Source organism: Neolamprologus multifasciatus, chromosome 3 (genome assembly GCF_963576455.1).
Source record: "Neolamprologus multifasciatus chromosome 3, fNeoMul1.2, whole genome shotgun sequence".
Classification (NCBI taxonomy): domain Eukaryota; kingdom Metazoa; phylum Chordata; class Actinopteri; order Cichliformes; family Cichlidae; genus Neolamprologus; species Neolamprologus multifasciatus.
The window spans coordinates 25695762-25839940 of record NC_140441.1 but is presented as its reverse complement, the minus strand read 5'-3'; the positions used below and the strand labels follow the sequence as shown (position 1 = coordinate 25839940).

Below are 144179 nucleotides of genomic sequence, written 5' to 3'. Positions count from 1 at the left end.
AGTCATATATTATTATGTTAACTGGTGATTCAGGTTGTTGCCTGCAGGTGTGAATGTGAACATGAATGGTTGTCTGTCTCTCTATAACCTGTCTAGGTTATCTTTCATAATATGACAGTTACTATAGGCTCCACCCACATTGAGTCCAAAAGGACAGAACGGTGAATACTTTAAAGTGCGGTTACATTGTGATTGGCTAGTCCCTCCACATGAGCATGTAGTGTGTCTCAGTTTGTCACTCAGGCTATTGGATTAATCATAGTAAAAGCATGAAAACTCAGCCACCATCCTTCATTCTGTCAAACACTTTCTTACAAAGGTTATGATTAAGGTTTGTTGCAGTATCATCTACACACACTCACCAACATGTTCATATCCAAGTGTTTTAGATTGTCTAACAGCAGGTGTGTTTTTTCATCCCACCACTTTTCTTTTAGAAAGATAAAATACAATAAAATGTAACTTCCTGTTTTTAGCTTATTTTCAGGTTATATGTAAAAGTTAAGTGCAGAAGTTTCAGTACCTATCAATATTTTAAGAGTTTATAATGCTTCAAGATATGACGTCTAAAAAGGCCTAAAAACTTGGGGACTCTGTGATACTGCAGAGTCCAGCAGACTGTTTGGAGTCAAACACTGACGTCATCATCACAGGTGTAGGAACCATTTCTGTAACACCAGCCAAACAGACACATTAGTATCAGTAGGTATAGATGATTTACTGGCTCCTCTGCTGGTTACAAAGCAGTGATTATACTTTGGAGTTTTGTGTTATACTGTGAGGAACTGGCCTGTTTGGAAGTTGCAGTAAGAAGAAAAACATATCTGTATATGATTTTGTGGACAGAGAGAGTGATGGATGATTTTATTTATTTCAGCGATAAATGAACATTTACAGCACGTCCATGCAGAGACTCTTAAAGACATGAGCGTGAGAAACAAGCTTTTCACCGTTTCTCTTGATGCCCACATGCTTTATTTATTCTTTAGTCCAGCATGTGTCATCACCACAATAAAGCTACTTTTAACCTGTTTTCACACATTGTCATACCTGCACATTTCCACTCTGCTGTGTTGACTTTAAATTAAACAAACCACAGGCTTCATTTCCTCTTATAAGGGTATCTGACTTTCAGCAGATAAAAATAAACCTGTTGGAGAAAAGACTTAACCAACAACAGTCTTTACACACACGTAGGCATCACAGTCTGTTCAGAGAAACAAAGATGTTATTCTGTATTGTCTTATTTATGGTTTAATCTTGTATTTTTACTGCTCATTGCTTCTAAAAAAAAAACAAAAACAGATCACTGTATTTATTTTCAGGTTTGGTAAAACGTTTTGCATTTATCAAAAAAAATCTACAGTTTTCTCCACCTGGAGGCAAAAACAAAGACAATGTATGGTGTCCAAACCACCAAGCTAACCAGCAGATTAGGAGGAGGAAGCAGAGGGGCAGGGATCAGGAAGGTCAGGTGTTATCAGCAGAATATATAAGAAAAAAAGAATTAAGTGTAGTTTGTATTTTTCCATCTTAAAAAAAATATTTCTCCACAAGAAAAAGTCTCAGACCAACATACGATAATATCACACACATGTTGTGCCATAATATTAGAAATTATGAATCACTTTCAGCCAATTATCAAGAAATGTTTCACCCTTTAGCCACACAACAACAGAACGAGGATAATTAATATAAATCCACAAACGACAAATCTCTGAGTTCATGTTGTTTCTGACTCAGTCGATGTCACAGCTGCTCATTGATCCTGTTCTGTTGCTTCAGGTTTTCCATGTTTGCATGTTGTCAGCTGATCTCAGAACAGCAACATGACACTGAATATTAATGGTGTGTTTAGGGCCTCCATCCTGTGATAATAACCAGGTGTTGAGATGAGGACTCACTGAAATCAATTTATTTCACATACAGTTAGCAAAATGCAAAATTTTTGCACATAGTGTTATATATATCCACACAACACATGGCAGGCACTGTTGACTCCAGAGCACTGGGCATAATCAGCAAATAACCACAGATGCATGATGGGATATGATTTAATTTTGTGTAAACTTCTGAACAAGAAACGAGCTGATATGTTTGAGGTGGACAGCTGACTGTAGTTTGTAGCTGCTGAGCTCAGTTCAAAAAAATTAACGGGAAGGAAACACAGAGGCTCCAGTAATGATCACCCCACTGCCTCCTAGTGGCCATTCTTGTTATTACACCATTTTAAGAAAAAGTTGCCATATTAACGTTCATTTGTGAGCCCTGAATTTCTCACAGACATCAAAAACATGTTTTACCTCCTCTAATACACTCGCCTTCATTTTATACTCATGGCCACCTTTTAATGTCACAGAGGGGTCGATGCTTTCTCTTGATGAATCAAACTGCTGTGAAGAGGTACAAACAAACTGCACAGTGATGTTGGTGCTCACACAGTCCAATCATAACCATTCTGTAAGGATTCACTGATACTCTGTCAAAATGTGACTCTCTGTCTTCCTTCACTTAACAGACTCTTAATAGACTCTTAATAGACTCATACACACACACACACACACACACACACACACACACACACACACACACACGCATACTTACACAACGCACAGACAAGGTGCTCTTGGTTTGTATGCATACGTCATATGTTAATGAACCTATGCATACTCATGTAACCTCAATAAAGAGCAGTGTTACGGGGGAGCGGACGAGAGCGACTGGGGTCAAGCGAAGTAACGGCGTTTGTCCAGTTCTCTCCCGTGCACGAGAAACATAAAGAACAAACCTATCAACCTGACACTTTTTATGCCTTCAACAAAGGAAATACTTTATATTTATATTTATATTTGACCATTACAGCATGTAGTTGTCAAGACTTGTCAAGTCATTTACTGAACAAAACATTTTTCTCTTCTCTCCACTTTTCTGGGGCTCAGATACAAATCATGAGTCATTTTCAGCTGATTAATAAAAAGCATATTGCAGTTAGAAATGACATTTTAATACACATGTAAGCATCACAGTTTACTTAGAGGAACAAAGAAGTGTTGTGTGATATTATTTTGTAGAAAATGTTGCATTTTTAAAAGCACCACAATTATTTGATGCACATTAAACTGTAAGCAGAATTAAAGACACAAACATCACCTACAGAAAACTAATCTGCTCTGGTGTGCAACTGCTCTGATAAAACACTCTTCAGCTGAGTTTGTTGCTGCTGATGTGACCAAACAGTGTGAACAGTGACACATGATGGAAGTGCTGCCATGAAATGTAAGAGGACCACATGAAGACTGCAAAAGCAGCAATAAAGCAGCACAAGTCACAGAAAAACATGAAACACATTCATCCATTCCTGTAACAATGTCTCCAGTTTAGGGTCACAGCGGGACAGTGGACACTGGGAGGAAGCTGGAGTTCATGGAGGAAACCCACACAGATGCAAACGCCACACAGAATCACTTCCACCTGCGATTCAATTAAGTTAGTAAAAAGGCTGCTGAGCATAACGTCAGAGCAGTTGTTACTTCCCATTATGTTGATAACTTTAGTTCATGTTGGAGGGTTTGAAGCTGTTTGAAATGACAATGAGTGTCTTTAAATAAAAGCTCTCTTTCAGTGGATTCAATTCACTGAACAGCTGTAACATGTACTCTCAGTCTGACAAACAACAACAACACACTTAATTAATATCATTTTTATTAACAAAGTTACAAAGTGCTTCCCAGAAACACTTTATAATATACATTACAAATAAAAGAAACAGTTAAAAAAACAGACCTACAGAACATTAAAGTCCATTAAACTTATTATCTAATGGGAGAGAAACAAGCAAAACACACTGAGTGATTCTTTCTGAAGACAATATAAACTCAGGCTATCAGGATCATTGCTTTGAATTCAAAATCTTCTCTTTTTCACTCAAAGTGGTTTCAAGTATTTAAGAACATTTAAAGAGAAAAACAGCTAAAGAGCTGCTGTTAAGATTTTAGAGCTGTGGCTGAATTTGGATTGACATTATTGTAGTCAGAGCTCTCCTCTGGGTCACCACGTCGCCCTGTTGAGGTGATCAAATGAAAGCATTTCAAAACAAACACCCTCTGTTTTGTCCACAAATGCATTTATTATCAGTGAGAATAATTACCAATGTATATTTTGCATTTCAAATCTCACATTTTGTGCACTCACTTGTCTTGTTAATGACTTTGAGCTGAATCAAAGATGTGACATTGGTGTAATCACCTTCTGTTGGACCTGAAATAATAATTTTAATGACTTTCATGTATAATCATCCAGCTTCTATATTAATGAAAGTGTAAACTTTACCATTTTCAGTGTTTTCACATCTTCTGACTGTCTCATAGACAGAATGAACACCTGCAGGTCAGAGAAAATCAGTCACCTCATGTCTGTGATATTAATTTAAACACAAATATTCTTGCAAATAACATTTATATGAAAAGCTGCAGCAGATGTAATAAGTACAGTCTTGTTGCAAATAGCATCACAATATTTGAAACTATGTGAAAAACTAACCATGAAGAAGAGAGGACGGTTGCTGCTGACCATCCGGATTGAGCGTCTGGTCGTTAGCAGCACCTTTATTAAAAATGTAAAAAAAAAAAGACATTTGAACCTTATGATGCATTAGTGTCTTTGAATGATAAAGAGTTTGTAGTAAGTAAAGGAAAAGGTCTCACTGTTGGTCGTTCTGCAGCGATACAACAAGAGCAGGAGAATAATAATGAGAGAGACTCCACAAACCAGTCCAACAATCAACCACACAGGAGATGAAGAGCTGTCAGCTCCTGACACAGTTACAACAAACAATAATTAATTATTGATAGATTATAATTATATAAATAAATACTTTTATGAAATGGAGCAAGATGACTGTGAGACTTAAATCAGACAATCTAATGTTTATTCTCAGTCATTAGACATGTTTATAAAAATCCATCAAATGTTTTGATCCTGGTCACCTTTAACTGACATCCAGCTCTGTGCTGACTCTCTTCCTGAGTACTGACACTTGTAGAAACCTTCATCAGACTTTGACACTGCAGAGATCTTCAGCTCCCCTCGGGTATCATTTTGAATAAGTTTGTCATTGTGATAGAAAAACACATTGGAAAGTATTTTTTGTGTTCTCAAACTGCACCTCAGACTAACAGAAGCTCCCTCAGTCACAGGATGAACAGGACTCACCAGGATAGGATCATAATAATTATCTGTGAAACAATCGCACATATTGTTCCAGTCACATCAGCTGGTGCACACTTTGAGAAAAAGCTGACAAACAATACAAATGTACAAATGCTTTTCATCATGAATATCTGATCTTGTATTTTTCTCCAGATAAAATTACTTCACATACAGCAAAGCTGGGACATAAGTTCATGTGATGTCTAAATGATTCAAATCCAAGAAGTAAATGTATAATAACATACTCTGTACAGTGATGTTGACTGCACTGCTGAACTCTCCTGATCCAGACTCACACCAGTACACTGCAGTATCTGACTCTGATGTGTGGATGTTACATGTGGATCCAGTCATTCTTCTACAGACAGAGAGTCGGCCGTCCTCAGAGAACTTCCTCACTCTCCCCTCAGTGAAGTTTCCCTCACAGGTCAGTGAGACAGAGTCAGAGGTGAAGTGTTGCACTCTGTCAGGACTCACTGTGAGAGACGCTGCTGAATGAACATCTGGAAACAACATGCAGTGAAGAGACAAAGCTCACAGATGTTAGGATCAAAATATCACAGTGAAAATGTTCTTTTGCTTTAATGTTTAAAGGTCAGTGCTAAAAGACGCAATGTTCGTATAATTTTCACCTTCAATGATAACCCCCCCCCCAAAAAAAAAAAAACAAAAACAAAAAACAAAACATCAATTTACATTTTTTTGCTGTTGCATTACTTGAAAAAAGATAGATAGAATCAAGCTGACCTGCAGACCAGACAAACTTTGGTTGACTGTGATCAGTGTGATACTCTGGGTCTCCTCTTCCAGCTCTGCACACATATCCTGCTGTGTGTGTCTGTCCATGAATGATGTAGGAGTCCTGTGCAGTCCCACTGCCATCAGGTAGCAGCTCATAACTGGAGGATTTCTCTGATAGATCAGGAACAGCTTTATACCAGTAGAAGCTCCACCCTGCAGACGGATGTTCAACCTCACAGTTCAGAGTTACTAAGGCTCCAGGACTCAGCCATGATGGAGACACAGTGAGGACAGGACGGGGTTCATCTGTTCAACAAAGATTTTCTCTCAGTGTTTTGTCTTTTAACTCTGAATTCAATGTCACTAAAATGTTGACTCACAAATATTTATGATGAACTTTAAGAGTGAGACTATCTAAACATGTCAAATATCTCAACATGTACTAATAAAAACACATTTTTACAAACTGTTTCTATTTCCAGGTTAAATGAACTATGACTCTACTTACTGTCAGAAACTGTCAGTGTGACTGAATCACTCCACTCTGTTGTTTTATGCTGTGAACTTTTCATTCTGCCCTTACAGCGATAGTTTCCACTGTTGGATGATGAAGCAGATCTAATCCTGTGTTCATTTTGATTTGGAGCTTTTATCATGCTGTTTGTTTCCCACTCATAATCCCACTCAGTGTCTCCTCCACGGATCTCACATCTGACAGTGATCGTCTCTCCTCTGTATATCTCAGACCAGTTTGGATACAGAGTCACAACAGGCCTGTTTGAGACTGTTACTGTTCAAGAAAGTACAATAAAAACACATGAATGTCAAAAATGTTAATGCCTTTTGTTCTTCATCTTCCTCCTTAATCACGAATTTATCTGGCTCTATGTTAAACTGACCAGTTTTCCCAATCCTGACTGACTGGCTGTCCTCTGTGTAGTAAACTGGGTTTCCTCTTCCTCCTCTGCACCTGTAGAGTCCTTCCTGTGAGACACTGATTTGTCCATTTGAGTGGAAAACTGCATCTTGTGTGGTCAGAGGTTCAGAGGATTTCTCATCTCTGTACCAGTAGTATTTCCATCCAGATGATGATGATGGGTTCACAGAGCAGGTCAGGGTCACACTGCCCCCTACTGGAACAGCTGTGTTATCAGCTCTCAGTTTGGTCTTTGGTTTATCTGCAGTTCAGTTTAGAAAAAGAACAAAAGTCAATGACTGAATCAAACCAGTTGAAATAACTTGGTGGAAATATGTAAATAAAAAATATCACATAACTTTAATGGTGAAGCTACAACAAACTGTACAACTATCACACAAACACAACACTAATCTTTCAGATTTAATTTGCTGCAGTTATAAGTTAAAAACACACATGAGGAACAATTAGTGGATTTAATGTTTCTTAGTGGATGTGGTGGAGCAGCTGAGACAGATTCAGCATTTGTTCTGCATTTCATCTTTCATGTATTAGAGCTGCACAGCAGAGAAGTTACTCTCATATGTTTTGTTCTCTTCACTGTGAATAAAAAGCTGCTGTTCAGGTTTTTGTTGTTGGAATAAAAACAAAGCATTTTACTGACCAACATGAAAGACAGTTATAAAGCTGTAAGAAAAAATAAGTGCTTTTTCCTTATTTAGATACTCTGGAAGAAACATCTTACATGATACAGTCAGTGTGATGATATCACTCCACTCTGAGAAGAAATAGTCCCTCCTGCCCCGGCAGCTGTATCCTCCACTGTCAGACTCAGTAGCTCTGATGATTCTGTATTCATTGGATGTTGGAGGTGTGTTTAACTTGGCTGCTCTCCATTCATACGTCCACTGAGCTCCTTCACCTCCTTGAATCTCACATCTGACAGTGACTGTCTCACCGCTGTATATCTGAGTCCAGGATGGCTGCAGGGTCACAGTGGGCTTAGTGGGAACTGTTCACAGAAAAATATCCAGTTAGAGACAAATAGAAACATGAAGGTAAAAAAATAAGACAGAATAAATTATTCTATTTGTCAGGAGTTGTCTCTCATGTCAGGGTTAATAAACTCACAGTTGTTGAATGAAATTGTTAGCACAGAACACAAAATGACATCTCTCAGTTTGACAGAAATAAAATAATTGAACCCACGAGTTTCTGTAATTGTGACGTCACTGCTGTCCTCTGTGTAGTAAACTGGATTTCCTCTCCCTCCTCTGCAGTGGTACAGACCTCCTTTTGAGACTCTAATAACTCTGTTTGCTTCATTTCCTCTCATGAGCTGAGCTTTAGAAGAGGCTGAATCATGTCTGAACCAGTCAAACTTCCAGCCAGCAGAGCCCTCCACAGAGCAGCTCAGTGTCACACTGCCCCCTGCTGGTATGATTGAACTTTGTGCTGTCAGTGTGGCTCTGGGTTTACTTGCTGTTGAAGAAACAAAATAAGTAAAACATTAAAACATAATCAAGGATAAACTTGTGACAGTACTGATCACACTTTAAACATTAACTGATTAATTTATCTACAAACACAAACAGTAATTAGTAATCCTGCATGTAGGGATGGGAGTAGAGAACTGGTTCCCAGTAGTCAAAGTCCTGGGAATCATTAGTCTCTGCCTGCTTTTCGATCCAACTTATCGGTTCTTGAACTCTCGCTTTCAGTTTGCAGTAATAGTTTTCCTGTTAAGACAGATGTAAACATGAAAACATTAAATGTCAGCATGAATCATGGTCCAACTTACATGAAACTGTCAGTCTGAAGGCATCACTCCATCCTGTGAAGAGATAGTCACTGCTACCCCGACATCTGTAGTCTCCACTGTGGTACACAAAAACTTTGCTGATCCTGTATTCACTGGATGTTGGAGGCCTGTTTGTGTTGGGTGCTGTCCATTCATATTTCCACACCTTTCCTTCACCTCCCTGAATCTCACATCTGAGAGTGATTGTCTCACCAGTGAATATCTGAGACCAGCTGTGCTGCAGATTTACAGCAGCTAAAACTGTTCAACAAACAAATAAACACAAATATTAAACAGAAAAAAATCAACAGACAACAAAAACTAAATTTTAAAAACTGAAGTTATTAGGTGCTTCTTTAATATCATCATGATTTTGTGTTTTATCTCACAACAAAACTTAGCCCTCACCTTGTTTCTGAATTATAACTGGAGCACTGTCCTCTGTGGAGAAAACTGGATCTCCTCTCCCTCCTCTGCAGTAATAGATGCCTCCTTCTGAAATACTGATAGTGTGCTTTGATGTTCCAGCTCCTATTTTCTGACCTCCAGAAAACTTTGAATCACGTCTGAACCAGTCAAACTTCCAGCCAGCAGAGCCCTCCACCGAGCAGCTCAGTGTCACACTGCCCCCTACTGGTATGACTGGACTTTGTGCTGCCAGTGTGGCTCTGGGTTTACTTCCTGTTGAAGAAACAAAATTGGTAAAACATTAAATCTGCTGCTGAAGATACAGAAAAAGTTAATCATTAAATTGTTGGTTGTCTAAGGAAGAAATTTCTTACAGCACTGATTATGTGTTAAACATTGACCAATTTAGAAAACAATGTGTAATTTCTCTGCATGTGAGACATCAGACTGCTAGAATTTTTTTTTTCAAATCAAAAATAGTTTTGAATGCCTCATCTCTGTTTTCTGTTCATTACTGTTTTAATAGTTACAGTGCAGTGAACGACTTCTTTACTTTCTGTCACAGTGGGAGGAGAGTCGTTGAAAGAGAAGTATGTGTGTGTTTTTAATGTCGTCTTACTACAAATATTATTAAAAAGTTATTTGAAAAAATCAAGTTCACACACAAAAGCTGACTGGAAGTTATTTTCTATCATTTAACATTTCATTTTAAATGTTGTACACACCTACTACAACAGCAAAATAAAATGTTAAGCTGATGTTCATCACTTTCATGTATTTATCCAATTTTAAAAATTATAACACATTATTTGTTTTAATTCTTTTATTTATGCAGAGATGGGTGAAATGTTAACTGTTAGTGATCTGAGCCCAGCAGTAAAACTGGGACATCTGAGCTTCTGTTGTTTACCTGTGTTTGTTTTTTTGTTTGTTTTTTTGTTTTGTTTTCAAATAAAGTGAGTGAAAAACAGACAGAAACTTATTTTTAAAGAATGAACATAAACACACTTTTCTCCACAAAGTTGTTATATGTACAAATTAGACTTTTTCAGGAAGAAGTTGGAATGAGTTTGATTTGCTTTCATAAAATGACTTTGAAGTTAACATGCAAATCAATGAGTTCAATAGAAATAAAATCAAAAACCTTTCTATTAAACTCACTCGTGTGTGTGCTTCAGATTAATTTTAATCTACGCCAGTATTTGATGAGATGATTGCATGACTTGTATTCTTTTTTTTAAAGTAGCTTCATATTTGTTTTCATTTGTTGAGGGAGTTTGAAGAACTATATTTTTATCCTGTTTGTAACATTATTGTCCTCAGGTGATGGAGCAGCAGGTCAGCATTGGCGTCTCTATACCAGCTGAAAGTTCATGACACAAAGTGGTGACACACTGTCTACAATGAGGCTACACTGGCTACTATCAGCTGCAGCTCTTTGTCTGACTAACAATGTAACATGCTTTGTAGACCATTGAATTCATCCTGTGCTGACCATTATGACATTTGTCAAATGGAGATCACACAACAAACATGACTTACTTGATACTGACAATGTGAAGGCTTCACTCCACTCTGTTGAAGAATATGAGTCATCTCTGCGTCGACTCTTACACATGTAGTCTCCACTGCTGGACTCAGAAACTCTGAATGTCACATAATTATTGTGTGTCCACTGTGTGGGTGTCCTGGGTCCTCTCCATTCATACCACCACTCAATGGTTTCACCTCCTTCCTGCACCTCACATGTCAGAGTGATCGTCTCACCTCTGAATATCTGAGGCCAGTTGGGTTGTTGTTTTACAACAACTTTATTGGAAACTGTTTACACATATTAACAGTTGAGATACAAATAGAAACATGAAATCAACACAGAAAACTTCACATTGTATGTTTGATAATCATGAGTGAATGTATATTTCAAACTCAATTATTGAACTCACAGGTTATCTCAATGGTGACATCATCACTTCTATCAGTGTAGTAAACTGGGTTTCCTCTTGTTCCTCTGCAGCTGTAGATTCCTCCTTGAGATACTCTGATATCTCTGTTTTGTTGATCTCTGATTTGACCTTCAGAGGTTGTTTGGGTTCGTCTGAACCACTCATATTTCCATCCATCAGAACTCTGCACAGAGCAGGTCAGTGTCACACTGCCCCCTACTGGTATGATTGTAGTTGCTGCTGTCAGTGTGGCCCTGGGTTTATCTGCAGATATGAAAAACAAGGAAAGAAAGAAATGTACACCTGATACAATATAAATGTAAAAAAGGTAAAAAAAAAAAAAAAAAAATCCTATTTCCCCAAATAAAATCTACAAATGTCTTCATTATATATTAGATTTTTTTTCTATAGTTTAAGTCACTTTAAATTTTTCTGATTTCTGTCTCAACATGGTGACAGAACTGCAGTAATTCAGGTTGTAGATCTCTAAATAAGCACAGTATGAATGTTTGTTCAATCTCAGGCCTGAAGAAGTCACACTGAATGTAAACTAATGCAGTTCACTGTTGAAGGAAACACACACACACACACACACACACACACACACACATCTGCCTGGTTTCACATTTAGACAACAGAAACATCATCATCTTAAATTATATGGATCTTTTGATGTTTCTTTTTTTTCATTATTTAAATTAAATTTCATCCACAGTTATTCTTGTTATACAGTAAAACATGCACATGCTGGAAATATTGTCTGAGTATTTTGGTTGTAGTGTGTACTGTGAACAACGTTAGGTAAAATGCAAGGATCTTTGTTAAAGTTCCAACACATAAGAAATACAATACTTTCAATGAAACATTTATTAAACACACATTTTTTATAATTCAGATGAGTATTTTAACTGGAATCACCACATTATTAATCACTGAGGACTTACCTAATACAGTTACAGAGACAGTATTACTGTTCTTTGTATAATCTGACCTCTTCCAGGTACCAGAGCACTGATATTCACCACTGTGGCCTGTCGAGCTCATTTTGAATGTGTAGTCTTTGTCTGCACTGTAGCCGACATACTCTCGACCATCCTTCTTGATTGTGTAATACCAGTCAGTGTCTCTTCCTTCATTCATTTCACACTTGAAGGTAACAAACTCTCCAATGAAATAACTGGACCAGTTGGGTTCAATAGTTAGTACAGCAACTAGAATCCAACACAAACAGACAATCAGACAACAGACAATCTGAAACACTTCATGTAATGCTCAAGGCAAAATGTTGATTGATTATTAATACTTTATTTATATAGAGTCATACAGGTTGAGAATAATGTTTGCTAAATAAAAAGGAAGAAATAGAAAAAGTGAAAACTGTTCAGTCACCTTGAGCGTGTCCACTGCAGACGAGTGTACAGAGCACTACAATAAAGACAGAAACTTCAGACATTATCAAAGTAGCGACACTCAAATATGTCTCCGTATCTGCATCTACTATGATCTGAGTCAGTGCACTAAAATAGAATCCAGTCTACAAACAAACATGGTGATAACAAAACATTAGTGTCCTAAAAACGGTACAGTCCATCCTCTTTGGGAAACAGACGAAAGATGGCTTCCAAAAGGGAAATGATCTCCCCAGTATTTACTTTATGTATTTGACTTTTCAGTACTTATCTCTTTTTGAGATCAATGACATCTCAAAAATTGATGTCATTGACAAATTGCAATGGGTCACTTCTCTCAACAAGAATTTCTCTAGAAGGTGATATATAATATAAGGTGGAAATAATTTACATGTCTTCAACAGCAAACACTATTAAGCTGAAGTTAAACCTGCCTACTGGGAGTTTTAAAAACAAAAAAAACTCTATTTATGGCTGGACGAGCTCTAATCTTCCTTTAGGAAATAAGTTTCATTTAGTAAGGAGTAGGATCCTGCTAAATCTAGCACTGGCTTTAATCACTGCCGTTATATGTTTAATCAGTGTCTACTATGATTGGTTACATTTTATATTAGGATGTCAAAAGCATCAAATTATCACTGATGGAGAAACAAACCTTTCTTAGATAAACTAAACCAGCTCCACTCTGATCTGAGTCAGTGCACTAAAATCTAATCCAGTCTACAAACAAACATGCTGGTAACAAAACATGAGAGTTCTCTGATCACATGACCTGAAATGGTACAAAAGACTGATGCTCCATTCTTCTTACTAAAACATGTTTATGGATCAGTATGAATCAAACAATAGAAGTCAGTGATGTACTCACAGAATAGGCCCAGCTCACAGAGCAAAGTGGCTCCCATCATCACATCCAGCAGTGACACGTCTGAAAACTTCTACAACTTTCTGTAAAGAGAGAGAGTGAAGCAGCAGCACAGCAGATACCAAAGAGCTGTGAAGGAAACAAAGAGGGTTTAAAACATCTTCTCTCTGCTTCCTTCCTTTTACACAGAAATAACAACTTAACAAGGTCTGACCATGTCTGCCAGATTTTTATGAAAAGGCCTGTAACACACAGACTAAACTGACCAATAACAGACAGACTGTAAGATTCATTACACATATGTGAGCTGACTGAGGATTAAAGAGGAAATGAGGAGAACACAAGTCCAAGAATTGTTTTAAGTGTGAAAAACATTTATTTTATTTAAATATTGTTAACATATAATAATAATAATAATAATTCTCATAAAATGTTTTCAGTGAGAACAGCTGCAGTAAAATCAGATGATAATAACTCATTTGGAAGGTTAAATATTTGGATACAGCACAGCCACAAACACAGCAGTTATATGAATGTTGTAAGTGGTGAAACAGGAAGAATGTAGTTTTAACATTTGTGCTTAAAACCATGTTTTGTTTAGTTTAGTTTCCTGATCCATGTCTGTTTTTAGATTTAACACTGCAGCAAAGTTTTACAGAGAATAGTCACAATAGAAAATAACCAGTGAGCGGCAGTTCACTGGATGAAAATAACTCAATGTTAGAGGAGAATGGCCCGACCACTCATTGCAACCAAGATATGCAGAACAGTGTCTTTGAATGCACAACGCGCTGCTATATGACATTTACTTCATAAATGTCATATAGCAACAGATGACCACACCAGGTGCCATGCCTGTCAGCTAAGAACAGGAAACTGAGGTTATAATTCAAAACTAAAACCTGACAACATGAGTTTGAAAAAACATTGTCTGATCTGATGAGTCTCAGTTTTTGCTGCAACATTCAGATGGTAGGGTCAGAATTTGGCATAACATCATGAAAGCATGGATCCATTGTATCAGAAATTAGGCTGACTGATACTAAGTGTTTTACAGAGAACAGATGCAAGAATGTCTGATCATATAAATCAAATTTATTTCACTTTCATCTGCAAATAAAGTTATGTCCACGTTTCCTTTTTTAGGCTGTAGGACTGTAACCTTTAAAGTTTAAACTGATCCAGTTTAAAGTTTCAGAGCCTCAGAAATCAACAGCTGCACTGAGAGCGCACTCAACAATAAAACAATTAATGGGAATAAAAATGTTTGATTCATCGCTCTGTGCTCTACATCTTCAGGTTAATGAGTTTCTACTGCATTCATATCTTATGTTTGATATCATTTATTTATTTTAACCTCTATTTAATAATATCTCTTCAGCAGGTGGCACTATGTGTCCCTCCAAACTATCAAAGCTCAGCTGATTCACAGTAGCAGGATTCAGCTTCGAGAGCAGAGTCCTGCAAATGTGTCGACTGTGTAGACTTTTCATTGGGACAGAGAGGGGGAGGGACTTTCACCCACCCAACACATGCTTCGTGCATCCTCTAAGGTCCTGACTGCACGTTGTTTGAAGTTGATTATGTCAGCATCTGCTGAATGTTTGATTTGTTGGCAAGTGAAGCAAAATATAGCAGAGAGTGAGAGCAGCAGGAAAGGGAGAAGCACAAAAAACACTTCAAAGGTCAAAAATGCATACATGCGAGAGCGTAAATCTGGTGTGCGATGGCTTCTTTATGCGTGCTTGCATGAACTTGAGTTATACGCACAAAGGTTGTTGAATTTGCACACGAGGAATTTCTGATAACTGTTACATAATTCAATATTAGTGAAACAGGAGCTTTGCTGACCTCTGACCTTTCCTACTAAAGTGTTGAACATTATGATCATTCAGCTGTTAGTGAGGGGAGGAGCTGCGTGCCTGTCTGTCTGCAGCAGGGCTGTCAAATTATGCCTCAGCTGGAGGAAGCCAAGACAACACTACTGATATCAACATTGATGCAAATGAGTATCTTCATTCTGTTTTAGTAATGATTAATAAGGAAGTGTCAATTTTTGACAACCCTACTCTACACACGTACAATGATAAAACTACTCTGATATGTTCTGTCTCTGAAGTTTCACTGCAGATATTTGCGTTTCTAAAATGCAAACATCTGCAGTGATCTTTCCTCTTCTTAACATTAAAAATTAAAAATAAAAATCGAATTATTTATTGAGTAAAGAGAAAAATAACAATGTCTCACCATCAGCATTAACGTAGAAAAGAGTACCGAGTAATGAAGTAAAGCTTAAACAGCATCAGGATCAAACTGAGAGAAAATCAAACAAAACAAACAAAATTAGAGAATTGTTTTAAAAGATTCTTATTCATATAACAGTTGCTGCTCAGCAAAATATGTCTGTGAAAACAGAATTTTATTTGGTAACAATTTTATTTGAAACATGAAAAAACTGTTTAAATGATAGTTATAAAAATAACTATTGTTTACAAAAAATATTTATAAAAGTTATTACACAAAATGTACTTACACAATAACCCCGTCATGCAGAGCAAAGAGTGCCCCAACCTCACATCCAGCCCTGCTGCACTCTGATCCTCAGCTGATCTCAAACACTTTGACTTTACATCAATAATAATAAAAAGAGAAGCTGCATTTAATACAGATAAGACCAGAGTGTTTCTTCTGACTGTGGCCTCTCTGTGCTTCCTTTCCTTTTATAGAAACCTCAAACAGCTCCTGTAGCTTTGACCACAGCAGTTGTGTGACGTGTTCACATTTCCTGTCCACTGCAAACATGCAGGCTTGCTTCTTGTGTTTTCTTCTTACCTCCTGTTGTTTCAGGTCAGGTGACATATTTTACCAGCTCATAATTATGTTTTATTCTCAGAGACTTTTATGTGATTTGTGCAGTGTGCTGTGGATCATCATAATGTTGGAATATTTTATCTTGAATCATCTTATCGGACGAGGGATGGGTATCGTTTAGGTTTTATCCGATACTGGTGCCAAACCGGTACTTTTGAAATGGTGCGAGTGCTTAAACGGTGCTCGAACCGGTGCTCAAACCGGTGCTTAAACAATGGAAAAACACAAACTTTGTCCAAAAACCTCTCATGTTTAGCTGTTTTCCACTTTTTCTTTGGTCATTTTAGCCTTTTTGGCCAGGGTGAAGGGAGTATCTGCCATCAAACAAGAAGACAGCCGCATGTAGCTATGATAATGTTTGCTAGTTCACCTTACATGCATTAATGTAATAACGTGGTTAGCCTACTCAACGTAAATTACACACGAACAACATTAAGCTACTCACGCAGAGAAGAACGGCTGCTGCTGCCATCATCATCCGTCATCATTTCTGCTACACTGGCAGGGCTAGGGGCCAGGACTCTCCTCTTCGGGTTCTTGCGGGATGTTACTAACTCTAGGTCCGATGACAGGCATCACACCCATAGTAGGTACAGTGCATTTCTCGGCTTTAAAAAAACGCTATGCGTCACCAGGTGTTTCATCAGATTCGAGGAGTTACCTCCTTTGCACAGTATCACCCTCTACTGCATAGCATTGCCCTGAGGCAACAAACCACATTTTCATGCCTTACACTGGCCCTTCAAAAAAATAAACTTCTTTTTTTTCAAATAATGCTACCAGGCACATCTCTTTCCAATAAAATGATGAGTTGAAGGTGGTGTGACTTTCATTGGATGTGTGTGTGGGGGGGGGGGGGGGGGGGGGGGCAGGACACCTTTCTGCAAGCTGCACCACATGAGAGACACCTCCATTAGGAGCCAAGATAACGATCGCTATTCTACATGTTTATAGTGAAATAAATATATATTAAAAAATACTTATATGTGCATGAATATGTTAAGAAGCATATTTGATTGTTTGTTCTACTTTTTTACATTTATTTATACAGTGAAACTGTTAATTTTCATTCGTTGCCTCAAGGCAACACTGCGCAGTTAGCCCAACTTTTTTCAGGCAATATAATGCATTTGCATATGTGTGTAGAGATGTGTTTGTGTGCATTTATATGATCATAGTCAATGTCTTTTACTTTACAATCTACTCATAATTACAGGACATGGATGTAAAAACCTTTTATGCAAGGAAACCAAGGGAATGTGCACTTTCTGTCCTCAGAAAGTGAGGACAGTGAGCTTTCAGGGTGTGACAGTGAAGTAGAGGAGTGGATCCCTGAATGAGGTTTCAGGGACACTTAGGAGCTCAGGGGTCAGGGGTCAGTTGGTAAAGTAACTGTGTCTTTGTGTGTGTTAGTGCCCACATAGCAAGCAGGTCTGGCCAGGATCTGCTATCAAGCCGGCACTTTGAGTAATCTGGGAGAGTAGAAAAGCGCGATATAAATTTCAGTCCATTCACTGTCTGAACAGAGTTTAGTCATGTTACTTTTGCACTGTTTTCCATGTTGCGGCACATGTGGGTTAGTGCCCACATAGCAAGCAGGTCTGGCCAGGATCTGGTATCAATTCGGCACTGCTGGCTGACTTCTGGCATGATAAGACGTATGTCATCCAGATATGGGCCAGGGCTGGCATAGATGGCACTGTCTATCTGATGGCATGCCATATCTGGCTTGATTGTGGCTTGGTTTATGTGGCCCAGGCCTACAGAAAACAGGTCTGGCCCAGATCTGGCATCAAGCTGGCACTTCTGACTGACTGACCGGTGTTTTTGGCAGAGTGTATGTCAACCAGATGTGTGCCAGGTCTGGCAATGACGCCACTGTTTATGCGATGGCATGCCATATCTCAGGTGGTAGAGCAGGTTACAAACTGATTGGAAGGTTAGTGGTTCGATCCCTGGCTCCACCAGTCTGCATGTCAAGAGTGTGAATGTGTATGAATGTAGTTAGGAAGCACTCAGTTAAGCGAAAGTCGGTGAATGTGGCATGTTGTATAGAGCACTTTGAGTAATCTGGGAGAATAGAAAAGCGCTATATAAAAATCAGTCCATTCACTGTCTGAACAAAGTTTAGCCATGTTACTTTTGCACTGTTTTCCATGTTGCGGCACATGTTGTTATTGCATGGCTTGATTAAGGTACACATTATGCTGACATCTGGGGCCAGAGCTGAAACCGTTCTGGGCCAGCACAGGGCCAGCAGTGTGTCTGCAACTGGCCCGTGGCTGCACACCACCTACAGATGGCCCACATACCGCAATGAATGACAGCCCTTTGGTGGCCCAGATCAGGTTTGCCAGAGGTAATCCACACATGGGCCAGCACAGGACCACCAGTGTGTCTGAAACTGGCCTTGTGCTGGCCCATGTGTGGGCCACCTCTGGCAAACCAGGTCTGGGCCACCAAAGGGCCGTTATTCTTTGCGGTATGTGGGCCATGTGTAAGCACATTGTGTGGGCCTGATCCGGACCATACCAATATTGCTGTGTGGGTGTCAGTGTGTGTGGTCATGTATTACTTATTGTTGTGGGGGCACAAATTTGTTTACACACTCACATTGTGAGGTCTCGCCTACTTTATGGGGACAAATTGCAAGATAAATCATTAAATTTTAGGGTGAAGGCTTGAGTCAGGGTTAGGGTAAGGTTCAGGCAGGGACTTGTGATGGGTAGAGTCAGGATAAGTCTCCAGGAAATTAATGTAAGTTAATGTAATGTCCCCAAAAGTGATGGAAACACAACGTGTGTGTGTGTGTGTGTGTGTGTGTGTGTGTGCGCGCAGGCGCGTGCCTGGGGTTAGGGTCAAATGTTGGATGTATTTTGGTGTTTTATTGTTTTGTGAAATGTTTACATTGTTAATTTGTTGTTTATTTATTTGTTCATCCTTGTTGTACTAATACAACTTATTATAGAATAACTTGGCATTTTACTACCCTTGTTGCACAGTGTTGCCTTGAAGCAACAAACCAATATCTGTTTGGGGGGGGGGGGGGCAGGGTGTCAAATTTTCTGATTGATATATTATTAGGGACCCTAAAGCTCCCCCAAAATAGGGAGAAATATATTTTTTCCCCAAAAATTAAAAAGTCATGCAGTAGAGGGTTAAAGCACTTGTTGCAGGCTGCTGAGTTTGCAGATTTTGCTGTGAATTACAGCCAGACTTTTGACCGCTTCGCCTTGGGCATTTTTAATCTGTAGCTCTGCTCTAAAAGAACATACGTACCTGGGCCCGCCTACTATCCTTGGAAAGGTAAAATGATTGGCTAGAATCTGATGTGTATCACATCTCAGGGAAAAAAAAGCACCGAAATAAAGCACCGAAATGTGCGCTGCTTTTCGGTCTGTTTATGTCAGAACCGGTCCCATGATGGCCCCGGATACCGGTACCTATCCCTAGTCGTGACATATGTACAGCGTGAACTATCGCATGTCCGCCATGTCCTGCCCGAAACCGGAGGTGACGTCATTTTGCGGAAATGTAGTTTTTTTTTACCATCAGGGCCTTATGAGCCTATACTGGTGTTTTTAAAAGTTATGTTTGACTTTATGACTTTCTGTGTCATTTCTGGGATGCTTAGGACTCATATTGCACTGCTGGAAATAGTTTATTTTGATGCACATGCTGTTATTTTGCAAATTTGCATTATAATATTTATTTTCGTGTTTCCTGCAGTATATAAAAAATGGTGTATTTCAAAAATAAAACTATGAAGACACTTAAAATAAATTTCCTGGGGTGGGAAACTATTTTGTGCAACTTTTTTGTATTTACAGTTTTGAGGGATAAGCCTCTTAAATTTCTCTAACTAGAAATATATGTTAAAAAAACCAAAACAATTTTACATTTTTTTGTAGTTTATTGGACTTTTTAGCAATTTATGTAATTACTATGCACTTAATGCAGACATATTATTAAAATTTGGGCTATAATGGTTGTATTGATGTATATCAACTTGGAATGCTCCCAAAAATGGCACTACAACATGTAGAAATATAATATAAGCTCTTTTTTTTTTTTTTTTTTTTTTTTTTTTTTTTTTGCCTGTCCCGTTTGGCTCTTTTGCCATCAGAATTATTGTCTAAAGGCGAAGAAAGATGCCCAACGGTTTTTCTTTACCAAATTGACCATCCCAGCTTTGCCGTAATGGTCCATTTGATTCACCTTTTATTCTTTATTTTATTTTCACTTGCTGAATACGGGACAGATTTGACTGGGGGAAAGAAAAGGGAGAAAGAAAGAGGGAAAGAAAGACAGTTGAGAAGAGGGACGGGGGAGAAGGGCAAAAAACAAAAACCAACAGAATAAGCAGAAGAAAAAAAATAAATAAATAAAAAAATAAATACATATATCGATCACCTGGATCACCTGTTGAGAAAGAAAAAAGAAAACAAGCAGAAGAAAACGAGAGTAATACAATAAACCACATCACAATGATATATGGGAATATGACAGTAACTACTAAATATTAAACATTATTGTGCAGCACGTAAGATCGACAGCACAGTGTGCATTGAGGTAGGAGCCAAAAAGGGTGTAGTTTGTGTGTGTGATCACCCGTGTGTACACCTGTGAGCATGGACGCGCTTGTTTTCTTAAAAGGTTCCCTCATGTAATGATCTGCTAGAGGGTGTGGGGGGCCACTGCCCCGTCCTCCAGGGCATGAAGCAGGTATGGAGGAGATCAAAACTCCAGACATCCAGAGGCCCCCAGAACACAAGAGACCAAGGAAGACCAACAGAGGGGCAGCCGCGCCACTGTCCCAGAAAGAGCCGAGGAGAGTCCCAGATGAGGGGTCACCCAGCAGCCACGGAGCAGAAGCCAGGGGGGGCTGCAGTGACGTGCCCGTGAGCTCCGCCGGCAGCCAGCTGTGCCTGAGTGACCGAGCCCCAGGCCGAGAGGCCGGGGGCACCCCACCTCCGAGGTGGCCCAAGCGAGCCCCAGGCTCCAGGCCCCGATAAGCAGCCGCCAAGGAGTGAGCCGGTGTGTACCCGGACGCCCACCCCCGGACACAAAGAACCACCAACGCACCGATGTCTGAGGGAGTCCGCCCCCGGCAGGGGAAGTGGTGGGGGGAGATAGGCCTCCAAACCTTGGAGGGCCTGAGCTGTCCTCAGAGAGGTGGCATCTGATACCCAACCTGACATATAGACACAGACATACAGGCACACACAGATACAAACATCCATTCCCACCCTCATGCTCTCATATGCACTTACTCCACACTCAACCAACGTGGAGACAGACATAAAGAGACGCTGTACACACAATCACACTCCCCAAGCGTACTCTACGAACCGGGTCTAGGTACCCTTGCCCCTGGAGGGGGGAACTGCACCCAGACCCAGGTTGTGTTACCCTTTTCCCTGCGGTGGGGAGAAGCAGACCGCCCCGACTCCGCAGCAGCAGGGAGGCCCCACATTCCGGATCCCAGTCGGACGGCCAACTCCTCCTCCTAGCCCCCCTGCTCCAGCAGGAAGCAGAGAACGAGGGTGAGAGAAGACTCCTAACCTCCCTCCACCCGCTCATTGTAGTGTTGATGTATGTGTGTTCTAAGGTGCATTTAAAACCCAGGAGGGCATGGAGCTACCTGCCAGAGAGCAGCAGGTAAGCGCATAGTCCCTCCTGCTAGCCCTCAATGTCTACGTGTATTTAAAATTGAGAGGTGGGCAACGACGCCGGGGGTGAGGTGTACACCCTGATGGTAATTGGGATTCCGTGTAGCGTGCCCACCCCCAAGATCCTATATGTATGTGTAATGAGAGTGTGAGTAATGTGAATGTCTAAGTTGCGGGATAAAATTGAGGCAGAGGCAGCCAGAAGGGGACAGAGGGGGGGGGGGGGGGTTACCTCCTCTGCACCCTGGTGACACACCCCTACTCCAAGGCCCTGCATGTGTGGGTGGTTGTGGTGGAGCGGGAAGAGGGAGGCAGCTGGAGATGGGGAGGGAAGGAAGGGAGGGGCAAGTGACCCCTCCCTGGGGCCAGCTCCCCCGCTGACCCCAGTAGGCACCCCCATACTCCGCGACCCGCCAGGGAAGGGGGGCCCAGGCCCATCCGAACCGGGGACCAGTGCAGCGGCGCCGCCCGGCCCCACAGAGCCCGGGGCAGTCCACCCAACCCCACAACAGAGAAAACTACACCCACCCCATCATCCACTCATCTTCCAGACTACATAAGACAATAGACGCCCAGGCTGAGATCTTCCTCCACCTCTCCTGTATCTCCCCCTCTTGCAGAGAGAGTTCCTGAGAGAGGAAAGCTCCTGCAAGATGTGACAACCCCCCCCCCACCAGTTGAAGAGCCCCCCAGGTGGCTCGGCGCACCGGCGGCACCCTGCGCCAGTGGCGGGCCCCCATATACCCACCGGCCCACAACCCCGGCAACACACCAACCAGGACCCAGGCCCCCGAGGCCCGGCCAGGGCCCCAGGCCAGAGCCGGAGCGCCCCCAGAACCTCACGCCCGTCCCGGACCCACCCAGGGGCAGCCAGGCTACCAGGTCAGTAACCCCCGTCCGTCAGCACAGACCCTCCCCTAGCCCCGCTGCACGTAGCCACGAGGAAGCCGTCACCTAAGAGCCAACAGAGCCCCTAATTGGCCATGACCGCTACCCCGGGTTGAGCCCCCCAAGGAAGATGCTCCCGGGGAACCGCCTGACGCCCTAAGCCCGACCCTACCCCCACACCAATCACAACAGTGAAGGCGAGACCAAAATATGACCCCCCACCCCCACTAGGTGATGGAGGTGATCAAAGGAGTCCAGAGCAATTGATCTGATGTGGTGGCAGAGGCTGTATCAAGACTAATGTAATCTAATAGATAATTTCTATATTGGTTAGAATTAAGATTGTTTTTATTTTTCCAGTTCATGAGGACTGTTTTCTTGGCTATGCATAGGGCAGTGAAAACCATATGGGCTATATTCTTTTCTGAAGTGACATTATCTAAGCTGCCCAACAAACACACTAAGGGGGAAGTTGGAATGTTACATTTCAGACACTTTGATAAGTCTTCACATATCTCGCGCCAAAACTTCTGAACTGGTGGACAGAACCAAAGAGCGTGGATATAATTGTCCGGTGAATTGGTTTGGCAGTGTGAGCAGTTGTTGGTAGATGCAAAGCCCATCTTGAACATCCGATGACCTGTATAGTGCACTCTATGTAGTATTTTGTATTGAATTAATTGAAGACTGGGATTTCTGATTAGATGAAAGGTTTTTAAGCAAATCTGAGACCAGAAGTTTTGGTCTAAGTTAACTGATAAATCCGCTTCCCATTTTGCAATAGGAAGTGATATTGATTCATCTGTTTTAGAAAGCATTCTGTACATTTTGGATAGTAATTTGGGGGTTTTAAGAGTAAAAAATTGAACCACACTTGGTGGTGTTTGTAGTTCAACTTGACCCAGTTTAAATTTCTTTTTTATTATGGATTTAATTTGTTGATATTCTAAAAATCTTTTCTTGTTGATCCCATATTGTGTAACTAGTCTGTCAAATGAAATAAATTCTGTTCCTTCTAGTATATGTTCTACATATTTGATTCCTTTACCATTCCAATCTGAAAAGTTTATCATATTATTGTTTTGTAATATGTCAGGGTTGTTCCAGATAGGTGTACGTTTGCATGGGATTAATGAAGACTCCGTCAATTTTAGAAACTCCCACCATGCTGTCAGAGAAGAGCTGATGTTGATGCTTTTGAAGCATTCATGTCGTTGGATGTTTGAGCTGATAAATGGTAGATCTGAAATCTCTAGATTATTGCAAAGTGCTTGTTCTACATCTAGCCAAGGTTCATCTAAGAGGGTATGTTTTAGCCATCCTGAGATAAACTGAAGCCTGTTGGCTAAGAAGTAGTGCTGAAAGTTCGGTAGTTCTAATCCTCCTTTATCCTTGGTTTTTTGTAGTGTTTTTAAGCTTATACGTGGGGGCTTATTTTTCCAAAGGAATTTGGACATATATGAATCTAGAGATCTGAACCAATCTTGCGGCGGTTTAGTTGGGATCATTGAGAATAAATAATTTATTTTTGGTAATACCATCATTTTTATAGCAGCAACCCTTCCCATGAGTGATATGGGTAGACATTTCCATCTAGCCAGATCACCTTCTACTTTCTTTAAAAGTGGGGTATGGTTTAATTTAGTTAGATCTGCAAGCTTGGGAGAAACATTAATACCTAAATATTTTATATTTCCCGATTGCAGTGGAGTAGAAGAGGAATTATGAAAGCAGCAATTAATAGGAAGGACTGTAGATTTTGACCAGTTAATTGAGTAATCTGATATTCTTGCAAAAGAGTTTATCAATTCAATCACCCCAGAGATATTGGTTTGTGAATTTTGGAGAAAGAGTAACACATCATCAGCATAAAGGCTGATTTTATGTTCTACGTTCTTGCATTTTATGCCCTTAATTGCTGAATTCTGTCTAATTGCTGCTGCTAGTGGTTCGATAAAAATTGCAAACAGTGAAGGGGAGAGTGGGCATCCCTGCCTGGTGCCCCTCAGGAGACATAAGCTGGAGGATGTCTGGTCATTTGTTCTGACACAAGCTGTTGGGGAATTATATAATATTTTTAACCAGTTGATGAAAGAAGATCCAAAACCAAATTTGTGTAAAGTTGCAAATAGAAATTTCCAGTTAACTCTGTCAAACGCTTTTTCTGCATCTAAGGAAAATATTGTAGTTTCAAGGTTTTTACTGTATGAGTAGTCTATCAAATTAAGTAATCTACGTGTATTTGTTGATGAGTGCCTACCTTTTATGAAACCAGTTTGGTCAGGATGAATTAAGAGGGGGGTTATTTTCTCTAGTCTCTTCGAGAGAGCTTTGCAGATTATTTTGAGGTCTACATTAATAAGGGATATTGGACGATAGCTTGAGGGATATACAGGGTCTTTGCCTGGTTTTAGCAGGAGATTAATGTTTGCAGAATTCATATTTGATGGAAGTCTGCCCTTTTCTTTGATTTCTAACAACGTTCTGTAAAAAACTGGTGCTAGAATCGTCCAGAATTCTTTGTAGAATTCTGCAGGAAAGCCGTCTGGACCTGGAGCCTTATTATTGGACATATTTATCAGGGCTTCCTGGAGTTCACCTGATGTCAGTGGCGAATCCAGTGCCATTGCTTGAGAGTCTAATAATTTTGGGAGAGTTATGTTGTCTAAAAATTGATCAATTTCCTTTTTAGATGGGTTTATTTGTGGTGAATACAACGTTTTATAGAAATCCCTGAAAATGTTGTTTATTTGTTTCGGTTCATATATTGTGTTCCCAGATGAATCTTGAACAGCACATATAGTTGTTTTTTCTTTATTTATTTTTAACTGGTTTGCTAGAAATTTACCGGATTTATTACTATGTTCATAATTTTGTAAGCGTAGTCTTTGTACTAAGAATTTTGTTTTTCTATCAATTATCTCATTTAATTCTAGTTTTGTTTTGCGTATTTTGTTCAATGTTTCCTGATCTTGGTGGGACGTGTAGGCTTCTTCTAGTGATTTGATGTTTTTTTCTAATTCCTGAATATTTTTGTTTTCTTTTTTCTTTTTATGTGATGAGAAAGAAATTATTTTACCTCTCATCACAGCTTTCCCTGCTTCCCATAAAACAGAAGCTGATGTTCCGGGAGTGTCATTAAAGTCTAAATATGAAGTCCACTCTTTTTTAAAATATTTAATAAAGTCTTCATCTTTAAGCAGTGATGTATTAAATCTCCAGTTTTTACTTGGCATAGTATTATTCTTGTGCATTAGTGTTAAAGATACAGGAGCATGATCGCTGACAACTATAGGGTGAATCTCAGTGTCTGAAACGTCACTCAGCAGTGAGCTGCTGACCAAAAAATAATCTAGACGAGAGTAGGAGTGATAAACATGTGAAAAAAAAGTATATTCCTTACTGGTGGGGTGAAGGGAGCGCCATGCATCGCAAAGACCAAAGTCGCTCATATACTGTTTGATTATATTTGTGGACTGCCAATTACGCTGAGTTCCTGCTGTATTGAGCCTATCCATTTCTTCATTCAGTCCAAGGTTGAGGTCGCCTCCAAGCACAAGTGTGCCATCTAAGTGTTCAGAGAGTGCACTGAAAAAACCGTGAAAGAATGAGGGATCATCAACATTTGGACCATATACACTTACAATACATAGCTTTTTATCAAGTATAGATAGTTTAATGATTAAGAATCTGCCCTCTGGATCTATAACTGTATCGAGTACTGTGAAATTAATTTTTTTATGAATTAAAATTGCTACTCCCCTTTGTCTAGAATTATAACAGGCTGAGAACACATTAGGAAACTCAGGTGTTTTAAGTTCATTCGAACCTCTAAGAGGTCTGTGGGTCTCTTGTAAAAGGACAACATCTGCCTGTAGTTTTTTGAGTTGGTTAAATATTTTTAACCTCTTTTCTCTGGAGCCAGCTCCATTTACATTCCATGTAACGAATCTTAGTGCACCCATAGATGTCTGTGCATAACTAGGGGTGTACTCTGTGTGTGTCGCTTAGACAGGTGGAGAGAATACCTCACTTGTTCATAAATAAGGAGAGGGAGAGAGAGAAAAAATGTGTGGCGAGATGCTCCCCGAGTCTGACTATGTGTTTGCATATTTACTAATATGAGTATGCTTGGCTTAAGTGTGTGTATCCCATAGGTCTGTGTGCGCTGTCTGACTGATGTAAATGTGCTGCCGTTGAGCGCATGACTGTGCGTGATCGTGCAGTGAGTAAGTGTCGAAATAAATGATGTTGTTTGTGGATGAGTGTGGAAGCAGGTGATCGAAGCAGTGAAAGAAATAAAGAAAGAAACCAAGGACGAGGGTGAGCAGCATAAAAACAAGAGGGGGAAAAGAGAGAAAAAAAAAAAAAAAAAAAAAAAAAAAAAAAAAAAAAAAAAAAAACGAGAAGAGAGAAAAGAAAACGTAAACATTCCAATTAAATCACTGACGGAGAGTGACGGTGTTGATACTGCTATGAAATCACACTTAAGATGCGATTTGATACCGGTAAGTTAAACAAATGTTAATCCAAGTTAGTGTGAGTGGATAGGGAAAGGGTGTAGCGGATTCTTATCTGGTCTGAAGTTAATACAGCCACGGAGTGATGTTGGGGTCGCGGTGGAGCTGTCCGTCCACGTACAGCCGGTCCACAGCGATGACAGCGCGGGAGCCCTTCTGGATGAAGCCGCGTCGGATTGGGAAAAGGACCCTGCGTCGTTCCAGGATCTCTTTGGGGAACTGATCGTTCACGCTGAAGTCCGTTCCTTTTAATTCCCTGCCGCGGCTTTTCACATGTTGCTTTTGTTTGAAGTGGCCGAATTTGGCCACGATAGGACGTGGTCTCCCGGCCGTAGCCCGAATGGGGCCGAGGCGATGCACCCTATCGAAGACGATGTTCTTCACCGTGTCCTCCGGCAGCTTCAGGTGGGTTTTGATGAAGCTTTTTACCGTGGTCTCCGCGTCCTCTCCAGCGGCTTCTGGAATACCAGAAAATACTAGATTATCACGCATGCTACGAGCTTGTAGATCAATAACCGTTTCTTTTATTTTTTTATTTTCTCTATTGAGCTGGGTAACATTTTCTGTGAGAGATTTCACCGACTCCCTTAGCGTGGCATTTTCAGCAGCGAGCGTTTCCACTTGCTGCTGGCTGAACTCCAGGGATTCTCGCAAGCATTTAAATTCCCGGTGAAGAATCTCCACCAGGGACAGCCTTGCGTCGAAACTGGACAATCGCTTGTCGATTGACTCCAGTATGTCGGCAATATCTTTGCCAGCTGGCGATGTTGTGCCGGGGGAATCTGCCGGGCGTTGTCTTTTCGACGACGGCGTCTCAGATTTGGCCGGGGAAGCTGCACTCTGGGCCTTCTTCATCACGAGATCCTGAAAGCACTGATCAATATAATCTTGGAGAGCGTCTAAACTCTCCCCGTTGTTCTCCAGGGTGTTGGAGATAATTTAGGCAAATATTGTTAGTTATGAGACAATTGAAAAGTGTATTTGGTAATACTGAAGCTTAAAGAAATTTGTTCAAATCTAAACTACCATTTGCTTTAATTTTCCGCCAAAATCTCCGGCGTCTGACGTCAGTTACAACATTAGTCGCTTACCTTGACTGTCACTTCCGCTTACCTCTGCCGTCTCCTCCTCCTCTGAAATATAATATAAGCTCTGGCGGACTTGATTCTATGGTTGGTCTTAAAGGGTTAAGAAGGTTGCAGGTTTGAATCCACCAGCTGAGGATTTTTGTATGGAGTTTGCATGTTCTCCTTTTATGGGTTCTCTCCAAGTACTCTGGCTTCCTCACACAGTCAAAAGTCATATATTATTATGTTAACTGGTGATTCAGGTGATTGCAACTAGATATAGATGTGAACATGAATGGTTGTCTGTCTCTCCATAATCTGTCTAGGTGGACCTCATCTTTTACACTATAACAGTTACTATAGGCTCCGCCCACATTAGTCCAAAAAGACAACAGAGCAGTGAAAGCTTTAAGGGGTGGTAACTTTGTGATTGGCTAGTCCCCTCCATATGAGCATAATGTGTACCTCAGTTTATCACTCAGTCAAAAGACAAGACAGTGGCCATTGTCAATATACAGTCTATAATATCAATCTAAGTTAAAGCATGCAAATACAGCCTCCATCCTTAATCCTGTCAAACACTTTCTTACAAAGGTTATAATTAAGGTTTGGTGCAGTATCATCTATACATACAAACATGTTGACATCCAGGTGTTTTAGATTGTTTAACAGCAGGTGTGTTTCTTCTTCCCATCACTTTTGTGTTTGAAAGGTAAAATACATTAACATATAATTTCATGTTTTTAGCTTATTTGCAGCTTATACATTTTTGTGTTATACTGTGAGGAACTGGCCTGTTTGGAAGTTGCAGTAAGAAGAAAAACATATCTGTATATGATTTTGTGGACAGAGAGAGTGATGGATGATTTTATTTATTTCAGAGATAAATGAACATTTACAGCACGTCTGTGCAGAGACTCTTAAAGACATGAGCGTGAGAAACAAGCTTTTCACCGTTTCTCTTGATGCCCACATGCTTTATTTATTCTTTAGTCCAGCATGTGTCATCACCACAATAAAGCTACTTTTAACCTGTTTTCACACATTGTCATACCTGCACATTTCCACTCTGCTGTGTTGACTTTAAATAAAATAAACCGCAGGCTTCATTTCCTCTTATGGGGTATCTGACTTTCAGCAGATAAAAATAAACCTGTTGGAGAAAAGACTTAACCAACAACTATCTCTTACACACGTAGGCATCACAGTCTGTTCAGAGGAACAAAGATGTTATTCTGTATTGTCTTATTTACAGTTTGATCTTGTAGTTTTACTGCTCATTGCTTCTTAACCCTCCACAGCATAGCGTGCCCTGAGGCAACAAACCACATTTTCATGCCTTACACTGGCATAATGTGCACTTTCGTCCTCAGAAAGTGAGGACAGTGAGCTTTCAGGGAGTGACATTGAGGTAGAGGAGTGGATCCCTGAATGAGGTTTGCGGGACACTTAGGAGCTCAGGGGTCAGTTGGTAAAGTAACTGTGTCTGTGTGTGGGTTAGTGCCCACATAGCAAGCATGTCTGGCCAGGATCTGGTATCAATTCGGCACTGCTGGCTGACTTCTGGCATGATAAGACGTATGTCATCCAGATATGGGCCAGGGCTGGCATAGATGGCACTGTCTATCTGATGGCATGCCATATCTGGCTTGATTGTGGCTTGGTTTATGTGGCCCAGGCCTACAGAAAACAGGTCTGGCCCAGATCTGGCATCAAGCTGGCACTTCTGACTGACTGACCGGTGTTTTTGGCAGAGTGTATGTCAACCAGATGTGTGCCAGGTCTGGCAATGACGCCACTGTTTATGCGATGGCATGCCATATCTCAGGTGGTAGAGCAGGTTACAAACTGATTGGAAGGTTAGTGGTTCGATCCCTGGCTCCACCAGTCTGCATGTCAAGAGTGTGAATGTGTATGAATGTAGTTAGGAAGCACTCAGTTAAGCAAAAGTCGGTGAATGTGGCATGTTGTATAGAGCACTTTGAGTAATCTGGGAGAATAGAAAAGCGCTATATAAAAATCAGTCCATTCACTGTCTGAACAAAGTTTAGTCATGTTACTTTTGCACTGTTTTGCATGTTCTGGCACATGTTGTTATTGCATGGCTTGATTAAGGTACACATTATGCTGACATCTGGGGCCAGAGCTGAAACCGTTCTGGGCCAGCACAGGGCCAGCAGTGTGTCTACAACTGGCCAGCGGCTGCACACCACCTACAGATGGCCCACATACCGCAATGAATGACGGCCCTTTGGTGGCCCAGATCAGGTTTGCCAGAGGTAATCCACACATGGGCCAGCACAGGACCACCAGTGTGTCTGAAACTGGCCTTGTGCTGGCCCATGTGCGGGCCACCTCTGGCAAACCAGGTCTGGGCCACCAAAGGGCCGTTATTCTTTGCGGTATGTGTGCCATGTGTAAGCACATTGTGTGGGCCTGATCCGGACCATACCAATATTGCTTTGTGGGTGTGTGTGTGGTCGTGTGTTACTTATTGTTGTAGGGACACAAATTTGTTTACACACTCACATTGTGAGGTCTCACCTACTTTATGGTGACAAATTGCAAGATAAATCATTCAATTTTAGGGTGAAGGCTTGAGTCAGGGTTAGGGTAAGGTTCAGGCAGGGACTTGTGATGGGTAGAGTCAGGATAAGTCTCCAGGAAATTAATGTAAGTTAATGTAATATCCCCAAAAGTGATGGAAACACAACGTGTGTGTGTGTGTGTGTGTGTGTGTGTGTGTGTGTGTGTGTGTGTGTGTGTGTGTGTGTGTGTGTAGGTGTGTGTGCGTGTGTGTGTGTGTGTGCGCAGGCGCGTGCATGGGGTTAGGGTCAAATGTTGGATATTTTGGTGTTTTATAAAAAGCTCCCCAAAAATAGGAAGAAATATTTGTTTCCCCAAAAATTAAAAAGTCATGCAGTAGAGGGTTAAATAAAACAGATCACTGTATTCATTTTCAGGTATGCTGAAAAGATTTGCATTTATCAATAATTTATTAATAATCTACAGTTTTCTCCTCCCTCGTGGGAAAACAAGTACAATGTATGGTGTTCAAACCACCAAGCTAACCAGCAGATTAGGAGGAGGAAGCAGAGGAGCGGGGATCAGTGAGGTCAGGTGGTTATCAGCAGAATAGGAAAGAGCAAAAGGGATGAGGGTAGTTTCTGGATTTCCATTATTAAAAAAAAAAAATTATGTCCACGAGAAAAAGTCTCAACACAATATAAAATAATATCACACCACCAGGGGGCAGTATAACCTGAACTATAAAGCCATGTCTGCGGTATAGGAGCTTCAAAATGAAGTTTAAATAAAGGAAATTAAAGAAAATGTAAATAGTAAAATACACAAAAGGTAAGATTGTGTTAAAGCTGCATGTTGGCCATGACAGTTTATTTAACATGTTGTGTCACAACGTTAGAAATTATGAATCACTTTCAGCCAATAATCAATAAGAAACATTTCACCCTTGCTGTAGCCACACAACAACAGGATAACAACAAGGATAATTAGCATGAATCCATGTTGTTCATGTTGTTTCTGACTCATTCGATGTCACAGCTGCTCACTGATTCTGTTCTGTTGCTGCTGCTCTCCCTGATTCAGGTTTTACATGTTTGCATGTCATCAGCTGATCTCAGAACAGCAACATGACACTAAATATTAATGGTGTGTGAGTGCACTCCCATGTGTTTCATTTATAAATTTCCTCCAAATTAACTGTGGGAACAATAAATTATAAATGGATTAATGTCTCCCTCTATTGGCCACTGGTTGTAATTACAATCCAGTGATTGTACTTGGAAACTGTGACAAGCTGGGATAAGGAACTATATCTGTATATCCACAGGACCTACCTTGAACACTGATGTCGCTCTGATGTGGAGAATAGATGACTTCAAATGTTGGCTTGGCTTGGCTTGGCTTGGCTTGGCTTGGCAAGATAAGATAAGATAAGATAAGATAAGATAAGATAAGATAACCTTTATTAGTCCCACATGTGGGAAATTTGTTTTGTCACAGCAGACAGTGCAAAGTTAATTAGCAAAAATTAGAGAACACTGGAAAACAATCAGAATAATATACTGTACACAACTGTACAGAATAGAATGAAATAATATAAAATGTACAATATGATAAAAAATAGAATACAAATGCTATATACAACTGAGTAAAAATATAACTTTGTCAGAAAACAGTATTGCACTTAGTCTTATTGCACATGTGTGTGTTTGATCATCTGCAAAAGTCTTTGTTGTGGAGTCTGACAGCAGTGGGGAGGAAAGACCTGCGAAATCTCTCCGTCCCACTCAGTGGGTGCCACAGCCTGCCACTGAAGGAGCTTCTCAGTGCTGTCAGAGTCTCCTGCATGGGGTGTTGGGTAGCAATGAATTGAAAATAGAATAACTAGGCTTTCTGATGTGGAGAATAGAATAGATAAATAATGTAGAGCCTATTCATGTAATGCCACCAGGCGGCACCCTGGTAACTGTTATTGATACATGTACATACACATGTATAATAACTTGTATCTTGACAGTTACAGGAATAGAAATACATATACTCAGAGTTGCACTGATGACCTCTTTGTTTTCTCTTTCAGACAAAAAGAAAATAGAAGAAGTAAAAACAGTCACCAATGTAGTTATAGTTGTTCACCTACTTTATAGGACAAGGTCATGATTGCTAGTGAAGAGAGCAAACCATCTACAGCACATACTTGCTGTGTTAGAGCATATGACCAGCAGTGTTTATCACCATCATGCTGATTTCAGGGGAAAACACTGAGCTAGCTCAACCCAGCTGTTTAGTTTACCTGACTGAGCAGGAGCCTGACCTGTACCTCCACCTTACTGTGACTAAATGTTTGTGATGTTTGTGTCATATTTTTAAATTCTTGTGAAATCAGTTAATGATCAAAAGGGAGCGTAATGGAAAGGTTTAATCCTTCTACTTCTTTCAGTCATGCTGACCACGATTGATGCAGAGCTTTAGTTCTCTGTGATATTCTGTCTCCATGCAATCTTTCATATGAGATTTACCACATGTACAAGTTATCTTTTCCTTTAACTTCATCCTGTGACAGCAGCACATAGAGAGCTTCTCTCTGTAAATGTTCTACCTCACAGTCCTCTGTGTCAGATACATGCAGACTGCTGTCATGCTCTGAACTGTTAGTGACCGCTTTGCAAATAATACTCACATCTGTTTATTTCAGGTTTCCATGACAACGCCATTACAAACTGTTTAAGTGGTTGTTTTGTTGTTTTTGAAACAAAAATCAATCAAAATCAAAAACAGCTTCTGAGTTTTTGGATTGTCACAGGTAAGGTGAATATAATAGCTTTTTATTAGCTAATTTCAACCTTAATCTATTTATTATTTATGTGAATCTATTTTTTTAAGATACGTATCAGAGATTTCATTAGGAAAATAACTGTCAATGTGATGATTAAAGCAAAGTTTAATAAGTGAAATGAAATGTATTTTTTCTTTTGATGATGATTAAAAATAATTACTCTCAGCCTAATGTGGCAAAACAGAAGATATCAAAGTGATTTCCTTTTTCATACACCTGCTTCAATATATGTATTGTATTCATGGTGTGATTTTAAGGTGTTTTAATGTGTTTTTAAGGTCTCATGGCAGAGGACCCAACAATGACATATTATGGACTAAAAAACAGCTCAGTGTGTCTGAATGTTAAGAAATTGCCAGAATATGAACGTGTCGAATGGAAATTTAACAAGACAATTATTGCTGATGATAGAAAAATCAATCCAAAATACAAAGAGAGAGTGGTTTATAGTGCTGGAAACCTCTCTCTGTGTATTAATAACCTGGGTGATACAGATGCTGGGATATATGAAGTCTCATACAGCCAAAACTTTATTACAATGTCAGAGAAACATCAAGTCATTGTTCAAGGTAAGTCACAATGAGAACTTTAGCCTGTGCACAATTGTGCCTGAAAGAAAAACAGAATCTGTCATTGTCTTTAACCACAACATCATATATCCTACAATTTAAGAAACATCCAGGTTATTGTCTGTTTTCCTTTTTGCATTAAATCATTAATTTATCTGTTTGGCTCCATGTCACAGATGTAGTTCCCAGACCTGTCATTATAATGTCAAAGCTTGGCTCCAACCAGTCTGCTGGACTCTGCAGTATCACAGTAAACTGCTCCATCCAGGATTATTGGCTTTGGTCTGTTTGTGATGAAGACGGCTGCAGAACATCCCAGAAATCATTCAGTGAGGTCAACATCACCATCTTCACTGAGAACAGAGCTGTGGTCTGCAGAGGCAACAACCATGTTAGCACAAATAAAGCTTCTGAAAACTTAACACTGTGTAAGTATTAAATATTAATTAAAAATAACTGGTTGTTGATTTTATTTAGACAAATACATTGAATTGAATATTTTTTTTATATCGTTCCCTGTAATTTAAATGTCTAAAAAAGAAATGTTCTCATATCTTTACCCTATTGTTTGTTATCATAAACGTGATTTTATTTTTATGTCTGAAATGGAAAAAAAAATACTAATTGAAACTATGTTTTCAAATCTGCAGGTTTTATATCTAATAAAGATGAAGAGAAATCACAAAAACTCATACTAAAAGGAATACTTATTCCTGTTTCTGTATTAATTATCCTCGGAGCATTTTCCTTCTTTTTAGTTAAAACAAAATACAAATCCTACCAGGTAAGATGTATTTGGTAACAGATATTTATCATATAACCTGCTCATTCCTAGAATTAGGAAGGTTATTTCTGGTACATGTGATAATATAACTGAATACATATTTTTACTTCATTATTTTTATGCACAAGCATCTAATGTTCAGGTCATAAGAACACTGCCATTATCTCAGTCTAGAGTCTCTTATTCCAATGATCCTGACCCTGCTTATGAGAGCGTGGACGTCTTTCAGTCCATACAGACCAGCAGCCCAAGAGAGGAAATAATCTCCATGGAAAGCCACAAAGGAGATACCATCTACAACTGTCCAGAAGTGACGGCCACCATGGAGGAGGCCCTCCAAACAGACTGACTCAGTTTACAGCAACAAATCTGCTACATACACAGAACCACCAAGAGGTCAAACAAGATCTGTGAACAGGGGGAAACAAAAGGTACAGAACAGAAACAAAACAAAGAAACTGAGGTTTTTTGGGTTTTTTTAAAATTTCAGACAGATACTCCAAATAATGACTAAAGCACTGATGACAAAAAAATAATAACAACCCTCCACCAAGGTATCTCACTCTGGTCAGTATTTACTTTAAAAAGGAACAGTATCTTGTATATATTAATTTTGTTTTCTTTGTTCTTTTTAAACTACTTTAATACGTTTGTAGAAACAAGTGTAAAAAAACAAATACAAAGTACTTTTTCATTTTTCCTCTTGAAACCCATTTTGATGTCATTTTGACTGTAACTGTTTGTTTGTTTTACATGGATATAGTACATGTGTAGCATTCATTTCATTGTTCAGTGATGAATTTCAAGTGAAAGTTTTTGATCATAAGTTTATTTTGTTTTCCAAAAATAATAGTTATTCAGAAACAGTTATAACCTGTTAGTGTGATGTACATAACAAAGTCATAATAAAATGAATCAGTGATACTCAAAAAGTGCCCCATGTCAACATGACCTTGGTGGATGTAAGCCAACTTTTAATGGGCTGTTAACATGACACCACTCTACATCCCTACAAAGTTTTATCACAACTCCATTTTTTCAGCTATCATGTTTACAGAGAGAAGAAAACACAAACAAGCACTACCAAAAACTCATTTGTTCAAATCCTTTCATTTCTAGCTCATTAATATTTAGCATAAAAGACACAAAGAAATGCAGCAGGGTGCAAGATTGTAGCAGCCAGGGCATACATAGAACGCCATAGCCTTTACTGCTGTCACTCTGGAAACAATTAAGTTAAATATTAATTCAGTCACATTTTGACATCCTTAACTTTCAAATCCTATTAAATGTTTCTTTTATTAGTCCACTATGCTGATGGTAAGTCAGACTTGTAATATATATATATATATATATATATATATATATATTTCTGTATTACATATTTAATAAAGCGCAGTGAACGAGACATCACTTCACTGATCCACACCACCAGGATTTACAGCCATGACATTGTGATGGCTTTCGAATTTGGGAAGTGTAGTCAAATGGTAACGAAGAGAGGGAACGTTGTCAGAGGTGAGGGGATAGAACAACCAGAAGGCAACATTGCAGACATCAAGGACAGCTACAAGTACCTGGGAATCCCACAGGTAAATGAGAACCACAAAGAGGCTGCTACGAAAGCTGTAACCACCAAGTACTGTACATGCAGAGAGTAAGACAGGTTCTAAGGAGTCAACTGAACGGTAAGAACAAGATCCGGGCTATCAACACCTACGCCCAGCCCGTGATCAGGTACGGAAGGAAGGAGACTGGGGACCAGCAGATAGAGGAATTGGCTGACATCCAGAAGTGCTACAAGTGGCTGGACAAAGCTGGACAAATTGACAGCACAGATGGAACGCTATAACCAAGTGGCTGGCATAATATATAGAAAAATATGTGCTGAGTATGGCCTGGAAGTCCCAAGATCAAAATTTGAGATGCACTCTAGGGTGAGAAACACTAAGCTAAGATCCTGTGGGACTTACAGATACAGATGGACAAAATAGTCATGTCTTACCAACCAGACATACTAGTGATAGACAAGCAGAGGAAGACAGCTGTAGTGACAAATGTAGTGATATCGAATGACAGCAACAACAGGAAGAAGGAACACCATCAGGAAGATCTGGAGGATGAGGGTAACAGTGGTCCCAGTGATAATCACAACACTTGGTGCAGTGACCTCCAAGTTAGGTGAGTGGCTCCAGCAGAGCCAAGGTACAACATCCGAGATCTCTGTCTGAGTAGTGCAAAAAAGACAATGGGATAAATCTCAAAGTAGTTGTTTTTAATTAAAAGAAAAACTTTACAAATTAAAGTGCAGTGGCAGTTAACCCATATGGAAAAGATATATATATAAATCTTATAAAGTTTTTATCTGTCTTGTATGAAACTTGTATGAAAAGCATACAAGAGTGAAAACACATATAAGATCCCTTGAAAAATTATATAATGAAACTTGTATGTTTTGTATACTTACTAAAAAAATATATGAAAGTAATGAGAAAGTGGCCACTTTCATGAGTAAATCATATATGTTTTTACTATTTATTTTCCATATGGGAAACTGCAAGTCTATATATCAAAATGGATAATGGTCACCAAACCAACCAAATAAGAGAACAAGTACTGAATTGAGCTGTACGGCAGCTGCTATAAAAATGTGTTTTGATTTTTTAAACTTGGCCCTGCTCTGTTAATTTTGAGGAGCAATTCAATTCAATTCAATTCAATTCAATTCAATTCAATTCAATTCAATTCAATAAAACTTTATTGATCCTGAAGGTTGACCCCGAAGGAAATTGGGTTAAGGCTGCCGACCTTTGCCAGTGCCATCTTACCCTTCTGACCATACATACATTACACAAACATCACATGGGGAAGACAGGTCAGAGAGGTATAACAATGGAAAATGCACAACATGAGGAAAGATAAGGAGAAAAAAATAACTCCCCCCAGACTGAGCTCCAACAGGGAGATCAGTTTGAGAACAGAAAAAAACACCTCTGCACATAGCACATGTTATTCTTTTGCCTGCAGTGTGTAAGTAGCTTCTGTCTTCTGTCTAATTTAACTTTTTAAAAAAAAAAAAAATTATTATTATTAACAAACAGTAAAAATGTAAGTAAACACATTTTCTTTTGGCAATTTACCGATCCAAGTTGCGTGGACAACAACGTGCCCAATAACAGCTTATGTCTTAACTTAATGTGATTAACTTGAGCACAGCCTTTTTGCTGAAATAAATGTACAAGTTTCATTTAACTTAACTCTACATGATTGCGCAGGTTTGATGTGGAATTTTTAAAAGCTGCTAACTCGGTCTCTCTGGACAAACACAGCTTACACCGCATAATAAAGCTGTTGCCTTTCTTGCACTTGAAGCCGAAATGGTCCCTTAAATACGGCCAGGGGTTCACATCGGTTTCTTCGAGTTCAGGGTCAGCAGAATTCGACGGGGTTTCTTTTTTCACTGGATCCATACCACCGATGTCAGACTCCATCTTTATCGTGACCCAACGCCAATTTGTTCTACTACCCATCATTCCCTGCAGTATTTCCAAAGCGCAATGTTGTTGTTGTTTTTTTGTTTGTTCTTTTAATTTACTCAGTAACGGGTGTGATTGAAAATGTAGTGAAGTACAATAAAAAATATACTTAAGTAAAAGTAAAATTACCGACTTGAAAAATAACTTTAAAAAGTACAAATACACAAAAAAACTACTCAATTACAGTAACGCAAGTAAATGTAATTCGTTACTTTCCACCTTTGCAGATAAGACTATTGATATGTCTCTGTTGTGTATATTACGCCACGGGACGGAAAGATGTTGAAGGAACAATTGTTAAAGGAGTACCAGTTAAAGCCTTAATATCGGACATAAAACTACAGAACAAAATACACCTGCCAGATGAACCCATACTACAAGTAATGATATCTGCTTGGAATGAAGCAATAAAAATTTGTGGTTTGGAAAATGTCTCTTAAGTCTTAAGATGGCCCGCATATGATTCAGACTTTACCCCGAATCATTGTGATAATAGATTCAAGAACTGGATTTCAAAAGGCCTAACTAGTTACTATTCAGTTTTCCACAAGGGGGCATTTCAAAGCTTTGAATTCTTAGGGAGAAAACATCTACAAAATGTTTTTTCATTTGTTTTTCCTTTAACCTTTGAGACCATATTTCTGTGTAACATACCAGTGAATAAACTGAACTCCAGTGATAGAAGACTTTTGTATATCCTAGTGACCACGAGTCAGTAGTCAGTGGGGTCCATAGGGACTAAGTAAAGCACTAGTGATGTGCGATACCATTGATTTCCTTGCCGATTCGATACCAAGTATAATTCAGTGTGGTATTGACGACACTGATCCGATACCGATACTTTGCACAAAAACGTATTTTATTTATTGTATCTGAAATTATAGCATCATAATGATTACAGGGCTTCAGGTTACTTGTTCTTATCACTTAGTAATGCAGAGTTCATCATATAGAAATAAGAAAACTTAAGTTGTGCTCTATTTGAACACCTTGCCTGCCTGCAGCACTAAAGGTCACCGTGAAAGACGTCTGTCTCGCCCTAGCAGCACCTGTCCCTGTCCTCCTCTTCAGTTCGCCTCAACATGCGCTCATCATATTCTGTGATATGATTTACTGTGAGGTGTTTGACGAGGTTAGTGATGTTGCAACAACACCTCACTGTCTTGCCACATGTATCGCAAACCACGTCTGTTTGTGGATGTAAAATACATCCACAAATGACTCCATTTACGCTCAGCCATTGTTGTTAGTGCGCACGCCAGGGGCTGCGACACATTTATACAGCCGTATTTCGCACATGACTATGAAAGGCGGAAGAGAAAGTAATTCTTTCCAATGTAGACAATCTGAATGATATAGTTTCTTTCCACTGTGTTCCTGTTAATGATAAACTACAATTTTATCCTAAATATTTTAATGTGAGAATCGATTCTAGAACATAAATGACTGGTATTGGAGGAATCGATATTTCAGCATCGATCCGCACATCACTATAAAGCACTGTACAATTATAGGCCATTTACCATAAAAAAACAAGGAGATGGCTCAATCCTGTTAACCACCAACGATAAAAAGACTGGATATATTATGTACAAGAGACCTATACAATGGAAAAATTGTCATTCTTTCTTAAAGTTCAGAAGGATACCTTCTTTATAATATGGTCTAAATGGACGGAATACGTTAAGCCTGTGAGGTGTGATTTTCTATGAACCATCACACTTTATTATTATTATTATTATTATTATTATTATTATTATTATTATTACTTTGATGTGCACTGATTTAAATACACATGTCAATAATGTGATGCTAACTTGGCTGCCCTGCTACGCCCCTCCCCAAGTTTCTATGGGGTTTTCTTTGTTTCTTTGTTTGATTTGTTTTTCTTTTCAATTAATGCCTTTATTCTTTTTGCTTTGTTCTATTTTAGTTGTTTTAATTATTATTATTTACTTTTTTCCCCTATTTTTTTTGGTCATTTTCCAATTATAAGTTTAAAAATTTGAAAACAAAAGCAATGTACATACTGCGTGCTTTCTCAATAAAAGACTCAATATTAAAAAATGCATGCCATGAAAGAGTTCGGTTCTTAGGAGGAAAATATACAGTTACTGCAACATAAATAAGAATTTAATACAAAAGTAGATGGTATCATCAGTCTTCCATCAATGCTGAGTTTAATTCTTCAATATGATCAGAAACTCAGTGATTTATGCATTTGCAGAAATGTTATCAAACATGGTGAAAGTTCAGCTATTTACTTTATGTTCTTGTCCACAAGTTTCTCTGTTAACGTCCACTTCCTCTTATGAACCTGAAACTAAATCAGAACAAATACAGTGTAAAAACAGAAACAAATATATAATGGTGCTGATGTTGTGAGTCTGCTTTGTGAACTTCTACATTCATATTTTGAAAAGACATATTTATTATCCGTTTTTTCCTGATTTTAGATGTACATGTTTGCAAAATTTTAAAGTCGTGTTATTTTATTATTTGGCTAAACAAGCAACAGATTGAATGTAACTAAAGAAAATGAATGAAAGTCATTCCAACAGGACTCTGAACTTGTTTTACTGGAAGAACAATAGGATTTATTTCATTCTTAAACTCATTTGATTGTCAGTGATCCAGTGATGTATTTGTACGTTTGTACCTGAGCCTGTCTCATGATCATCATCCTCGTAGTCAGAGCTCCCGTCTGGGTCATCATTTCTCCCTGTTCAGACAGTATTAGTGCATTTAATTAAGAACAGCTCTCTTTTATCTGTATTTCGAGATTAGGAGTTACAAGGACATATTAATAAACAATGATATCCTTACATTTTCTGAACTCAGTCTTCTCATCAATAACTTTAAGTTCAAGTGTAGATGTGACATTTCTATGTTCATCTGCTGGTCCACCTTAAATAATAACATGACATCAGGTCTGATCAGTCAGTTTATAATCATTGTATCATCTCTTATAGCTCTGTTATTATCAGAGGTTATACTGTACCACTTCTAGTGTTTCCAGAGGATCTGATTATTTCATAAACTGGAAAATCACCTGCAGGTCAGACAACAGAAGAGAAATTACTTTTTCACAATATTTGTTTGTTAACAAACTTAGTGTTAAAAATGATGCAAGTAATAGTTTCTAGGACTGACCAGGAAGAAGAGAGGAGTAAACGTTGTTCTCATTCTTGTTGGCTTTTTGTTGTGCAGCAGAGTTTTGATTGGTGCTCTGAGACTGAGTGAGACTAAAACATGCAATAAACACTGTGTAATTTAATCAGGAATAGTTATAATTTCATGTTATTTTTAAAATGAAAGAAAACTTTTGCACCAACCTGTTACAACAAAGATCTATAAAAGAAAATTAAAAATTATTGTTACATTGGTTTGTAATCAGTTTACTTAAATGTGTCACATCAAATCACTGATTAGAAAAGCTCTCACCCTTTATCTTTCTGCAGCAACACAGCAGCAGCATCACGAGGATAATTCCACTAACAAGTCCGATGATGAATGGAACAATAAATGAACCGATTTTAGATCCGAAGCCTAAAGTTTCTGGTAATATCAAAACACAAAGTCAGAAAGAAGTCCAACTAGATCTAATAAAATCCGAAAAGTTTAGGCCACATCAAGAAAAACAATATGAACCTAAAAACAACTTTAAAAGGGTTTTTTTGTTATTAAAGACCCATTTTAACAGTAAGAAGTTTTATGTTTAGAAGTCTTGTTATGTATAAAGTTACAATCATAGTTTTGAGTTTGAGATGTTTTAGAGGTTTTCTTTTCTTATATCTTTGTATTATAGTTCTGTGCTCCTGTTCTTTGGGTCTTTAGGTTTATTCTATGTTATGATGAGTTTTGTGTTTGAGCTCCATAGTCTTCTTTTTATTTTCTATAGTCCTCGTTATATTATCTATATTTCTTGTTCGTGGTTACTTTTGCTTTGTTTATACTCAGCATTCCTCATTAGGTTATGCAATCTTCACTTATGATCGTTTGTGTTTCCTTTGTCTCCACAGTCAGTCATGTCTCCATGTTTGTTTATCTTCTCTCACTGGGTCAAGTTCACATGTCTTAGTCCTAAACTCAGTATTTTATTTTACTTCCTGTTTTGTTGCATTGTTCCTCATGCTGTGTTTCATCCTTGTGTGTCTCCAAGTTAGGTTTCTCTTGTTGGAGAGGCTCCTGCCTTGTCTTATAATTTCAGCAATGAAGCTACTTTTGTGTTTTATGTCTGGCTTTCCGAGTCCTGTGTTTGAGTCCAACCCTGTCTGCCACACAATGAACTGACCTAGTTTAATCCGAAATGTTTATGTGGAAAATATAATCATCTTTATTATTTTAACCTTATTTATTCCGTGTCGTTATTAAACAGCACGTATAAAACTCAGTTTTACCAAAGCAAAGTTATCTCATAAACCTCATTAAATACGAGAGTACCATGTATATTAGCAGAGTTGCTGTCGCAGAGCCGTCTATGATTATGTTAAGTCACTACTACACTGGTTTTTGAGTTTATTAAAACTGCATTTCAATAAACATTTTTTTCCACTTTGCAGCTTCATCTCCAGTGGTCTTTTTTGTCTGTTTAAATTAAGTAGCAACAAGTTTGAAAAGTTTAGTTTAGTGAATAAAATTAAATCTTCAGCTCCAGTTTTTGTCCCAAAAAATAGTCATTTAAACACACCTCGTACAGTGATGTTGACTGCATTGCTGAACTCTCCTGATCCAGACTCACACCAGTACACAGTAACACCCTCCTGTAAGCTGTGGATCTCATAAGAGGATCCACTCAGTTTCTGGCAGTCACAGCAGTGTGAAAAAAAGCCTTTTTCACTAAACTTCCTCACTCTCCACTCAGTGAAGTTTCCCTCACAGGTCAGTGAGACAGAGTCAGAGGTGAAGTGTTGCACTCTGTCAGGACTCACTGTGAGAGACGCTGCTGAATGAACATCTGAAAAACAGGATGTAAGAAGGGTTAAATCAGGGTTATAATTCAGGCTCAATCTCCAATCACTGTGTTAAGCCTTCTCCTTATGGTTCACATTTAGTCCAATGAGTTCTGAAGATTTTCTGAAATTTTCAGAACTTTGTCTTTTCTCCTCCCTTCTTGTTCATTCTCTTGCATCTCAAAATGCCTCGTCATTTCTTCTCCCTCTGCAGACTGCGGTCCTGTTTTCCCAGCAGAAGAATGTCCTAGCAGCACCATGTGAACCACATAATAACCTTTATAGGTTACTGTATAGCATCTGTAATTGGGAAGTGAATGTTTTTAGTAGAGGGCCGATGAACTATTCTGGTTATGTAGGAAAAAAACATTTTATTTGAAATAGCACAAAAACACAGATGAATCCCCAATGTTCCAATTTTCCACTAGCACATGAATGCAGGTTACATTTGGGAATCTGTAAAGTTACCTGCACATGTGACCTTTTCTGAGCATATCAGGCAATGGCAAGGGAGATGTTATCTTAAAACACTTTTACACATTTGCACAGACAGGGAGTTTTTTGAGAGCAAAACTGATCAAACTTGTAAAGTTGAACTTAACATTTTGTGTGTAAACTATTTATTTTTAATTATATATAAATTAATTCAGTTCAGTTCAATTCACTTTTATTTATACAGTGCTATTGTAAGGTAGTCCCTACAATAACACATGCAGAGAAGAGCCCAACAATCATATGACCCCCTATGAGTAAGCACTTTGGCAACAGTGGGAAGGAAAACCTTCCTTTTAACAGGAAGAAACCTCCGGCAGAACCAGGCTCAGGGAGGGGCGGCCATCTGCTGCGACCGGTTGGGGTGAGAGAAGGAAGACAGGATGAAAGACATACTGTTGAAGAGAGACAGAGATGTATGATTCGATGCAGAGAGGTTTATTAACACATGTTGAGTGAGAAAAATGACTGAAAAGGAAATACTCAACGCATTATGGGTGGATGTCATCATGGGAGTCCCCCAGCAGCCTACGGTTATTGCAGCCTAACTTTTGCAGCCTAAGGGAGGATTCAGCGTCACCTGGTCCAGCCCTAACTATATGCTTTAGCATAAAGGAAAGTTTTAAGTCTGATCTTAAAAGTAGAGATAGTGTCTGTCTCCTGAAAATGTATGCTGTCTTCTGAAGATACTGCCTAAGGGAAGCATGTATAATATAAATAGAATTGGTCCTAGCACTGAACCCTCTGCATCCTCTTCACACACTAATTTAACTTAGTGTGTGAAGAGGACTCTCAATTTACACGAACAAATTGGAATCTATTAGATAAATATGATACAAGCCACTGCAGCGCAGTACCATATTTACCTACAGCATGTTCTAATCGTTCTAATAGAATATTGGGTCAACAGTATCGAACACTGCACTGAGGTCTTGTAGGACAAGCACAGAGATGAGTCCACTGTCAGAGGCCATAAGAAGAGCATTTGTTACCTTCAATAAAGCTGTTTCTGTGCTGCGATAAGCTCTGAAACCTGACTGAAAATCCAGGGAGCCAGGCATTAAACCACCAACCTTCTTATTAGTAGATTAGTAGATGACCTGACCTACAGACATCCTCCACATTTGTAACCCTTATGAGACAAATAAGGGTTACAAATATCCTTGTCTTATAGTCCTATAGTAACATTATATTTGTCTCCTTCCTTTTGTGTGTGATCTTCACATATATGAACATTGTATTTCATTTTGTCATTCTGACTTGTTGTATTGGACTTTTTCCATATGTACACATGGCATTAATTACATGTGCTCTTTGCTCCTTCTAATATTTCTCTCGATAACACTTTATGTCTTTCTTATAATTTCTTTTATGATCTTAAATTTATAGGTGCTGTACCAGTTTAAAAACTCCCTGGGGAGAAATAAAGAAATAGAATAGCACACAAAAAATTCATGTGACTAACAGTTGGATACGTCATGTTTTTTCTTTTACAAATCATGATAATTAAGGAAAGAAAAGAGTGCACGCAGAACAGTTAATTAGAGCCAAATGTTTACAAGATTGACAGTTAATTTAAAAATTCCTCACCTGCAGACCAGACAAACTTTGGTCGACTGTGATCAGTGTGATACTCTGGGTCTCCTCTTCCAGCTCTGCACACATATCCTGCTGTGTGTGTCTGTCCATGAATGATGTAGGAGTCCTGTGCAGTCCCACTGCCATCAGGTAGCAGCTCATAACTGGAGGATTTCTCTGATAGATCAGGAACAGCTTTATACCAGTAGAAGCTCCATCCTGCAGACGGATGTTCAACCTCACAGTTCAGAGTTACTGAGGCTCCAGGACTCAGCCATGATGGAGACACAGTGAGGACAGGACGGGGTTTATCTGTTAGGAAATTCTTGGAGTGATGATCAAATACATGCCAATCCATAAATACAATGCCTGTACGCTACATTTTTAGCATGTTAGCGCCATAATTTTGAACTATTATCTCATTACATAATTAATCAAAAATGACTGGGTGAATGGATTATGATTTTACTTACTGTGTGATACTATCAAATTTAAAGGAACACTCCACTCTGTTAAATGATCTTGTGCAATTTTGCTTCTGCCTCTACACTTGTAGTGACCAGTGTTAGATGGAGAAGTAGAATCTACACTGAGTTCACTTTGGTTTGATGGTTTATGTGAGCTTGTAGTTCTCCATTCATACTCCCACTCAGTGTCTCCTCCTTGGATCTCACAGCTTAGAGTGATCATTTCTCCACTGTATAATGTGGGCCAGTCGGGTTGCACAGTTACAACAGCACTGGCTGGCCCTATTTATTCAAACATTTAAATAAAAAACAATTTTAAGTAACCATCACTATTTTGAGTTTTGCAATCATATGAATACAGATCATGAAATTATTTATGATTGCTGAATCCAAACTCACTGGTTTTGTTAATTTGAACTTCTTGGCTTGCCTCTGTGTAGTAAGCTGGGTTTCCTCTTTTTCCTTTGCACCTGTAGTGTCCTTCCTGTGAGACACTAAGTTGTCCATCAGACGAGGAGAAATTCAGTAGGATATTATCTCTGTACCAGTAGTATTTCCATCCAGATGATGATGATGATGGGTTCACAGAGCAGGTCAGGGTCACACTGCCCCCTACTGGAAGAGTTGTGTTGTCAGCTCTCAGTGTGGGCTTTGGTTTAGCTGCAGTTCAGTTTAGAAAAAGAACATAAAAGTAAATGAGACTGAGTGAGATTAATATAAATAAATTGATATTTTCTCTTGTAAATTGTTAAACCATACAAATCCTAATGAGCCAGGACGACTGTGGAAATTAACATTTCTGAACTGACAAAACTGTAAAAAGCTGGCACTAATGAATGTAATTATACATATAAATGAATAAGATTTATTTATTTTAGTTGATATATGAGTCGATGCACATTAAACTAAACAAGTGTGATTTCAGTGACACCTGAATAATGAGAACTGGATAACAATCTTTTCATTATTTCACAAAAAACCCATGTAGCACATGTTGCTCATGTGTCCACACTCTTTAACCAAAACCTGAAAACTTTATGGATTGATTTAAAACTAAATACTCTACACAATTATTAAATGTTGAATTAACTACGGCATAATACAAATAATACACAATTTTGTAACAAATTATACTACACATTTTTTATTAATAACACTATAATAATTTTCAACAAATGACTTCAGATTAAGTTTCTCCAACTTACATGATACAGTCAGTGTGATGATATCACTCCACTCTGAGAAGAAATAGTCCTTCCTGCCCCGGCAGCTGTATCCTCCACTGTCAGACTCAGTAGCTCTGATGATTCTGTATTCATTGGATGTTGGAGGTGTGTTTAACTTGGCTGCTCTCCATTCATACGTCCACTGAGCTCCTTCATCTCCCTGAATCTCACATCTGACAGTGACTGTCTCACCGCTGTATATCTGAGTCCAGGATGGCTGCAAGACCACAGTGGGCTTATTGGGAACTGTTCACAGAAAAATATTCAGTTAGAGACAAATAACAGCCTACAATGTCTGCTATTAATAAAATGAGAGTAGAGAGACTGAAAAGAAGGGAAAAAACAGCTGATTCAAGGATATAAACTGCTTGTCAGATTGAATATGATCAACACACATATATAGACATCACAATATCACATAAACAACTTGTGTTTAAACTTTAAGGGTCTGTTTTAGTAATGTGTTGTAATATTTATTTTGCCTAGATATTATGTTTGATCTATAATCTGCATATTAGTGGCTTCATAGTGTCATGGTTAACGCTGTCATTCACAGGGTTAGTACACTCCATTCAAGTTAATACTCTCCTAGTAAGGTTTGGGTGGCTGTGGCTCTACCTACTAATTGGTTGGTAGTTCAATCCCTGGCTGCTTCAGTATGCATGTGTAGCAGGTTGGAAAAGGCTACATGTTTATTTTTGTAAGAAAACCAAATACCCCCTTATTTTTTGTTTATTATTGTGACTTGTTTTGACATTGTTATGCGTTGCCAGGCCAAAGTTATATTTCATTATGCCAGTAGATGGTGTTCTTGCACTGCTGTGGAACTACCAGAGAGACTCTAGCTATAGGCTCTGCGCATGTGCAGCTCAGAAATAAATGAGCTCCGGCCTGAGCAAGACGCTAACTTCCGTGTCCTCGCTATTAATCCACAGGTACTGACAAACAAACTTTTATGTTACTGAACTGGTTCTGAATGTCATGTAAGTTGAGTAACAACTATTTGGCCATATTTTGGGATGATTGTGATGATGTTATTTTGTGGTATTTTGTTGTAATGAGTATTAGTGTATCATCGGCATAATGCTATTACGTTACATATCACTATAAGTATATGCTATGACAGTGGCATTCTGCGACTTCAGAAAATGTGTTGTAGTGTTTGTTTTAGTATTAGCCAAGCAATACTGAGTACATGTGTTAAGGGGAAAGCTTTTCGTTGGTGAAACAACATTTGCAGTCGCCTGCCGCCATATTGTGTTGCGTTCGGGGGACGCCATGTTCAAAAGTAATAGCGTATATGGCGCGAATGTGGGGAAAGGTTGTGTGCAGGTGAGATGGGTTATTTTGGTATGTTGTTATGCTTTAGACGTGAGTGTTTTGTTTAAGTTGTGAGTATGTAAAGTTATTTTGAATTAGTTTGTATTTATTTTGCTTTTGAGAGAATGCTTTTTGTAACTTTATTTTTGTTTATTAAATCTGTTTTATGGGAAGAATGCATGGTCTAGTGTGATTTGTATTGTGTATATGTTGCAGAAATAAATGAGCACCGGCCTGAGCAAGACGCTAACTTCGGTGTCCTCTCTACTAATCCACAGTTTGTTCATACTTGGCAACGCAGTGCTCTCTAGCCTGTGTGCTGCTTGCTGCCGGTCCAGATTCCCCTAGGTCTGGTGCCGGTAACACATGCCAAATATCCTTGTTCCCTTTAAGTCGATTCACTCGGTACAACACATAAGTATGGGATATCATGCCCTCGCGTGTCCTGGCTGAAGAAACCTTTATTCACGCCCTTAAGGCAGATGACTTTAAGATGTGATGACACGCGCATGGCCCCGCCTGCACATATAACCGCTGTCATCACAGTCATCCCTCAGTTCTTACGTTCTTCACCTTGCTGAGAACACTTCTGCTGAGTTAGGCTAGCTAGCTGCTGCTAGTTAGCTCCGTTGTCTGCCGACTTGAACTTAGCTTAACTGCCCCTGTTGGTGTTAGCCTCCACCGCGCAGTTGGTGTGTAGGCTGCCCGCGGAGCACTAATTTCAAGTTTTCCTGTGCAGCGTTGGGTGTCCCGTGGGAAGTCACGTCTTGTTACGGTCATTTCGAGCCGGGTCGTAACTTCACACACATGCCCGACCTTTTAACCAATTTGTCGGCCCAATGTGTCGCCGCTGCTGCGTCAGTCGGCCACGATGATACCTCTCTTTTCTCCCTATTTCGCCATGCTGCTGAGAAGCTGCAGGTGGCCCTCTCCTCCGCCAGCTAAGAAGCCGTCGCGGTTTACGGCTTTTTTCCTCCCACCGGAGCCCGCAACAGCCAAAAACTGCCTTCCCATGTTCCCAGATTTTGTCTGCAAGCTAACAGCATCATGAGACAAACCTCTGTCTACCCGTGTCACTGTGCCCGGCTATGGACAGTACATGGAACTGAGGCGGCTGGCTTAACTAACCCACCCGCTATGGAGCCGTCTCTGGCTGTTTTTCTGGCCCCGTCCCATAACCATGGTGTCAGTGGCCCTGCAAGTCTGCCGTCCAAGCACTGCAGATTATCTGCTTCGCAGCTAGAGAAGATTTATTTGGCTCAGGCCGGCACTGCTCGCACCATGAGCTCCGTCAGTGCACTTTCCTAACACTGTCTCCCAAGCACAAACCCCCTGCACACAAAATGCCTCAGCAGACACCCTGAGGCATTTAACACACCCTGTTCAGGTGTGTTAAATGTTCAGGTGACCACATCAAGTGTTCCTGCTGTTTTTCATTGTTGTGCCCCAGGAAAAGTGCCTCCAAGAAAATGTATGAATGTACATGTTCCCATCTTACAATCAATAAAGAGTGTTGTATTCTCAAACAATCACAAATGCTCAGCCTGCAGGCAGAATAAGTCAGGTCAAGCAGGTGATGCATTCCCCTGCAGACACACTTGGGAACGACAACGCCCCGCCGACGGTGCTGCAGGTCAGCCGGCTGGCTGCTCACTTCCCTCAGTGGCGTGCTTGTGCTCCCTCTCCATGGGTGCTGCCAAACATTGCCATGGGTACCGGTTGCAGTTCCAGGTCAAGCCGCCTCGTTTCCAGAGAATCGTAAACACAACTGTCGGCGGCCATGGTACTCAGACAGAAAATAAAGGCACTATGCAGAAAAGAGTAACACGAGTGGTCCCCGCTTCGGAGACAGACAAAGGTTGGTACAGCCGTTATTTTGTTGTTCAGAAAAAAGTGGGAGGGCATCATCCCATCCTCGACCTGCGAGTCTTGAACACGTATCTACGAACGTACAAGTTCAAGATGCTAACACTCAGACAACTCTTGAATGCAGTTGGTCCGGGAGATTGGTTTGCAACAATCGATCTAACAGATGCTTATTTTCATGTGGCTATACACCCGAAACACAGGCAGTTTCTGAGGTTTGCATTCGAGGGCGTAGCCTACGAATACCTAGTGCTGCCGTTCGGGCTGTCACTCACTCCTTGCACCTTTGCGAAATGTGCCGAAGCAGCGCTAGCGCCCCTCAGAGAGAGAGGCATCCGCATCTTAGCCTACCTAGACGACTGGGCTCTCGTAGCTTGCTCCAGAGAGCAGGCGGAGACACAGCTGTCACTGGTTCTGTTACACATTCAGACACTGAGGTTCTCTGTGAACTTTCAAAAGAGCTCGCTAACCCCGAGTCAACATATTTCTTACCTCAGTTTGGAAATATGCTCGCTTTCCAGCCGCAAACGTTTGTCGGAGCACAGAGTGGTCGTGTTTCATCTCTGCCTCGCTCAGTTTCAGCTGGGACGCAGACTGCGTTTCAGTGTTCATTTTCTGTCTCTAAGACCCACCCATGTTCCGGGCCACCTGAACCTGGGGCCGGACCTTCTCTCCAGGGGGGGTCCTCTGGGGAGAGAATGGAGGTTACACCATTTAATAGTGGCTGAGATTTGGGATCTATTTGGCAAGGCGCAAATAGATCTTTTTTCTTCCAGGGTAAATACTCACTGCCCCCTGTTCTTCTCCATAATCGACCACAATGCATCCTTGGGCTTGGAAGCGCTAGTGCACCAACGGCCAGACGTGCTCCTGTATGCATTTCCCCCAGTGGAAATGATATCTCCAGTTCTAGAGTGTGTCGGCATTTCCTCTCTCTGATTCTAGTGGCCCCTTGGTGGCCCACAACGTCGTGGTTTGCAGAGATAATCACCCTGCTAGCAGCGAGTCCTTGGCAGCTTCCTCTCCGCAGGGAGCTCCTCTCTCAGGCAGGAGGAGAAGTGGTTCATCTGCGCCCGGATCTGTGGCACCTTCATGCTTACCTGCTGAGAGGTTAAACTTGATTGCTAAGGGTTTGCCACCTAGCATGATAGCGACAATTCAGAGCGCTAAGGCCTCATCTACTAGAGGCTTATACGCTTACAAATGGCGAGCCTTCGATCAATGGTGCCAGGACCACCACACTCTCCCATTTCAGTGTTCTATTGTGGATGTTTTGACATTCCTGCAGGAGCTGCTGGATAAGGGCCTTTCATTTTCAACTATTAAGGTTTATTTAGCAGCTATATGTGCTTTTCATATTGGCTTTGACGGGGTGACACCAGGTGCACATCCCCTTGCCATACGTTTTGTGAAAGGGGTTCGCCAGCTCAGACCCGTGCTTAAGTCCAGTGTCCCTGCTTGGGACTTGTCTTTGGTGCTGGAGGCCCTTTGTAGCTCCCCGTTTGAACCCATTGAGTCTGTGGATATGAAATTTCTTTCATATAAAACTGCATTACTTCTCGCTTTGGCTTCGGCAAAGCGTATGGGTGATCTTCATGCGCTGTCTGTGCATCCCTTCTGCTCTCCTGATGGCCACAAGGTCGTATTGCGTACAAATGCTGCATATTTTCCCAAGATCATGCCTGCATCTTATAGCTCAATGAAGTTTGAATTGCGGAGCTTTTGCTCCCCTCCTTTTGCATCTGAGGAGCAGAGGAGGATGCATTCTCTTTGTCCAGTGCGTGTGCTACACGCCTACATTGAGCACACTCAGAATGTGTGTTTATGTGACCAGCTGTTTGTCTGCTTCGCTAATCCAAATAGAGGTAGAGCTCTGTCTAAACAGAGGCTGTCCCACTGGATTATAGAAGCTATCTCACTGGCATACGGCACCAAAGGTCTTGCTTTGCCCCAGGGGGTGACAGCTCATTCCACCAGGGGGATGGCAACCTCATGGGCTCTTTTTAAAGGGGTGCCTGTAGCCGATATTTGTGCGGCAGCTAGTTGGGCGTCAACCGCACACTGTTGTGCGGTTTTATCGGTTGGACGTTACAGCCCCTTCGGTGGCTTATACCGTCCTTTCTGCTGGGTCTACCGCTCACTAAGGATGTGGTGGTCCAATTCCGGTTCGGTGGCTCTGCGGGGCGTGTATTTATGTCCCATAATTATGTGTTGTACCAAATAACTCGACTGAAAGGGAACGAATAGTTATGTCTATAACTTCTGTTCCCTGAAGGAGAGGAACAAGGTACAACACAAGGTGGCCCCACTGAGCAGATTGGCTCGGTGAAGAGCGGCTATCGAACTGAGGGATGACTGTGATGACAGCGGCTATATGTGCAGGCAGGGCCGTGCGCATGTCATCGCACGTCATCTGCCTTAAAGGCATGAATAAAGGTTTCTTCAGCCAGGACACGCAAGGGCGTGATATCCCATACTTATGTGTTGTACCTCGTTCCTCTCCTTCAGGGAACAGAAGTTATAGACATAACTATTTGATTCTAATTCCATTAGTGTGTGAGAATGTTAAATAAGCATAGAAAGAAGTTCTATAAGTTTTATGAATGATGATGTTGATGACTGTAGCCACGCTTCTAGGTCTTCTATGTCTACAGAGACACAAACAACCAGTACAGAGGTTTGATCGCCCAGTCAGTGACTGCAGATGTACAGAAAATGTACTGCTTGCATCTGAAGTCCATACGTAACATAACAAACCGTTTTGTTTCAGTTATTAATTATTAAACTATTATTATTGTTATAACTGTCTCATTATTTGTCAGCTGCTGTTTGAAGGTCCCAGAACATGAAGTTCTTCAAACCCCTCGCTGTGTTTAGCCCTCTTCACTGATCCTCAGTAATAATTACATGAAAACCACGGGCCCCACTGAGCTGTCTCTTCAGAGTATCTTCAGAATAATTCAAAAAAGGTTTCTATGACAGGTCTACAGCCATTGGTCGAGATGGCCTGTGAAATGAGCCTATCACTCTGTCCAAAAACTGATAACAATAACTGGAGCATCAGGGGCCAAATCACAAAACACATTTATGAATGACTGAGCCATACATTTAATTTCTGACTTATTTTATTATTAACAAAATAATAACATTATCATTAAATATTATAACCTCAATATTGTTTGTTATAACTTTATGACAGTTTTATTAAATCACTTTGTGAAATATTTTTATATCATAATATTATCCCTCTCTGATCTCCAAGCTTTGGAGAATCCATGTTGTTTTATTTCATATGAAATTTTTAAAGTCACCAGTTTCCTGAATGATGACTGGATCACTTTGTGCATTGGTATTTGCATTCTTTAGAGATCCTGATCACTTTATCTGATCCAGCAGCTTCTGTGGACTTCACTGCAGATGAGGTTTCTCTGAACAACTCATATTTTAAGTCAGCAGAGTACTTCACATCACAGGTCAGTGTCACACTGCCCCCTGCTGGTATTATTAATCTGTCTGCTGTCAGAGTGACCTTCACTTCCCCTCTTGTAATTTAGAAAAAGTTCAAAAGCAGATTGCTGAATGTTTTGATGCAAATTTGTTGCAAAATGCAGCCACACAATTCAACACACTTAACATCTACAGAGGCTTTGCTTTGACAGCTTTTAATTAAAACACTAAATGAGGGAGTATGAAGGTAACAAACTCTATGCTGAGCTCAGAGCAGCCTTTGGTTACCTTATTTCATGTTGGTTTTCCTTGAAGGTGTCCTCTGTGTGTAGCTTTTGATAATTTTATAATTCAAAAAGGTAATCCAAAAAAATCCTACAACATAATCCAGGATACATGCCTACAGCATGATTCAGTGAAATAATATGCACTGTCATGGTCGGGGTGAGTTGGCTGTATTTTTCCATGATGCCTCTGCACTTCCACCTCTGGGAGGAGCCCTCGCCCTTGCTCCTGCTTTGCTCATCTGATCGTGATCCAGGACAATCAGCCATATTTAAGACGAATGTTAATGTTTCTATTTTGCCAGTTTGTCAACTAACCACATGTTAATGACAGGCAGGCTTTGCTTCTTGTTCATTATTTCTATGATTAACTTACCTTGTTTTCCTTGTGCTCTCAGTAGTTTCCACCGTTCACATTGCGTGCAGTTTGCATTCCTACCTGGATGCTGGTCACTATCTTGTAATACCTCACGCCGTTTCATGTTCACAGACTCACTCTTCATTAGCTGCCTGGCCTCCTGCCTTTAACTGTTTAATCAATCACTGGAATAATCAGGTTGAACTTAGTCCACTTGCAGAACACTCACCCGGCCAACATTACTCCTCCTGGAGCAACGTCTACTCCACTTGCCAAGTAAGCCACAAAAGCCAGCTCAGTCTCACCCTCCCTAACCTCCATCTTTTCTACTCATTTTCTCCTTCTGTTCACAGAGCCCTCACGTTTCCATATCCCTTTGTTAAGCATTTTCCCCTGTGTCATTATTTGTTCTTGTTTCACAAGAAAAGTTGTGAGAGACACCTTAGCATTGCTTCCTGTGACCGAATCTGTTTGGATCCACATACTGGCCTCTGGGCCCCCTCAGATTTCAGATCAGATAAACATGAAAAGAAAATCCACATGTATGAAGCCACAGCTCTTCAGTAAATATACAGTTTGTATCGTGGGTGTGTGCTTGAGTGCTCACACACTTAACATGGTTATGTTAACATTTTACCCAATAATCTCAGTGAAATGTTTGGTTTGTGATACAAAATATAACACAGAGGACGTCATTTAGAGCAACACAGGAGAAGCTAAATATAAGTTAAGATCAACACGTATGATATAAATGGAAGGGAAAACAATTTCTCACCTTCAGTGTTTCCGTGGTTGACTGTACTGAGCACTAAAATAATGAATGAAACATCACCAGACATTATACAACTGACAAAATCGTAATAAATAAATAAACTGAGGCTTTTTAAAGGTAAGTTTTCAGATGGCACAGTTATTGCTCATCACCAAATTTCTGTGTTTCTATTAGCTGTCAAACAGGCTGGAAACATGAAAAACACACTGTTAAAATTAAGTATGTAAAATATGAAAGAATATCATTTTTCAGTGCAATCAACATAAAAACAATATTAATAAATTGTGAACAGTAAATGTAATGAATGCAAACAGCAGCAGCGTATCTAACAGTTTAAACATAGACGGTTGTATGCCGTGTTGAAGCTGCCGGTTAAACAGGTTAAAGTGATACACTGTAATTGTCACTTCCTTCATCACTGCCATTCAAACAGTAAAGGTGTGTATTGTACTCACAGAATAATCCCAGCAAACAGAGCAAAGAGTGCCCCATCCTCACGTCCATTATAAATGCAGAACAAAGAGAAGCTGCACTTAATGTAGATAAGACCAGAGTTTATATTCAGCTCCTCCCTCCACCATCTCTCTGTGCCTTCTTCCTCATTACACCAACCTCAAACAGCTCCTGCAGCTTTGACCGCAGCAGTCGTGTGACATGTCCACTGCAAACATTTAAGCTAAACTAGATGCAACATACTGTGTGTGTGTGTGTGTGTGTGTGTGTGTGTGTGTGTGTGTGTGTGTGTGTGTGTGTGTGTGTGTGTGACACACTAAGGCCTTACCTCTGTTGAGGAAAACTCCACATAAGCATGGTAGAGCTAAAGGATTAGTACGTCTTTAGCTACAGACGATCACTGCAGAGGCACACAAAACATTCTCTGTATAATCAAAAGTGCAGGACATGTGTTGTATAATTGTTACAAAAAGGGGCTTTAATTTTGGAAAACACACACACACTCACACACACACACATACACACAGCTGTTACAGGCAGCTCAGGCTTGTTTGGTGAGCTAAGTTAGCTCTCACCAGCAACATGTTACATTTCAAAGTGCAAAATAAACAAAATCAGGTTTTAGCTTTACATCACTCGTATGGACCACATGTGCGATTTTTAAAACTTCCTAACATAAAAAAAGGGAAAAAATCAGGTAAATGATTGGCTTCTTCCAAATTTAAACACCGGCGGTGACGCAACACTAATTCTCAATTGGAAGGCGGTGCTCCCTTGTGGTGTGAAACAAAAATCTGTAAATTAAGGCCATGATTTAATAAAATTACATTTGAAAGACTTACACAAAATTGAATCACATAACCACATAATTCACAATATAATTAACAATATAAAAGTCCATAAAAGAAACAATATAAAACAATAAAAAACAATATAAAAATAATGATAGGACAATAAGAGAATTAAAACAATAACTAAGACTATTAAATCAGAACAAAAGGATCATAGTGTGTTAAAAGCCAGGACATAAAAATATGTCTTCAGTAGTGTTTGTGCAGACCTAATATGTAGGGGAAGACTACCTGCCACAGAGAAGGCTCTAATGCCACGAGATTTGAGATTAGTCCGTGGGACTAATAAACTAATAAAATAGAGCCTTGAGGTACACCATAATTAAGAGGGGCTATTTTGAAGCTATGGGGCCCATATTAACTTAAAAAGACCTTCCTGTCAAGTAGGACCAAAACCACTGGAGGGCAGATCCTTTTAGGCCAGCATGAAATTCCAGCCCTGATAACAGGATGTCGTGGTCGACCGTGTCAAAGGCTTCTGACAGGTCCAACAATAAAAGGGCAGCAGGGCTGCCAGAGTCCAGAGTTCAGAGAATATCATTAAAAATCCTTAAAATTGCCATCTCTGCCTATGTCGTAATTTAAAACCAGGGAGCTTTGAGATTGGCCAATAACTGGACAGAACAGTTGGTTGTGTTTTTTAAGAAGAGGCTGAACTATAGCTTGTTTACAGCATGATTCGACGCAGCCTGTAGCAAGGGACGTATTAATTAATCTCAGGATAAAAGGCCCAACAGTATTAAAAGTGTTTTTAAGCAACCTTGGGGGAGACAATCAGAGGGGCAGTGTGATGATCTTAGGTGACGAACTACCGCAGTCAAATCGTTAAGGGAGACAGGATCAAACTGATCTAAGGCAGCTGAGCACATAGGAGAAAGACTGTCGACGAGACAAGAGCCCTAATAAATAGAACCTTGTCGCTAAAAAAGGCTAAAATATCATCACAGATACTTGCTACAAAAATGACTCCAGCATTATCACGTGGACTAAGAAAATGATTAAAGACCTTAATGTACCTGAGGCCTGTGACTGTTTACTGAAACTAAGTTTGAGATAAACTGTGTCTTTGCAGGTTTTACAGCTTGTTGGTTAGCAGAAAGACGAGTCCTTAAAATCTGTAGAGAAATGTGTCTGTCCTTTTTCCATCTCTTTTCGGCGCATTTATATTCACATCTAAGGGAGCACGTGTATTCATTCAACCATGGCACTGATAATGGCTTAGCACACACAGTCCTGAACGGAGCAATAGACTCGAAAATATCAGTGCAGGGAGAATGAAGAATGTACGAAAGCTGGAGTTCATTATTCCAGAATCCAGAAAGGCAGCATAAAAAGTTGGTGCTGTTAGAGCATTAAGTGCTTGTTTTTTGAGTGCTGGGGTGTACGGCTTATCTACTGAGAAGCGCAACATTAGAGTGAACAATTATCAGAGATGCGCAACCTTGATATTTCCGCAAAGCACCAAGTCCAGTGTGGGTCACATTAACAGAGTCAATGATATTTAAAAAGTCCTTGACCAAAAGTTTAGAGTCAAAGCAGACATGGATGTTAAAATCACCAAGGATTAAAAAAACGTCAAATTTAAGAGCAATTCCACCCATAAAATCTGAAAACTGATTAAATCCTAACTGATAACTGTTAAAACTGATAAAATCCTAACTCAAACAGCTGGAGTTCAAAACTAGAAAATGAATAGTGCTGTAATGTTTGATGGCAATGAAATCGAGTGTTGAACACGGTGGCTAGGCCTCCCCCCTTCCAGAGGAGCGAGGGAGGCTGAAGAATGAGCAATCAGGAGGAACCAGTTCTGAAAAAGCTACAGAGACTCACAGGGTTGAAGCCATGTTTCTGTCAGAAACAGGAAGTCCAGTTGTTGTGACTTTAGGAAGTTGTTTAATACAAACGTCTTGTTTGTGGGAGCTACAGGGACAACAGGCAGGATCCATCTAAAGATGCACTCTGCTGGTCCTGTAGTTCAACAGGAAGCATGGAGAAGAGCCCTGACTCTGATAAGTGTACCAGCCCACTTTTCTTGTTTCCTCGGGCGATTCTTCCAGGAAGTGATGTAGGAGTGTTGGCACAGATAGGCCAGAATAGGGGGCTCAAAAAGTGGTGGAGGAGGTCCATAATCATCTCCTGTCATTGTTTGACTAAAAGCCAGATCATACAATGCTTTAAGTTATAAAAAGTAGCTGGCAATTGTACACACGTAAACCAAGGGCATTTTGGGATAATGTAGAAAAAGATAAAGCTAGCGAAAGCCAACGCAAAGCTGGCAGAGTTGATGGATGCAATGTCGACAGACATGTTGCCGTGCATACTGCTGGCGCCATCTTTTATGTCAGTAAGCAAGCATGCCATGAAATGCTGGAAGGGTACAAATACCTGGGTGTTCACTAGTGTTGGGATTTCCGGTTCTTTTTAGAGAACCGGCTCTTTCGGCTCCGAACCGGCTCTTCAGGTTGTTTTGTTGCGTTAATTAATGTATTATTAACAATAATATAAAATTATGCACAAAAGGAATTACTAATCTGCAGCACGGGGGCACCACAGGGCACGGTTCTCTCACCTTTCCTGTTCAGCTTTTACACTTCAGACTTCTGTTATAATTCGGACGATTGCCATATACAGAAGTTCTCAGATGATACAGCCATCATTGGATGCGTATCAGACGGGAATGATCAAGAATACAGCGGGGTCATCAGTGACTTTGTTGGCTGGTGTGAGACCAACATACTCCAAATCAACGCCGGCAAGACAAAGGAGATGATCATAGACTTCAGGAGGAAGTCACCCCCTACAACACCGGTGAACATCCAAGGGAAAGACATTGAGATAGTGGACTCTTATAAGTACCTGGGTGTTCACCTCAACAATAAACTGGACTGGACTAGACGTCCTGTATAAGAAGGGCCAGAGTCGACTCCACCTGCTGAGGAGACTGAGGTCCTTCGGAGTCTGCAGGACTCTGTTAAGGACATTCTATGACACTGTGGTAGCATCTGCCCTTTTCTATGCAGTGGCCTGCTGGGGGAGTGGATGCACGGACAGGGACAGGAACAGGATTGACAAACTGGTGCGGAGGTCTAGCTCCGTGCTGGGATGTCCCCTGGAGTCTGTGGAGGTGGTTGGTGAGGGGAGGATGTTAGTAAAGCTGACATCCATCATGAACAACCCACATCACCCACTGCATGAGTATGTGAGTGGGCTGAGCAGCTCCTTTATTCAGAGACTGAAACACCCTCGCTGCAGGAAGGAGCGCTTTCGCAGATCATTCATCCCAACAGCAGTTAGACTCTGTAACTCCTCAATCACGTCATAAGTCACTGGACACTGTGAACATCCACGGTCACCACTTCATGCATAATGGACCTTCCATGACCTTCCAAGCTATATAGTTTATGTCTTCCATATTTCCAACTATATCCATAATCACATACTGTGTATGCTACCATTGTATATAGTGTATTATCTTACTTTTTTTCATTGATTGTACTTATTTGTATTTTTGTATTTCCTTCATATATCTGTACCTGAGCTGAGGTGACGCAAAAATTTCCCCGTTGTGGGATCAATAAAGTCTTATCTTATCTTATCTTATCTTAATGTAAAAAAAAAGTGGTTTTATTTATATATGTTTATATATAAAAATATACAGTGGCCCCCAGAGACAAAACACGTACAAACTCCAAAACACATTTCTAGCGTTAACTGAACTTCAAAACAGAGCTACCCTAGATCACTTAAATTACACAATTGAAAGCATATGTGTATTGTTTGTGTATTTATACACAAGCACTCATATATATTCAAATAATTAAAAAAAAAAAGTTCATTTACCTGTTACTACCTCACACCAAATCCGGTCGTTGGTACTTGCTGGCTTGTGTAGCCTCTAGGTAAAAAAAAAGCTCAACACTGTGCCTAGCATCCTGCAGCACTTCTGTTGTCTTTTGTATGTGTTTTGGAGTTTTTACGTGCTGCTTTGTCTGTAGGGGCCACCGTAAATACACTTTTATTTATTCACTCCACATAAAATGTAATAAATAAATCATATAATACAAAAACCAACTAGTCACATTTCAACTTTTAACTATTTAAATTTTCAGCTTTTTCCTTTTAAACAAATTTAACAACACAAAATACTGCAAATCACAAAACAATTAAATATAAATTAAAATATGAAAACAAAAAGAAGATGCACATTCTCTGTCATTTGGGCCTGCATGAATAAACCTTCTGAATCCTTTTTCATCCGCAACTGAAAATAGTTGTGGATGATTACTATACCTTTCTAATGCGACGTTGTTGTCCCTGGCTCTCTTTCTCTCTCTCTCCCTCCTGCTCTGTTCCTGTGCTACTGAGAGTGTAACTACCGCCCCTCCCCCCTCATCCCAGCGTAAAGCACAAGGCTCGTGTGTGGAGTGAAGCGGAAAAAAAGAGCGAGAGAGAGGGTGAGAGAAAGAAAAAAAAACCCACGGCTCGCGATAAGGAGCCGGCTCGCGTCGTTCACGTCAAAGATCCGGCTCTAAGAGCCATTTCGTTCGCGACCGACACATCACTAGTGTTCACCTCAATAACAAACTGGATGATAATACAATCTTACCAGCAGCTGTCAGACTCTATAACACAGTTTAACATGGTTATCCTACTCACCACCCTTTTAACTGATATGTCATATGTTTTTAATAGCATGTACTCACTTACAGTTTATTTGTTCAATGTATATTTCACCAGAAACATTCACACATTCACACTTATGTACAAATCTCTGTACAATTTCTGTACATATGAATTTCATTTGCTTATATACATAGGACCACTTTGTGTCTTCCTTCTATAGTTTATATTCCTCTCGCTATAAGAGCTGTGTGACACCCAATTTTCTAATTTGTGGGCTAATAAAGGTTTATACTATTCTATTCTATTCTATTCTATTCTATTCTATTCTATTTATTTGCCTTATACTGGGATATTTATAATTTAGTTATTTGCACATGTTAAAGCTATTTCTTATATTTTGTAACTTTGTAATATATTGTATTATTTAATTTAGTCAGTTACTGTTCTCACTGTCGTGGAGCAACTGTGACCGCATAATTTCCTCAAGGATTACAAAATATTTCCCTCATTTTCAGTCCCTTCCTTGTACCTGACCATTTTCACAGGACTGCCTACAACTTTTTACTTTACTGACAGGTTACAAACCTGATTATACTTTAGAGTTATGTCTTATATGTTGTTAATATGGGAAGATGGACTGGCTTGTTTTTGAGTTTCTGTCACAGCTGGCGGGGTGAGCCGTGTGGTGTAGGAGGAAAAGGACCCAAAATGCCAGCAGTTGACTGGTGATGAGAGTGATGTTTATTTACAGAAGTGGCGCAATGGAACAGGCAGTGAGGAATGACAAATGACAGAAAAAACCTAGACTGGGAAAACTAAATGACAAACCTAAGCATGAGACGGAGAACGGAGAATGCAGAGAGACGTAGTTACACCGAGAAACACAGACGATCCGACGACGAACAGAAGCCAACACACACTATAAATGCACACTAGGTAATGAGGAGATGACATGCAGGGATGGACACAGCTGACACTAATAGACATAATGAGGAGCAGACCTACAAAGTAAAACCGGAAACACACAGACTGTTTTACAACAAAAAACGCAGGGACCTGAACGGAGCACAGAGGGGAGACACAGGTAGGGATGATAAACACAACAATCAACCCAAAGAATTAATACAGAATCAGAATAAACACCAAACACAAGATGAAACCAAAATGAAACACAAAACGCTGGGTCAACGACCCAGGATCATGACAGTTTCAATAAGAAGAAAATCACATCAGCAAGATGAAAATATAGCATATTTAATTTAATTTACACAATTATGAACATCTACATGGAAAGAACCCACTCAACCCTGACAAGGATAATTCTAAGAGAATGGATGGGTGGATGGATGAACAGCTACAGCATGTACATACAGAGACTTTTAAAGGCAGCTGCTTTTCAGCATGAGAAACAAGCTTCTCAGTTTCTCTTGATGCATACATACATTGTTTTCTCTTTAGTATGTGATAACCACAATGACTCCACTTTTACCTGTTTCCACACCGTGACAAGTATACTTAGATACCACAGTGTGAATTGCACTTCGGCCTTTGTATGCAAGGCACATTTTTGTCTGTGCTAGAATAGCAGTAATAATTATCACTGTTACATGTGTCTTAATTCCTCGTTAACTATCTGCTGTGAGCTGATAACATAAAACAAGACATCTGCTGAACAGAAGATCTCAGACTGAAACCACAGGCTGCATTTCCTCTTTTGTAGGTGACCTGAACTATCAGTAGATGTGGTAGAGCAGGTGGTAACCACCACCAGTCTTCTACTCAAATTTAGACATTAAAGCCTGTTCTGAAGAAGAAAAACATATATAACAACATATTGTCATGTTTGTACTTCGATCTTTTATTACTTACTGCTTCTTCTTAAATTAAACACAATCATTGCAGGTCTGAATTTATTGGATTTTAGTGTTTTAAATGTTTTTAATTCATCAAGAAAAAAGCATACAGTATTCTCGATTTCTCTCTGGATTTTTTTTTTTTTTTTTTTTTTTTTTTTTTTTTGCAGGGGCCTCATTTGTGCAGTGGCATGATTCCAGATTCTACAGTCTTGACACCAAAATGTAGCAGCCAGTCCCTCCTTTGAGAGTGGGTGCTGGGTGGATCTCAGCAACAGCCTACAAGGCATCATCTCCACAGTCAGCGTGGCGTTTTGCAGGCTGAACAAAGTGTCTTCTCTATTACAGTTGGTCCCTGCATCTTGAAGGACTCTTAGGTGTCAGTCTTGTATCTTGCAGACAGATAGCCCCTCTGCTCTCAGGGGTTGGCCTTCGCATCTGGCAGAGCCCTGATCTAGTGTGTATGTAATGTCCTTAAGTATTGGACTGCACCATCTGTTCACGGGGAGCGTTACCCCATGCACATGTACCAGAGTGGAGACATAGGCTCGATGTGATAGAGAACGTAAAAATACTTTGTGACCTTGGTTTTCGGGCGCCAGATTAGCTCACTGGGATGGCAACCATTTACTGCATTGCGAAGAGCGGCTGGCCCAGGTTGAGTCCAACCCATGGTCTTTTGCCACATGTCTTCGCCTTTTTCTCTCCCCTGTCATTCTTCACTGCTCTGTACAATAAAGCTAAAAAAAGGCCCACAAAAACCTTGGTTTTCTGAGTAAGAGATTATCTCTCCAGCTCCAAGGGCTTTTGGAGACATGTTCCTATCAAACTAAGCCGTGAGGTGTGACCTTGTAAACCAGAGTGTATTAAAGAATTTCAAAACCCTGCCTCATGTACGGGTGATTCCGTCCACATAGAATATGTAACATTCCATGTGTGGAGAGAGAGTCTCTCGATTGGAGAAATAAGATTATAAAGTAACCGTAGGAAAAAAGTCATCAGGCTGAAGCGAAATTTCAGCTCATCTTTGTTAAGACTGTTCAGCGTTTAGCTGAATTTAGAGACAGTCTTTACAAGCAAAACCTAACTGAGCTTCAAGCTTCAGTTCCTCTTTGTCCTCAGTCACAGTGTCTGACACCAGTCTGCTTTGGATTACTTGTTCATTGTTTGCAGCTTTATTATAGTTTGTAGATTTTGTGAACTTGTTGCAGAAGCCCTGAAACAGAGGCCAGGTGTAGTAACTTATCAGTAAACAATTCTAATGGTGTTATAACACATATTCCTTAAACCTGTTGCCATAGTAATTTTATAAACTGAATCCATACTGAGGAAATATAAAAAGCCTTTCAATGAATCATTGCCGTAACCACAGCATTCACACCAGAACTAAATATTAGAAATATTCACACAGCATTTTCCACCAATCACGTGTCTTTACTGAGAAGTAAGACTTCCTGTGAAACTATAAGGTCCTCATTACACACTGTTAACATGAACTTCATTCAACTTCATATAAAATAATACAAACTTGATACAACCAAGCAATAGTTTTACATTGTGTTAAAATTGTTAGAATTGTGTATAGTGTAAAGCGCTTTGGGGTCCTTAGGACCAAGTAAAGCGCTATACAAATACAGACCATTTACCATTTACCATAAAGTTCTAATGGAATAATAATCATGGTCTTATTTAAATCTACATTGATTTTATTTATTGGTACAAGAAAAAAAAGCCAGATTTTCAACTGATTTATGACACCAGTAAATATATTCCTGATACATTAATGATCTCAGTCACTGTAGTTTCAAGTGTTACTGAATGCAGCATCATGTTTAAGGACAATAAAGAGCTGAAGTTAGTCCCCACAATAAATCCTGTCAGGGTGGGGACACCTCCTCACTGAAATGTTCCATGTGAGCATGCAGTGTAGCTCACTTTGCCACTGAGGTCCAAAATTGGCTTCAAAAACTAAGATAGCAATGACCAAAATTCTCATTTTTGGCAGACAATGTCAGTTGTCTGTAAAACAGCGCTATGTCTGCCATGCAGACAGAAATTAAAGTGAACATTTACATGTGCTCTTTTTGTGGATTCCTTGTTAACTCTCTGCTATGTGCTGATAAAACGAAACAAGACATTTATAACAAGGGAAACTTCAGGCTGAAACCACAGGCTGCATTTCCTCTTTTCTTAGTGTCTCAGTCTATTATTAGATTAAAAAAATATATATGTGAGAGACAGAAAGTAACCAAGAACAGTGTTTTATGCACATGTGGTTATTCCAGGTTGTTCAAAAGAATACATTTGTCATTCAGTATTGTTATGTTTGCACTTTGATCTTGTATTTCTTTGCAACTCTGAATTTTTGGGAATTTTGTTTCAGTGTTTTAAAACTTGCTCATCTATCAGAAATAAAATGGTAAATGGACTTGTTCTTATAGAGCACTTTTCTACTCTTCTGAGCACTCAAAGCGCTTTACACAACTTGTGCATTCACACAAGCACATTTTCTAAATGCTTTCAAACTAACATTCACACTCCGATAGATGCATTGGAGAGAAATTTGGGGTCCAGAGATATTCGGCATGCAGACTAGGGAAAGCCAGGAATCAAACCACCAGCCTTCCGATCAGTAGATGACCTGCTCTACCGCCTGAGCTATAGCCACCCCGGTAAATAGACAGTACTCTCCATTTAGATATGCTCCATTTAGAGATTTGTTCAGATACACAAATATGGTAGACAAAAAAGTGATCATGCCACAGGTCATTAGTCAATGATATTTAGACTGAACACAGTTCAAAATATTTAATAAGCCACATCAGTGTCTACTGTCTGTCTACTGTTTACTACCATAGCCAGGTCAATCATATGCCAATAACTCGAAATTTCGAGTTATCTTTCTCAAAATTTGTCTGTTATTCCAATGATCCTGATCCTGCTTATGAGAAGTGGACGTCTTTCAGTCCAGCCAGAGAGAGGAAATGATCTCCATGGAAAGCCACAAAGTCAATACCCTCTACACTTGTCCAGAAGTGACAGTCTGTTCTGGTAACAACACACAACATACTTCAGAGAGTGCCAAACAGACTGACTCAGTTTACAGCATGTTGCAGAAGCCAAAAGATCTGCTACGTACACAGCACCACCAAGAGGTCAAACAAGATTTTTGAACAGGGCAAAACAAAATGAAACAGAACAGAAACAAAACAGCTACCCGAAATTGAACCTCCCCCACCCTCATTCAGATCTGGCGTTTGGATCTTGGTTTTCATGTGAAGCATGATCCTGATGGTAAGCACGTCATGGACAAAAGTAAAACAGTATGTCGGATGTGCCACGCAATCTCAATTACGTGGCATTGGTGGGAACTAGTGTGTTAGCGCAGTTAGCTCGTTAACGTGTTGACGCCGTCCAGCCCCACACACGGGGCGATCCGCGGTAACTCGTTAACGGAGATTTGCCGCGTTATGGCGTTAATGTCATTTTAACGAGATTAACACTGACAGCACTAGTGGGAACACAACAAATATGACCACATTTACGCCGACATCATAAGTGGAAGCAGACAAAAACAACAAGCACGCATGCTACAAACTTTACCCGAGTCATTTAGACAGCCGTTAGCACATGATTCTCCTTATGGGGACCTGATATGTTTAATACGCTGCTGAGAATATAGCCCAGAAGAAGCGTATAGTATAGCTTTTATTTTGGAAAGAGCCATTTCTCTGTAATAAACTCTCTTTTCCAAAGATGAGTGATTACTCAATCAGATTTTTTATTATTTTGTTGTTTCAGCAACATTAAATTTAAAAACTGTGCTTTTGAGTTAAAATATATATTTATAATGTTAATAAATGACAAATTAAAAAGGCATGAACATTTTTTGTATCGAAAAAATATCGAACCATGACACCAAAGTATCGAACCGAACCATGAATTTTGTGTATTGTTGCACCCCTAATATATATATATATATATATATATATATATATATATATATATATATATATATATATATATATATATATATATATATATATATATATATGTATATATAGGGAGAGAGAGAGAGTTACTGCAACATAAACATAAATAAGTAGAAAAGTAGATGGTATTATCAGTCTTCCATCAGAGCCAAGTCAACTAAATGATTTTACAGTTACAGAAATATTGTCAGACACAGTTATAGTTTGATTATTTATTTTATGTTCTTTTCCATGCTGAAGTTGTGAGTCTGCTTTGTGAACTTTTAAATTATTTTGCATTCAAATTTCACAAACTCATCCATCTAAAATAATATGAAAGTCCTGTTTTTTTGTTTGGCTAAACTAGCAAAAGATTGAATCTAACTAAAGAAAATAAGTTCAAATTATTCCAACAAAACTCCAAAGTTGTTTTACTGTAAAAACAATATGATTTATTTCATTCTGAAAGTATTTGTGACGTATTTGTAGACTTGTACTAGAGCCTGTCTCACGATTCACATAATTGTAGTCAGAGCTCCCGTCTGTGTCATCATTTCCCCTGTTCAGATGACAGTGTTAATGTATTTAATTTTAAAAAAGCTGTATCTTATCTCTATTTCGAGATTAGGAGTGACAACAATATATTTATAAAGTTTGATATCCCTGCATTGTCTGAAATCAGTCTTCTTATGAATACCTTTAAGCTCAAGAGTAGATTTCTGTGTTCATCTGTTGGTCCACCTTAAATAATAACATGACATGAGGTCTGATCAGTCAGTTTATAATCATTATATCCAGGGGCAATTTTTTGATTATTTTTAATTTAAAGAGTTGTTTTAAATGTGAGAGTTTATATACAGAATACTTAAAAATAAAATTCTGTTTCAGACTGATGCTCAGAAGATGGACATCATAGTTCTCCCTCTCTGGACACCTGATCATTTCCAGCTGTGTGTAAGTCTTATTTTTTGACACATACAAACTGCTAGAATTTTGCTATGTGTCTGAGATGTATTCAAGCTTTTATGACGCAGTTTCAAAAGTCTTTGATTGTGATCGCTTGCAATGACATTGTTTTCAGGTTTGAAGTCATGGCTAACTGTCTTTTAGGTACTGAAGCCACCTAAAAGAGAAATCCTCTTTCTTGACCCATCATACACAAAGGCAGGATTTGGTGGCCAACACTTTTGAGGTCACATTTTTATAAGCATTTTTGGTTTGTTCCAGAGTTTTCAAGAACCTGTTCAGTGTTCCAGGTTAAGTGCATCCCAGATCATGTTCTGCTGATCTTTAGTGTTCACACGTGCTTTTTTTATAAACTATGTCAGCATGATGCTTCAACATTTTATTCTTTTTCTCATCTTCACATTCTGATCAAGTCAGTGATGCTGTCTTTAGATGAGTTTCAGACATAAATAGGGTCTTCAAATGTTCTAGTTTAACATAAAACACCATTAAATATTAGTTTATAAAATATGCCAACCTTAAATTAAAGCTGAAAATGCTTAATTTTGACCAACTGTGAGCATGTGACTGTACTTTTTCATTTTGTTATGCTGTTTTGTTGAGGTCGTGTTCCTAAGGCCTGTAGTTATTAGCAATAAACATTTCACACTCATCATGATGATGTCTGTTAACTTGTGAATGTAACTGTCTTGAAAAAAAAGGAATCTTGCAGTGAAGATCATTCCCGGGCAGTGGTCAGAAAAAAGAGCTTTGACTTGAAGGTATGTGCTAGTTTAAGTGTATGGTGAATAATATGAATTACACTAGTCTTCTTTTAAGGGATTTTATTAACTAGCCTTTATTTTCAATGCAATACAGGGTTTTCCAAGCCAAGACTATGGAGTTGACTGTGGGATCTTCATGCTGATGGTAATTTTTCTCTTCTCTTCTTGAGATTCATACAGAAGCTAATTTAAGCTTCTAAAAAAATGACATTTTTATTTTTTCTTCCAAATATTATCCAAATAATATAAGCTCTGGCAAGCTATTTGCACACTGGAGAGAGGAAGCCAAAGCTGTGCTTGAAGGACAACACGTGCCCATTTTCAGAGTTCCAGGAAGTCAGTCAGGTCAGTATTCACTTTAAACAGTAATGTAATTACATGGTTAGTGACATTTGAATAACTGTTAAAAAACTGTTCTGCAACAGAGAAATAGCTATGTTTTTATCCCCATTTGCCTAACACAGGAGCCAGCAGTTGTAGAAGATCTGCGTCCTGCTGTGCAGTGGGTTGTCCAAAATAAGGCACTTTTCCGTGGACACGTAACAATGCCAAAATATCTGTCCTTAAATCAAGGGGACCAGCAGAGGGTCTTAAGAGACATGTCAGAGGAAGAAGAGACTGGAGCAAGGGACTTGTTCCTCTTTGTTTTTCAGTTTGCAGAGGACATGGAGCTCTTTTTGAAAGCATGTGCTGATGAGCAGGGACTATGGGTCAGTGCTATGTTTGACATGTAATGGACAAATGAAGGCACTGGCTGTGTTTGTTTGTTTGTTTAATATGTCGTTGTTGTTTTTTGTTTTGTTTTTGCATAGTACAAAATTCCAATTAAACTTATTTCAAAATGTTGTTCACTTGATTCTATGTCCATACTTATAATAAAGGATTACAGTGTAACAGCATTAAATGTAAATGCAACAGCATTTTTTTATACTTGTAATTTCAAAATAAAAAGCTTATTGTTGATATTAACAGTAATGAATGGTAATCAATAATATTTTTATACATTTCAAACATTAACACTCTGGGCTCTATCCTGGCCATTTGTGGCCACTTCACTTTTTTTTTTTTTGACTACTACACTGCAGTGGACCAAAAGAATGACACAGGTTTGATCTTAAGGATCTAATAGTTGTGTGTGTTGTGCATGACATTGCCACACAAATATGTATTTGCAAGATAGAGTAGAATAAATTATGATGCATCAAATATTACATAGGCTGCAGTGAATTTCTGTTGATACAGACTATTGAGCTTTGAGTTTCCCAAAATATATATTATTAAAAAATTCAAAGCTGCAGCACATACAGCAACAAACACTGTTAGTAAATGTGTCCTCGAGTTTATGCAGGTGCAGAAAGTGTTGCTCCTGTAAGTAAGCCTAACAGCTTCCAGATCACTTATTTTTCTGGAAAGATGGTAGGAAGGGCATCACTGCTCATTTCTACAATCTCCCAGATCTTGGAATACAATGCCTTTGTACCATGAAACCACTTCACAGTACTAGGAGTCCACTAAAACCTATAAAGAGAGTGATCCTGGAAGAAATGGGGCACACACTAGTGACCTCAACAATTGCAAGACAGCCTTTTCCCCGATGCTCAGATGGGGAAAAAAAGGAAGTTTCATGAAAACATTAGGACTTTATCACCATTTTATCTGAAAAGTTCATGGTAATATATAACCTAACTGGCTATAAAGAGTAAAAAATTTAGATACAATTTTGATTTTGATGAAAAGGACTGGTGCTATTTTAAAGAGTCACGTTGGTAAATGTAGATAAATGTTTTAAGAAATATACATTTTTATAGCATTTTGTGAAAATACACAAAAAGTGGCCATTTTTGGCAACAAACAAGCTGAGAGAGTTTTATATTTTTTGCTCTCCTTGAACAAAAATAACAGTGCATAATAATCAGTGTTGATGTTAATCAATTAGATGTCCCAGACTCTACTATTAATAATACAGCAGTCCCTCGTTTATCGCAGGAGTTACGTTCTAAAAATAACCCGCGGTAGGTGAAATCCATGAAGTAGCCAACTTTATTTTTTACAATTATTATAGATGTTAAGACTGTAAAACCCCTCACTACATGCTTTATACACTTTTCTCAGACAGGCACGAACATTTTCACACTTTTCTCTTTTGTTCAAACACTCTTAGAGTTCAAACCTTCGTAGAAACATAAGTCCAGTATTATGGAACGAAACCAAAAGGTGCATTTGAGGGTGCAAAACGTTTCGTCGGCATTGTTGTGTTTGTTTGGGAGAAAACTTACAAACATACAGTACAGCACTTCAGAGTTACACTGCTAGCGATTGAAGATTTATGTAAATTCGACAAGCTAAACGCATTCTGTACTGTACAGCAGCGGTCCCCAACCTTTTTTGCACCACGGACCACTTTAATGTCAGACAATATTTTCAGGGAACGACCTTTAAGGTGTCGCGGATAAATACAACAAAAGAATAAAAAAGAAACTGTGGTATTTTGTAAATATAATAATAAACGTTACTTGAGCTGTGCGCCAACAACAATGACAGTGACATCCTCCTCTCTGCATCTTAATGCTCTCTGGTCGCTATGGTAACGCGTAAATAGTTCTTTCAAAATAAGACACACAACTCCAACCATACATTTCACACTGGCGCCTCAACTCTCGCGGAATGGTACCAAAGGTGCGCCGCGTTATAGCGAGGGACCACTGTATACTTTTGGCCACAAACAATTTAGGGGATGGTGAATTTTTTTGAACAAACCCAGAGTGTTAAAAAAAAAACCCCACTTAAAACCATTTTTTTTATTTCTCAGCAGCATCAATAGTAACAAAAACGCAATTTAGTTTTCGCTGTCAAAGTCGATTTAACTGAAGTTGCGTGTTTCCGGTTAGTGTGGAGGTCACGTGTATCCGGTTACTGTGGAGCTCCACAGTGGCTGCAGCCAGGTGCTCTAGTGAATACTTTGGCTATAAATTAGGTAGTGAGTACACAGAAGGTGTGCTTCGGATGAAGCACGTGAAGATTATACTATGAAAAAATAATGTATTTAAAAGCTTTTAATTAAATTGCTAAGCAGATAAGCTACTCAGAAACACCACTGTGTTTGAGCCAAGGTTATTATCGTTAACGAAAACTAACGAAATAACGAAAACTAGAAGTGAAAAAACATTTTCGTTAACGGAAATAAAAATAAAAACAAAAAAAGGAAAACTAACTAAAACTATAATGAGTGTTCACAAAACTAACTAAAATTAACTGAATTTATAGCAAAAATGTGTTTAGTTTTCATTGATGTGTGCGTGTCATACAATAGTCAAGGGTGAAAATGAAGTTTAGTTTCCAGATTTTTTTCTTGCTGTCTAATTATGCCAGCAGGTGGCAAGTACGTTAGTCGAGTCGTCTGTGTTGCTGCTCCGTCCACGTGCAGAATCATGTCAGAAAAAGTCGGGAGCCAGAGTCCAATTTGGGATTATTTGAATATGACTGTATTTTGGATAAAGCAAGTGTCTTGTAGTGGAAAGAGACAAATTATGAGGGAAATTTCTAAAGGGAAAAAAATCCCACAAACCTTAAAGTGCACTTGAAAAGCTCACACAAGAAGGCTAACCTAGCTTACCTTGAGAAGGTAAGGGAGCACACTCAACCCTCATCCCCAGAAAACAGAAGCTAACCCCAGGCAAGGCAGCGTGATGCATCCCGAGACAACAGGACGGGGATATCTACATAACTGTGTGAGTCAATTGCCTTCAAAAAGTTTATCAATTCACTTGAACCAAAATTACGAACAACCGGTGCTGCGAGAGTTAATAGTCTCATTGGGGCCAAGATATTCGTTTTATAGTTGCCTGGTATCAATGGTTGTTCATCTGCCTTTATTTATTTATTTATTTAAAGAACCCATAGGTGGGAATGTGAGTTGTCTGTCTCTGCGTGTTAGCCCTGCGACAGACAGGCGACCTGTCCAGGGTGCAGGGTATGGTAGCTGGAATAGCAACATACCCAAGGATAAGCAGAATGACTGATATGATGAAACTGGGATTTTGTTACACTTAATTATTGCAAACACAACTAAAACTAGAACTGAAACTAATCAAAACTAAACTGAAACTAAGGATTTTCAAAAAAATAAAAACTAAACTAAACTAGCAAACAATTGGTAAAAACTAATTAAAACTGATATAAAATTGAAAATCTGAAGTCAAAACTAAATAAAAATAAAAACTAATGAAAATTGCAAAACTATTAAAACCCTGGTTTGAGCAGGAACAGGAAGTGATACTCTACCACAGAGCGAGCGAACACCAAGTGACAGCGCCACCAAGAGTGCAGGATCAGAAGAGCCTGCACTCTTGGTGGCCGATTACGTCACAGCGACGCAACGAAGGCTGTCCCAGTTCGAAGGCTACTCGAAAAATGGCCCTCAAATGCGTCCTTCATTTCCCTGAATATTAAGGATGGGTCGGTGTATCCTCCGTGGCCCAACCTATCCCACAATTCATAGCGCGGCGGTGGGTGTGGATAATTTTCCCGAAAAAAAAGGTGGACGGCTGAAGAGTAAACTTTCAAAAGTAAGTTCTTAATATTATGCCACTTATTTATGTGCAAATGTTTAATAACGAAGAACATTAAAACATGACTGGTGGTCACATGTCGGCAAAATTATTTGACATTAGTGATGTTTGTACTTCAGCGATGAATTGGTTTTAAACCCTTTACTTTAAAATATACGCCGTTCGATAGTTGACCTTAATCTTACAGAGAATGTGGTGATTTTATGGATAATTAAAGTCAGTCATATATCCACAAACACAACAAGCTGAAAGTCAGTGATGCTGCTCGGTTTGCAGTCCTGAATATCACGGCACAAGCAAGATTCACTGCACTGTTAATGTTAGCTATGTTATATTGCTGCCTCTGTTCGGTGGTGTCGAGCCAAACGGACTTTAACGTGTGTTTGAACGAGCTGACGGTTCACTCGTTAAGCTGAAAGAAAGATGCTTTAATCACAGGAGTCACACATGTGTCCACTGGACCATCTGGGAACTCTTCTTGTTTCGTAATAACACAATCCTCCTTCTCTTGTGCTGTTTTGTAGCAGTGTATACACCTGAGACTGTCACCTGTCTGTCTGTCCTGCACTCTCTCTCTTTTTCTTTCTCTCTGATTGTGTAATAAAAGTATGAACATGTATTTATAAGGTACTTATATCATTCTAGTGTTTTCAGTGTGGGAAACAGTACTCAGGGCCCTTAGGTTACACACTGTGAAAGGCAGTAACAAGTTTAATATTCAGAAACCTAAAGTATGTATCAGCAGCAGAATGGACTTAAAAACTGTCTATGTTTTTTCAGTTCTATGAAGCTTTGAGCATTTTGTATTAGTAAACGGCACCGGGCCCTCTGACCACCACCATTAGGCAACAGGTGAAGTGTCTTGCCCAAGGACATAACAACAGAGTCTGTCGGAGCCTGGGCTCAAACCAGCAACCTTCTAATTACAAGACGAACTGCCAACTCTTGAGCCACAATCGGCACACACATAGAACAAGAACTGTGGATTCAAGAGCAGATAGCAAGTTTATATATTTGCAGTGGGCAGCTGACAGTAGTTTTTAGCTGTCACAGCTGAATTTTAAAGGGAATGAAGCACAGAGAGGCTTTTAGAAATAATTTGCAACTTGACAGTTAAAGTTACTACGAACACAAATACCCACATACATACAAGCCTGAACCGCTGACCTCAGTATTTCCTCTTTCAGACAAAAAGAAACAGACACACACACACACTCACCAGTGTAGTTGTAGTTGCTCATCTTAATTGTAAGACAAGGGCATGCTGACCATGATTGATGCAGAGCGTTAGTACTCTGTTATATTCTGTCTCCATGCAATCTTTCATATGAGATTTACCACATGTATAAGTTATCTTTTCCTTTAACTGCATCCTGTGACAGCAGCACACAGAGAGCTACTTCTGTGTTCTACTTCACAGTCCTCTGTGTCAGATACATGCAGACTGCTGTCATGCTCTGAACTGTTAGTGACCGCTTTGCAAATAAGACTCACGTCTGTTTTTTTGAGGTTTCCATGACAACACTTTTACAAACTGTTTCCGTGGTTGTTTTGTTAGTTTGTGGATAATCTCATACAGGAAACTAAAATCAAACATAAATATGAAATGTTCAAATGTAAAAAGATTTTATTTCTACCTTCTAACTACAGAAGCATAAAATGATCAGAAACACAAATACTTTCAAATCCTTTGAAATACATTCAAATATATTCACTGCCTATGATATAGTTCTTATTTATATATTTTAGGAGATCTTTAAACAAACACAGTTAAAGTATTTGTTGGAGCCCATATCAGTATTTTCTTGTGAAACACAGCAAACACTGACTTTAAGTTGTGCTGTCAGATACTAAAGATCACATATTTCACACTTTGTTCTCACTGCTGTTGGAACATGTTAGATACATTCAAGGTTTATTACAAAATCTTTATACAAATAACTGAATATAAAGAGCACGAGTACACCTCCATTTATTTTATATTAAAAGAGAGCAATATGTCTGATATTATGATTTAATATTGTAACTGTACATAAAGCTGAGCATGTTTGATATTTGGGCAGCAGAGGAGCAAGAGTGGCTTCATAAAAAGCTTCTTCTTGGCTTTGCTGCTACAGCTCTCCTCACTGACCTGTAAGACAAGCACAAAAAGACAAAGTGATTTCCAACATGTAAAGATATTATGAGCTGAAGACATTTAATAATGTGAAGAATAAATCAGCCTGCATGGCAGCAGAATTACTGAGAGAGCTTCCTGATGTGACTTCAGAATAAACTGCTGCATCAGCTGCAGGACTTGATTTTCCTGTGAATGAAGAGAAGATCATTGAAAACAATAATATCATTAACCAGGAAGGAAACTGGATGTCTCCACTAATGCAAAGAGTAAGATAGATTTTAGCCATGTAATGAATATATAAATATAAATATTAAAATAAACAGATTTACATTGTAAGAGCAGATAAACATGTTGAACAATATTCAGTGGAGATGATGGCAGACTTTGCTCACCTTTGTTTTTCTTGTTTTTTTCTTTCTTTTTTGGGCTGTTTGACCTCAGCATACATCAGACTGTCCTCTAAAAGAGAAGTCAGAGCTCAGGACACATTTGTTCAGCACAGATATGATGACAAAAACATTATTACAGAGTAAAAACATGAGAGAAACTATTTAGTTTGGGGACATATAGATGGACAATACCATACTGTACAATAACAATATCATTCTGTATATGAAGCAGACAAACTTACACTTGGAGTTTTGTGTTATACTGTGAGGAACTGGCCTGTTTGGAAGTTGTAGTAAGAAAAAAAACATACAGTAAGGAACAGAAGTATTTGAACACCCTGCGATTCTCCCACTTAGATATCATTGAGGGGTCTGAAATTCACAATGTAGCTGCATTCCCACTGTGAGAGACAGGATTTTGAAAACAATTCAGGAAATCACATTGAATGTTTTTTAAAGAATTTATTTGTATCACTGTATCTGTATATGATTTTGTGGACAGAGAGAGTGATGGATGATTTTATTTATTTCAGAGATAAATGAACATTTACAGCACGTCCATGCAGAGACTCTTAAAGACATGAGCGTGAGAAACAAGCTTTTCATCGTTTCTCTTGATGCCCACATGCTTTATTTATTCTTTAGTCCAGCATGTGTCATCACCACAATAAAGCTATTTTAACCTGTTTACACACATTGTCATACCTGCACATTTCCACTGTGCTGTGTTGAGATTAAAGAAGACAACGTTAGACTTCAGGCTGAAACCACAGGCTGCATTTCCTCTTTTCTTGGAGGCCCAGACAGAAATTTTGTGGTATCAGATTTTCAGCAGATAAAAATAAACCAACAACAGTCTTTTACACACATGAAGTCAGCACAGTCTGCTCAGAAGAACAAAGGGGGGTCAGAAAAGAATTAAAGGGTGAACCACTAGACTCACATGTCATATGTACTCTTGTCTACACGCTGAGGCATCTGTCAATTAATATTATTCTGAAACATCATCACCCTCCATTTTTCTTCTTTGTGTGTGTGTTTGTATTCAGATTTGTGAAGTTGTGCCCTCAATCTTCATAACATCAAAATCAATAATCAAAAACACCGGCAAAGTGCATCATGATGAGACCCAGAATCAAAACATTCAAGAAAAGCTGAATACACTAGTGTATATAACACCCAGCAGTGTGGTAAATTGTGCTGAGAGAGTATCTGCACCCCATAAGACCAAGAAGCCCAGAACACCAGCATGCTGTGCGAGAAACATGCATGAAAGTCAGAACACCTCTGTCAGTGCGTTCACATGGCTAGTGGGTCCTCTCTGTGGCTGACTGGCTGTTAACCCAGTGAGTGAGAGTTTCTCCCACTTCATCGGGCCGTATCCTTCTGCTGCACTAAAGGATAGTTTTGCAGCCATGTAGCTCTGCTCATGTCATGTGCAGCCTTCCCACATCACGTAATTTCTGGGCATGACCGTGGAGTCCATTAGAGCCTCCATGTCCCTCACCCCGAATTGACAGCAGACCTTCGGGGTGTGCCTAGACCCATTTGGGCTTCACTCGTGGGTCAGCTCCTGAGGCTGAGGGCTCTACAGTCTACAGCTGTTATATCAGTCATTGGGCGTCTCTGACATAAATATGCTGGAGCTGCAAGCTGTCATCCTGGCACTCAAGCAGTTTCTGTCGTGACTGTTAGGGTACCATGTTATCATCAAGATAGAAAGCATGGTCACAGTAGCTTACATCAACAGGTAAGGGGGCCGAGGGTCTCCCCTCCTCTTCACTACCAGACTGTGGCAGTGGGCTCACCCCGTTCTACTCACTGAAAGCAGTTTATGTGCCAGGACCACTGAACATGAAAGTGGACATTACAATATGTTGAGGGGGAGCCCAATCCAAGAGGAGTGGAGATTCCATCCAGAGGTGGTCCACCAGATCTGGAGTCGCTTCAGAGGGGCAGAAGTTTTTTTACCCCAGGGGCTTGACACACATTGATATCTGTTCTTCTCCCTGCAGACAACTTGGTGCACTCCTCACCACAGGCTCTTCTCTGTGCCTTCCCTCCATACCCCTCCTCCAGTTATTCCTTCACCAGGTCCAGACCGAGGAGTTGATCCTGGTGACCCCTCTTTGGCCACACATGCTAGTTTTCAGCTATCCTGCCACTCATGACCAGGACACCCCCGGAGCTCCCTGTTCTGAGGGACCTCCTGTCCCAGGTGAGGGGGTCACTGTTCCATCTTTTCCCAGTAGGGCTCAGGGTGACAGCCTGTACCCTGAGAAGGAGATGCTCCATGCCTGGCCTGATCTAAAAGTGAGAATGCTGCAGGAGTTTTGTGTGTTATCCACTAGGACTCCCTACTGCTTCCTTCGGGGGCTGTTTGCCTCCACCAGACCACAGTTAACATGATTCTTTGTGAGCTGCACACTCTGTCGGTCCAAAGGCAATGATGAAGGTGACACAGGGGTTATCCTCCGGCCTAACCCTGGGTTGCTGCTGACGACCCCATCTGAATTTCACCTGTCCAAGTCAGTTGAGTTATGAATATTCCTCACAGGAGACCTGCACAAGGAGGCAGCTGGTAGCCACGTTGCCCTGTGCCATCTCTGTGCTTTGGCACAGAACTTCTAGCTTATCCGGCCGTTCAGGAAGTCAGACCAGCCGTTTGTGAGCTTCCACTACGGAATTCTGGTCAGACCCCTGTCTAAGTCTCGATTGTCCCACAGGGTTGTGGAGGCCATTCAGCAGGCATATGCCTCTTTGGATGTTCCCCTCCCTTCCAGAGTGCGGACCCACTGTGTCACAATATTAAAAATTTTAATCACTTTCAGCCAATAATCAATATACATATATTTTTTAATTTAAATTATTAACCTATCACAGAGAGAGCTATGTGTGCATGCAGCTAAATTTGCCCACCACTACAAACAGTCACGTGTTAGAGAGCACAGCTCATGCAGTGAAAACCTTGCGTGCTGTCCATGGTGCTGAAATAATATCAGTTTAATGAATTTAATATCACTACTTATTAGTCATGTGCAATACTGCAAGATTTGGTATCAATCTAATACCAAGTAAATACCAGGCCTATATCGCTGATACTGATACCAGCACCCAATACTTTTTAATAATTAAGGTACATCATCAGTGTTGCTAATTCTGAATGAATTTTCATGACCTTTAAGAGAGCCAGGTTGCTTCTTAGATGAAATTGCAGCAGTGCGTACAGGAAAGAAACAGAAAGTAAAGTATCGAGTTCATTATACTCGTAAGGAAAAAGAATGTGTTGGTTGACCAGGAGGACTGGGAGACCATGACAGATACAATAAATTATAAATGGATTATGTCTCCCTCTATTGGCCACCAGCTGTAAACACAGTCCAGTGATTGTACTTGGAAGATGTTCACAGTGTGACATGAGAAATATGGGAGAGGAACTATATCTGTATATCCACACTGACACTTACCCTTATTTACCATGGGCCCACCAGCGGAGAATGCGGTTTAGAAAAGAAGAGAAGCTGAGATTTACAGGGATATTTGGTGTGTTACGGTACAATCACAATAGTGTAATCATAGTTTAATTTCCAAAAATGATAACACTTCGCCCAGTCATGAAGAATTTTCTTAATACTGTTTGTTTAAAGAAAACTTTAACATATTTAAATGATGCCTTCTCTGTGCGATTAATGAATGGTGGAATAAAAAATGTGATATAGGCTTTTAGGCAAGAAGTGCAAAACAAAAAATAACTTAAAAACCTATTTAAAAAAATGGTACAGAAAGAAGGCCTTATCTGTATAAGAAAACTTACCAGTACCGCGATGGTTCGAGGGAATTTTCTTTTGCAGTTCGTCTAAAAAGCTGCACTTGCGCATTGGCATCTTTTAAAGATCATCTGTTCCATCTGTGAGGCAGAACAACCACTCACAAAGCAGCAGCTCGGCGTGTGATGTCACACCTGTAGGCCCATAGAAAAACCCGGACATTTTCATCAGTCTCGAAAATCCCCTCGGACAGAACGTGAAAAGTGGACATGTCCGGGGAAAAGAGGACGGTTGGTTACCCTAGATCACACGCTATCTCTGTCTTAACACAGAAAAGTCAATTCCGGCTGGTTTTACTATGGGTGACTCGCACTACTGTATCTCTCGACCAGTTGGGCTAGAGAGAAACGGTCACTGAAAGATGAGAAGAAAAACATTACGAAACTTTACGCTGCATCATTAGAATGCACGGTCCAATCACAGGTAAGAAATGATGACACATGGAGCACTTGGCTCTCCACAATATCCAAAACGCCTGGAGATTTGCAATATAAAAGGAAAGATATACAAAAAATTGAGTGGGCTAGGCTCAAATACTTTTTTGTACTAGTATAGTTCATATTTAAAGTTGATGTTGTATTACATTTCATTTATGTTAAATCTGTTTCCACTTAACTATAAATCTGAAAAAACAGAGTCTGTTTTTTCTCCACTGTTGTTCCACTGTCATACGAATACAATAAAGTATAATGACTGCCAGATATTGAAAGCTGGGGCCAGATTTTCTGGGGAACAAAAGGGCAAAAGCTGTCACCTACAGTATGATTTCTGACACTTTTACAGCCAAGATTATGATACCTGGTAAAGGGTCTTTTAAAGGACCTACCTTTGAACAATGATATCTGCTGTTTTTTGTCTGTACCATTCGGCACTGTATTTTTGTCTGATATTTTTCTAAAGGAGAGTTTTCTTCAGTTCTCACAGTGTGGTATTTTTCCTAGTACAGGTAGATCATATAAAATGTGCAGTCCACACAGAGAACAAGTGCAGTGCTACAGGGGCACACCTGACACTTTTGTATCCCTTCAACTAAGGAAATACTTTATATTTATATTTGACAATATCAGCATGTAGCTGTCAAGAGAACATCACTGTGCTGTTATTGTCTGCATTTCTTGTTGCCTGTTTGCTAAAACAAGTCATTTACTTTTTCTCTTCAACCACAGGCTGCTTTTCCTCTTTTCTGGGGGCTCAGGCAGAAATCATGAGTCATTTTCAGCTGATTAATAAATAGGATATAGCAGACAGTTAGAAAAGACATTTTTATCCACATATAAGCATCACGGGTCACTCAAAGACGTTTTGTCGTGATATTATTTGATTATTTTTAAAAGCACGTCAATTATTTTACACACATCAAACTGTAAACAGCATAAAAGACACAAACATCACCTACAGAAAACAATTTGATCATACACAAAATGTTCTCTGTCATGGCCTCAGTGATGACATGAATAACATTGTAAAATCTGAACATTGACAATAAGTTTTTGTGCATCACAATTTGGAAACATGTATATTAACATAATTCTTCTTATTTATTGTTACTTATATGAAAAATATGCAATAAACATCTCCATACAGCAAGCTTTTGTTAAATTCCCCAATTCTTTGATCTTTGCGCTGAAGGAAGAACAACACTCGGTGTATAAATGCTCAATCAACAATCTCTTTAATCGATACAATTCTCTTTATCCCATACAACACTTTGAGCTTTACAAATGTCCAGACGGGAGATGTGGACAGGAGGGTGTCTGGCAAAATCTCGAAGTGTCTGACCGTTTCTCACATTCTTGTAGCTTCAGCCCCCCTCCAAACTAAGCATTTACATTTTTTCTCTCTCTCAGTAAGTGTAAGTTATGACCTTGGCTTCCTGTGCAGTATGTTTTGTTCTTTCTAATCAGACAAATAAGGCTATGATTCTCTGCAAACAGCATTTCTTATAAATCAGCAGTATAATGCATCATAAGACAGTGTAATATTTCATTCCTGTTTTTTCTCAGAACAAATAATCAACTAATTTTATTACATGTACATGGGGATTTTCACAGTTCAGCATCAATCATCAAAATCTGCTGGGGCAGTCCCAACAGCACACATTGACACAGAAGTCAACAACCTTTGTCTTCTCAAAACTAGGTGCCTGCTAATGTCTCCCTTTCTCGTGTCCTTGCTGCCCATTTCTTCGCACACTGTGTTCTCCTTTCTGTTGCCTCTGCTTCTCACATACACCTCTGACTTATTCTCCCAATTCTGTGTGTCTGCTCTATGTGTGAGTGTTTAGCAGCTTGACCTATGGCCTATTTAAATGAATAACGAATATAATGCTTTACTATCGTTAATACAACTAAATCCCTAATATAATCTATTCTTACACTTTAAAGATAACATGTAAAATTCAGCAGGAAGTGAGTGAACATCTTATAGAAATAAAAAAAAAGACTGAAAAAAACTCACAGAACCAAATCATGAAATTGTATCTTGATGGAAACAATGTCCCACACCATCCAACCTCCACTTATTACAACAGAAATAAACACAATAGGATTTTAATACAAAGATGAACCATATTATCAGTCTTCCAGTGTTGATATCAAACCAAGAACATGTCATTGTTTAAACTGACGTTGCTGACATTGTTCGTGAGTCTTGAGTTTTGTTGAAATAATCTTTTTATGGACCTGAAACAAAATCAGAACAAATACGACTTCAAAAGTGAAAAACAAAGAAATAATGGTGCCAAAGATGTGATGATGCTTTCTGACACGTTCATGCTTTAATCACACAGAACTGATCTCATCTATTTTATTCAGACATCACAACAGCAGCAGAACGCAACTAAAGCCAATCGTATAAAAAGTAATTCAGCTCATCAGCTCCACAAACTTTAGCAATGATGTCACACATTTAACTGCACATGTAATCTGATTACTAATGATTCAGTGTGTGTAGAGTTCACATTTGTACCTGAGGCTGATTCAGGATTCACATTATTGTAGTCAGAGCTCTCCTCTGTGCCATCATGTCTGCCTGTTGTGATGATGGATATTTGTATTTAATAACATGGAGACTGTCTTCCTCTAAAATGACACAAGTTACAAAAACACTCGACCAATTATTACATTTCATGTTTCTTGTACTCACTTCTCTTATCAAGACCGTCAAGCTGAAATCCGGATGTGACGTTGTTGTGTTCATCTGCTGAAATAATAATGAAGTTTGATCAGTCAGATCAAATATTTACATTTCTTACAGCTCTGCTATTATCAAAGTTTATACTGTTTGTACCACTTCCAGTGTTTCCAGAGCCTCTGATTGATTCATAGACTGAAAGATCACCTACAAGTCATTGAAAATAAGAAAGAAGGAAGAAAAGCATTATTTATTTTTGTTTTTGTCACTGTTCGCTGGAAAACTGAGTGTTGAAAACTGTATTAAAGACAAAAGTAATAATTTCTGGTCTCACCATGAAGAAGAGAGGAGTAAACCTGAGTTTCATTCTGGTTGGATGTTTGTTGTGAAGCAGAGCTTTGATTGGTGCTCTGAGACTGAGTGAGACTGAAAGAAATAATGAAAATTTAATGAGGAATAATTCAAAGTTAGTTTCATTTAAAGTTATATAAATGAAACTAAACTGCTGGATCAACCTGTTACAACAGGGTTCTGTAAAAAACACAAAGATTATTACATCAGTTTGTTTAAAAGTGTCACAGCATCAAAATAAATTATTTTTCCTTTAAAAAGTCAATCAGAAAATCTCTCACCCTTTATCTGTTTATAGCAACACATCAGCAGCAGCACGGCAATAATTCCACTAACAAGTCCGATGATGAACGTAACGATAAATGAACTTCTTTCACATCCAAAACCTGAAACTAGAAAATTTCAGATTTTGGATCTGAAATCTTAATATAAAGAAACAAAAACTGATGTTTACATTGAGATTTTCTGTTTCCTGTCAGAAACTGTCAGCATGACTCTGCTCTGTGGTTTGATGTTGTGACTCCTGTTCTACACTACTTGCAGTGTTACTTGTAGAGTTGCTACAGAACTAATTGTGAATTTATGTTGATTTGGAGATTTGCTGAAAGTGATTGTTTCACATTCATAATCCCACCTAGTCTCCCCTCCTTGGATCACATTCCTGACACTGATTCTCTAGACTCCACATTTTACATGACTATTCATGTTCAACCATTTCCAATAAGAACATTATTACAATGCCAAAGAGGTTACCATGAGATATAATGCTGTTTGACCTTCATAGTAATCCTCAATCATCAATCTATTCAACATTGCTGAATCTAAACTCACCAGCTGTGTTAATGTGAACTTCTTGACTGTCCTCTGTGTAGTAAACTGGGTTTCCTCTTCCTCCTCTGCACCTGTAGAGTCCTTCCTGTGAGACACTGATTTGTTCATTTGATGGGGAGACAACATCCACTGTGGTATCATCTCTGTACCAGTAGTATTTCCATCCAGATGATGATGATGGGTTCACAGAGCAGGTCAGGGTCACACTGCCCCCCTACTGGTATGATTGTTGTTGCTGCTGTCAGTGTGGCCCTGGGTTTATCTGCAGTTATAAAAAAGGAAGAAAATTATATAAATATGCAGATGATTCATTAAAAATGCATAAAAACAACCAATCATACCTAAACAGATCTGAAGATTTTCAGTCAGTGACTCTGGGTAAATGGATATGCTCTATTTATATTATTGTATTCAGCCACTTAGAGCCTGTTTGTCTGAGGTATCAAACTGTGGCATTGTTTAGACACAACATTGAAGGATGAACCAAACACTGAAGACTGGAGAATGTGATACATTAGACTCAACATAAAATATTTGTTTTCCGTCCGCCTGAGTGCTTCCTGAAAGGAAAACTTTGTAATGAGAAAGATTACTGTGGTAATGTGTCTGTAATGAACTGAGGCCATTTTCTGCTCTTTGGTTCGGCTTCTATGACCTGCATCCACATGTAAGACGTGCATTAGAAGGCTTTTATTTATATTTCACAGAGAATCCATCCTCTGTTATTTGGTTTTGTCATTATTTTTTATACCCAAGTCATACATATCTATATAGTTATTTTGTGTATTTATTTATTTTATATTTGAAAGCTTTCATTTTCTTTGTGACCTTCCCACACGTGTCACTTCCTGTAGTTTTGAAGGAGGTCCTGCTGGGGAGAGATGAGATTATGCTAATGATCCTGTTACAGAGAGGTTAAGCACAGTAAAAGTGCTAAAATGGTTCAAATCTTGGTTGGTGTATTCACAGACACTGTTTCTTTTAAAGCTGTGCCTGTAGAAGCCCAATCACATAAAGTTGCTGAACTGAATTATTTTTATTTAAACAGTGTTGGAGAATAAACTCAGCAGGCAAAGCAACAGCTGACTCATCTCCTCATTGACACAACACAATTTGCAGCAACAGTGTGAGGCCAGACCAGCTACACACAGTAAAATTAAATGGCTTCTTTCTTTGGCCTTGATCCGCCAAATTTCATAAACTGTGTCCTGGTGGTTTTAATGTGACCTCACTGAAAGACAAAAAGACTGAAGAACTGCTGGTATCACTGCTGTGATTGTGCTTTCTGCTCTCAGTGTGGCTCTGACTCTGACTGGCACCAAACACAAGTTTATAATGTGACACAGGCGATCTGTCTTACCTCAAAACTACACAACAGACGTACCTGATTTGTTATTTTTTCCTTAAAACTGTCATCTCTTTACATTCCCTTTTAAATAAATCATTGTAGAGTCACAGTGCACTCAGCTGTGTGTCTGTTTGCACAGTGAGTTTCTTGGAGGGTCTGAATTGTTTCTTGATGTTGAGTTTAAAACACAAAACAGGAAACTTCAGTTTGAATCGTAAACCAACTTAAATGAAACTGTCAGTCTGAAGGCATCACTCCATCCTGTTAAGAGATAGTCACTGCGACCCCGACATCTGTAGTCTCCACTGTGGGACACTGAAACTCTGCTGATCCTGTATTCACTGAATGTTGGAGGGCTGTTTGTGTTGGGTGCTGTCCATTCATATTTCCACACCTTTCCTTCACCTCCCTGAATCTCACATCTGAGAGTGATTGTCTCACCAGTGAATATCTGAGACCAGCTTTCCTGCAGCTTCACATCGATCCTGTTGGAAACTTTCCACAGCAAAATTCCTCAATTAGGACACAAAAGGAATGAATAAACATTTTATAATCCCTGTGGCTGAAACTCCTCCTGCTGGCTGATCTAAGAAAAGGCTGATTAACCAGAGTGAGAAGTTTGCAGTTTGAAATCCTAACAGAATAAAAACAGGTGCAGAAATCTGGAATGAATGTTTTATGTTCTCCTTTCTGTTCAGATCAATAATTTTAAAACAGCTGAAGTCATTTCAAACATTTATCCTCTGAGACATATATATATAAAAGGATGGAGTGGTTTCAAGTAAAAAGGAAAAGTGAGCAAACACTGCATCATCAAAAACATTATTCACTGTTATTTCCATCTACATATAAAATAATATTGAGCTATTTAATTGAATGTTTGGGTCAATTATTAACACTTTTTTAATTTGTGTGTGTATTTAGTATCAGAATTTAACACCAAAGGGCCGTAGTCCGTGACAAACATGACAAATCTCTGTTTGTATTTTTATTCAAGAACCATTATATCATTAAAAATTCAGCTGAGTGGGTGAACAGTACGGCCAGGTTCAAGTCCCAGCTGCACCCCTACATTGTCTCTATCCAATAAAAGATAAAAGGCCTAAAAAATCCTCTTTAAAAAATTAGGAGACATGGCTCACACATTTATTCACACACATGTAATTATTGCTTCATAGGTCATGATGATGTCGATGGCTGTAGCCGTGTTTCTAGGTCACATGTCTACAGAGCCACAAACAACCAGTACAGAGGTCTGATCGCCCAGTCAGTGACTGTACAGAAAATGTGCTGCTCACATCTGCAGCTCATACCTCAGCATAGCAAACCATTTTGTTTCAGTCATTAAATATTAAACTATTATTATTGTTATAATTGTCTCATTGTTTGTCTCTCACAGAAAAAGATGTTTGATGGTCCCAGAACATGAAGTTCTTTACACCCTCGCTGTGTTTCACCCTCTTCACTGATCCTCAGTCAGTCCTGTTAATAATCACGTGAGAATCACAGGCCCAGAGAAATCTTTAGTAAACTATCTCTTATCTCTGAGCTGACTCTTCAGAGTATCTTCAGAATAATTCAAAAATGTTTGTATGACAGCTCCACAGCCATTGGTCAGGATGGCCTCTAAAATGAGCCAATCACATAGAGCGACGTCACTCTGTCCTAAAACTATAACTGATAACAACAACTGGTGTCATGGTCTGTGTGCAAAATGCAGACTCAACACAGAAGCAAAACTTGAACTAAAAATAGCAGCTTTGTTGCTGGACACAAAAGAAAGAACTAAACTGGAAAACAAAAATAGCAGCTCTGCCTTGTAGCCAATAAAAATAAACTTGACAGGCTTGTAGGCAGAACACACAGACATGGAGGAGGGAGATCAAACATTGAAAAAGAGAAACACAGGGCTTAAATACACTGAGGGATAATGAAGGGAATGAGACACAGTAGGAGAGCACAGCTGGGAGTAATAGACTATGTGCACATTAGCATATGCTACTTCCGGTGGGGAAACTCCTGTAGGGCGCTCCGTTTCCGGTGTTATATTCGCTCCTTGTTTACTGCCGCTTTTTCCAAAACAAGTGAACCAAATTGATGAATCGAGGTGAGATTTACATTTCTTGAGATGTCTTGGGCATTTACAGAATATATAAGTAGATGCTGTTCATAGACCTGTCGATATTTTTCCCCCGTGCCTCAGAGCAGAACAGAGAAAGGATTTAAATTCTATATTTCTCAGTATTTGTAAACAGCTGTCCCTCGTTTATCGCGGGTGTTATGTTCTAAAAATAACCAGTGATAGGTGAAATCAAGTAGCCAATTTTATTTTTTGACAGTGGTAAACGTTTCGTCGACATTGTTGTGTTTGTTGGGGAAAAAGCAGTGTGACTGCACTTCAGAGTCACACTGCTAGCGATCGATGCAGCGATTCTGTACTGTACAGGAGAGACGTCACGGAGGAGATCGTCTGCAGCGATCAGGACGCAGGACACAATGTGATGTAAAAAAAAAAAAGCATGCAAACTTGCACTAAAAAATCTGCGAAACAGCGAGGTGAAAGGTGAACCGCCTTATTAGCGAGGGACCGCTGTAATTTTGAAGGTAAGTCACAACATACCCTTCGTAAATACTAATGTATAGAAACCCTTACCAGCAATCATTCATTTCTTGTGTGGCTTTTTTCACGATTTGTTAACATGCTGTGTAGGTGTGTACTTGACTAGCTGATATCGACATAACGGGAAACATCTGGTTTGACTATTCTTCACCTGTAGTTTGAATGCTGAACATTTGCCTGTTTAAATCATAAGACCAGTCACTATACAGAGATGTGCTTCTGAATGTGGACGATGTGTCTTCTGCTGCAGTTCTGCTTGTGTTGAGTGATGTAAACAACTGATCGATCGAAACTCTTTAAACGTCAAAGTTGATCATTAGATTTTTTATGACACACAGTGGTGAGTGTTCCCACCTTCTGCTCTTTGTAACTTAACGCGATCTTTCAGTTTTTGTGTTTTGGACATGATTTTGGAGTATAGCTTCGCAGTAGCGATTGACCGCAAAGTAAAGCTACCGGAAATGTACAACCCCACATCCAGTCTCAAACCAGGAAGTTAGCATTTTCTCGTGCACAGGATCAATTAGGCAGGACGAGACAAGGGAAACAAAACTAGAAACACTGACATGAGACGCAGACCTTCAAAGTAAAACAGGAAACACACCGACTGAACTCTAGACATGTAAACTTAACAGAGACTGTGAGACAGAACATAGAGACCTAAAACGTGGGACAGAAAGGCACAGAGTTAACACAACATGAACACATAAAACAAAACCTAAGAACTAAAACTGTAACAGCCATAACTGAGCCTGGGGTAATAATAATAATAACTGCAATAATCAAAACAGCAAAGGACTCAGAACATAAAACATATTATAAAATACCAAAACACACGAGACTCAAAATGCTGAACCGTGACAACTGGAGCATCAGGGGCCAAATCACAAAACACATTTATGAATGACTGAGCCATGCATTTAATTTCTGACTGATTAACATATTATCATTAAAAATAAAAACATTACTATCAAATATTATAACCCCATTATTGTTTATTATTTATTAACTTTATAACACTTTATATATTCAGAAATAACTTGGCAGGTTGGGGCCATCAATCCCTTTGTGACATAATTTTATGTCATAATATTATCCCCCTCTGATCTCCAAACTTTGGGGAATCTATGTTGTTTTATTTCTTATGACATTTTTAAACTCACCAGTTTCCTGAATGATGACTGGATCACTTTCTACTGTGATTGAATTTGTCCCTTTTATACGTCCTCTGCAGTTGTAGATGCCGCCTTTAGAGATCACAAGTTCTCTCTTTGATTCACCAGCTACTGAGGTCTTCTGGTTAGAGTAAAAACTGGGTTCTCTGAACCAGTCATATTCAAAGTCAGCAGAGTACTTCACATCACAGGTCAGTGTCACACTGCCCCCTGCTGGTATGGTTAATCTGTCTGCTGTCAGAGTGGCCTTCACTCCAAGTTCTGTAATTTAGAAAAATATCAAAAGAATAAAATTGTTGCTCTGAATGTTTGAAGCAAACTTAAATAATGTGAATCATCTTTTGCAGCCACACAATTCGACACAGTGAACATCTACAGAGACTTTGGAGTGACGTGTTAAACAGCTTCTACTCAAAACACCAAATGAGGGATGAAGGTAACAAACTCTGTGCTGAACTCAGAGCAGCATTTGGTTACCATGTTCATGTTGGTTTTTCCTTTAATTTGTCATCTGTGTGGCGCTTTTGATAATTAGCATTTTTATAGCTCCAAGAGGTAATACAATACAATACAATACAGTTCTATTTATATTGCACATTTAAAAACCCGAAGGCACACCAAAGTGCTTCACAGTAATATGGAGAATCAGCATAAGTCAATAACAGGGTACAGATTGGGCACTAGCACAGACAGAATAGAGGCACTAACAGACCAGAGGGGTTAGATAAATACAAAATCCACTAAAAAGACAAAAACAGCAATAAAATTAATAATAAAATAATAAATTTAATAAAATTTAATAAAAAATTTATAATCCAAAAATTAATCCAAAAAATCCCACTGTATGAAACAACATACGTGCCAACAGCAAAACTCAGTGAGATAATCTGCACTACACACACTGCTGATATTTTCAGATCAGATAAACATGAAAAGAAAATCCACATGTATGAAGCCACAGCTCCTCAGTAAGTATACATTTTGTATCGTGGGTGTGTGTTTGAGTGCTCACACAGTTAACATGGTTATATTAACATTTTAACCAATAACCTCAATGAAATGTTTGGTTTATAATACAAAATATAACACAGAGGACGTCATTTAGAGCAACACAGGAGAAGCTAAATACTAGTTAAGATCAACACGTATGATATAAATGGAAGAAAAAACAGTTTCTCACCTTCAGTGTTTCCATGTCTGACTGTACTGAGCACTAAAATAATGAATGAAACATCATCAGACATTATACAACTGACAAAATCACAATAAATATATAAACTGAGGCTTTTTAAATCTTCACATGGCACAGTTATCATCAAATTTATGTGTTTCTTTTAGCTGTGAAACAGGCTGGAATGAAAAAAAAACTAGTCTGCTGTGTTGAAGCTGTCAGGTAAACAGGTTAAAGCAGTGATACACTGTAATTGTCACCAGTGAGAAACATTTTCCTTCATCACTGCCATTCAAACAGTAAAGGTGTGTATTGTACTCACAGAATAACCCCAGCAAACAGAGCAAAGAGTGCCCCATCCTCACGTCCAGCCCTGCACGCTGATCTGCTTCTAATCTCAAAGTGTTCGACTTTGCATTGATAATAAATGCAGAACAAAGAGAAGCTGCACTTAATGTAGATAAGATCAAAGGTTATATTCAGCTCCTCTTTCTATCACCTCTCTGTGCTTCCTTCCCTTTTATAGAAAGCTCAAACAGCTCCTGTAGCTTTGACCACAGCAGTCGTGTGACATGTTCACATTTCCTGTCCACTGCAAACATTTAAGTTTCTTTCCTGTTTTGCGTTCCTACTTTTCTCTATGATATACAAAGGTGCTCTGTTGCTTAGTTACTGACACACTTTGCAGGTCCTAGTTTTATCTTTGTTGTCGTGTCCTGCCTCCACGCTTCAGTATCACAACTACAGACTCACTGAACTGTCTGACTGAATGTGAACAAATTTATCTTTGTCTCCTCTGACAGAAGAATATTCGACCAACATTCATCAAGTTTCTTTTCATCTTCTTTAGCAAAGTTTGTTGCTTGGCCTTTTCTGCTCACGTTAAAGAACCTGATGTATGCAGACACACATGCAGTGCACAGATTAACCAGCGGGGATCAGTAATTCATGCAGAGCCCTCAGCTGAGACATCCAACATGGCTGACATCAGTCAATGAGCCTTCAACGATTTCTCAAAGATATTTTTACCAGTTTTCTAAAAGATTTGTGAACATTTTGAAAGGAAACTCAAAGTTTAATGTGTTTAAAAAAACTTTATGTTTTTATTTGAAGATAAACTGAGCAACAAATGATGCAGATGCAGCTAAAAAAGATTTTTTCCACCTCATGTGAAAAAATCTTTTTTTTTCAGAAGGTTCAAAAACGCACCAGCTTATAAAAAATTTATGATTCAGGCTTTAGAGGGTTAATATCTGAGCTTCAAATAAACAAATAAACAGAGGTCTGATATCAGGACTGTAATAAAATAATTATTAGATTTTTGCCTTTTTTCATTGATGTTTCCACAGTCTGTCACAGCTCCACAGCTCTTCCTTCTCAGTGGGATGTGTTAGTCATCTTCCTCACCTGCTCCAGTCAGCTCAGGTTGGCACATTTGTTCTCCATCCTCAAATAGCTGCACATAAAAGGACCGACTGTTCATCCACTCACTGCCACACAGTTACAGCACACAGAGGAAACTAGTCCGACTGCAGAGAATCACCCTTGTAGTTTATCCACTTAATCCAGTCTTTTTCTGTCTCTGATCTTCTCCAGTGTTCAACCTGCAAACCTTCAGTTGTGCAAACACACACCTGCAGTGGAAAACACACCTGCCTGTTCACTCTCTACTCATCTGAGCTTTGTGTGATTACATTTAGAGAAAGTTGGCCCTGTTTTAACATCTTGTTTTAGATTTTAGATTCTTATGGTTTTCTTTTTCAGATAATAATAATAAATATTACCTATTAACAGTAAATTAACAATTAAGGCAATTTACACACCGAGATTTTATTATGTTATTTATAGTAAAATGAAGATCAGTAAACACTTTCTCATGTTTTAAGGAGTGTAAAAAAAAAAAAACCAGAACGTCTAAAACTCTGAGCTCTGTATTCTGCCTGTTTAACGTCTCACAGTCTCCTCATCATCTGTCTGTGCTGTCAGCTATCAGGGCTAAAGCATGTGACCTGGAAGGCAGCTCATATTTAGCTTCAATTGTTCTTCCTCATTTTAGTTCTGCAAGCTGATGGAAATAATGTAGTCACTGTAATGTTTAAGTGCAGAGATGGTGCAGATAAGCCTGCAGCTACGAGGCCACCAACAGTTACAGAAATATTCACACAGTAAAGTAAACTTTTCTTAAAGTGCAAACACTGAACAAAAACATGAAGAAATTTCATTTTGTTTTCAGTTATTAGCTTTGAATAAATTAACTTTGGTGCAAATAATAGTTTGATTTAAAAAATGATGAAGACGTTTACAAAATAATCTTTTACTTTAGCGAGACATGATTTTATGTAGATAAATGAATATTTGATGATCAGTACTGTTATTCCAGTACAGGCACATCATGTAAACATGTGTCATGCACACTAGAGGTGGGAATCACCATACATCCCACGATGCGATATTATTGCAATTTTTTAAAATATTTTGCGATATTCAGATTCGGTACATAAAGGTAAACTTTATCAATATTCATTTTATCTAATATCAAAGTCTCACACTCAGTCTTTCTCTCATTTCAGTTTTATTGTTGACAAACTGAACGGTTTGTATTACAGTCTAGTCCAACTTAACTGAACGCAACCATCTGGTACAATTACAGCTATTCTGAACTATGCAGTTTATGAAAACTATGCAGCCCATTCAGAAACTGAAGAATTTGAAAGTAAATTAAAACAAAATATAATTTTACATTAAATAAAAAAGTTTTAAACTTAATTAAAATAAAACATGTCTTAAATTAAAATAAGTGAACTGTCATGTTTATTGCTGCCATAAAAAAGTTAAACACATTTGGACAGTGAAGGAATGTCTTGCTCAGAAAAAGGATCAACATGCTCTGAAGTCAGAGCACAAAAACCTTTTTGTAACAAAATATCGATTTCTGCTGTCCCTGTATCGATACATTATTAGCAAACAAAATATCACGATACTACACAGTATTGATTTTTTCCCCCACCCCTAATGCACACAGAGGTCAAAGTGAAATTCATACTGTGCTCTTTGTCTGAATTCCTTGTTAACTCTTTGCTGTGAGCTGATAACATAAAACTAAACATCAGCTACACTGAAGACTTGAGGCTGAAACCACAGGCTGCATTTCCTCTGTTCATGGTGACCCAACCAGAAAACATGAGGCCTGTCAGTGGATAAAAATAAGCCTGTGGCAGAAAAGATGGTGACCACCAACAGTCTTTCACACACATGTAAGCTGCTCAGAAGAGTAAAGACGTTATTCTTTGCAGATTGATCTTGTGATACTGTTTGATATTGATTCTTGAATAAAACATAATGAATGCATTTCTTTGCAGATCTGAATTTATTTGAAATTTCTTTCAGTTTTTTAAAAGTTTTACATCCGTCAGAAATATACAACATTTTCCATTTGCAAAAACTTCAAGAGATTTATTCAAAAACACAAACACAGGTCAAAAATAACCTGCACTGCTGAACAGCTTTAAATGTTAGCAAATCTTTAACTGAGATTGTTGAGTTTGACTTTATGCTGTGTATTCAGACACATGATGGCAGTGCTGAGAAGTAAAACAGAAAGACTGTAACAACAGCACAATAATCACACACTCAGAGTAAATGCATAAAACAACAACAACAAAAATCGCTTTCAGCTGTGATTCAGTCATTCAATTTATTTCAAAAACTTTAATGAACTGAATTATTGCTGATCAAATAAACAAAAATATACTAATACAATAATCAAAAACACAGGAGCACCGAGGCCTCGATCCTGTAGGATAATATTTTAACTGGTAATTTAAAGATCAATTTAAATTAATCTAATTTAAAGGCTTAAAGAAAGATAACTTAAAAAACATTCAGTCTATACCTTGAATCTCTGCTAAAGGGCAGTATGCTCACTTATATGGCGACACGATCTCCTCAGCACACTCTGTTCACACTCCAAAACTTTACAGCATCCCAAAAACACCACAGTCCACAGCCTCACATCAGAACAAAGGAGAGAAGAAGAAGAGCACCTGCTGCTACTTCCTTTTTCATACCCTCCGGGTCCTAAAGCCATTACACTAATCACAGTAATAATAATGAGCAATAACACTATTAACATTTCAAACACTTTAACAACCTGAATTATTGCTGGTCAAATAAAATAAAAATACAATAATAACAGTAAGTTATGAAGAGCTGTAAGAAGTAGGGGTGGGTTTTTATAATCGATTTATCGATTAAAATCGATTCTGGCTTGGATTACGTAAAATCGATTCATTAAAATCCTGAATCGATTTTTTAATATAAATTTATTTTGCCCGAAATGCCAGAATCTCTGGTGAAATCTCACAAAATTTCAACAACCACCAAACAGCTAAGACAGTAAATGAGAGCAGGAACACGGATTCTGCACAAAGACTTAAACACACAGCGCAGCCCGCGGATCAGAATCAGTGAGATGTCGCCTTTCTCACAGTCGGGGCTGAAAGCCGACAGCGCGCTGATTCTGATCTGTCGGCGGTCCGCGCTTTGTGTTCACGCCCTTTATGCGCTGATTCTAAAGCTGTTAGTTTTATCTCTCTCCAAACAATATTGACCGAACCAGCAGCAAAAGAAGATCCAAACTAGGCTTCACATAAACAACGTCATGAATTCACTCTGACTTTTATTGTTTTGCTTCGACCACGATGCACAGCTCTCTCTCTCATGCTCGCTCTCTTGCGCGCTCTCTCTCCCTCTCTCTCCCTCTCTCTCTCTCTGTACTGTTTTCTGCATTATTCGCTTGCTTGTTACGCACAAGTCTACCGTTGTTTACAGCGCTGTCGGCCGACGGTTTTTTTTTTTTTCGTTTTATATACTTCCGAAAATAAAACCTAATTTCTGCCGTTCAATACTGAACAAATTTAAACTTTTTAAAATTATGCAAAACGCTCAGCCTTGTCTCTAATAAAACCGCTGTAACTTCAGAGGTAATGTTCATGTGTTGATTAATGGTTTTCTTTCGTTTTTGATCTACTGCAGAAAATTTTTATAAAATCCCAGAACAGGAAAATCACCTTCATGTTTTTCTGTGTTTTATCTTCAGCTACTTTGACACAAAGGCCTCTGCTGTGATGCTCACACCTTTGATAAAGTCTTGGTGTGTCAGCTTCCTTTTTATAGATACAAAAATATGTAAATGTACTGATCTGAATTATAATATTTCTGACTGTCAAAATTTCCCAGATTCAAATCAAAGTGAATCGAATCGAATCGACTTAAATCGAATCGAATCGAATTAAATCGAATCGTGGATCGAATCGATTCGGGACCCTGTGAATCGGAATTGAATCGATTCTAGAAATCAGTGACAATACCCAGGCCTAGTAAGAAGCTCACTTCTTTTTCATTAGTAGCTGAGAACCAGTATAAAGTTGTATTACTGCCACCTACACAGCTGTGATGGTAACAGCAGACTCCAAACACTGTTTGTCTTTCAGCCTCAGAGGCTGTGCAGAATTTCTCTCACACCACCATTTATTAACCCTGCAATAAAACCTCTAAACTTCCTGCTTCTGTATCTTAATTCACAGATTTCTCCAGCTCCCCTGTATCCACTTACTTTAACATTTACCATTTAATTAAATCAGGGAACACAGGACTGCATGACATTTTATTAGAAACTAAAATCATATAAAGTCAACAAAATAGTTACAAATGGTAACAGGACAAAATAAAAATTCACCAGTGTAGCTGTAGTTGCTCTCCCACTTTATAGGACAAAGACATGATTGATAGTGAAGAGGGAAACCCATCTACAGCACAGCTGAGCTATTAGAGCACGGTGACCAACTGTCCTCTTTTTGGCACTTGTTGACTTGTAAAAGCCTATATGACATTTTTTATTTCACCATTCATTAACTGCACAAGATGTTATTGTTTAAATATGTATTCTTCATATAAACAGTATTATAAAGGTTCTTCATGACTGGCACAAGTGTCCTCTTTTTTGGAAATCAAATAATGGTCATCCTGTATTAGAGGATATGATCAGCACTGTTTATCACCGTCATGCTGATTTTGCAGAAAAATGCCAACCAGGCTCAACCCAGCTGGTTAAGTTTACACCTGACTGACCTTTGCCTCCTCCTTACTGTGACTAAACAATCAGACTCTGCAGGGTCAGACAGATGTTTTGTTTCTGTCTTGGTTTCGATAGAACCATCTGGATTTTTAGCTCTGATGTTTGTGCCGTATTAATGAATTATAATACTGCTACTTATCTGAGTCATGTTGACCATGACTGATGCAGAGCTTTAATTCTCTGTGATATTCTGTCTCCATGCAATCTTCCATATGAGATTTATCACATGTACAAGTTATCTTTTCATTTAACTATCAGCACATAAAGAGATTATCTGATTAGTTTGTGGAAAATTTCATACAGGAAACAAAAAATCAAACATAAACATAAAATGTTTAAATGTAAAAAGATTTTATTTCTACCTTATGACTAAAAGATGCAAAAATCAGAAACACAAAAATATACATGAAATACATTCAAATGTATTCACTGCCTATGATATAATTCTTATTTATATAATTTAAACAAATACAGTTAAAGTATTTGTTGGTGCCCATATCAGTATTTACACTGCAAACACTGACTGTAAATTGTGCTGTCAGATACTAAACATCACATATTTCTCACTGCTGTTGGAACATGTTATATATATTCAAGGTTTATTTCTTTTATAAAAGTAACCGAAGATAAGGAGCATGAATATTGAATATGAATACACCTCCATTTGGTTTATACTAAAAAAGAGTAATATGTCTATATGATGATTTAATATTGTAACTGTACATAAAGCTGAGCATGTCTGATATTTGTGGAGCAGAGGAGCAAGAGTGGCTTCATAAAAAGCTTCTTCTTGGCTTTGCTGCTACAGCTCTCCTCACTGACCTGTAAGACAAGCACAAAAAGACAAAGTGATTTCCAACATGTAAAGATATTATGAGCTGAAGACATTTAATAATGTGAAGAATAAATCAGCCTGCATGGCAGCAGAATTACTGAGAGAGCTTCCTGATGTGACTTCAGAATAAACTGCTGCATCAGCTGCAGGACTTGATTTTCCTGTGAATGAAGAGAAGATCATTGAAAACAATAATATCATTAACCAGGAGGAAACTTGATGTCTCCACTAATGTAAAGATAAAAGAGAAGATTTTAAATAGCTGATGAATTGTGAATACATAAATATAAATATTAAAATTAACAGATTTACATTTTAGGAGCAGATAAACATGTTGAACAATATTCAGTGGAGATGATGGCAGACTTTGCTCACCTTTGTTTTTCTTGGCTTTTTCTTTTTTGGGCTGTTTGACCTCAGCATACATCAGACTGTCCTCTAAAAGAGACGTCAGAGCTCAGGACACATTTGTTCAGCACAGATATGATGACAAGAACATTACTACAGAGTAAAAACATGAGAGAAACTATTTATTTTGGGGACATATAGATGGACAATACCATACTGTACAATAACAATATCATTCTGTATATGAAGCAGACAAACTTACACTAAACTCTGAACGGCCCTCGATGTGTATAAGATTCAACTCTGCTGATGTGTAGTGGTCGTATGTAGTAGCTAAGCTTGGTCAGTGAATAACTAAACTCCATGTTGACCTATAATTACCTGCAATATAATGATGTGATGACACATTCAAGTACAAACACTGAATGACACTGTTGTGACTGTACCTGCAGCTCCCGTCTTCACCTCAGAGTAAACAGCACTCTGCTCTGGTTTATGATGCTTCTCTGTGAAGATGATCAGATTAATGAAAATAATTAAAACATTTTAAACACTTTAAAAACTTCCCAGGCTTTTTTCTACACTGAGTGTTTTGTGTACTCACTCTTCTTTCCAAAGTTTTGAAGTGTAATAAGAGAGTATGTGACATCTTGGGGTTCATCTGCACCTGAAATATAAAAATGTTTGTAAACACATCAAATGCAGTTTGTTTCCTTAAATCAGAAGCTTCTTGCATCTCTAGCTGCTCTGAGCTTTTCTAAATATGAACTGTACCAGTTCCAGTGTCTTCCACTTGTGTGATGGATTCATAGAGGTTAGCATCACCTTCATGAAAAGAAACCAGAGTCAGAGTTTCATTTTAATGTCATCAGTCAAAGAAAGATTTTCATTAGTTGTGTTTAAGTCAAAACCAGGACTATCAGATATTTTCAGACCATGAACCCATCATGGTGTTACTGTTTGTGTTGTTCTGATATGAAACAATAACATTTGTGGATTCTTTCAGTCGAGTTAAAGATTCAATCAGGTTGTAAAATCCTGTTTGTTTCTGATCTTTTGTGCGTGTAGTCAGTTGGTTATTTGGATGTTTGTCCAACTGGATTTTGATAAATGTTCTTTGAAAAACTGCTGAGCACAAACTGAACCTAAGAAATGTTCCTGTTAATGGAGACTGAATGAAAAGTCAATATTAATAATGATAATAAAGATCGGTTTAAGTGCTGACCAGGATGAAGAGAGTTGTATTCATGAGTTTCATTCTGGTTGACTCCATGATTCGTGGAGGAGCCCGGACTGTGACTCTCAGACTGGATCGACCTAAAACATGAAATAAACACAATAAACTCAAAAGTAACTGATGTTTGTTTAAAATAATAATAAAAAGTATTTTACCAACCTGGTGAAGCAGGAATCTGTGAAAGAGACGAATGTTATTACACATGTTTGTGATGTGAATTGTTCGATCAGAATACATGTATATGTGTGAATAATTAAAGTGTATTTAGTAAATAAACTCTCTAATACAGCATGAAAAGAAGAGGCTCTTACACTTGGACTGTCTGCAGCGATACAACAAGAGCAGGAGAATAATAATGAGAGAGACTCCACAAACCAGTCCAACAATCAACCACACAGGAGATGAAGAGCTGTCAGCTCCTGACACAGTTACTGTGACAACAAACAATAAAGCTTAATTATATTTTATATTTCATGACGTGCTTTTATAAAATATTATCATGAAAAAGATACAGTTCATCTATTTTCATTGACTAGAAATCACTTTGAATCCACTCCTGCTGTGTTTAAATGACTTGACTTCCCACAATAAACACATCAACACAATCCAGTCTCTTATAATTTCCTCTTAAAATGTTGACTTCAGTAAATCTGCTTTACAAACTTTTACTATATAAATATGTCAAACAGTCAAATCTTAATATAAAGAAACAAAAACTGATGTTTACATTGAGATTTTCTGTTTTCTGTCAGAAACTGTCAGCATGACTCTGCTCTGTGGTTTCATGTTGTGACTCCTGTTCTACACTACTTGCAGTGTTACTTGTAGAATTGTTACAGAACTAATTGTGAATTTATGTTGATTTGGAGATTTGCTGAAAGTGGTTGTTTCACATTCATAATCCCACCTAGTCTCCCCTCCTTGGATCACATTCCTGACACTGATTCTCTAGACTCCACATTTTTCATGTTCAACCATCTCCAATAAGCGCATTATTACCAAAGAGGTTAAATATACTGCTTTTTGACCTTCTCAATAATCCTCTATCATCAATTCATTCAACATTGTTGCTGAATACAAACTCACCAGTTTTGTTAATCTGAATTTCTTGGCTGTCCTTTGTGTAGTAAACTGGGTTTCCTCTTCCTCCTCTGCACCTGTAGAGTCCTTCCTGTGAGACATTGATTCGTTCATTTGATGGGGAGACAACATCCACTGTGGTATTATCTCTGTACCAGTAATATTTCCATCCAGATGATGATGATGAGTTCACAGAGCAGGTCAGGGTCACACTGCCCCCTACTGGAACAGTTGTGTTATCAGCTCTCAGTTTGGCCTTTGGTTTATCTGCAGTTCAGTTTAGAAAAAGAAAAAAACAAATTAATTATTGAATCTAAATAATTTAAAAAACTAGATGGAAATGGTAACATGACCAAATCTTGGTGATCTTGAAGTGATACAAACTGTAAACTCATTTTGATCGACACTGTGAAAGTTTTATATTTTCTTGGTTATATTTAAGAAGAACTTGGGGACTGATTAATAAACTGACCTGTCTTTAGGGTCTTAGACTTTAAAAGGGATCAATCTCAATAAGCCTCCTGCTAAACGTGAGTGGAAATGACTCAGAGTTGTGAGAATGTTAATCATAGAAACAGTAACATTATTTTTGGTGGTATCTCTGTGTGTGTTTCATTTCTTTTAACAAATGGCAGTATTTGATGACATGTTAGACCAGAATGACTTTTATTCTTCTTTTATCGAGAAATTATAGATTTGTTGTTATATCGTGGCTCAAGAGATGGGAGTTCACCTTGTAATTGGAAGGTTGCCGGTTCAAGCCCCCGTTGTGTCCTTGGGCAAGACACTTCACCCTACTGGTGGTGGTCAGAGGGCCCGGTGGCACCAGTGTCCAGCAGCCTCGCCTCTGTCAGTGCGCCCTAGGGTGGCTGTGGCTACAATGTAGCTTGCCATCACCAGTGTGTGGTTGACTGGATGTGTAAAGCGCTTTGGGGTCCTTAGGGACTAGTAAAGCGCTATACAAATACAGGCCATTTACCATTTGTTTGAATATATTATTTATTTATCCTGTTTATATCATTATTGTCCTCAGGTGATGGAGCAGCAGGTCAGCATTGGCGTCTCTATACCAGCTGAAAGTTCATGACACAAAGTGGTGACAAACTGTCTACAATGAGGCTACTATCAGCTGCAGCTCTTTGTCTGACTAACAATGTAACATGCTTTGTAGACCATTGAATTCATCCTGTGCTGACCATGATGACATTTGTCAAATGGAGATCACACAACAAACATGACTTACTTGATACTGACAATGTGAAGGCTTCACTCCACTCTGTTGAAGAATATGAGTCATCTCTGCGTCGACTCTTACACATGTAGTCTCCACTGCTGGACTCAGAAACTCTGAATGTCACATCATTATTGTGTGTCCACTGTGTGGGTGTCCTGGGTCCTCTCCATTCATACTCCCACTCAGTGGTTTCACCTCCTTCCTGCACCTCACATGTCAGAGTGATCGTCTCACCTCTGAATATCTGAGGCCAGTTGGGTTGTTGTTTTACAACAACTTTATTGGAAACTGTTTACACATATTAACAGTTGAGATACAAATAGAAACATGAAATCAACACAGAAAACTTAACATTGTACGTTTGATAATCATGAGTGAATGTATATTTCAAACTAAATTACTGAACTCACTGGTTTTCTCAATGGTGACATCATCACTTATATCAGTGTAGTAAACTGGGTTTCCTCTTGTTCCTCTGCAGCTGTAGATTCCTCCTTGAGATACTCTGATATCTCTGTTTTGTTTATCTCTGATTCGAACTTTATAAGTTCTTTGGGTTCGTCTGAACCACTCATATTTCCATCCATCAGAGCTCTGCACAGAGCAGGTCAGTGTCACACTGCCCCCTACTGGTATGATTGTTGTTCCTGCTGTCAGTGAGGCCCTGGGTTTATCTGCTGTTATGAAAGAGGAAGAAAATTATATAAATATGCAGATGATTCATTAAAAATGCATAGAAACAATCAATCCTACCTAAACAGATCTGAAGATTTTCAGTCAGTGACTCTGGGTAAATGGATATGCTCTACTTATATTATTGTATTTAGCCACTTAGAGCCTGTTTGTCTGAGGTATCAAACTGTGGCATTGTTTAGACACACCAGTGAAAGATGAACCAAACACTGAAGACTGGAGAATGTGATACATTAGACTCAACATAAAATATTTGTTTTCCGTCCGCCTGAGTGCTTCCTGAGAGGAAAACTTTGTATTGAGAAAGATTACTGTGGTAATGTGTCTGTAATGAACTGAGGCCATTTTCTGCTCTTTGGTTTGGCTTCTATGACCTGCATCCACATGTAAGACGTGCATTAGAAGACATTTATTTATATTTCACAGAGAATCCATCCTCTGTTATTTGATTTTGTCATTATTTTTTTATACCCAAGTCATACATATGTATCTAGTTATTTTGTGTATTTATTTATTTTATATTTGAAAGCTTTCCTTTTCTTTGTAATATTTGACTTCCCACACGTGTCACTTGTAGTTTTGAAAGAGGCCCTGCTGGGGAGAGATGAGATTATGCTAATGATCCTGTTACAGAGAGGTTAAGCACAGTAAAAGTGCTAAAATGGTTCAAATCTTGGTTGATGTATTCAAAGACACTGTTTCTTTTAAAGCTGTGCATGTAGAAGCCCAATCACATAAAGTTGCTGAACTGAATTTATTTTTATTTAAACATTGTTGGAGAATAAACTCAGCAGGCAAAGCAACAGCTGACTCATCTCATTGACACAACAAAGTTTGCAGCAACAGTGTGAGGCCAGACCAGCTACACACAGTGAAATGAAATGGCTTCTTTCTTTGGCCTTGATCCCCCAAATTTCATAAACTGTGTCCTGGTGCTTTTAATGTGACCTCACTGAAAGACAAACAGACTGAAGAACTGCTGGTATCACTGCTGTGATTGTGCTTTCTGCTCTCAGTGTGGCTCTGACTCTGACTGGGACCAAACACAAGGTTATAATCTCACACAGGCGATCTGTCTTAGCTCAAAACTACAAAACAGACGCACCTGATTTGTTATTTTTTCCTTAAAACCTTCATCTCTTTACATTCCCTTTTAAATGAATCATTGTAGAGTCACAGTGCACTCAGCTGTGGGTCTGTTTGCACAGTGAGTTTCTTGGAGGGTCTGAATTGTTTCTTGATGTTGAGTTTAAAACACAAAACAGGAAACTTCAGTTTGAATCGTAAACCAACTTACATGAAACTGTCAGTCTGAAGGCATCACTCCATCCTGTTAAGAGATAGTCACTGCTACCCCGACATCTGTAGTCTCCACTGTGGGACACTGAAACTCTGCTGGTCCTGTATTCACTGGATGTTGGAGGGCTGTTTGTGTTGGGTGCTGTCCATTCATATTTCCACACCTTTCCTTCACCTCCCTGATTCTCACATCTGAGAGTGATTGTCTCACCAGTGAATATCTGAGACCAGCTGTGCTGCAGCTTCACATCGATCCTGTTGGAAACTTTCCACAGCAAAATTCCTCAATTAGGACACAAAAGGAATGAATAAACATTTTATAATCCCTGTGGCTGAAACTCCTCCTGCTGGCTGATCTAAGAAAAGGCTGATTAACCAGAGTGAGAAGTTTGCAGCTTGAAATCCTAACAGAATAAAAACAGGTGCAGAAATCTGGAATGAATGTTTTATGTTCACTTTTCTGTTCAGATCAATAATTTTAAAACAGCTGAAGTCATTTCAAACATTTATCCTCTGATTCATATATAAAAGGATGGAGTGGTTTCCAGTAAAAAAGGAAAAGTGAGCAAACACTGCATCATCAAAAACATCATTCATTGTTATTTCCATCTACATATAAAATAATATTGAGCTATTTAATTGAATGTTTGGGTCAATTATTAACACTTTTTTAATTTGTGTGTGTATTTAGGATCAGAATTTAACACCAAAGGGCCGTAGTCCGTGACAAACATGACAAATCTCTGTTTGTATTTTTATTCAAGAACCATTATATCATTAAAAATTCAGCTGAGTGGGTGAACAGTACGGCCAGGTTCAAGTCCCAGCTGCACCCCTACATTGTCTCTATCCAATAAAAGATAAAAGGCCTAAAAAAATCATCTTTAAAAAATTAGGAGACGTGGCTCACACATTTGTTCACACACATGTAATTATTGCTTCATAGGTCATGATGATGTCGATGACTGCCGTGCTTCTAGGTCACATGTCTGTCTACAGAGTCACAAACAACCAGTACAGAGGTCTGATCGCCCAGTCAGTGACTGGACAGAAAATGTGCTGCTCACATCTGCAGCTCATACCTCAGCATAGCAAACCATTTTGTTTCAGTCATTAAATATTAAACTGTTATGATTGTTATAATTGTCTCATTGTTTGTCTCTCACAGAAAAAGATGTTTGATGGTCCCAGAACATGAAGTTTTTTACACCCTCGCTGTGTTTCACCCTCTTCACTGATCCTCAGTCAGTCCTGTTAATAATCACGTGTGAATCACAGGCTCAGAGAAATCCTTATTAAACTATCTCTTATCTCTGAGCTGACTCTTCAGAGTATCTTCAGAATAATTCAAAAATGTTTCTATGACAGCTCCACAGCCATTGGTCAGGATGGCCTCTGAAATGAGCCAATCACATAGAGTGATGTCACTCGGTCCAAAAACTGTAACTGATAACAGCAACTGGTGTCATGGTCTGTGTGCAAAATGCAGATTCAACACAGAAGCAAAACTTGAACTCAAAATAGCAGCTCTGCCTTGTAGGCAGAACACACAGACATGGAGGAGGGAGATCAAACACTGAAAAAGAGAAACACAGGGCTTAAATACACTGAGGGATAATGAAGGGAATGAGACACAGTAGGAGAGCACAGCTGGGAGTAATAGAGATTGAAAATGTGACGTCATTCAGGGGTAAAACCGCAAAGAATTCTGGGAACTCGTGGCAAGAGGTACTAGCGCACGCAGGCTTTCAATTGAAATCAGTTACACAGCGATAAAAAGAAACACAAAAAACTGTCAAGAAGCTGTTGTATTATTAACTGCAATAGCCGGTCGCATGACAGCCATGAAGCCGACGGGTAAAGAGATCGTTTTTTTTTATTGGATTACGTCGTTGAAGAGAAATTATTCGAGCCATGTTTCTGAAGTAAAAAGAGGCGACAGATGGCCTGGATTACAGCCATTCAAAGACCAAATATAACGTCCCAGAACACTCCAGCTCACATGTTAGTCTGCTCCAAGCATTTCCACAAAGGTCAGTGTTTTGTAGTAGTTAATACGTCATTTTTCATAATATAATTGGTGATATAGGTTACAAGCAAGTCTGGCGCTGAACAGAAATTGTGGCGCTATGATATCACTAATTGCCCAGTACGATTACAGCATACAATATTATTGTCACTGCTACATTTCTGTAATGCGAACCAGAAATTATTTCCACTACTAATTAATTACCGTTGAGCTCAAAGGTCCTATTAATAAACGGTTAACGAATGTGTATTTATGAAGACGATTTGTGAGACTGATAAACTTATGATATGTACGATGGTCTTTCGTTCTACACGGTGCATTTCATGGTCCTTTACCCATCCGTCGGTAAACTGTTCCTGGGCTTGTTGCAGTGACCTGAAGTTACTGAACTTCATGAGTGTATGCACTCACTCCAAGAACCGTATAATTATAAATATAAGCGTGGTGAAAGTTGGGCAGCACGCTAACGTATTTTGTCCACTCTGTGTGCTCGTAAGGGTCTAACCCTTTCACTCCTTTGATTTTTTCCTCGTATCTTTTCTTGCCTTTTCATCAAGTCTGTCTTGTACGGACCGGCATTGTTCTCCTTCGTTTTGTACATAACTTTTTTGGGGGGCAAAGAAAAGCAAGAAGGTATTGGAACCGGAGAATGAACGTTTTGCGGTGCTGCAAATGCTTGCATTTGATGCGGTACTTGGATTATTTTGCCACGAGTTACCGGCATGCAATGCGCGAAAGTCACGTGGTCTGTCAATCTCTATAGACTATGTGCACATTAGCATATGCTACTTCCGGTGGGGAAATTCCTGTAGGGCGCTCCGTTTCCGGTGTTATATTCACTCCTTGTTTACTGCCGCTTTTTCCAAAACATGTCAACCAAATTGATGAATCGAGGTGAGATTTACATTTCACGAGATGTCTTGGGCATTTACGGAATATATGTGTAGATGCTGTTCGTAGACCTGTCGATATTTTTCCCCCGTGCCTCAGAGCAGAACAGAGAAAGGATTTAAATTCTATATTTCTCAGTATTTGTAAACAGCGGTCCCTCGTTTATCGCAGGTGTTATGTTCTAAAAATAACCAGCGATAGGTGAAATCAAGTAGCCAATTTTATTTTTTGACGGTGGTAAACGTTTCGTCGACATTGTTGTGTTTGTTGGGGAAAAAGCAGTGTGACTGCACTTCAGAGTTACACTGCTAGCGATCGATGCAGCGATTCTGTACTGTACACGGAGGAGATCGTCTGCAGCGATCAGGACGCAGGACACAATGTGATGTAAAAAAAAAAAGCATGCAAACTTTCACTAAAAAATCTGCTAAACAGCGAGGTGAAAGGTGAACCGCGCCATAGCGAAGGACCACTGTAATTTTGAAGGTAAGTCACAACATACCCTTCGTAAATACTAATGTATAGAAAACCATTACCAGCAATCAATCATTATTTGTGTGGCTTTTTTTCACAGTTTGTTAACATGCTGTGTAGGTGTGTACTTGACTAGCTGATATCAACATAACGGGGAAACATATGGTTTGACTATTGCTTCACCTGTAGTTTGAATGCTGAACATTTGCCTGTTTAAATCATGAGACCAGTCACTATACAGAGATGTGCTTCTGAATGTGGACGATGTGTCCTTCTGCTGCAGTGATGCAGTTCTGCTTGTGTTGAGTGATGTAAACAACTGATCGATCTAAACTCTTTAAACGTCAAAGTTGATCATTAGATTTTTTATGACACACAGTGGTGAGTGTTCCCACCTTCTGCTCTTTGTAACTTAACGCGATCTTTCAGTTTTTGTGTTTTGGACATGATTTTGGAGTATAGCTTCGCAGTAGCGATTGACCGCAAAGTAAAGCTACCGGAAATGTACAACCCCACATCCAGTCTCAAACCAGGAAGTTAGCATTTTCTCGTGCACAGGATCAATTAGGCAGGACGAGACAAGGGAAACAAAACTAGAAACACTGACATGAGACGCAGACCTTCAAAGTAAAACAGGAAACACACCGACTGAACTCTAGACATGTAAACTTAACAGAGACTGTGAGACAGAACATAGAGACCTAAAACGTGGGACAGAAAGGCACAGAGTAAACACAACATGAACACATAAAACAAAACCTAAGAACTAAAACTGTAACAGCCATAACTGAGCCTGGGGTAATAATAATAATAACTGCAATAATCAAAACAGCAAAGGACTCAGAACATAAAACATATTATAAAATACCAAAACACACGAGACTCAAAATGCTGAACCGTGACAACTGGAGCATCAGGGGCCAAATCACAAAACACATTTATGAATGACTGAGCCATGCATTTAATTTCTGACTGATTAACATATTATCATTAAAAATAAAAACATTACTATCAAATATTATAACCCCATTATTGTTTATTATTTATTAACTTTATAACACTTTATATATTCAGAAATAACTTGGCAGGTTGGGGCCATCAATCCCTTTGTGACATAATTTTATGTCATAATATTATCCCCCTCTGATCTCCAAACTTTGGGGAATCTATGTTGTTTTATTTCTTATGACATTTTTAAACTCACCAGTTTCCTGAATGATGACTGGATCACTTTCTACTGTGATTGAATTTGTCCCTTTTATACGTCCTCTGCAGTTGTAGATGCCGCCTTTAGAGATCACAAGTTCTCTCTTTGATTCACCAGCTACTGAGGTCTTCTGGTTAGAGTAAAAACTGGGTTCTCTGAACCAGTCATATTCAAAGTCAGCAGAGTACTTCACATCACAGGTCAGTGTCACACTGCCCCCTGCTGGTATGGTTAATCTGTCTGCTGTCAGAGTGGCCTTCACTCCAAGTTCTGTAATTTAGAAAAATATCAAAAGAATAAAATTGTTGCTCTGAATGTTTGAAGCAAACTTAAATAATGTGAATCATCTTTTGCAGCCACACAATTCGACACAGTGAACATCTACAGAGACTTTGGAGTGACGTGTTAAACAGCTTCTACTCAAAACACCAAATGAGGGATGAAGGTAACAAACTCTGTGCTGAACTCAGAGCAGCATTTGGTTACCATGTTCATGTTGGTTTTTCCTTTAATTTGTCATCTGTGTGGCGCTTTTGATAATTAGCATTTTTATAGCTCCAAGAGGTAATACAATACAATACAATACAGTTCTATTTATATTGCACATTTAAAAACCCGAAGGCACACCAAAGTGCTTCACAGTAATATGGAGAATCAGCATAAGTCAATAACAGGGTACAGATTGGGCACTAGCACAGACAGAATAGAGGCACTAACAGACCAGAGGGGTTAGATAAATACAAAATCCACTAAAAAGACAAAAACAGCAATAAAATTAATAATAAAATAATAAATTTAATAAAATTTAATAAAAAATTTATAATCCAAAAATTAATCCAAAAAATCCCACTGTATGAAACAACATACGTGCCAACAGCAAAACTCAGTGAGATAATCTGCACTACACACACTGCTGATATTTTCAGATCAGATAAACATGAAAAGAAAATCCACATGTATGAAGCCACAGCTCCTCAGTAAGTATACATTTTGTATCGTGGGTGTGTGTTTGAGTGCTCACACAGTTAACATGGTTATATTAACATTTTAACCAATAACCTCAATGAAATGTTTGGTTTATAATACAAAATATAACACAGAGGACGTCATTTAGAGCAACACAGGAGAAGCTAAATACTAGTTAAGATCAACACGTATGATATAAATGGAAGAAAAAACAGTTTCTCACCTTCAGTGTTTCCATGTCTGACTGTACTGAGCACTAAAATAATGAATGAAACATCATCAGACATTATACAACTGACAAAATCACAATAAATATATAAACTGAGGCTTTTTAAATCTTCACATGGCACAGTTATCATCAAATTTATGTGTTTCTTTTAGCTGTGAAACAGGCTGGAATGAAAAAAAAAACTAGTCTGCTGTGTTGAAGCTGTCAGGTAAACAGGTTAAAGCAGTGATACACTGTAATTGTCACCAGTGAGAAACATTTTCCTTCATCACTGCCATTCAAACAGTAAAGGTGTGTATTGTACTCACAGAATAACCCCAGCAAACAGAGCAAAGAGTGCCCCATCCTCACGTCCAGCCCTGCACGCTGATCTGCTTCTAATCTCAAAGTGTTCGACTTTGCATTGATAATAAATGCAGAACAAAGAGAAGCTGCACTTAATGTAGATAAGATCAAAGGTTATATTCAGCTCCTCTTTCTATCACCTCTCTGTGCTTCCTTCCCTTTTATAGAAAGCTCAAACAGCTCCTGTAGCTTTGACCACAGCAGTCGTGTGACATGTTCACATTTCCTGTCCACTGCAAACATTTAAGTTTCTTTCCTGTTTTGCGTTCCTACTTTTCTCTATGATATACAAAGGTGCTCTGTTGCTTAGTTACTGACACACTTTGCAGGTCCTAGTTTTATCTTTGTTGTCGTGTCCTGCCTCCACGCTTCAGTATCACAACTACAGACTCACTGAACTGTCTGACTGAATGTGAACAAATTTATCTTTGTCTCCTCTGACAGAAGAATATTCGACCAACATTCATCAAGTTTCTTTTCATCTTCTTTAGCAAAGTTTGTTGCTTGGCCTTTTCTGCTCACGTTAAAGAACCTGATGTATGCAGACACACATGCAGTGCACAGATTAACCAGCGGGGATCAGTAATTCATGCAGAGCCCTCAGCTGAGACATCCAACATGGCTGACATCAGTCAATGAGCCTTCAACGATTTCTCAAAGATATTTTTACCAGTTTTCTAAAAGATTTGTGAACATTTTGAAAGGAAACTCAAAGTTTAATGTGTTTAAAAAAACTTTATGTTTTTATTTGAAGATAAACTGAGCAACAAATGATGCAGATGCAGCTAAAAAAGATTTTTTCCACCTCATGTGAAAAAATCTTTTTTTTTGAGAAGGTTCAAAAACGCACCAGCTTATAAAAAATGTATGATTCAGGCTTTAGAGGGTTAATATCTGAGCTTCAAATAAACAAATAAACAGAGGTCTGATATCAGGACTGTAATAAAATAATTATTAGATTTTTGCCTTTTTTCATTGATGTTTCCACAGTCTGTCACAGCTCCACAGCTCTTCCTTCTCAGTGGGATGTGTTAGTTATCTTCCTCACCTGCTCCAGTCAGCTCAGGTTGGCACATTTGTTCTCCATCCTCAAATAGCTGCACATAAAAGGACCGACTGTTCATCCACTCACTGCCACACAGTTACAGCACACGGAGGTAACTAGCCTGACTGCAGAGAATCACCCTTGTAGTTTATCCACTTAATCCAGTCTTTTTCTGTCTCTGATCTTCTCCAGTGTTCAACCTGCAAACCTTCAGTTGTGCAAACACACACCTGCAGTGGAAAACACACCTGCCTGTTCACTCTCTACTCATCTGAGCTTTGTGTGATTACATTTAGAGAAAGTTGGCCCTGTTTTAACATCTTGTTTTAGATTTTAGATTCTTATGGTTTTCTTTTTCAGATAATAATAATAAATATTACCTATTAACAGTAAATTAACAATTAAGGCAATTTACACACCGAGATTTTATTATGTTATTTATAGTAAAATGAAGATCAGTAAACACTTTCTCATGTTTTAAGGAGTGTGAAAACAACAAACCAGAACGTCTAAAACTCTGAGCTCTGTATTCTGCCTGTTTAACGTCTCACAGTCTCCTCATCATCTGTCTGTGCTGTCAGCTATCAGGGCTAAAGCATGTGACCTGGAAGGCAGCTCATATTTAGCTTCAATTGTTCTTCCTCATTTTAGTTCTGCAAGCTGATGGAAATAATGTAGTCACTGTAATGTTTAAGTGCAGAGATGGTGCAGATAAGCCTGCAGCTACGAGGCCACCAACAGTTACAGAAATATTCACACAGTAAAGTAAACTTTTCTTAAAGTGCAAACACTGAACAAAAACATGAAGAAATTTCATTTTGTTTTCAGTTATTAGCTTTGAATAAATTAACTTTGGTGCAAATAATAGTTTGATTTAAAAAATGATGAAGACGTTTACAAAATAATCTTTTACTTTAGCGAGACATGATTTTATGTAGATAAATGAATATTTGATGATCAGTACTGTTATTCCAGTACAGGCACATCATGTAAACATGTGTCATGCACACTAGAGGTGGGAACCACCATACATCCCACGATGCGATATTATTGCAATTTTTTAAAATATTTTGCGATATTCAGATTCGGTACATAAAGGTAAACTTTATCAATATTCATTTTATCTAATATCAAAGTCTCACACTCAGTCTTTCTCTCATTTCAGTTTTATTGTTGACAAACTGAACGGTTTGTATTACAGTCTAGTCCAACTTAACTGAACGCAACCATCTGGTACAATTACAGCTATTCTGAACTATGCAGTTTATGAAAACTATGCAGCCCATTCATAAACTGAAGAATTTGAAAGTAAATTAAAACAAAATATAATTTTACATTAAATAAAAAAGTTTTAAACTTAATTAAAATAAAACATGTCTTAAATTAAAATAAGTGAACTGTCATGTTTATTGCTGCCATAAAAAAGTTAAACACATTTGGACAGTGAAGGAATGTCTTGCTCAGAAAAAGGATCAACATGCTCTGAAGTCAGAGCACAAAAACTTTTTTGTAACAAAATATCGATTTCTGCTGTCCCTGTATCGATACATTATTAGCAAACAAAATATCACGATACTACACAGTATTGATTTTTTCCCCCACCCCTAATGCACACAGAGGTCAAAGTGAAATTCATACTGTGCTCTTTGTCTGAATTCCTTGTTAACTCTTTGCTGTGAGCTGATAACATAAAACTAAACATCAGCTACACTGAAGACTTGAGGCTGAAACCACAGGCTGCATTTCCTCTGTTCATGGTGACCCAACCAGAAAACATGAGGCCTGTCAGTGGATAAAAATAAGCCTGTGGCAGAAAAGATGGTGACCACCAACAGTCTTTCACACACATGTAGGCCAGTCAGAAGAGTAAAGACGTTATTCTTTGCAGATTGATCTTGTGATACTGTTTGATATTGCTGCTTGAATAAAACATAATGAATGCATTTCTTTGCAGATCTGAATTTATTTGAAATTTCTTTCAGTTTTTTAAAAGTTTTACATCCGTCAGAAATATACAACATTTTCCATTTGCAAAAACTTCAAGAGATTTATTCAAAAACACAAACACAGGTCAAAAATAACCTGCACTGCTGAACAGCTTTAAATGTTAGCAAATCTTTAACTGAGATTGTTGAGTTTGACTGTATGCTGTGTATTCAGACACATGATGGCAGTGCTGAGAAGTAAAACAGAAAGACTGTAACAACAGCACAATAATCACACACTCAGAGTAAATGCATAAAACAACAACAACAAAAATCGCTTTCAGCTGTGATTCAGTCATTCAATTTATTTCAAACACATAAACTGAATTATTGCTGATCAAATAAACAAAAATATACTAATATAATAATCAAAAACACAGGAGCACTGAGGCCTCGATCCTGTAGGATAATATTTTAACTGGTCATTTAAAGATCAATTTAAATTAATCTAATTTAAAGGCTTAAAGAAAGATAACTTAAAAAACATTCAGTCTATACCTTGAATCTCTGCTAAAGGGCAGTATGCTCACTTATATGGCGACACGATCTCCTCAGCACACTCTGTTCACACTCCAAAACTTTGCAGCATCCCAACAACACCACAGTCCACAGCCTCACATCAGAACAAAGGAGAGAAGAAGAAGAGCACCTGCTGCTACTTCCTTTGTTATACCCTCTGTTTGATCGCCTGGGTCCTAAAGCCATTACACTAATCACAGTAATAATAATGAGCAATAACACTAATAACATTTCAAACACTTTAACAACCTGAATTATTGCTGGTCAAATAAAAATAAAAATACAGTAATAACAGTAAGTTATGAAGAGCTGTAAGAAGCTCACTTCTTTTTCATTAGTAGCTGAGAACCAGTATAAAGTTGTATTACTGCCACCTACACAGCTGTGATGGTAACAGCAGACTCTAAATACTGTTTATCTTTCAGACTCAGAGACTGTGCAGAATTTCTCTCACACCACCATTTATTAACCCTGCAATAAAACCTCTAAACTCCCTGCTTCTGTATCTTAATTCACAGATTTCTCCAGCTCCCCTGTATCCACTTACTTTAACATTTACCATTTAATTAAATCAGGGAACACAGGACTGCATGACATTTTATTAGAAACTAAAATGACATAAAGTCAACAAAATAGTTACAAATGGTAACAGGACAAAATAAAAAGTCACCAGTGTAGCTGTAGTTGCTCTCCCACTTTATAGGACAAGGGCATGATTGATAGTGAAGAGGGGAACCCATCTACAGCACAGCTGAGCTATTAGAGCACGGTGACCAACTGTCCTCTTTTTGGCACTTGTTGACTTGTAAAAGACTATATGACATTTTTTATTTCACCATTCATTAACTGCACAGAGATGTTATTGTTTAAATATGTTAAAGTTTTCTTCAAGTAAACAAACAGTATTATAAAGGTTCTTCATGACTGGCACAAGTGTCCTCTTTTTTGGAAATCAAATTATGGTCATCCTGTATTAGAGGATATGATCAGCACTGTTTATCACCGTCATGCTGATTTTGCAGAAAAATGCCAACCAGGCTCAACCCAGCTGGTTAAGTTTACACCTGACTGACCTGTGCCTCCTCCTTACTGTGTGTCAAGTGTTCTCTGTCTGTGAGGTGCCCACACTTGAAAAAGACCAGACTTTGAATTTCACTCAAATTTATTTTGACCAGCTAGTTTGATAGCTGATAGGTAGGTAGGTGAAAAACCGATAGCCCGTCTAGCTCAAAGTCTTCCTCACAGTGGAAAGTGGATTGCTTGTTTGCTGTCCTCTCAGTATGTCGCACCCGGGTCAAATGACTGCTGCATGCATTTTAAGGTCTACTAGGCACGCCAGCCCTTGATTGCTCTAATTCAGCTCACCTGGCGGAGCGGCGCACACCAGGCCGCGCTTAGCTGTAGATTGCACAAGGTCTAAATCAGCAGCCATGCACAAGCAGCAGCACAGAGCAGATAGTGGGCAGGAGGAGGAAGAGAAGAGCAACAGCCACACCTACTAGGTCAGCGCGACACTGTGACTAAACAATCAGACTCTGCAGGATCAAAGAGACGTTTTGTTTCTGTCTTGTTTTCGACAGAACCGTCTGGATTTTTAGCTCTGATGTTTGTGTCATATTAATGAATTATAATACTGCTACGTCTCTGAGTCATGCTGACCATGATTGAATTCATGACTTTAATTCTCTGTGATGTTCTGTCTCCATGCAATCTGTCATATGAGATTTATCACATGTACAAGTTATCTTTTCATTTAACTATCAGCACAAAGAGAGATGATCTGATTAGTTTGTGGATAATTTCATACAGGAAACAAAAATCAAACATAAACATAAAATGTTTAAATGTAAAAAGATTTTATTTCTACCTTATGACTAAAAGATGCAAAAATCAGAAACACAAAAATATACATGAAATGCATTCAAATGTATTCACTGCCTATGATATAATTCTTATTTATATAATTTAAACAAATACAGTTAAAGTATTTGTTGGTGCCCATATCAGTATTTACACTGCAAACACTGACTGTAAATTGTGCTGTCAGATACTAAACATCACATATTTCTCACTGCTGTTGGAACATGTTATATATATTCAAGGTTTATTACAATTTCTTTTATAAAAGTAACCGAAGATAAGGAGCATGAATATTGAATATGAATACACCTCCATTTGGTTTATACTAAAAAAGAGTAATATGTCTATATGATGATTTAATATTGTAACTGTACATAAAGCTGAGCATGTCTGATATTTGTGGAGCAGAGGAGCAAGAGTGGCTTCATAAAAAGCTTCTTCTTGGCTTTGCTGCTACAGCTCTCCTCACTGACCTGTAAGACAAGCACAAAAAGACAAAGTGATTTCCAACATGTAAAGATATTATGAGCTGAAGACATTTAATAATGTGAAGAATAAATCAGCCTGCATGGCAGCAGAATTACTGAGAGAGCTTCCTGATGTGACTTCAGAATAAACTGCTGCATCAGCTGCAGGACTTGATTTTCCTGTGAATGAAGAGAAGATCATTGAAAACAATAATATCATTAACCAGGAGGAAACTTGATGTCTCCACTAATGCAAAGATAAAAGAGAAGATTTTAAATAGCTGATGAATTGTGAATACATAAATATAAATATTAAAATTAACAGATTTACATTTTAGGAGCTGATAAACATGTTGAACAATATTCAGTGGAGATGATGGCAGACTTTGCTCACCTTTGTTTTTCTTGGCTTTTTCTTTTTTGGGCTGTTTGACCTCAGCATACATCAGACTGTCCTCTAAAAGAGACGTCAGAGCTCAGGACACATTTGTTCAGCACAGATATGATGACAAGAACATTACTACAGAGTAAAAACATGAGAGAAACTATTTATTTTGGGGACATATAGATGGACAATACCATACTGTACAATAACAATATCATTCTGTATATGAAGCAGACAAACTTACACTAAACTCTGAACGGCCCTCGATGTGTATAAGATTCAACTCTGCTGATGTGTAGTGGTCATATGTAGTAGCTAAGCTTGGTCAGTGAATAACTAAACTCCATGTTGACCTATAATTACCTGCAATATAATGATGTGATGACACATTCAAGTACAAACACTGAATGAGACTGTTGTGACTGTACCTGCAGCTCCCGTCTTCACCTCAGAGTAAACAGCACTCTGCTCTGGTTTATGATGCTTCTCTGTGAAGATGATCAGATTAATGAAAATAATTAAAACATTTTAAATATTGTAAAAACTTCCCAGGCTTTTTTCTACACTGTGTTTTGTGTACTCACTCTTCTTTCCAAAGTTTTGAAGTGTAATAAGAGAGTATGTGACATCTTGGGGTTCATCTGCACCTGAAATATAAAAATGTTTGTAAACACATCACATGCAGTTTGTCTGCTTAAATCAGAAGCTTCTTGCATCTCTAGCTGCTCTGAGCTTTTCTAAATATGAACTGTACCAGTTCCAGTGTCTTCCACTTGTGTGATGGATTCATAGAGGTTAGCATCACCTTCATGAAAAGAAACCAGAGTCAGAGTTTCATTTTAATGTCATCAGTCAAAGAAAGATTTTCATTAGTTGTGTTTAAGTCAAATCTAGGACTATCAGATATTTTCAGACCATGAACCCATCATGGTGTTACTGTTTGTGTTGTTCTGATATGAAACAATAACATTTGTGGATTCTTTCAGTCGAGTTAAAGATTCAATCAGGTTGTAAAATCCTGTTTGTTTCTGATCTTTTGTGCGTGTAGTCAGTTGGTTATTTGGATGTTTGTCCAACTGGATTTTGATAAATGTTCTTTGAAAAACTGCTGAGCACAAACTGAACCTAAGAAATGTTCCTGTTAATGGAGACTGAATGAAATGTCAATATTAATAATTAACCTATACGTTAATGTTAATAGTGATAATAAAGATCGGTTTAAGTGCTGACCAGGATGAAGAGAGTTGTATTCATGAGTTTCATTCTGGTTGACTCCATGATTCGTGGAGGAGCCCGGACTGTGACTCTCAGACTGGATCGACCTGAAACTTGAAATAAACACAATAAACTCAAAAGTAACTGATGTTTGTTTAAAATAATAATAAAAAGTATTTTACCAACCTGGTGAAGCAGGAATCTGTGAAAGAGACAAATGTTATTACACATGTTTGTGATGTGAATTGTTCAGTCAGAATACATGTATATGTGTGAATAATTAAAGTGTATTTAGTAAATAAACTCTCTAATACAGCATGAAAAGAAGAGGCTCTTACACTTGGACTGTCTGCAGCGATACAACAAGAGCAGGAGAATAATAATGAGAGAGACTCCACAAACCAGTCCAACAATCAACCACACAGGAGATGAAGAGCTGTCAGCTCCTGACACAGTTACTGTAACAACAAACAATAAAGCTTAATTATATTTTATATTTCATGACGTGCTTTTATAAAATATTATCATGAAAAAGATCCAGTTCATCTATTTTCATTGACTAGAAATCACTTTAACTCCATTTTAAATCCTACTTTGTTTAAATGACTTGACTCTCCACAATGAACACATCTCTTATAATTTCCTCTTAAAATGTTGACTTCAGTAAATCTGCTTTATAAACTTTTACTATATAAATATGTCAAACAGCCAAATCTTAATATAAAGAAACAAAAACTGATGTTTACATTGAGATTTTCTGTTTTCTGTCAGAAACTGTCAGCATGACTCTGCTCTGTGGTTTGATGTTGTGACTCCTGTTCTACACTACTTGCAGTGTTACTTGTAGAGTTGCTACAGAACTAATTGTGAATTTATGTTGATTTGGAGATTTGCTGAAAGTGATTGTTTCACATTCATAATCCCACCTAGTCTCCCCTCCTTGGATCACATTCCTGACACTGATTCTCTCGACTCCACATTTTTCATGTTCAACCATCTCCAATAAGCGCATTATTACCAAAGAGGTTAAATATACTGCTTTTTGACCTTCTCAATAATCCTCTATCATCAATTCATTCAACATTGTTGCTGAATCCAAACTCACCAGTTTTGTTAATCTGAACTTCTTGACTGTCCTCTGTGTAGTAAACTGGGTTTCCTCTTCCTCCTCTGCACCTGTAGAGTCCTTCCTGTGAGACACTGATTTGTTCATTTGATGGGGAGACAACATCCACTGTGGTATCATCTCTGTACCAGTAGTATTTCCATCCAGATGATGATGATGGGTTCACAGAGCAGGTCAGGGTCACACTGCCCCCCTACTGGTATGATTGTTGTTGCTGCTGTCAGTGTGGCCCTGGGTTTATCTGCAGTTATTTTAGAAAAAGAAAAAAACAAATTAATTATTGAATCTAAATAATTTAAAAAACTAGATGGAAATGGTAACATGACCAAATCTTGGTGATCTTGAAGTGATACAAACTGTAAACTCATTTTGATCGACACTGTGAAAGTTTTATATTTTCTTGGTTATATTTAAGAAGAACTTGGGGACTGATTAATAAACTGACCTGTCTTTAGGGTCTTAGACTTTAAAAGGGATCAATCTCAATAAGCCTCCTGCTAAACGTGAGTGGAAATGACTCAGAGTTGTGAGAATGTTAATCATAGAAACAGTAACATTATTTTTGGTGGTATCTCTGTGTGTGTTTCATTTCTTTTAACAAATGGCAGTATTTGATGACATGTTAGACCAGAATGACTTTTATTCTTCTTTTATCGAGAAATTATAGATTTGTTGTTATATCGTGGCTCAAGAGATGGGAGTTCACCTTGTAATTGGAAGGTTGCCGGTTCAAGCCCCCGTTGTGTCCTTGGGCAAGACACTTCACCCTACTGGTGGTGGTCAGAGGGCCCGGTGGCACCAGTGTCCAGCAGCCTCGCCTCTGTCAGTGCGCCCTAGGGTGGCTGTGGCTACAATGTAGCTTGCCATCACCAGTGTGTGGTTGACTGGATGTGTAAAGCGCTTTGGGGTCCTTAGGGACTAGTAAAGCGCTATACAAATACAGGCCATTTACCATTTGTTTGAATATATTATTTATTTATCCTGTTTATATCATTATTGTCCTCAGGTGATGGAGCAGCAGGTCAGCATTGGCGTCTCTATACCAGCTGAAAGTTCATGACACAAAGTGGTGACAAACTGTCTACAATGAGGCTACTATCAGCTGCAGCTCTTTGTCTGACTAACAATGTAACATGCTTTGTAGACCATTGAATTCATCCTGTGCTGACCATGATGACATTTGTCAAATGGAGATCACACAACAAACATGACTTACTTGATACTGACAATGTGAAGGCTTCACTCCACTCTGTTGAAGAATATGAGTCATCTCTGCGTCGACTCTTACACATGTAGTCTCCACTGCTGGACTCAGAAACTCTGAATGTCACATCATTATTGTGTGTCCACTGTGTGGGTGTCCTGGGTCCTCTCCATTCATACTCCCACTCAGTGGTTTCACCTCCTTCCTGCACCTCACATGTCAGAGTGATCGTCTCACCTCTGAATATCTGAGGCCAGTTGGGTTGTTGTTTTACAACAACTTTATTGGAAACTGTTTACACATATTAACAGTTGAGATACAAATAGAAACATGAAATCAACACAGAAAACTTAACATTGTACGTTTGATAATCATGAGTGAATGTATATTTCAAACTAAATTACTGAACTCACTGGTTTTCTCAATGGTGACATCATCACTTATATCAGTGTAGTAAACTGGGTTTCCTCTTGTTCCTCTGCAGCTGTAGATTCCTCCTTGAGATACTCTGATATCTCTGTTTTGTTGATCTCTGATTCGAACTTTATAAGTTCTTTGGGTTCGTCTGAACCACTCATATTTCCATCCATCAGAGCTCTGCACAGAGCAGGTCAGTGTCACACTGCCCCCTACTGGTATGATTGTTGTTCCTGCTGTCAGTGTGGCCCTGGGTTTATCTGATGTTATAAAAAAGCAGGAAAACTATAAAAATGTGCAGATGATTCATTAAAAATGCATAGAAACAATCAATCATACCTAAACAGATCTGAAGATTTTCAGTCAGTGACTCTGGGTAAATGGATATGCTCTACTTATATTATTGTATTTAGCCACTTAGAGCCTGTTTGTCTGAGGTATCAAACTGTGGCATTGTTTAGACACACCAGTGAAGGATGAACCAAACACTGAAGACTGGAGAATGTGATACATTAGACTCAACATAAAATATTTGTTTTCCGTCCGCCTGAGTGCTTCCTGAGAGGAAAACTTTGTAATGAGAAAGATTACTGTGGTAATGTGTCTGTAATGAACTGAGGCCATTTTCTGCTCTTTGGTTTGGCTTCTATGACCTGCATCCACATGTAAGACGTGCATTAGAAGACATTTATTTATATTTCACAGAGAATCCATCCTCTGTTATTTGATTTTGTCATTATTTTTTTATACCCAAGTCATACATATGTATCTAGTTATTTTGTGTATTTATTTATTTTATATTTGAAAGCTTTCCTTTTCTTTGTAATATTTGACTTCCCACACGTGTCACTTGTAGTTTTGAAAGAGGCCCTGCTGGGGAGAGATGAGATTATGCTAATGATCCTGTTACAGAGAGGTTAAGCACAGTAAAAGTGCTAAAATGGTTCAAATCTTGGTTGATGTATTCAAAGACACTGTTTCTTTTAAAGCTGTGCATGTAGAAGCCCAATCACATAAAGTTGCTGAACTGAATTTATTTTTATTTAAACATTGTTGGAGAATAAACTCAGCAGGCAAAGCAACAGCTGACTCATCTCATTGACACAACAAAGTTTGCAGCAACAGTGTGAGGCCAGACCAGCTACACACAGTGAAATGAAATGGCTTCTTTCTTTGGCCTTGATCCCCCAAATTTCATAAACTGTGTCCTGGTGCTTTTAATGTGACCTCACTGAAAGACAAACAGACTGAAGAACTGCTGGTATCACTGCTGTGATTGTGCTTTCTGCTCTCAGTGTGGCTCTGACTCTGACTGGGACCAAACACAAGGTTATAATCTCACACAGGCGATCTGTCTTAGCTCAAAACTACAAAACAGACGCACCTGATTTGTTATTTTTTCCTTAAAACCTTCATCTCTTTACATTCCCTTTTAAATGAATCATTGTAGAGTCACAGTGCACTCAGCTGTGTGTCTGTTTGCACAGTGAGTTTCTTGGAGGGTCTGAATTGTTTCTTGATGTTGAGTTTAAAACACAAAACAGGAAACTTCAGTTTGAATCGTAAACCAACTCACATGAAACTGTCAGTCTGAAGGCATCACTCCATCCTGTTAAGAGATAGTCACTGCTACCCCGACATCTGTAGTCTCCACTGTGGGACACTGAAACTCTGCTGATCCTGTATTCACTGGATGTTGGAGGGCTGTTTGTGTTGGGTGCTGTCCATTCATATTTCCACACCTTTCCTTCACCTCCCTGATTCTCACATCTGAGAGTGATTGTCTCACCAGTGAATATCTGAGACCAGCTGTGCTGCAGCTTCACATCGATCCTGTTGGAAACTTTCCACAGCAAAATTCCTCAATTAGGACACAAAAGGAATGAATAAACATTTTATAATCCCTGTGGCTGAAACTCCTCCTGCTGGCTGATCTAAGAAAAGGCTGATTAACCAGAGTGAGAAGTTTGCAGCTTGAAATCCTAACAGAATAAAAACAGGTGCAGAAATCTGGAATGAATGTTTTATGTTCACTTTTCTGTTCAGATCAATAATTTTAAAACAGCTTAAGTCATTTCAAACATTTATCCTCTGATTCATATATAAAAGGATGGAGTGGTTTCCAGTAAAAAGGAAAAGTGAGCAAACACTGCATCATCAAAAACATCATTCACTGTTATTTCCATCTACATATAAAATAATATTGAGCTATTTATTTGAATGTTTGGGTCAATTATTAACACTTTTTTAATTTGTGTGTGTATTTAGGATCAGAATTTAACACCAAAGGGCCGTAGTCCGTGACAAACATGACAAATCTCTGTTTGTATTTTTATTCAAGAACCATTATATCATTAAAAATTCAGCTGAGTGGGTGAGCAGTACGGCCAGGTTCAAGTCCCAGCTGCACCCCTACATTGTCTCTATCCAATAAAAGATAAAAGGCCTAAAAAATCCTCTTTAACAAATTAGGAGACGTGGCTCACACATTTGTTCACACACATGTAATTATTGCTTCATAGGTCATGATGATGTCGATGACTGTAGCCGTGCTTTTAGGTCACATGTCTACAGAGCCACAAACAACCAGTACAGAGGTCTGATCGCCCAGTCAGTGACTGGACAGAAAATGTGCTGCTCACATCTGCAGCTCATACCTCAACATAACAAACCATTTGGTTTCAGTCATTAAATATTAAACTATTATTATTGTTATAATTGTCTCATTGTTTGTCTCTCACAGAAAAAGATGTTTGATGGTCCCAGAACATGAAGTTCTTTACACCCTCGCTGTGTTTCACCCTCTTCACTGATCCTCAGTCAGTCCTGTTCATAATCACGTGAGAATCACAGGCTCAGAGAAATCCTTATTAAACTATCTCTTATCTCTGAGCTGACTCTTCAGAGTATCTTCAGAATAATTCAAAAATGTTTCTATAACAACTCCTCAGCCATTGGTCAGGATGGCCTCTGAAATGAGCCAATCACATAGAGTGATGTCACTGTGTCCAAAAACTGTAACTGATAAAAACAACTGGTGTCATGGTCTGTGTGCAAAATGTAGACTGCAGAAAACTTGAACTCAAAATAGCAGCTCTGCCTTGTAGGCAGAACACACAGACATGGAGGAGGGAGATCAAACACTGAAAAAGAGAAACACAGGGCTTAAATACACTGAGGGATAATGAAGGGAATGAGACACAGTAGGAGAGCACAGCTGGGAGTAATAGAGATTGAAAATGTGACGTCATTCAGGGGTAAAACCGCAAAGAATTCTGGGAACTCGTGGCAAGAGGTACTAGCGCACGCAGGCTTTCAATTGAAATCAGTTACACAGCGATAAAAAGAAACACAAAAAACTGTCAAGAAGCTGTTGTATTATTAACTGCAATAGCCGGTCGCATGACAGCCATGAAGCCGACGGGTAAAGAGATCGTTTTTTTTTATTGGATTACGTCGTTGAAGAGAAATTATTCGAGCCATGTTTCTGAAGTAAAAAGAGGCGACAGATGGCCTGGATTACAGCCATTCAAAGACCAAATATAACGTCCCAGAACACTCCAGCTCACATGTTAGTCTGCTCCAAGCATTTCCACAAAGGTCAGTGTTTTGTAGTAGTTAATACGTCATTTTTCATAATATAATTGGTGATATAGGTTACAAGCAAGTCTGGCGCTGAACAGAAATTGTGGCGCTATGATATCACTAATTGCCCAGTACGATTACAGCATACAATATTATTGTCACTGCTACATTTCTGTAATGCGAACCAGAAATTATTTCCACTACTAATTAATTACCGTTGAGCTCAAAGGTCCTATTAATAAACGGTTAACGAATGTGTATTTATGAAGACGATTTGTGAGACTGATAAACTTATGATATGTACGATGGTCTTTCGTTCTACACGGTGCATTTCATGGTCCTTTACCCATCCGTCGGTAAACTGTTCCTGGGCTTGTTGCAGTGACCTGAAGTTACTGAACTTCATGAGTGTATGCACTCACTCCAAGAACCGTATAATTATAAATATAAGCGTGGTGAAAGTTGGGCAGCACGCTAACGTATTTTGTCCACTCTGTGTGCTCGTAAGGGTCTAACCCTTTCACTCCTTTGATTTTTTCCTCGTATCTTTTCTTTGCCTTTTCATCAAGTCTGTCTTTGTACGGACCGGCATTGTTCTCCTTCGTTTTGTACATAACTTTTTTGGGGGGCAAAGAAAAAGCAAGAAGGTATTGGAACCGGAGAATGAACGTTTTGCGGTGCTGCAAATGCTTGCATTTGATGCGGTACTTGGATTATTTTGCCACGAGTTACCGGCATGCAATGCGCGAAAGTCACGTGGTCTGTCAATCTCTATAGACTATGTGCACATTAGCATATGCTACTTCCGGTGGGGAAATTCCTGTAGGGCGCTCCGTTTCCGGTGTTATATTCACTCCTTGTTTACTGCCGCTTTTTCCAAAACATGTCAACCAAATTGATGAATCGAGGTGAGATTTACATTTCACGAGATGTCTTGGGCATTTACGGAATATATGTGTAGATGCTGTTCGTAGACCTGTCGATATTTTTCCCCCGTGCCTCAGAGCAGAACAGAGAAAGGATTTAAATTCTATATTTCTCAGTATTTGTAAACAGCGGTCCCTCGTTTATCGCAGGTGTTATGTTCTAAAAATAACCAGCGATAGGTGAAATCAAGTAGCCAATTTTATTTTTTGACGGTGGTAAACGTTTCGTCGACATTGTTGTGTTTGTTGGGGAAAAAGCAGTGTGACTGCACTTCAGAGTCACACTGCTAGCGATCGATGCAGCGATTCTGTACTGTACACGGAGGAGATCGTCTGCAGCGATCAGGACGCAGGACACAATGTGATGTAAAAAAAAAAAAGCATGCAAACTTGCACTAAAAAATCTGCTAAACAGCAATTTGAAAGGTGAACCGCGCCATAGCGAAGGACCACTGTAATTTTGAAGGTAAGTAACAACATACCCTTCGTAAATACTAATGTATAGAAACCATTACCAGCAATCAATCATTATTTGTGTGGCTTTTTTTCACAGTTTGTTAACATGCTGTGTAGGTGTGTACTTGACTAGCTGATATCAACATAACGGGGAAACATATGGTTTGACTATTGTTCACCTGTAGTTTGAATGCTGAACATTTGCCTGTTTAAATCATGAGACCAGTCACTATACAGAGATGTGCTTCTGAATGTGGACGATGTGTCTTCTGCTGCAGTGATGCAGTTCTGCTTGTGTTGAGTGATGTAAACAACTGATCATCTAAACTCTTTAAACGTCAAAGTTGATCATTAGATTTTTTATGACACACAGTGGTGAGTGTTCCCACCTTCTGCTCTTTGTAACTTAACGCGATCTTTCAGTTTTTGTGTTTTGGACATGATTTTGGAGTATAGCTTCGCAGTAGCGATTGACCGCAAAGTAAAGCTACCGGAAATGTACAACCCCACATCCTGTCTCAAACCAGGAAGTTATCATTTTCTCATGCACAGGGTCTATTAGGCAGGATGTGACAAGGGAAACAAAACTAAAAACACTGACATGAGACGCAGACCTTCAAAGTAAAACAGGAAACACACCGACTGAACTCTAGATATGTAAACTTAACAGAGACTGTGAGACAGAACATAGAGACCTAAAACGTGGGACAGAAAGGCACAGAGTTAACACAACATGAACACATAAAACAAAACCTAAGAACTAAAACCGTAACAGCCAGAACTGAGCCTGGGGTAATAATAATAATAACTGCAATAATCAAAACACCAAAGGACTCAGAACATAAAACATATTATAAAATACCAAAACACACGAGACTCAAAATGCTGAACCATGACAACTGAAGCATCAGGGGCCAAATCACAAAACACATTTATGAATGACTGAGCCACACATTTAATTTCTGACTGATTAACATATTATCATTAAAAATAATAACATTATTATCAAATATTATAACCCCATTATTGTTTATTATTTATTAACTTTATAACACTTTATATATTCAGAAATAACTTGGCAGGTTGGGGCCATAAATCCCTTTGTAACATAATTTTATGTCATAATATTATCCCCCTCTGATCTCCAAACGAATCTATGTTGTTTTATTTCTTATGACATTTTTAAACTCACCAGTTTCCTGAATGATGACTGGATCACTTTCTTCTGTGACTGAATTTGTCCCTTTTATACGTCCTCTGCAGGCGTAGATGCCTCCTTTAGAGATCACAAGTTCTCTCTTTGATTCACCAGCTACTCCGGTCTTCTGGTTAGAGTTTAAACTGGGTTCTCTGAACCAGTCATATTCAAAGTCAGCAGAGTACTTCACATCACAGGTCAGTGTCACACTGCCCCCTGCTGGTATGGTTAATCTGTCTGCTGTCAGAGTGGCCTTCACTCCAAGTTCTGTAATTTAGAAAAAGATCAAAAGAATAAAATTGTTGCTCTGAATGTTTGAAGCAAACTTAAATAATGTGAATCATCTTTTGCAGCCACACAATTCAACACACTGAACATCTACAGAGACTTTGGAGTGAAGTGTTAAACAGCTTCTAATCAAAACACCAAATGAGGGATGAAGGAAACAAACTCTATGCTGAGCTCAGAGCAGAATTTGGTTACCATGTTTCATGTTGGTTTTCATGTCCATTTTTATAGCTCCAAGAGGTAATACAATACAATACAGTTGTATTTATATTGCACATTAAAAACCCGAAGGCACACCAAAGTGCTTCACAGTAATATGGAGAATCAACATAAGTCAATAACAGGGTACAGATTGGGCACTAGCACAGACAGAATAGAGGCACTAACAGACCAGAGGAGTTAGATAAATACAAAATCCACTAAGAAGACAAAAACAGCAAAAAAATTAATAATAAAATAATAAATTTAATAAAATTTAATAAAAAATTTATAATCCAAAAATTAATCCAAAAAATCCCACTGTATGAAACAACATACGTGCCAACAGCAAAACTCAGTGAGATAATCTGCAGGACACACACTGTTGATATTTTCAGATCAGATAAACATGAAAAGAAAATCCACATGTATGAAGCCACAGCTCCTCAGTAAATATACAGTTTGTATCGTGGGTGTGTGCTTGAGTGCTCACACACTTAACATGGTTATATTAACATTTTAACCAATAACCTCAATGAAATGTTTAGTTTATGATACAAAATATAACACAGAGGACGTCATTTAGAGCAACACAGGAGAAGCTAAATACTAGTTAAGATCAACACGTATGATATAAATGGAAGAAAAAACAATTTCTCACCTTCAGTGTTTCCATGTCTGACTGTACTGAGCACTAAAATAATGAATGAAACATCATCAGACATTATACAACTGACAAAATCACAATAAATATATAAACTGAGGCTTTTTAAAATCTTCACATGGTACAGTTATCATCAAATTTATGTTTCTTTTAGCTGTGAAACAGGCTGGAACATGAAAAAAAAACTTGTATGCTGTGTTGAAGCTGTCAGGTAAACAGGTTAAAGCAGTGATACACTGTAATTGTCACCAGTGAGAAACATTTTCCTTCATCACTGCCATTCAAACAGTAAAGGTGTGTATTGTACTCACAGAATAACCCCAGCAAACAGAGCAAAGAGTGCCCCATCCTCACGTCCAGCCCTGCACGCTGATCTGCATCTAATCTCAAAGTGTTCGACTTTGCATTGATAATAAATGCAGAACAAAGAGAAGCTGCACTTAATGTAGATAAGATCAAAGGTTATATTCAGCTCCTTCTTCTATCACCTCTCTGTGCTTCCTTCCCTTTTATAGAAAGCTCAAACAGCTCCTGTAGCTTTGACCACAGCAGTCGTGTGACGTGTTAACACCACTGCAAACATTTAAGCTTCTTTCCTGTTTTGTGTTCCTACTTTTCTCTATGATATACAAAGCTGCTCTGTTGCTTAGTTACTGACACACTTTGCAGGTCATAGTTTTATCTTTGTTGTCGTGTCCTGCCTCCACGCTTCAGTATCACAACTACAGACTCACTGAACTGTCTGACTGAATGTGAACAAATTTATCTTTGTCTGACAGAAGAATATTCGACCAACATTCATCAAGTTTCTTTTCATCTTCTTTAACAAAGTTTGTTGCTTGGCCTTTTCTGCTCACGTTAAAGAACCTGATGTATACAGACACACATGCAGTGCACAGATTAACCAGCGGGGATCAGCAATTCATGCAGAGCCCTCAGCTGAGACATCCAACATGGCTGACATCAGTCAACGAGCCTTCAACGATTTCTCAAAGATATTTTTACCAGTTTTCTAAAAGATTTTTGAACATTTTGAAAGGAAACTCAAAGTTTAATTAGTTAAAAAAAACTTTGTTTTTATTTGAAGATAAACTGAGCAACAAATTGTACAAAAATGCCAGATGCAGCTAAAAAAGATTTTTTCCACCTCATGTGAAAAATATTTATTTCTCAGAAGGTTCAAAAACACACCAGCTTTTAAAAAGTTTTCATTTTATTTATGATTCAGGCTTTAGAGGGTTAATATCTGAGCTTCAAATAAACAAATAAACAGAGGTCTGATATCAGGACTGTAATAAAATAATTATTGATTTTGCCTTTTTTCATTGATGTTTCCACAGTCTGTCACAGCTCCACAGCTCTTCCTTCTCAGTGGGATGTGTTAGTCATCTTCCTCACCTGCTCCAGTCAGCTCAGGTTGGCACATTTGTTCTCCATCCTCAAATAGCTGCACATAAAAGGACCGACTGTTCATCCACTCACTGCCACACAGTTACAGCACACGGAGGAAACTAGTCCAACTGCAGAGAATCACCCTTGTAGTTTATCCACTTAATCCAGCCTTCTTCTGTCTCTGATCTTCTCCAGTGTTCAACCTGCAAACCTTCAGTTGTGCAAACACACACCTGCAGTGGAAAACACACCTGCCTGTTCACTCTCTACTCATCTGAGCTCTGTGTGATTACATTTAGAGAACGTTGGTCCTGTTTTAGCATCTTGTTTTAGATTTTAGATTCTTATGGTTTTCTTTTTCAGATAATAATAATAAATATTAACTATTAACAGTAAATTAACAATTGAGGCAATTTACACACCGAGGTGTTATTATGTTATTTATAGTAAAATGAAGATCAGTAAATATTTTCTCATGTTTTAAGGAGTGTGAAAACAATAAACCAGAACGTTTAAAACTCTGAGCTCTGTATTCTGCCTGTTTAACGTCTCACAGTCTCCTCATCATCTGTCTGTGCTGTCAGCTATCAGGGCTAAAGCATGTGATCTGGAAGGCAGCTCATATTTAGCTTCAATTGTTCTTCCTCATTTTAGTTCTGCAGGCTGATGGAAATAATGAAGTCACTGTAATGTTTAAGTGCAGAGATGGTGCAGATAAGCCTGCAGCTATGAGATCACCAACAGTTACAGAAATATTCACACAGTAAAGAAAAAACTTTTCTTAAAGTGCAAACACTGAACAAAAACATGAAGAAATTTCATTTTGTTTTCAGTTATTAGCTTTGAATAAATTAACTTTGGTGCAAATAATAGTTTGATTTGAAAAATGATAAAGATGTTTACAAAATAATCTTTTACTTTAGCGAGACATGATTTTATAAAGATAAATGAATATTTGATGATCAGTACTGTTATTTCAGTACAGGCACATCATATAAACATGTGTCATGCACACAGAAGTCAAAGTGAAATTCATACTGTGCTCTTTGTCTGAATTCCTTGTTAACTGTTTGCTGTGAGCTGAACATAAAACTAAACATCAGCTACACTGAAGACTTGAGGCTGAAACCACAGGCTGCATTTCCTCTGTTCATGGTGACCCAACCAGAAACCATGAGGCCTGTCAGTGGATAAAAATAAGCCTGTGGCAGAATAGATGGTGACCACCAACAGTCTTTCACACACATGTAGGCCAGTCAGAAGAGTAAAGACGTTATTCTTTGCAGTTTGATCTTGTAATACTGTTTGATATTGATTCTTGAATAAAACATAATCAATGCATTTCTTTGCAGATCTGAATTTATTTGAAATTTCTTTCAGTTTTTTAAAAGTTTTACATCCGTCAGAAATATACAACATTTTTAATTTGCAAAAACTTCAAGAGATTTATTCAAAAACACAAACACAGGTCAAAGATAACCTGCACTGCTGCTCAACAGCTTTAAATGTTATCAGATCTTCAAATGATGTTGTTGAGTTTGACTGTACGCTGTGTATTCAGACACATGATGGCAGTGCTGAGAAGTAAAACAGAAAGACTGTAACAGCAGCACAATAATCACACACTCAGAGTAAATGCATAAAACAACAAGAACAAAAAACACTTTCAGCTGTGATTCAGTCATTCAATTTATTTCAAACACATAATAAACTGAATTATTGCTGATCAAATAAACAAAAATATACTAATATAATAATCAAAAACACAGGAGCACCGAGGCCTCGATCCTGTAGGATAATATTTTAACTGGTCATTTAAAGATCAATTTAAATTAATCTAATTTAAAGGCTTAAAGAAAGATAACTTAAAAAACATTCAGTCTATACCTTGAATCTCTGCTAAAGGGCAGTATGCTCACTTATATGGCGACACGATCTCCTCAGCACACTCTGTTCACACTCCAAAACTTTGCAGCATCCCAAAAACACCACAGTCCACAGCCTCACATCAGAACAAAGGAGAGAAGAAGAAGAGCACCTGCTGCTACTTCCTTTGTTATACCCTCTGTTTGATCGCCTGAGTCCTAAAGCCATTACACTAATCACAGTAATAATAATGAGCAATAACACAAATAACATTTCAAACACTTTAATGAACTGAATTATTGCTGGTCAAATAAAATAAAAATACAATAATAACAGTAAGTTATGAAGAGCTGTAAGAAGCTCACTTCTTTTTCATTAGTAGCTGAGAACCAGTATAAAGTTGTATTACTGCCACCTACACAGCTGTGATGGTAACAGCAGACTCCAAACACTGTTTGTCTTTCAGCCTCAGAGTCTGTGCAGAATTTCTCTCACACCACCATTTATTAACCCTGCAATAAAACCTCTAAACTTCCTGCTTCTGTATCTTAATTCACAGATTTCTCCAGCTCCCCTGTATCCACTTACTTTAACATTTACCATTTAATTAAATCAACAGGGAACACAGGACTGCATGACATTTTATTAGAAACTAAAATCACATAAAGTCAACTAATTAGTTACAAATGGTAATAGGACAAAATGAAAAGTCACCAGTGTAGCTGTAGTTGCTCTCCCACTTTATAGGACAAAGACATGATTGATAGTGAAGAGGGAAACCCATCTACAGCACAGCTGAGCTATTAGAGCACGGTGACCAACTGTCCTCTTTTTGACACTTGTTGACTTGTAAAAGCCTATATGACATTTTTTATTTCACCATTCATTAACTGCACAGAGATGTTATTGTTTAAATATGTATTCTTCATATAAACAGTATTATAAAGATTCTTCATGACTGGCACAAGTGTCCTCTTTTTTGGAAATCAAATTATGGTCATCCTGTATTAGAGGATATGATCAGCACTGTTTATCACCGTCATGCTGATTTTGCAGAAAAATGCCAACCAGGCTCAACCCAGCTGGTTAAGTTTACACCTGACTGACCTGTGCCTCCTCCTTACTGTGACTAAACAATCAGACTCTGCAGGGTCAGACAGATGTTTTGTTTCTGTCTTGGTTTTGATAGAACAATCTGGATTTTTAGCTCTGATGTTTGTGTCGTATTAATGAATTATAATACTGCTACTTCTCTGAGTCATGCTGACCATGATTGATGCAGAGCTTTAATTCTCTGTGATATTCTGTCTCAATGCAATCTTCCATATGAGATTTATCACATGTACAAGTTATCTTTTCATTTAACTATCAGCACATAGAGAGATGATCTGATTAGTTTGTGGATAATTTCATACAGGAAACAAAAATCAAACATAAACATAAAATGTTCAAATGTAAAAAGATTTTATTTCTACCTTCTAACTAAAAGATGCAAAAATCAGAAACACAAAAATATACATGAAATACATTCAAATGTATTCACTGCCTATGATGTAATTCTTATTTATATAATGTAAACAAATACAGTTAAAGTATTTGTTGGTGCCCATATCAGTATTTACACTGCAAACACTGACTGTAAATTGTGCTGTCAGATACTAAACATCACATATTTCTCACTGCTGTTGGAACATGTTAGATATATTCAAGGTTTATTACAATTTTTTTTATAAAAGTAACCGAAGATAAAGAGCATGAATATTGAATATGAATACACCTCCATTTGGTTTATACTATAAGAGAGTAATATGTCTATATGATGATTTAATATTGTAACTGTACATAAAGCTGAGCATGTCTGATATTTGGGCAGCAGAGGAGCAAGAGTGGCTTCATAAAAAGCTTCTTCTTGGCTTTGCTGCTACAGCTCTCCTCACTGACCGGTAAGACAAGCACAAAAAGACAAAGTGATTTCCAACATGTAAAGATATTATGAGCTGAAGACATTTAATAATGTGAAGAATAAATCAGCCTGCATGGCAGCAGAATTACTGAGAGAGCTTCCTGATGTGACTTCAGAATAAACTGCTGCATCAGCTGCAGGACTTGATTTTCCTGTGAATGAAGAGAAGATCATTGAAAACAATAATATCATTAACCAGGAGGAAACTTGATGTCTGCACTAATGCAAAGATAAAAGAGAAGATTTTAAATAGCTGATGAAGTGTGAATACATAAATATAACCTGTAAAATAAACAGATTTACATTTTAAGAGAGGATAAACATGATGAACAATATTCAGTGGAGATGATGGCAGACTTTGCTCACCTTTGTTTTTCTTGGCTTTTTCTTTTTTGGGCTGTTTGACCTGAGCATACATCAGACTGTCCTCTAAAAGAGACGTCAGAGCTCAGGATACATTTGTTCAGCACAGATATGATGACAAGAACATTACTACAGAGTAAAAACATGAGAAAAACTGTTTAGTTTGGGGACATATAGATGGACAATACCATACTGTACAATAACAATATCATTCTGTATATGAAGCTGACAAACTTACACTAAACTCTGAACGGCCCTCGATGTGTATAAGATTCAGTCTGGTGATGTGTAGTGGTCGTATGTAGTAGCTAAGCTTGGTCAGTGAATAACTAAACTCCATGTTGACCTATAATTACCTGCAATATAATGATGTGATGACACATTCAAGTACAAACACTGAATGAGACTGTTGTGACTGCACCTGCAGCTCCCGTCTTCACCTCAGAGTAAACAGCACTCTGCTCTGGTTTATGATGCTTCTCTGTGAAGATGATCAGATAAATTAAAATAATTAAAACATTTTAAACACTTTAAAAACTTTCCAGGCGTGTTTTTTGTACTCACTCTTCTTTCCAAAGTTTTGAAGTGTAATAAGAGAGTATGTGACGTCTCCGGGTTCATCTGCACCTGACATATAAAAATGTTTGTAAACAACTCACATGCAGTTTGTCTCCTTAAATCAGAAGCGTCTTGCATCTCTAGCTGCTCTGAGCTTTTTTAAATATGAACTGTACCAGTTCCAGTGTCTTCCACTTGTGTGATGGATTCATAGAGGTTAGCATCACCTTCATGAAAAGAAACCAGAGTCAGAGTTTCATTTTAATGTCATCAGTCAAAGAAAGATTTTCATTAGTTGTGTTTAAGTCAAATCCAGGACTGTCAGATATTTTCAGACCATGAACCCATCATGGTGTTACTGTTTGTGTTGTTCTGATATGAAACAATAACATTTGTGGATTCTTTCAGTCGAGTTAAAGATACAATCAGGTTGTAAAATCCTGTTTGTTTCTGATCTTTTGTGCATGTAGTCAGTTGGTTATTTGGATGTTTGTCCAACTGGATTTTAATAAATGTTCTTTGAAAAACTGCAGAGCACAAACTGAACCTAAGAAATGTTTGTGTTAATGGAGACTGAATGAAATGTCAATATTAATAATTAACCTATATGTTAACGTTAATAGTGATAATAAAGATCGGTTTAAGTGCTGACCAGGATGAAGAGAGTTGTATTCATGAGTTTCATTCTGGTTGACTCCATGATTCGTGGAGGAGCCCGGACTGTGACTCTCAGACTGGATCGACCTGAAACATGAAATAAACACAATAAACTCAAAAGTAACTGATGTTTGTTTAAAATAATAATAAAAAGTATTTTACCAACCTGGTGAAGCAGGAACCTGTGAAAGAAACAAATGTTATTACACATGTTTGTGATGTGAATTGTATTTTTATTTTGTGTCATGAGATCAGAATACATGTATATGTGTGAATAATTAAAGTGTGTGTAGTAAATAAACTCTCTAATACAGCATGAAAAGAAGAGGCTCTTACACTTGGACTGTCTGCAGCGATACAACAAGAGCAGGAGAATAATAATGAGAAAGACTCCACAAACCAGTCCAACAATCAACCACACAGGAGATGAAGATCCTGCCAAAGATAGTGACAACAAACAATAAAGTTTAATTATATTTGATATTTTATAAGATAATTTTATAATAAATCCAGTTCATCGATTTTCCTTGACTTGAAACCACTTTGAGTCAACTCCTGCTGTGTTTAAATTACTTGACTTCCCACAATGAACTGAATCCAAACTCACCAGTTTTGTTAATCTGAACTTCTTGGCTGTCCTCTGTGTAGTAAACTGGGTTTCCTCTTCCTCCTCTGCACCTGTAGAGTCCTTCCTGTGAGACACTGATTTGTCCATTTGAGTGGAAAACTGCATCTTGTGTGGTCAGGGCTTCAGAGTAATTTCCATCTCTGTACCAGTAGTATTTCCATCCAGATGATGATGATGGGTTCACAGAGCAAGTCAGGGTCACACTGCCCCCTACTGGAACAGCTGTGTTATCAGCTCTCAGTTTGGCCTTTGGTTTATCTGCAGTTCAGTTTAGAAAAAGAACAAAAGTCAATGACTGAATCTTGTATATGCGGATGTTCACTGTTCATAGACACAAACTACATCTTTCTTGGCTGCTACCTCAAAGCAGACTGTGCGCTGTTGGTCCTGCGTGCTGCACAACAACATTCATTATTTAGCATTTACTGTTATTTACACTTTGCTAGATTAATGCAATCGTGTTGTGTTTATTATGTTGCTCTATTTTTTTTTGCTTGTTTTCTCTTTTTTCTGTTTTTCTCTCAACAGGTGATCTGGGAGATTTCTCACTGTCTCTCTTCCCCTCTGCTTTTGTTTTTCTTCATCTTTCTTTCTCCCTTTTCTATCCCCCAGCCATGTCTGTCCCATCTGTAACAACTGAAAATTAAATTAAATTAAATTAAATTAAATTAAATTAAATTAAATTAAATTAAATTAAATTAAATTAAATTAAATTAAATTATAACAACAAAGGTCGATCAAATGGACCAGTACGGTAAGGCCATAATGATCCCCTTGGTAAATTAAATCTGTTGGGTATCTGTGTTCAGACATCACTTCTGACAGCTAAAGAAACGGGACAGGCAAAAAAAAAAAAAAGTAAATGACTGAATCAAAACAGTTAAAATAACCAGATGGAAATGGTGAACATCACCAAATCTTGGTGATCTTGAAGAGATACTAACTGTACAATCGTTTTGATCGAAGCTGTGAAAGTTTTATATTTTCTTTGCTGTATTTAAAAAGTACTTGAAGATTGATTAATAAGCTGGTCCCTCTTTAGGACCTGGGAGTTTAAAGGGATCAACCTCAATCAGCCTCCTGCTAAACGTGAGTGGAAGTGACTCAGAGTTGTGAGAATGTTAATCATAGAAACAGTAACATTATTTTTGGTGGTATGTCTGTGTGTGTTTTATTTATTTTAAAAGATGGCAGTATTTGATCAGGTGATACTTCAGAATTACTTTTATTATTTTCTTTATAGAAATTGTAGATCAATTATTATTTGTTTGAATATATTATTTATTTATCCTGTTTATTTCTGTCATTCTTGTCCTCAGGTGATGGAGCAGCAGGTCAGCATTGGCGTCTCTATACCAGCTGAAAGTTCATGACACAAAGTGGTGACAAACTGTCTACAATGAGGCTACTATCAGCTGCAGCTCTTTGTCTGACTAACAATGTAACATGCTTTGTAGACCATTGAATTCATCCTGTGCTGACCATTATGACATTTGTCAAATGGAGATCACACAACAAACATGACTTACTTGATCCTGACAATGTGAAGGCTTCACTCCACTCTGTTGAAGAATATGAGTCATCTCTGCGTCGACTCTTACACATGTAGTCTCCACTGCTGGACTCAGAAACTCTGAATGTCAAATCATTATTGTGTGTCCACTGTGTGGGTGTCCTGGGTCCTCTCCATTCATACTCCCACTCAGTGGTTTCACCTCCTTCCTGCACCTCACATGTCAGAGTGATTGTCTCACCTCTGAATATCTGAGGCCAGTTGGGTTGTTGTTTTACAACAACTTTATTGGAAACTGTTTACACATATTAACAGTTGAGATACAAATAGAAACATGAAATCAACACAGAAAACTTAACACTGTATGTTTGATAATCATGAGTGAATGTATATTTCAAACTAAATGACTGAACTCACAGATTATCTCAATGGTGACATCATCACTTCTATCAGTGTAGTAAACTGGGTTTCCTCTTGTTCCTCTGCAGCTGTAGATTCCTCCTTGAGATACTCTGATATCTCTGTTTTGTTGATCTCTGATTTTACCTTGAGAGGTTGTTTGGGTTCGTCTGAACCACTCATATTTCCATCCATCAGAGCTCTGCACAGAGCAGGTCAGTGTCACACTGCCCCCTACTGGTATGATTGTTGTTCCTGCTGCCAGTGTGGCCCTGGGTTTATCTGCTGTTATGAAAGAGGAAGAAAATTATATAAATATGCAGATGATTCATTAAAAATGCATAAAACAATCAATCATACCTAAACAGATCTGAAGATTTTCAGTCAGTGACTCTGGGTAAATGGATATGCTCTACTTATATTATTGTATTCAGCCACTTAGAGCCTGTTTGTCTGAGGTATCAAACTGTGGCATTGTTTAGACACAACAGTGAAGGATGAACCAAACACTGAAGACTGGAGAATGTGATACATTACAAATACATACATAAATACATACAAATACAACACTAATCTTTCATATTTAATTTGCTGCATTTCTAAGTTAAAAACACACATGAGGAACAATCAGTGGATTTAATGTTTCTTAGTGGATGTGGTGGAGCAGCTGAGACTGATTCAGCATTTGTTCTGCATTTCATCTTTCATGTATTAGAGCTGCACAGCAGAGAAGTTACTCTCATATGTTTTGTTCTCTTCACTGTGAATAAAAAGCTGCTGTTCAGGTTTTTGTTGTTGGAATAAAAACTAAACATTTTACTGACCAACATGAAAGACAGTTATAAAGCTGTAAGAAAAAAGAAGTGCTTTTTCCTTATTTAGATACTCTGGATGAAAGATCTTACATGATACAGTCAGTGTGATGATATCACTCCACTCTGAGAAGAAATAGTCCCTCCTGCCCCGGCAGCTGTATCCTCCACTGTCAGACTCAGTAGCTCTGATGATTCTGTATTCATTGGATGTTGGAGGTGTGTTTAACTTGGCTGCTCTCCATTCATAAGTCCACTGAGCTCCTTCACCTCCCTGAATCTCACATCTGACAGTGACTGTCTCACCGCTGTATATCTGAGTCCAGGACGGCTGCAGGGTCACAGTGGGCTTACTGGGAACTGTTCACAGAAAAATATCCAGTTAGAGACAAATAGAAACATGAAGATAAAAAAATAAGACGGAATAAATTCTTCTATTTGTCAGGAGTTGTCTCTCATGTCAGGGTTAATAAACTCACAGTTGTTGAATGAAATTGTTAGCACAGAACACAAAATGACATCTCTCAGTTTGGCAGAAATAAAATAATTAAACTCACGAGTTTCTGTAACTGTGACGTCATTGCTCTCTTCTGTGAAGGAAACTGGATCTCCTCTCCCTCCTCTGCAGTGGTACAGACCTCCTTGTGTGACACTAATAACTCTGTTTCCTTCATTTCCTCTCATGAGCTGAGCTTTAGAAGAGACTGAATCACGTCTGAACCAGTCAAACTTCCAGCCAGCAGAGCCCTCCACAGAGCAGCTCAGTGTCACACTGCCCCCTGCTGGTATGATTGAACTTTGTGCTGTCAGTGTGGCTCTGGGTTTACTTGCTGTTAAAGATACAGATTACCACAGGAAGAAATTTCTTAAAATATTGATCAAACTTACTGATTAGACTAATTTATCTACAGACACCAAACTGAAATTAGTAATCCTGCATGTGACATGTGCATGCATGTGCTGTTGAAGAAACAAAATTGGTAAAACATTAAATTTGCTGCTGAAGATACAGAAACAGTTAATCATTAAATTGTTGGTTGTCTAAGGAAGAAATTTCTTACAGCACTGATTATGTGTTAAACATTGACCCATTTAGAAAATAATGTGTAATTTTTCTGCATGTGAGACATCAGACTGCTAGAAAAGGTTTTTTTTTTCAAATCAAAAATAGTTTGAATGCCTCATCTCTGTTTTCTGTTCATTACTGTTTTAATAGTTACAGTGCAGTGAACGACTTCTTTACTTTCTGTCACAGTGGGAGGAGAGTCGTTGAAAGAGAAGTATGTGTGTGTTTTTAAAGTCTTCTTACTAGAAATATTATTAAAAAGTTATTTGAAAAAATCAAGTTCACACACAAAAGCTGACTGGAAGTTATTTTCTATCATTTAACATTTCATTTTAAATGTTGTACACACCTACTACAACAGCAAAATAAAATGTTAAGCTGATGTTCATCACTTTCATGTATTTATCCAATTTTAAAAATTATAACACATTATTTGTTTTAATTATTTTATTTATACAGAGATGGGTGAAATGTTAACTGTTAGTGATCTGAGCCCAGCAGTAAAACTGGGACATCTGAGCTTCTGTTGTTTACCTGTGTTTGTTTTTTTGTTTTTTTGTTTTGTTTTCAAATAAAGTGAGTGTAAAACAGCAGAATCACAGACACAAACTTCTTATTAAAGAGTGAACATAAACACACTTTTCTCCACAAAGTTGTTATATGTACAAATGAGACTTTTTCAGGAAGAAGTTGGAATGAGTCTGATTTGCTTTCATAAAATGACTTTGAGGTTAACATGCAAATCAATGAGTTCAATAGAAATAAAATCAAAAACCTTTCTATTAAACCCACTTGTGTGCGTGCTTCAGATTAATTTTAATCTACGCCAGTATTTGATGAGATGATTGAATGACTTTTATTCTTTTTTTTAAAGAAGTTTCATATTTGTTTTCATTTGTTGAGGGAGTTTGAAGAACTAAATTATTATCCTGTTTGTGTTATTATTGTCCTCAGGTGATGGAGCAGCAGGTCAGCATTGGCATCTCTATACCAGCTGAAAGTTCATGACACAAAGTGGTGACAAACTGTCTACAATGAGGCTACTATCAGCTGCAGCTCTTTGTCTGACTAACAATGTAACATGCTTTGTAGACCATTGAATTCATCCTGTGCTGACCATTATGACATTTGTCAAATGGAGATCACACAACAAACATGACTTACTTGATACTGACAATGTGAAGGCTTCACTCCACTCTGTTGAAGAATATGAGTCATCTCTGCGTCGACTCTTACACATGTAGTCTCCACTGCTGGACTCAGAAACTCTGAATGTCACATCATTATTGTGTGTCCACTGTGTGGGTGTCTCGGGTCCTCTCCATTCATACTCCCACTCAGTGGTTTCACCTCCTTCCTGCACCTCACATGTCAGAGTGATCGTCTCACCTCTGAATATCTGAGGCCAGTTGGGTTGTTGTTTTACAACAACTTTATTGGAAACTGTTTACACATATTAACAGTTGAGATACAAATAGAAACATGAAATCAACACAGAAAACTTAACACTGTATGTTTGATAATCATGAGTGAATGTATATTTCAAACTAAATGACTGAACTCACAGGTTTTCTCAATGGTGACATCATCACTTATATCAGTGTAGTAAACTGGGTTTCCTCTTGTTCCTCTGCAGCTGTAGATTCCTCCTTCAGATACTCTGATATCTCTGTTTTGTTGATCTCTGATTTGACCTTGAGAGGTTGTTTGGGTTTGTCTGAACCACTCATATTTCCATCCATCAGAGCTCTGCACAGAGCAGGTCAGTGTCACACTGCCCCCTACTGGTATGATTGTTGTTCCTGCTGTCAGTGTGGCCCTGGGTTTATCTGCTGTTATGAAAAACAAGGAAAGAAAATGTTCACCTGATCCAATATACAGGGAAAACACTGCTTTTTAAAATATATTTCATTTCAAATTCCCACAAAATAAAATCAACAAATTTTCTCTTCACTTTCATAAACTTCAGATGTTTGCATTTTTTCTGTCTCAACATGGTGACAGAGCTGCAGTAATTCAGGTTGTAGATCTCTAAGTAAGCACAGTATAAATGTTTGTCCAAACTCAGGCCTGAAGAAGTCACAGTGAATATAAACTAATGCAGTTCACTGTTGAAGGAAACACAATGATGGGTTCAGAGGGATCTGCCTAGTTTCAGGTTTAGATAACAGAAACATCATCACCTTAGATTTTATGAAGCTTTTGATGTTTCTTCTTTTCCCTACTTAAAATCTATTTAATCCACAGTTTGTTTGTTTTTTGTTATACATTAAATAAACACATGTCGTAATAATAAATTACAGGCTGTGAGCATAGTAGTACTTGTGAGCAAGTAACCAGTAATGTACAGTAGTTCTTGTTAAAGTTTCAAGGACAACAATTATTAAATGTATTCAGAATTTTATAATTTTTTCAACAGGAATCATCACATTATTGGTCACTGAGGGCTTACCTAATACAGTTATAGAGACAGTATTACTGTTCTTTGTAACACGTGGGTCCTTCCTGAGACCAGAGCACTGATATTCACCACTTTGACTTGTTGTTGTAATTTGTGATCTGTGGTCTGTGTGTTCACTGTAGTGGAGAAATCCCTGACCATCCTTATTGAAAGTGTAATACCAGTCAGTGTCTTTTCCTTCATTCATGTCACATTTGAATGTAACAAACTCTCCAATGAAAAAACTGGACGAGCTGGGTTCAATAGTTAACACAGCATCTAGAATCCAACACAACCACAAAGTTAACAACCTGAAACACTTTTATGCATGACACAATCTGTGAAAGTATGTTCATACACTGTTCATATATTGATTAGTAAATAAATATAAAACATAAGTCAACTGTAATTAAGATTTATTCGGTATTTTGAGATGAATCTTTACCAAATAAATTAAAAGAAATAAACAAAAAAGTGAAAACTGTTCAGTCACCTTGAGCGTGTCCAGTGCAGACGAGTGTACAGAGCACTACAATAAAGACACAAACTTCAGACATGATCAAACTAAAGACACTCAAATATAAAATAAATCAAACACTTGTGGTTGTACCAGTGGCTGCTATGATTTGTATGCATCAAATTATCACTGATGGAGAAACAAACCTTTCTTAGATAAACTAAATCATCTCCACTCTGATCTGAGTCAGTGCACTAAAATCTAATCCAGTCTACAAACAACCATGTTGGTAACAAACATGAGAGTCATCTGATCACATGACCTGCAATGGTACAAATGACTGATGCTCTGTTCTTCTTACTAAAACATGTTTATGGATCAGTATGAATCAAACAATAGGAGTCAGTGATGTACTCACAGAATAGGCCCAGCTCACAGAGCAAAGTGGCTCCCATCCTCACATCCAGCAGTGATACGTCTGAAAACTTCTACAACTTTCTGTAAAGAGAGAGAGTGAAGCAGCAGCACAGCAGATACCAAAGAACTGTGAAGGAAACAAAGAGGTTTTAAAACTTCTTCTCTGCTTCCTTCCTTTTACACAGAAATAACAGCTTAACAAGGTCTGACCATGTCTGCCAGATTTTTATGAAAAGGCCTGTAACACACAGACTAAAATGACCAATAACAGACAGACAGTAAGTTTCATTTCACATATATGAGCTGACTGAGGGTTAAAGAGGAAATGAGGAGAACACAAGTCCAAGAATTGTTTTAAGTGTGAAAAACATTTATTTTATTTAAATATTGTTAACATAAAATAATAATACTAATAATTCTCATAAAATGTTTTCAGTGAGAACAGCTGCAGTAAAATCAGATGATAATAACTCATTTGGAAGGTTAAATATTTGGATACAGCACAGCCACAAACACAGCAGTTATATGAATGTTGTAAGTGGTGAAACAGGAAGAATGTAGTTTTAACATTTGTGCTTAAAACCATGTTTAGTTTAGTTTCATTTCGTTTCGTTTCGTTTCGTTTCGTTTCGTTTCGTTTCGTTTCGTTTCCTGATCCATGTCTGTTTTTAGATTTAACACTGCAGCAAAGTTTTACAGAGAATAGTCACAATAGAAAATAACCAGTGAGCGGCAGTTCACTGGATGAAAATAACTCAATGTTAGAGGAGAATGGCCAGACCACTCATTGCAACCGAGATATGCAGAACAGTGTCTTTGAATGCACAACATGAAGTAAATGTCATATAGCAACAGATGACCACACCAGGTGCCATGCCTGTCAGCTAAGAACAGGAAACTGAGGCTATAATTCAAAACCAAAACCTGACAACGTGAGTTTGAAAAAACATTGTCTGATCTGATGAGTCTCAGTTTTTGCTGCAACATTCAGATGGTAGGGTCAGAATTTAGCATAACATCATGAAAGCATGGCTCCATTGTATCAGAAATTAGGCTGACTGATACTAAGTGTTTTACAGAGAACAGATGCAAGAATGTCTGATCATATAAATCAAATAAATTTCATCTGCAAATAAAGTTATGTCCACGTTTCCTTTTTTAGGCTGTAGGACTGTAACCTTTAAAGTTTAAACTGATCCAGTTTAAAGTTTCAGAGCCTCAGAAATCGACAGCTGCACTGAGAGCGCACTCAACAATAAAACAATTAATGGGAATAAAAATGTTTGATTCATCGCTCTATGCTCTACATCTTCAGGTTAATGAGTTTCTACTGCATTCATATCTTATGTTTGATATCATTTATTTATTTTAACCACTATTTAACAATATCTCTGCAGCAGGTGGCACTATGTGTCCCTCCAAACTATCAAAGCTCAGCTGATTCACAGTAGCAGGATTCAGCTTCGAGAGCAGAGTCCTGCAAATGTGTCGACTGTGTAGACTTTTCATTGGGACAGAGAGGGGGAGGGACTTTCACCCACCCAACACATGCTTTGTGCATCCTCTAAGGTCCTGACTGTACGTTGTTTGAAGTTGATGATGTCAGCGTCTGCTGAATGTTCATTGTTTGGCAAGTGAAGCAAAATATAGCAGAGAGTGAGAGCAGAGTTCAGCAGGAAAGGGAGAAGCACAAAAAACACTTCAAAGGTCAAAAATGCATACATGCGAGAGCGTAAATCTGGTGTGCGATGGCTTCTTTATGCGTGCTTGCATGAACTTGTGTTCTACGCACAAAGGTTGTTGAATTTGCACATGAGGAATTTCTGATAACTGTTACATAATTCAATATTAGTGAAACAGGAGCTTTGCTGACCTTAAGTGTTGAACATTATGATCATTCAGCTGTTAGTGAGGGGAGGAGCTGCGTGCCTGTCTGTCTGCAGCAGTGCTGTCAAATTATGCCTCAGCTGGAGGAAGCCAAGACAACACTACTGGTATCAACACTGATGCAAATGAGTATCTTCTTTCTGTTTTAGTAATGATTAATAAGGAAGTGTCAATTTTTGACAACCCTACTCTACACACGTACAATGATAAAACTACTCTGATATGTTCTATCTCTGAAGTTTCACTGCAGATATTTGCGTTTCTAAAATGCAAACATCTGCAGTTTCTTAACATTAAAAAAGTAAAAATAAAAATCTAATTATTTATTGAGTAAAGAGAAAAATAACAATGTCTCACCATCAGCATTAACGTAGAAAAGAGTACTGAGTAATGAAGTAAAGCTTAAACAGCATCAGGATCAAACTGAGAGAAAATCAAACAAAACAAACAAAATTAGAGAATTGTTTTAAAAGATTCTTATTCATATAACAGTTGCTGCTCAGCAAAATATGTCTGTGAAAACAGAATTTTATTTGGTAACAATTTTATTTGAAACATGAAAAAACTGTTTTAAAATGATAGTTATAAAAATAACTATTGTTTACAAAAAATATTTATAAAAGTTATTACACAAAATGTACTTACACAATAACCCCGTCATGCAGAGCAAAGAGTGCCCCATCCTCACATCCAGCCCTGCTGCACTCTGATCCTCAGCTGATCTCAAACACTTTGACTTTACATCAATAATAAAAAGAGAAGCTGCATTTAATACAGATAAGACCAGAGTGTTTCTTCTGACTGTGGCCTCTCTGTGCTTCCTTTCCTTTTATAGAAACTTCAAACAGCTCCTGTAGCTTTGACCACAGCAGTTGTGTGACGTGTT

At 38.5% G+C, this 144179-nt stretch overlaps 7 protein-coding genes and 3 long non-coding RNA genes across 12 annotated transcripts in view; 3 read left to right on the top strand and 7 right to left on the bottom strand.

Moving 5' to 3' along the window:
• The window catches only part of LOC146522274 (basement membrane-specific heparan sulfate proteoglycan core protein-like), a 276185-nt gene extending 263471 nt beyond the window's left edge, over positions 1–12714 (bottom strand). Inside the window, exons 1-2 of the mRNA XM_085154129.1 lie at positions 12407–12714; positions 11962–12228 (exon numbers count right to left, since the gene is read on the bottom strand). Coding sequence (XP_085010255.1) covers positions 11962–12228; positions 12407–12470 — 331 coding nt within the window. The 5' untranslated portion in view covers positions 12471–12714. The remainder of the gene's footprint in view (positions 1–11961; positions 12229–12406) is intronic.
• LOC146522275 (Fc receptor-like protein 5) lies at positions 4627–9354 on the bottom strand (the record flags this gene model as incomplete). Its single annotated transcript, XM_085147767.1, has 10 exons — positions 4627–4811; positions 4986–5234; positions 5454–5711; positions 5956–6255; positions 6458–6733; positions 6849–7127; positions 7611–7877; positions 8075–8347; positions 8667–8927; positions 9075–9354. Coding segments are annotated over 10 exons (2604 nt in total), but the record flags the coding sequence as incomplete, so codon positions are not given.
• Positions 12715–17974: 5260 nt separating the features above from the next.
• LOC146522273 (uncharacterized) lies at positions 17975–19325 on the top strand. The gene is made up of 2 exons (XR_014871569.1): positions 17975–18966; positions 19001–19325. It is a non-coding gene; the product is annotated as an uncharacterized LOC146522273 (long non-coding RNA).
• A 14292-nt stretch (positions 19326–33617) lies between these two features.
• LOC146522272 (SLAM family member 7-like) lies at positions 33618–35544 on the top strand. The gene is made up of 5 exons (XM_085153716.1): positions 33618–33638; positions 33950–34240; positions 34417–34668; positions 34891–35024; positions 35194–35544. Exons 2-5 carry the CDS (start codon positions 33955–33957, stop codon positions 35371–35373), a joined length of 852 nt encoding a protein of 283 aa, XP_085009842.1. The 5' UTR covers positions 33618–33638; positions 33950–33954; the 3' UTR covers positions 35374–35544.
• A 2220-nt stretch (positions 35545–37764) lies between these two features.
• LOC146522269 (Fc receptor-like protein 5) lies at positions 37765–91066 on the bottom strand. Of its 2 annotated transcripts, XM_085153697.1 has the most exons (15): positions 90657–91066; positions 90344–90376; positions 47255–47521; positions 46449–46709; positions 46056–46331; positions 45595–45894; positions 43251–43517; positions 42005–42118; positions 41896–41911; positions 41714–41805; positions 41562–41612; positions 41387–41467; positions 41220–41282; positions 40356–40883; positions 37765–38993 (listed from the first exon to the last, which is right to left on the bottom strand). In XM_085153697.1, exons 1-14 carry the CDS (start codon positions 90691–90693, stop codon positions 40870–40872), a joined length of 1872 nt encoding a protein of 623 aa, XP_085009823.1. In that variant the 5' UTR covers positions 90694–91066; the 3' UTR covers positions 37765–38993; positions 40356–40869. The 2 variants fall into 2 exon arrangements, with proteins under 2 accessions (XP_085009823.1, XP_085009822.1); XM_085153696.1 differs by lacking the exon at positions 90657–91066 and having other exon boundaries at positions 42005–42109; positions 90344–90456.
• LOC146522271 (uncharacterized) lies at positions 67448–69049 on the top strand. The gene is made up of 3 exons (XR_014873052.1): positions 67448–68027; positions 68741–68800; positions 68898–69049. It is a non-coding gene; the product is annotated as an uncharacterized LOC146522271 (long non-coding RNA).
• Positions 81863–84228, bottom strand: LOC146522270 (uncharacterized). Of its 2 annotated transcripts, XM_085153734.1 has the most exons (8): positions 84021–84228; positions 83471–83581; positions 83354–83369; positions 83173–83264; positions 82995–83045; positions 82851–82907; positions 82674–82736; positions 81863–82387 (listed from the first exon to the last, which is right to left on the bottom strand). In XM_085153734.1, exons 2-8 carry the CDS (start codon positions 83493–83495, stop codon positions 82380–82382), a joined length of 312 nt encoding a protein of 103 aa, XP_085009860.1. In that variant the 5' UTR covers positions 83496–83581; positions 84021–84228; the 3' UTR covers positions 81863–82379. The 2 variants fall into 2 exon arrangements, with proteins under 2 accessions (XP_085009860.1, XP_085009859.1); XM_085153733.1 differs by having other exon boundaries at positions 81863–82736.
• A 6031-nt stretch (positions 91067–97097) lies between the features above and the next one.
• LOC146522266 (basement membrane-specific heparan sulfate proteoglycan core protein-like) lies at positions 97098–140835 on the bottom strand. The gene is made up of 20 exons (XM_085153692.1): positions 140545–140835; positions 139658–139924; positions 139257–139535; positions 137584–137856; positions 137120–137386; positions 136233–136496; positions 135832–136110; positions 119557–119820; positions 119156–119434; positions 101615–101878; positions 101214–101492; positions 99977–100237; positions 99202–99321; positions 99050–99065; positions 98879–98970; positions 98428–98478; positions 98258–98320; positions 98100–98159; positions 97681–97743; positions 97098–97466 (listed from the first exon to the last, which is right to left on the bottom strand). Exons 1-20 carry the CDS (start codon positions 140738–140740, stop codon positions 97342–97344), a joined length of 3762 nt encoding a protein of 1253 aa, XP_085009818.1. The 5' UTR covers positions 140741–140835; the 3' UTR covers positions 97098–97341.
• LOC146522268 (uncharacterized) lies at positions 114827–118997 on the bottom strand. Its single transcript, XM_085147756.1, has 10 exons — positions 118983–118997; positions 117919–118132; positions 117152–117271; positions 117000–117015; positions 116829–116920; positions 116353–116403; positions 116183–116245; positions 116027–116086; positions 115608–115670; positions 114827–115393 (listed from the first exon to the last, which is right to left on the bottom strand). The coding sequence occupies exons 1-10, from the start codon at positions 118995–118997 to the stop codon at positions 115269–115271; spliced, it is 819 nt and encodes a 272-aa protein (XP_085003882.1). The 3' UTR covers positions 114827–115268.
• On the bottom strand, positions 131819–132710 carry LOC146522267 (uncharacterized). The gene is made up of 2 exons (XR_014873056.1): positions 132463–132710; positions 131819–132248 (listed from the first exon to the last, which is right to left on the bottom strand). It is a non-coding gene; the product is annotated as an uncharacterized LOC146522267 (long non-coding RNA).
• Positions 140836–144179: the final 3344 nt, after the last annotated feature.

What these genes read in the sequence shown, in the direction of transcription:
- LOC146522272 (XM_085153716.1), top strand. Translation starts at nt 33,955, where the DNA reads ATGGCAGAGGACCCAACAATGACATATTATGGACTAAAAAACAGCTCA. An exon ending in ACATCAAGTCATTGTTCAAG is followed by an intron (nt 34,241 to 34,416) that starts GTAAGTCACAAT and finishes TCCATGTCACAG; the next exon opens with ATGTAGTTCCCAGACCTGTC. An exon ending in TTCTGAAAACTTAACACTGT is followed by an intron (nt 34,669 to 34,890) that starts GTAAGTATTAAA and finishes TCAAATCTGCAG; the next exon opens with GTTTTATATCTAATAAAGAT.
- LOC146522270 (XM_085153733.1), bottom strand. Translation starts at nt 83,495, where the DNA reads ATGTGTTGCTATAAACAGATAAAGG. An exon ending in TTACTCCTCTCTTCTTCATG is followed by an intron (nt 83,046 to 83,172) that starts GTGAGACCAGAA and finishes AATGACTTGTAG; the next exon opens with GTGATCTTTCAGTCTATGAA. An exon ending in CTCTGGAAACACTGGAAGTG is followed by an intron (nt 82,908 to 82,994) that starts GTACAAACAGTA and finishes TTATTATTTCAG; the next exon opens with CAGATGAACACAACAACGTC.
- LOC146522269 (XM_085153697.1), bottom strand. Translation starts at nt 90,693, where the DNA reads ATGGGGCACTCTTTGCTCTGTTTGCTGGGGTTATTCT. An exon ending in CATCACACTGACTGTATCAT is followed by an intron (nt 46,710 to 47,254) that starts GTAAGTTGGAGA and finishes ACTGAACTGCAG; the next exon opens with CTAAACCAAAGCCCACACTG. An exon ending in AGTTCAAATTAACAAAACCA is followed by an intron (nt 46,332 to 46,448) that starts GTGAGTTTGGAT and finishes TTGAATAAATAG; the next exon opens with GGCCAGCCAGTGCTGTTGTA.
- LOC146522268 (XM_085147756.1), bottom strand. An exon ending in AGTGGAAGACACTGGAACTG is followed by an intron (nt 116,246 to 116,352) that starts GTACAGTTCATA and finishes TTTATATTTCAG; the next exon opens with GTGCAGATGAACCCCAAGAT. An exon ending in TCAAAACTTTGGAAAGAAGA is followed by an intron (nt 116,087 to 116,182) that starts GTGAGTACACAA and finishes TCATCTTCACAG; the next exon opens with AGAAGCATCATAAACCAGAG.
- LOC146522266 (XM_085153692.1), bottom strand. Translation starts at nt 140,740, where the DNA reads ATGAATGAAGGAAAAGACACTGACTGGTATTACACTTTCAATAAGGAT. An exon ending in TGTCACCATTGAGAAAACCT is followed by an intron (nt 139,536 to 139,657) that starts GTGAGTTCAGTC and finishes ATGTGTAAACAG; the next exon opens with TTTCCAATAAAGTTGTTGTA. An exon ending in CGTCACAGTTACAGAAACTC is followed by an intron (nt 137,387 to 137,583) that starts GTGAGTTTAATT and finishes TTCTGTGAACAG; the next exon opens with TTCCCAGTAAGCCCACTGTG.